The 136,886-nt window shown below is 40.4% G+C and overlaps 2 protein-coding genes across 3 annotated transcripts in view; both read left to right on the top strand.

The window, feature by feature from the left end:
• Positions 1–6,087, top strand: part of dgat2.L (diacylglycerol O-acyltransferase 2 L homeolog) — a 14,651-nt gene extending 8,564 nt beyond the window's left edge. Inside the window, 4 exon segments of the mRNA NM_001089735.1 lie at positions 4–208; positions 1,362–1,536; positions 2,594–2,796; positions 4,313–6,087. Of these exon segments, the coding sequence (NP_001083204.1) occupies positions 4–208; positions 1,362–1,536; positions 2,594–2,796; positions 4,313–4,467 (738 nt within the window). The 3' untranslated portion in view covers positions 4,468–6,087.
• Positions 6,088–15,601: 9,514 nt separating this feature from the next.
• uvrag.L (UV radiation resistance associated L homeolog) lies at positions 15,602–84,370 on the top strand. Of its 2 annotated transcripts, none has more exons than XM_041581129.1 (15): positions 15,602–15,902; positions 25,109–25,226; positions 28,325–28,359; positions 31,274–31,435; positions 33,955–34,029; positions 34,630–34,715; positions 43,183–43,288; positions 46,020–46,146; positions 47,674–47,758; positions 49,392–49,479; positions 52,120–52,180; positions 54,919–55,084; positions 67,353–67,431; positions 79,937–80,028; positions 82,060–82,579. In XM_041581129.1, exons 1-15 carry the CDS (start codon positions 15,762–15,764, stop codon positions 82,079–82,081), a joined length of 1,443 nt encoding a protein of 480 aa, XP_041437063.1. In that variant the 5' UTR covers positions 15,602–15,761; the 3' UTR covers positions 82,082–82,579.
• The last annotated feature ends 52,516 nt before the right edge of the window (positions 84,371–136,886 follow it).

The raw sequence follows: 136,886 nt of genomic DNA, 5'->3' as shown, positions 1-136,886 counted from the left end.
CAGCTGGTAAAAACACACAACCTCCTGCCAAGCAGAAACTATATCTTTGGCTATCACCCCCATGGAATAATGTGCCTTGGAGCCTTTTGTAACTTTGGTACAGAAGCCACCGGGGTGTCCAAGAAGTTTCCTGGGATCAAGTGTCACCTGGCCACGTTGGCGGGAAATTTCAGAATGCCTGTACTGAGGGAATACTTGATGTCTGGAGGTAGGGTCCATTTTTAGACCTTGGGCAAATCCCACAAAATACACTTAAAATAATGAAGGCTGAATTGACTGTTGCTTTACAGGGGTTGTACAACCTGCTGGACATTGACCCACCAAGACTGTACAGTATTCATAATCTCTTTGAGGGAATAGACTTGATAATGTTGCTCTCTGATACAGATACCCTGCAAGACTTGCCTTAATGTCCACCACTTTCTGAACCTCCAGTCATAAAGGCTACTCCTAGTGTTGCTCTCTATACAGAATAGATACCCCCACAAGATTTTCTTGCCTTGGTGTCCACCACCTTCTAAACTTCCAGGCACAAAGACAACTCCTAGTGTTGCTTTCTATACCAAATACCCCCACAAGACTTTCTTGCCTTTGTGCCTGGAGGTTTAGAAGGTGTGGACACAAAGGCAAAGTCTTGTGGGGGTATTTATTCGGTATAGAGAGCAACACTAGGAGTTGTCGTTGTGCCTGGAGGTTTAGAAGGTGTGGACACCCAAGACAACTCCTAGTGTTGCTCTCTATACAGAATAGATACACCCACAAGACTTTCCTGCCTTGGTGACCACCACCTTCTGAACCTCCAGGCACAAAGCTGACTCAGACTTAATTTGCATCGCTTTGGAAAAAGAATACACTAGGCTTCACCATTAGAAGTCAATCAAGCCATGCAGTAAACGATTATCCAAGTGGACCAGGAAACGCAAAGCTCCTGCCATCTTGGATGTAAAAAGACAAACTTTCTGAAGCTCGTTACGACAGCTCATACAGAAGGAATAATGACTCCAAGTGAACCCCAATATACCGTTAGTGGCTCTTTAAAATACTAAATAGTCATGGTTACTTCAACTGTGTACAATGGTGACTAGTGATGGGCGAACCTGAGCCTTTTCACCGAAATGCATTGGTCTATGGGTGACTTTTTTTAATTTATTTATTTATTTATTTATTTGAGCATCACATTTTTTCACCCATTAGTTTATGGCCGTTATTTTTGTTGCAAAAAAAAAAAAAATTCGCTGATCACTAATGGTCATCCAAAAGCACAGACAGACTTGGACCTCTTTAAGGGAATGCATGTTGACCTCAGGAATGAAGGATACTTACTACTAACCCATGGCTCAGTGATTTTCTTTATCTTTTAGGTATATGCCCTGTGAACCGGGACACCATTAACTACATTCTGTCCAAGAATGGAACTGGCAACGCTGTTGTTATTGCGGTTGGGGGAGCTGCCGAATCTCTTAACTGCAGACCTGGGAAGAACACTGTAACACTATTGCACAGAAAAGGATTTGTGAAAGTTGCACTGCAGCATGGGTAATGCACACCACTCCTGCCATCCTGTGGCACCCAGTAGGGCACTGCCACTTCCAAAAAAGAGCACATACAACAAAGTAGACTAAGTCAAGGCCATTTAAAAGGAAATTAAGAAAATAATTTTAGACTAGTTTTATATAAATGTGCTGAATGTTAAAATGTAAGCAAGCAGTAGTAATTGAGCATCTTGTTGCTTTTTTAGAGTCCGGAAATGGCAATTATTATGCTTCTTAAAAGGGATACTGTCATGGGAAAACATTTTTTTTTCAAAATGAATCAAATAAATAGTGCTGCTCCAGCAGAATTCTACACTGAAATCCATTTCTCAAAAGAGCAAACAGATTATTTTTTTTTATATTCAATTTTGAAATCTGACATGGGGCTAGACATTTTGTCAATTTCCCAGCTGCCCCAAGTCATGTGACTTGTGCTCTGATAAACTTCAATCACTCTTTACTGCTGTACTGCAAGTTGGAGTGATATCACCCCCTCCCTTTCCCCCCCAGCAGCCAAACAATAGAACAATGGGAAGGTAACCAGATAACACAAGATAACAGCTGCCTGGTAGATCTGCCTGGTAGATCTAAGAACAACACTCAATAGTAAAAACCCATGTCTCACTGAGACGCATTCAGTTACATTGAGAAGGAAAAACAGCAGTCTGCCAGAAAGCATTTCTGCAGGCACAAGTCACATGACCAGGGGCAGCTGGGAAATTGACAAAATGTCTAGCCCCATGTCAGATTTTAAAATTGAATATAAAAAAATCTGTTTGCTCTTTTAAGAAATGGATTTCAGTGTAGAATTCTGCTGCAGTAGCACTATTAACTGATGTGTTTTGAAAAAAACATGTTTTCTGATGACAGGATCCCTTTAAGGATAAAGCTGGTAATTAAATGTCTAGGATGTTGTGTTCACACTCAATAACTTGGTAAAATCCACAGAATTTAGTGTCTTAAGACCAGTATCCTCTACAAGGGCAACATGAGGCTAGGGATATTAGTCCGGTTTGTATGTAGTATTGTTGCAGGATACATTCTTCGATTTCTCATTGCAGAGCCGATCTTGTTCCCATCTACTCGTTTGGTGAAAATGAAACTTACAAGCAGGTTGTCTTTGAGGAGGGATCTTGGGGAAGATGGATACAGCAGAAGTTTCAGAAATATGTTGGCTTTGCTCCATGTCTCTTCCATGGGTGCAGCTTCTTCTCCTCTAACAGCTGGGGGTTGGTTCCTTATGCCAATCCTATAACAACTGTTGGTAAGGATAATTCTTGTGTTTAAAAATGGGAGGACTCTAGGGGGACTCCTAGGAATATAGCTTTTTACATTTGAATCGTAAAGGTTCATGTAAGCATGTCAGGAGGATGGATGGTCAATTTTATGAAGACTGTTCTCATGCCACTGGGGACCCTTGGTTGTCTACACTGCAGGCACCATACATTTTTATCCCCATTGTCTTTAATTTGATGCGTTCACCCATTGTGAGAAGTTATTTGATAGGAAATGCTCATGTGAATTTTTGAACTGAAGACTACAGCAGGCAGTTTTTATTTGTTGAAGATGTAGTTGGAATTGGCAATTTTAGTAGCTGGTAAGTGGAAGCTGGTGGTTTAGTAGCTGGTATGCCGAGGATTCTGTAATTTTGCAAGCAAGGCAGTATGGCGGAAGTGTTCTGTCCATTTTATTGGTAACTTTGTTATTGCTCTTTATATAATCTATGGATTTGAAGTAGGGATGCACCGAATCCACTATTTTCCTTCGTGAAAGATTTGGGCAAATACTGAACTGAATCCTAATTTGTGCAAATTAGGAGTGGGAAAACATTTTTTACTTCCTTTACAAAAAGTCACGTGATTTACCTCTCCGCCCCTAGTTTGCATATGCAAATTCTGGCTTGGCCAGGCAGAAAGATTTAGCCGAATCCAAATTCTGCTGAAAAAGGCCAAACCCTGAATTCGGTGCATCCCTAATTTGAAGCTTGTTTTATCACCCACCCAATTATTAATGTTCTTGGAGCTTTCCACCAAATTTCTTTGTCCAGTGGCAAGTTCCTCTGTATAAGCACTTAATGCCCAAACAGGGGCTCATGAGCAACATGTTGCTCACCAACCCCATGAATGTTGCTCCCAGTGGCCTCAAAGCAGGTGCTTATTTTTAAATTCCTGGCTTGGAGGCATGTTTTGTTTATATAAAAACCAGGAACTGCCAAACAGAGCCTCCTGTAGGCTGCCAGTCCACATAGGGGCCACCAAATAGCCAATCACAGCCCTTATTTGGCACCACCAGGGAATTTATTTCATGCTGGTGTTGTGCCCCAGCTATTTGAACGTGGCTCATGGGTTGGGGACCCCTGATTTAAAGAGTAACTTAATTGTTTGAATGTATGGAGTTGGAGGTAGTTGATTACATTATGGAGACTGGCCTTTATTTTTCCTTTAGTGTATTGTTGTAGTTATTTGTAAATAGGATCACTCTTCCAGCTGTTGGTCTGTGGACTAAATTTTAGACTTTAAACATTTTTTTTAACAGCCTCACACTAGCTGTGACAAACCAGGAAGAACTCTTAATTTGGCCAAAAAAAGGAAAAGTTGGGCTCATCTTGGCATTGGTGCCATGAGGCTGTGACCACAAATTCATACAAAGACCAAAGGTCCTTTGAACTCCATTATCTCTGCACACCCATTATCAATATATTCAGGTTGAGACTTTTTAAGATGATATCTTTCTCTACTATATATTTCTACCAATTAAAATGTTCTCCTCTTTTTGTCTAGTTGGAGAGCCAATCACAGTTCCCAAGATTGAGCAACCTACCCAGAAAGACGTGGAGCTCTATCACAGCATGTACTTGTCATCCCTGCATCGACTTTTTGACAAGTACAAAACCAAACTCGGGCTCCCAGATTCAGAAACCCTGGAATTCATCTGAATTTGTACCCATTCTGTAATGTGCTTTCTGTGACATGTACCCTGACTGCAATTGTGGGGGAGGGGAGAGATTCTATTTTCCAGAATGTATAAAGTGGAACTTGGAGGCAGGTTCCATCAGTGGCTGGGTCAAGTTTAGACTTTGCTCTCTCTACGGAGCTGGTTTTCATGACAACAGCATTTGTGATGGGTCCTCCACCTACTGTCTGTACATTTTTGTCTTGGGGAACTTGATAAACCATGTTTCTGCCACCACATTTGTGACCTTCTGTAAAGAATACACATCTAGGTTTTGTTTATGACCCAGTTTATAGTAGAACATTTCCTGAAAGCTTTAACTTGCTGTTCTTAATCCAAATACCTTGTCAGTTGCACATCTTGAGATTCAGAAATAGGCCCTGCCATTTTTACTATAAATCTAATATAAAATAGTAGTCTGTATATAATCTCACTCTCTGACAATACCATTGTAGTCCTGCCGCAATTTATATTGGCTTCTGTTCCAGGGATGGTTAGTGAATGTACAACAAAAATCCACTTCTACAACTTTTTTTTTTTTTTGGGGGGAAAAGGGTTTGCAGGTTATTCTTACACAATTCTTCTTGCACAATGTTGACTCGTGCCTAGATTTGGTGCACATAGATGGCAAGCTTTAAAATGTCTTGGAACTCCCAAGCCCTTCCATGGAAATGTCTCTTATGCTGGCGGTTGCACAGACTTTTAAAAAGTAGAAGTAGCAAAGTTCTTTCTGAACACTTTTCACATTCCCTGAATAGAAGCAACACTACACAGCTTCACACAACATTTTCACCTGGGTGCAAGACTTGTAGAATGGTGAAGACCCATTCCATTTATAAAACAGAATTTTAGTCTAATAAGCACAGTTTTCAATTGACACCTCCTATGTAGTGAGAGATGCAATTATTAAGATTGCTGGAAGAAATGCATTCTGGAGATTGATTGGATGCCCAATCATCTGCTTCACTTACCTTCATCCCAGTTGTAGGATGGGTCAACCTAGTGGAAGTGCCTTCACTGAAAGCAGCCACAACCTCATCTGCATAAATTCCCCCAAAGTATAAGACATTAGGAAAGGTATCCTCAATGCATCTGTCTTACCTTCTACCAGGTTTCTACTTACCAATAAAGTTTTTTTGGTGTCCTATTTCACGTTTAACCATCCCCAAGCAGAAAAAGGCGAACCACCCTGAAGTGATACAAGAAAATATGAGTAGGTGACTTGGTGTGGAAACCAGACTGTTCTGAAAAGAATTCTAAGATCGGGAACAGGCTGGAGTTATAAATGCAGAAGAATGTAGAAGCGTAGAATTTGAGTTGCCTCGGTATGATCACATAATATTAGTTAAAGACCGGCCTTTAGCACAAAGATGTTTTTTAAAAGCACAACCAATGCAATTTGGTGGTTTAGCCCCTTTTTCTAGGTGCGACAATCAAAACAGACGCAACTAATTTGTTTTATACCCCACTGTTCAGCTGTAAGAACGTGTTCAGTTATGTACTGAATCGTCATCATCTCAGTGTTATTGGTTTGTTTTATCGCTTTTAAGTGGGGTGGAATAAAATGGGGAAAGTGCAATTTTATTGTAAAAAAAAAAAAAAATGAATGTTTTACTAAAATGAATGTATATAGATACAAGTCAAATTTATTTTTATGTTCTGTGAGTGATGGAAATGTTTGGCTTTTAAAGTGTTTACATTAAATAACGAACGGTATAAACGTTGCGTACAGAGTTGTGTTTTTTTTCCTCTTCCTTGAAACGGATCCATTGGGGTTCCCATAGGGCAAAATTGTTGTTTTGGTTTATGTGTTGAGTGATAGGCTTCATTTTCCAGCAATGAATGGCAATATAATATCTTATATCTGCAAATGTATGCAGGTAGATGTCTTCTCCTTGAAGAACAAGCCACGTGAAGGTCAACTTTTTGGAGGTCAAGCAATTGCAATGATCCTATAGAACATGATGACATCTGTTGGCCCACAAAGCCATTTTGTCAAATCAGGGATTAGTTGCTCGGAGAGCAACTAACTATAATAAGAATACAAGACATATGACATCTGCCGGCTAACCCCTTGATAGATTTAAGCCAATTATTCCAGCTCAAAAGTGCTTTCTCCTAAAATTAGTGAGTAAGTGTCTTACTAGTGGCTGAGAAAGCTGGCCTGTAGGAGACTTGACTACTTATTGCAAAAGGTGTATAATAATAAAATGCTAGATTGCCTCCATCAGATACAAAGTCATTTAGCAGATAATACTCTTGCAAAGTAGCTCCTGTCCATGGATAACTTAATCCGGCCAACGTCCTATAGGGCTTCGGGGACTGATATCTTTTGGGCAGGTTAGAAAATTCCATGTGGTCCTCTCCCAATAGGATTGCATAGGCCTCCGTGAGGGTGGGAGGAAGGAGTAAGCCTTTGGAACCAATGTTTTTGTTTTGTCGACCTTTCCCCTATATAAGCTAATGGGATAGGATCAAGACCTATGAGACCAGTTCTTTGGTCAGGAGACAATTATCCTTTGCAGGAAAATTTGACCAGAGGTAAATAGTTAGGGACCACCATACCGCAAGACTGAATGAATACTCTTGAATAAAGGGACTCCTGCTTTTGAAATCAATAATATTTTTCCCTCTAGGAGAAAGCTGCTCCTATACCAGTAACAAAAACAGTTACACTGGGAACTAAGAGCTGGCTTGTTATCTCCCAGCTAAAGACAATAGAGAAGTACAGGTATAGGACCTGGGGTTTTCCTGATAAGGCATTCATCAGTTATTTAGATCGTCATACATTAAGGGGCCCATTCACTAAGCTCGAGTGAAGGAATACCGGAAAAAAAATTCGATTTTAGAATGTTTTTTTTGGCTACTTCAACCATCGAATTGGCTACTTCGACCTTCGACTACGACCTTCGAATCGAACTATTCGAACTAAAAATCGTTCGAATATTCGACCATTCGATAATCGAAGTACTGTCTCTTTAAAAAATTCTTCGACCCCCTAGTTTGCCACCTAAAACCTACCGAGGCCAATGTTAGCCTATGGGGAAGGTCCCCATAGGCTTTCCAAGGTTTTTCTGATAGAAGGATAATCTTTCGATCGATGGACTGAAATCATTCGAATCGTTCGATTCGAAGGATTTAATTATTCCTTTGATCGTTCGATCGAAGGAAGTGCGCAATGATATTCGAAGTCGAAGGATTTTAATTTGGCAGTCGAATATCGAGGGTTAATTAACCCTCGGTATTCGACCCTTGATACATCTGCCCCTTAGTCTACTAGAAAATCAATATTATATCTTAGTTGGGATCAAGTACAAGCAACTGTTTTATTATTACACAGAAAAAGGAAATCATTTTTTAAAAAAATGAGAATTATTTGGATAAACTGTAGTCTATCGCTGATGACCTTTCCATAATTTGGAGCTTTCTGAATAGTGTGTTTCAAGATAACGGATCCCATATCTGTAGTAGGATTTAATTGTTCTACGAGCAGCATGACTTTAGCTAAAGAAAATGTCCCGTCTTGCTTGGTACAATCCATCCCTGACCAGATGCTTGACTTGTACCCTTTTAGTACAGTAGAAAGAGAACTTTTTGGGTCTAACTGGTGTGTCCAAAGATATCAGCTGGGTTGGATACCGAGAGGAATCTCTTTGGGATTACAAGCACTTATCAATATTTTTTTACCACGATATTGAAATACAGCTAAAGGCAAAACTATGCTATGATTAAGTGTTGATGACACAAAACGCGTCAGGCTGAGGACACAATAAACTTTGTTCACTATGACTTGTTGTCTGGTTTAAGTTTGCCTTTTTTGAGTGCCTGCTCCATATTGGTTAAAAGGCAAAACTATATAAAGGCACGATTCTTGTAAGTAGCTCTCCAAAATGTGGACTATATAAACAACTTTATTTGATTTTTACCTATCATTCTCGTCTAATTTCGATAGCATGTCCTAGCAGAGAAGCCTCCATGAAATGCTGTGTTGACAGTCTGCTTATTGGCAGTTTATTTGTTTTCCTCCAATCCATGAATCCATGCGCATGAACACATAACACTGTGTTCTTTGTTTCTTATCCTACAAGGCCACTTATGAAAAGCCATAGATCAGGGGTGTCCAACCTGCGGCCCAGGATGGATATGAATGCGGCCCAGCTTGAAACACTCAGTTCCAGAGGAAACATCATAATAATGTAATAATAAGTCTATTTAATATCCAGGTGTCCCATATTCTAGTGTATAGCTCCATCTGGTTATCCAACTGGTATTGTAGTTCTTTTTTTTTTTATTCCAAAGTGTTTGTGTATTTCATGTGCGGCCCCAGACAGTTTTTAGAGAGCACAACCCTGCAACAAAGGTAGTTAGCTGCTCGGGTGCTGGTCAAATAAAAGAAATAAAGAAACAGAGTACCGCACTCACTGGGACTGGGGTTGGGACTTAATACAAAGAAAAAAGGTTTATTACAAAAAATCCAAAGTTTTGAGCACAAATGGTGCTTTTCCTCAGGAACAAGTTTGTGAGTGTGGTACTCTGTTTCTTTAGATATATACATATATAGGTAGCCAGTAAAACACCAGCCAAGGCCTGGGCGGGTATTACAAATTTACCGGCAATGTAGCTGCCGGTAAATTTGTAATACACCTAAAAAAAGCCCGTGGCCTGCCCCCAGCCTGCTCAAAACAAACCTTTTTTCCTGGGCTTCTTGCCAAATGCGTGCATTTGGCTCCGCCCCCTTTGACATCACGACCCGCCCAGCCAATAGCGCGTCATGGCCCCACCCCCTTTAGCGTCACAACCTGCCCTTTTAACCCCGCCCCCTCCACCTGCCGGTGAAGATTTTTTTAAAAGGTGGCAACCCTTTACTGTATATAGGACATGTTTAGTTAGTAGTTTAGTAGTCATTTAAGGATATAATATACAGGGAGTCCTTGCGTTAAATACACCCGACTTACATACCACTCATACTTACATACAGAGGCTATTGCCGTAACATACTGTTACTATATAGTATGTGTATTCTGACTTGCAGTATATTGAAGGGGTTGTTCACCTTTAAACAAACCGTAAGTAAGGGCAGATTTATCAAAATGCGAGTTTAGAATTTAATAAATAAAAACTCACCCACGTTCTGTTCATTCCTATGGGATTTTTAGAATTGTAATTATCAATGGAGGAAAGTTAGAACTCACAATTTGATAAATACGGTTCTAAAAAGCCCATAGGAATGAATAGAACGTGGGTGAGTTTTTAGTTATTACATTTTAAACTCACATTTTGATAAATCTGCCTTGCGTATGATGTAGAGTGTTAATTCTGAGACAATTTGCAATAGATTTTAATTTTTTTCTATTTGTTTTTTTCGAGTTATTTCACTTTTTATTTGGCAGCTCTCCGGTTTGCAAATTCAGCAATCTGGTTGCTAGGGTCCAGATTACCCCAGCAACCATGCATTTATATAAATAAGGGACTAAAATAAGAATAGGAGAGGCCTGAATAGAAAGATAAGTAATACAATACCCCCATTTGAAAGCTTGAAAGAGTCAGAAGAGGAAAGCAAATAATTAAAAAAACTATAAAACAATAAATGATGAAGGCCAATTGAAACGATGCAATTAGCAAATCCATAACATACTAAAAGTTAACTTAAAGGTGAACAACCCCTTTCAATACCAGATGAAAAGACTTCTCCACCAACACCCTTAGTAGACCACAAGCAGCTTTAGGGACTTAAAGGGGAAGTAAAGTCTAAATTAGAATAAGGCTAGAAATGCTGTATTTTGTATACTAAACATAAACATGAACTTACTGCACCACAAGCCTAATCAAACAAATGATTTATGCTTTCAAAGTTGGCCACAGGGGGTCACCATCTTGTAACTTTGTTATACATCTTTGCAAGACCAAGACTGTGCACATGCTCAGTGAGGTCTGGGCTGCTTAGGGATCGTAATAAATGTTTAAAACAGCACAAGTCAAATAATATCTGCCAGAAGCCGATACAGCAAGACTGATTAATAATCAGAATATACAGACTGCACTGGCTCCTGTGTTGTCATGTAATCTAATGTGGATTTTATCGTTTTTGTATTGTTTAATACAAACTTTCTCCAACTCTGCAGAACCAGTGGCTGCAGCTAAATAATCCTCCAAATAGAATCCCAGTTTATCTGTTTAAATCTGGCTCCATGATCTTTGTCCCTGCAGCTGGAGTTGGAAACAGTAAAGGGGATGTAAAGGCAAAAATAAAATCCAATACAAATCTCTACACAGTCGCCGACTGCTCTACAGGGAAACAAACAAAGCTGCTTGAGTTCTGCATGGCTGGGAAGTAAGGCGGGGGCTCCCCCTGCTGTACATAAGTATGATTGTTTCCCTGCAGAGCAGTTAGGGACCGTCTGACAATTCCTATCCACAGCAGTAAATGAAGGGAGAATTTCACTGCATACAGTCAGGTTTCTTATAAAAACGGTACACATTTTTTAATTAAAGTACAGGTATATTGAAGATAGGTTTCTTTTTCATTAAAGAAAGTAAAAATGGGATTTTATTTGTTTGCCTTTACATGCCCTTTAAACTTTAAACTTCATTTTGAAAAACGGTTAAAAAAAACATGGAAAGCAAATGAAAAAGTGTGTTTTTTCTCGCAACCAAGCTGAAAACAACTGAAAAAAAAAGTGTTTGGAAGGTGAACAATCCCTTTAACAGTAACCCAGAATTAGGCCTGACATGGGCACGGTGGATGGGTCGACTAGTTATTACAGTGATCATTACACTGCATTTGTATATGAGCCCATTACTATTTTTGACAAGATCATAAGCGTCACTGCCAATCACCCATTCTGCTCAGGGACAGCACCTATTTGTGACTGTGTGTTCCAGGGAATTGTCCCTGGAGGAGTCCCAGGTGTGTTAAAAATAGACAACATCACAAAAGTTATGCAATGTTACTGTGAGTGGAAAGCAGATACCCCAGCCAGGGTTCTGAACACTGTGTATTCCTTATTAGGATTTAGATTGGTGGAGACCTTTCACCCATATGAAGGAATTCTTGTGAGGAAGTATATAGGCCTGAAGGCTTGGATACAGACAGGTCTGTATAAATAGTGAATAAAGTACCCCCTCTTGTAAAATATAAGGATATTATAAGTTACCAAGGAGTTTCATGACCATATAAAAACACGAGGCCGAAGGGGGGTACTTTATTTATTATAATACACAAATTTTAGTGAGTCATGTGACAGAAATAACATCAGAAATCACCGTTTAAAACTGATGACATCAGAACTCACCGTTAATAAGGATATTTACAGGATATTCATGGTGTTTGTGTATTATAACCCTCTTATTGGCTATCCAGTACACACAGTACTCATGAATGCACTCCCACATCACATAACCTGTCCCCATTGTAAGCAGCAGTCCTGTCCTGCTTTATGGCAGCTGAAATTCTAGCTATCTGTATAACAGAACATTCTGTCCCAGTGGCTGCACAGATCCTATCTGATCCCCATTGTAAGCAGCAGTCCTGTCCTGCTTTATGGCAGCTGAGATTCTAGCTATCTGTATAACAGAACATTCTGTCCCAGTGGCTGCACAGACCCTATCTGATCCCCATTGTAAGCAGCAGTCCTGTCCTGCTTTATGGCAGTTGAGATTCTAGCTATCTGTATAACAGAACATTCTGTCCCAGTGGCTGCACAGATCCTATCTGATCCCCATTGTAAGCAGCAGTCCTGTCCTGCTTTATGGCAGCTGAGATTCTAGCTATCTGTATAACAGAACATTCTGTCCCAGTGGCTGCACAGATCCTATCTGATCCCCATTGTAAGCAGCAGTCCTGTCCTACTTTATGGCAGCTGAGATTCTAGCTATCTGTATAACAGAGCATTCTGTCCCAGTGGCTGCACAGATCCTATCTGATCCCCATTGTAAGCAGCAGTCCTGTCCTGCTTTATGGCTGAGATTCTAGCTATCTGTATAACAGAGCATTCTGTCCCAGTGGCTGCACAGATCCTATCTGATCCCCATTGTAAGCAGCAGCCCTGTCCTGCTTTATGGCAGCTGAGATTCTAGCTATCTGTATAACAGAACATTCTGTCCCAGTGGCTGCACAGATCCTATCTGATCCCCATTGTAAGCAGCAGTCCTGTCCTGCTTTATGGCAGCTGAGATTCAGTTAATTTAAAGGTGAACAACCCCTCTTAAGAGGCAGAAGTCATAACAACAGGCAGTGTCTAAGTTCACCTGCAAAAATAACTGTCAGGAAGATTATAATGGAGATTATAATGGAGTTATAGAATAACAGCATTGATTGGAGCAATCCGTTTTCAGCTAAAAACACTGAACAGAAATGGTTGTCCTTTAAAATGATATTAAATCATTACTGTTCTCAATTTATTCCCTTAAGGACTAAACATAGAAGCTCTAAGAATCATCCTGTGTGGCTTAATCCAGAAGTAAAGAAGTTAATGGGAAAGAAGAGAAATGCATTTAAAAACTACGAATCTGTAGGGACAGCATTTAATGAATATAAACACTGTAATAAATGTTGTAAATCAGCAATCCAGAAGGCTAAGAAAAGAAATGAAGAGTTAATTGCGGTGTAGGTGAAAACTAACCCTAAAAAGTTTTTTAAATATATTAATAGTAAAAAGATGAAGGTTGAGAGTGTTGCTCCATTAAATAATGGTACCAGTATGGTTGTAACAGATACAGATAAGGCAAATGTGTTAAATCAGTTCTTTTCTTCAGTGTATACAATAGAGGAGTCTGGGTTCACAGGCTCACTTAATAACTGCACTGATGGCTCAGCTCAATCTAGTCAGTGGCTGACTCAGGATATGATTCAAAAAGCTTTAATACAAATTAATGTAAACAAGGCTCCAGGGCCTGATGGCATACACCCCCGGGTTCTAAGAGAGCTTAGTTCAGTTTTAGACCAGCCCTTATTTCTGATTTTCTCAGATTCACTGTCATCTGGTATGGTGCCTATGGATTGGAGAAAAGCTGATGTTATTCCAATATTTAAAAAGGGATTACGATCTCAGCCCGGCAATTATAGGCCAGTAAGCTTGACTGTGGTGGGCAAATTATTTGAAGGCTTGTTAAGGGATCACATTCAAAATTTTGTCCTAATGAATGGCATTATGAGCAACAATCAGCATGGCTTTATGAAGGATAGGTCATGTCAGACGAATTTGATTGCATTTTATGATGAGGTAAGTAAGATTCTGGATAGTGGGGGGGCAGTAGAGGTGATCTATTTGGATTTTGCCAAAGCGTTTGATACTGTGCCTCACAAACGACTGCTTTCTAAACTAAGGTCTGTTGGGCTTAATGAAGTCGTTTGCACATGGATAGGAAACTGGCTACAGGATCGGGTACAGAGGGTGGTTGTTAATGGGACATTCTCTACTTGGAGTAAGGTTCTTAGTGGGGTCCCCCAGGGCTCAGTATTGGGTCCACTTTTATTTAACTTGTTTATTAATGACTTAGGGGAGGGTGTTGTAAGTAATGTATCAGTGTTTGCAGATGACACAAAACTATCAGCCCAATTAATTCCATCCAGGATGTGGCACTTGCAACAGGATCTTGACTAACTGGCAATCTGGGCAGCTAAGTGGCAAATGAGATTCAATGTTGATAAATGTAAAGTCCTGCACCTGGGATGTAACAATATCCACTTATACCCTTAGTGGGACTGCACTAGGCAAATCCATAATGGAGACGGAGCTTGGAGTCCTTGTAGATAATAAACTTGTCTGTAGCAAGCAATGCCAGTCAGCAGCATCAAGGGCAAATAAGGTCTTGAGTTGTATTAAATGGGGCAGAGAGTCACGGGAGGAGGGGGTCCCACTGTATAGAGCACTGGTAAGGCCCCATCTAGAATATGCCCTACAGTTTTGGTCTCCATCACTCAAACAGGACATTATTGTATTAGAGAGGGGACAGAGAAGGGCAACTAAGCTGGTAAAGGGAAAATCTTAGCTATGAGGAAAGACTGGCCAAATTGGGGATGTTCACGCTGGAGAAGAGGCGCTTAAGGGGTGATATGATAACTATGTAGAAATATATAAGGGGATCATATAATAATCTCTCTAATGATTTATTTACCAGTAGGTCTTTCCAGCTGACACAAGGTCACCCATTCCGATTAGAAGAAAAGAGGTTCCAGCTAAATATTGGGAAGAGGTTTTTCTACAGTGAGAGCTGTGAAGATGTGGAATTGTCTCCCTGAATCAGGGGTACAGGCTGATACATTAGATAGGTACAAGGAAGGGTCGGATGCTTTATTCACCAGTAGCTCCTCCCAGCAGACAGGAGGGAGCCAATGAGATTAGAGGAGGGAAAGGGGTGTTACAGGGAGAGCTGGGAAGTGAATCAGTGGTACAGGCTGATACATTAGATAGGTATAAGAAGGGGTTGGATGGTGTTTAGCAAGTGAGGGAATACAGGGATATGGGAAATAGCTCATAGTACAAGTTGATCCAGGGACTGGTCCCATTGCATTTTGGAGTCAGGAAGGAATGTTTCCCCCTCTGAGGCAAATTGGAGAGGCTTCAAATGGGGTTTTTGCCTTCCTCTGGATCAACTGGCAGTTAGGTAGTTAATAAAAAGAAAAAAAAAAAAAGGTTGAACTCGATGGACATCTGTTTTTTTTCAACCTTATTTACTATGTTACTTACTTACTATGTTACTTACTTACTATGTTACTTACTATGTAATAAAAGGTGCAACGCGGGATAACAGTCTAGTATCCCATGGCAACCGATGTAACATTAACAGATCAGCTGTTTGAAAGTCCATCTCACATAAAGTGAATTGTAAGCAAGTTGTTTCCCTAATGGCTGCCTTATAAGAACAGCTGATCCACCAAACACCCGCCTCTACAGCCGCAGCAATAGGGGAAAGATAAAGCGTATAGCCACGCCTATGTTACCATATTGACAGCTAAACTGCCCAAAGAGAATATTCACTTTAATCCCGCCCCTCTAGATACCTTTGTGTTGTTGTTTCTATCGTAAACGATCTACCGACCAATCCGCGCTGGGAAGTAGACGATGGGCGTGTCTACCGCCGTGTCCTCCCCTCAGCTGAACGTTGTGACCTATCTTCGCTGAACGCGCGCGCACCCCCTCGTAATCCGCTTGTGCCGTGCGCGCTCCGGACCCGGAAGGAAGCTGTAGTGGCGGCTGAGAGTCAGCTGGATGGGGAGGAGGAGGAGGAGGAAGACTGTTTGCTGTTAGGACTCCCGCCTCGGAGACAGTGAAAGACATGAGCGTGACTCTACCGGTTTCCCGCGGGAGGGATGTATTGGTTCTGGGCCCCTCGGTGTCTTTGCCTCCGGGGGTCGGAATGGTGCCCGGGCCTGGGGCTGGAGCCCGCTCACTGCATGTGGAGCTGCACACTCAGCAGGTGGGTCCCTGGCACGGAACGGTGCATTGTGGGTAAGGCTCAGGGTTAGTGGGTATTGCGGGTATAGCTGTTGTCTATTATCATGTCAGGCTGTCACAGTAGCAGTGCATTATGGGTAAGGCTGGTATTGTATTGTACGGGCGACTGACAGGGTTGTGATAGCTTGGCAGGGGGATTCTGCTACCAATTGTAAGCAGCAGTCCTGTTATGCTTTATGGCTGAGATTCTAGCTATCTGGATAACAGAGCATTCTGTCCCAGTGGCTGCACGGATCCTATCTGATCCCCATTGTAAGCAGCAGTCCTGTCCTGCTTTATGGCAGCTGAGATTCTAGCTATCTGTATAACAGAACATTCTGTCCCAGTGGCTGCACAGATCCTATCTGATCCCCATTGTAAGCAGCAGTCCTGCCCTGCTTTATGGCAGCTGAGATTCTAGCTATCTGTATAACAGAACATTCAGTCCCAGTGGCTGCACAGATCCTATCTGATCCCCATTGTAAGCAGCAGTCCTGTCCTGCTTTATGGCAGCTGAGATTCTAGCTATCTGTATAACAGAACATTCTGTCCCAGTGGCTGCACAGATCCTATCTGATCCCCATTGTAAGCAGCAGTCCTGTCCTGCTTTATGGCAGCTGAGATTCTAGCTATCTGTATAACAGAACATTCTGTCCCAGTGACTGCACAGATCCTATCTGATCCCCATTGTAAGCAGCAGTCCTGTCCTGCTTTATGGCAGCTGAGATTCTAGCTATCTGTATAACAGAACATTCTGTCCCAGTGGCTGCACAGATCCTATCTGATCCCCATTGTAAGCAGCAGTCCTGTCCTGCTTTATGGCAGCTGAGATTCTAGCTATCTGTATAACAGAACATTCTGTCCCAGTGGCTGCACAGATTCTATCTGATCCCCATTGTAAGCAGCAGTCCTGTCCTGCTTTATGGCAGCTGAGATTCTAGCTATCTGTATAACAGAACATTCTGTCCCAGTGGCTGCACAGATCCTATCTGATCCCCATTGTAAGCAGCAGTCCTGTCCTGCTTTATGGCAGCTGAGATTCTAGCTGTGTATAACAGAACATTCTGTCCCAGTGGCTGCACAGATCCTATCTGATCCCCATTGTAAGCAACAGTCCTGTCCTGCTTTATGGCAGCTGAGATTCTAGCTATCTGTATAACAGAACATTCTGTCCCAGTGGCTGCACAGATTCTATCTGATCCCCATTGTAAGCAGCAGTCCTGTCCTGCTTTATGGCAGCTGAGATTCTAGCTATCTGTATAACAGAACATTCTGTCCCAGTGGCTGCACAGATCCTATCTGATCCCCATTGTAAGCAGCAGTCCTGTCCTGCTTTATGGCAGCTGAGATTCTAGCTGTGTATAACAGAACATTCTGTCCCAGTGGCTGCATAGATCTATCTGATCCCCATTGTAAGCAACAGTCCTGTCCTGCTTTATGGCAGCTGAGATTCTAGCTATCTGTATAACAGAACATTCTGTCCCAGTGGCTGCACAGATCTTATCTGATCCCCATTGTAAGCAGCAGTCCTGTCCTGCTTTATGGCAGCTGAGATTCTAGCTATCTGTATAACAGAGCATTCTGTTCCAGTGGCTGCACAGATCCTATCTGATCCCCATTGTAAGCAGCAGTCCTGTCCTGCTTTATGGCAGCTGAGATTCTAGCTATCTGTATAACAGAACATTCTGTCCCAGTGGCTGCACAGATCTTATCTGATCCCCATTGTAAGCAGCAGTCCTGTCCTGCTTTATGGCAGCTGAGATTCTAGCTATCTGTATAACAGATATCCATAATCATATATGTGTTCTATTCTTTAGGGTTTAAGAGATTCTGACATCAGAAAATAACCTTTTTTTATTATCTGTCATAACATTGTCTTTGAATGTTATTTATCATTTTGCCATAAAAGTATTTGCCTGATGCTTTTACATTACCTTTCTTACTGCCCTGTTCCTGTATGAGGGGGCTGCCAAATTTGTGCAGCAGGAGTCTGTTACCACTAAAAACTCACATTAGTAAAGTATGGGCACTCCTGGTATTGGTTGTTAGATCACTCTCACTCTCTCTCTCTCTCTCTCTCTCTCTCTCTCTCTCTCTCTCTCTCTCTCTCTCTATATGAATATATATATATTCTAACATACATACATACAGGTGTGGGACCCGTGTTTTTCCGGATAATGGATCTTTCCATAATTAGGATCTTCATACCATAAGTCTACAATAAAATTATGTAATTGTAACATTACCAACAGGCTGGTTTTGCTTCCAATAAGGATTAATTATAACTTAGTACCAGGTACTGTTTTATTATTACAGAGAAAAAGGAAATCATTTTTAAAAATTCGTTTTTTTTTTCAATAAAATGGAGTCTATGGGAGGCGGCCTTTCTGTAATTTGGAGCTTACCTGATAACGGGTTTCCGGATAACGGATCCTATATCTGTATATGCAGTATCTCTCTCCCCCCCCCCCAGCACCAAGGGTCTTGTGTTTGTAGAAAAACCTGGTATTGTTACATGATATGTAAAACCGACATTTCGGTCACTATTGAGACCTTTCTCTTGAATAGGGACTGAAACATCGGTTTTACATATCATGTAACAATACCAGTTTTTTCTACAAACACGACCCTTGGTGCTGGCATTTTCTTCTATTTATTTATACATATATATATATATATATATATATATATATATATATATATATATATATATATATATATATATATATATATATATATAACAAACAGGGGAAAGTTGTGCTCACCACTATTTTTTAAAATCATTAGGCGGGGGTGCAATGAGGCTGTGACCACAAAATACATATAGACAAATACAAGATTCCTCTGCACTCAACCCATTATCAATATATTTAAGACAGAGACATTTTGTGCTACTGCTACTGAAAAATGCCTTACCCTTTAAACAAAACAGGGATTGTTTGTCCATATATTGCAATATATTTAAGCTGAACAACTACGTCAAAGTCATCCCATATCTGGCCAGTCCTATGCTCAATTTTCATCTGATTCATTAAGAATTCTATGGTTTAATTATACATTTTATAAAAGGGACGAATACGTTTTACCTGCAACTTACTTGCTGCTTTCAAAGTAAAACTCCCAAACTTGGCTGCCCTTTTATTAGACACCAGTGGGATCACCTGACTATAGTTGGAGGGGGTGGGAGCTACAACATGGAGCTGGTCACTGCTCTTGTAGAACTATAACAAACAAGGGAAAGTTGTGCTCACCACTAGTTTTTAAAATCATTAGGCGGGGGTGCAATGAGGGTGTGACCACAAAAAACATATAGACAAATATATATATATACACATACACATATGTAAAATGTTACATTTAATAGCAAATGTAACATGAGAGGCCTCTGCACGCTGAGAGAATGATACTTCCCATATATAGAGAATATGATATACCAATGATATTCGTGCAAGTTATTGGCTTCAGCACAATCAATAAGACCAAGTCTAATGGGCAGCATTTTATTTTGTGCTTTTATTGATAGCTGATGCCTGTGATCCACCTAGTAGTGATTAAAGGGGAACATTGCACTGGTGTGTGTATATTTTTATACTAATGGCCTTGATGATGAATTCAGAGTAAACCTGCACAGCTTGTGTATAAGGCTGCTGGGACGAGCGACCGCTATTAATAACGAGTATCACAGTGGCTGCATCTTAGACCGGAGAGAGTTATTAAAGCTATTCCTGTGTTATCCCCATGTACCAGATGTATCGGCGACCCCCTGCTGTTTGTGTAGTTGTGTCTTGTTGTTCCTGCAACACATTCTAGCATTACACGGAACTCCATTAATAATGCAGATCCCCCAGCATGCGCTCTCTTGTTCTGTAGATAAAATACAACGGAAAGGAAGGACACTGCGACTATTACAGGTATGGGACCTGTTATCCAGAATGCTTGGTACCCGAGGCTTTCTGGATAATGGATCTATTGTATTAATAATGTAGATCCCCTAACATACTGTCTCTTGTTCTGTAGATAAAATAGAAAGGAAGGTCTTTTAGGACCCTGCGATTATTACAGGTATGGGACCTGTTATCCAGAATGCTTGGTACCTGAAACTTTCCGGATAATGGATCCATTGTATTAATAATGTAGATCCCATAACATGCGGTCTCTTGTTCTGTAGATAAAATAGAAAGGAAAGGAAAGTCTTTCAGGACCCTGCAATTATTAGATGTATGGGACCCTGTACTAAGCACAATTCAGCAGGAACAGCCTATGTGCATGTGCAGGCAGTTGCCACCCTTACTGGGTATTTGCTGGCAGGGGATGTTGGGAGTGATAGTTCAGTAGTTGTTGTTTCTTGAATGTTTTGCACTTTCATTTGTAGTGTTGGCAGTGAACATAGTAGATAAGCTACACATTCTTTTTTTGGGTGTATTTGGAAGAGGTTACTGTTATTTCCTTGCTTTATTATTTATGGGTTGGGGTGGGGCAGGAGGGAATGTCGCTTCCTTGGAAAATCGCTTATTTATTTCCTTTTTTAACTATTTTCCTCCTGGGCCACGTTGGTTTGATAGAAAGCTGCTTGTGAATTTTCGGAGTATAAGTTGCAGCAGGGGGAACATTATTTTTATGCCACTGTGTTTTAACTTCTTATGTTTCCTATCAATTTTTCAGGTTAAAATTTTAAAGGCTAAAAAATATATCTCCCTCTAAAGGTGTTACAAGTATGCAACCTGTTATTCAGAATGCTCGGGACCTGGAGTTTTCCAGATAACGGATGTTTCCGTAGTTTGGGTCTTCATGCCTTAAGTCTAGTGGAAATGCATTTAAACATTAAATAAACCCAATAGGCTGGTTTTGCTTCCAATAAGGATTAATTATATCTTAGTTGGGAACAAGTACAAGCTACTGTTTTATTATTACAGAGAAAAAGGAAATCATTTTTAAAAAATTTGGATATTTTGGATAAAAGTGTCTACGGGAGCTTTCTGGATATCGGATTTCCGGATAAGGGATCCTATACCTGTACTGGCTCTCCTTGTACAGGTAAGGCACAAAAAGATTATATAGACTAAGTGGGGGTTATGACACCCCCGTAAGCTTGCGGTTTTGTTATATAGCTTCAAATGGAAAAGTACAAACTACAAAAGTATCTTATGCGGTTTAATATAGCAGTCATCTTCAGGAAACAGGTGCAGAGGGGCATAACCACAACCGTCGTGACCTTCTTAGCACGAGTCTGTTTCTGTGAAGAGGTTCCTCTTGGTTTCATCCTAGCTTGCATCGATATATGGTTTTTGCAAATAGCTGAGCAAGGAAATATAGAAGACACACAGTATAACAGTAAAATAGACTTTTTTAAATGATAGTAAACAGAATAGACTGACCAGTCTGTTTTATTATTATTATTGCACAGAAAAAGGAAATCATTTTTAAAAATTTGGATTAATTGGATAAAATGGAGTCTGTAATTTGGAGCTTTCTGGATATTGGGTTTATTAATAATGGATCCCAATTCTCTATATGACTTATCCTGATAGGCCATAAATAGCACCTACAAGTCTTATTTACCCCCCTGGGCCTCTGTTCAGATGTTGTTCTGCTTCTATCTGCCGTTTGTTGCTGCCTGCTGCTTCTATCTGCCATTTTCTTCTGCCTGCTGCTTCTATCTGCTGTTTGCTGCTGCCTGCTGCTTCTATTTGCCTTTTGCTGCTTCTTCTATTTGCCTTTTGCTGCTGCTTCTATCTGCCGTTTGCTGCTGCTTCTATCTGCCGTTTGCTGCTGCTTCTATCTGCCGTTTGCTGCTGCTTCTATCTGCCGTTTGCTGCTGCTTCTATCTGCCGTTTGCTGCTGCTTCTATCTGCCGTTTGCTGCTGCTTCTATCTGCCGTTTGCTGCTGCTTCTATCTGCCGTTTGCTGCTGCTTCTATCTGCCGTTTGCTGCTGCTTCTATCTGCCGTTTGCTGCTGCTTCTATCTGCTGTTTGCTGCTGCTTCTATCTGCCTTTTGCTGCTGCTTCTATCTGCCGTTTGCTGCTGCTTCTATCTGCCTTTTGCTGCTGCTTCTATCTGCCTTTTGCTGCTGCTTCTATCTGCCATTTGCTGCTGCTTCTATCTGCCGTTTGCTGCTGCCTGCTGCTTCTATCTGCCTTTTGCTGCTGCTTCTATCTGCCTTTTGCTGCTGCTTCTATCTGCCTTTTGCTGCTGCTTCTATCTGCCGTTTGCTGCTGCTTCTATCTGCCGTTTGCTGCTGCTTCTATCTGCCGTTTGCTGCTGCTTCTATCTGCCGTTTGCTGCTGCTTCTATCTGCCGTTTGCTGCTGCTTCTATCTGCCGTTTGCTGCTGCTTCTATCTGCCGTTTGCTGCTGCTTCTATCTGCCGTTTGCTGCTGCTTCTATCTGCCGTTTGCTGCTGCCTGTTGGCCCCTGTGAGCTGGGCTTGCTGCTGAAATCCTATTTTAGATGTATATACTCAAGCACTATTGATCTCCATACATCACTGCTGCTGTTCTTGTGCCTCTAACCCTAAGAGAGAGAATCCAAGCTTGCAATTGTATATCAGTACTAAGCCATGTGGCACAGAATGTATAAGGACAGACTGACGATGCAGTGACAGACAACAATATACTATTTATAAGGCCTAGTTCTTGTCCCTATGATATGGGACAGATTTTGAGATTAGTCCATATGTACTCAAGAAACAGACTTCCTTCACCCAGAAGAGAGAATCTACTCATATGAACTAATTGCAAGTAACGCATTATAACTGCATTGTGCTCAGTCACATGTTTCATCCGTAGCGATTAACTCCAATCACAAGTGGCTTATTATTTGGCCTCCACGTCCCATTTTATTAATCGTGTGTATTCAAAGCAGTCATGTGAAATTCCTGTCTGTATTATACGAGTTTGGCCAGTTCATGTGATTGCTTTCAATGTTTCTCTTATTATTCCTGCTGAACTTATCTAGTATTCATTCAATTGTCTGTTTTACAAACAAATATCCATGAATCCTCTGCTTTTTTTTAACTTTTTTTTTTTTAAGTTTTTCTGCTAATTCACCCTGTTATCGCTGATTTGCATGGGTTGGCTTTCTGCTGTTTAAAAGAAACACTAATACCAAAAAATTCAACTGTTTTAAAGTAATGAAAATATTATGTACTGTTGTTCTGCACTAGTAAAACTGATGTGTTTGCTTCAGAAACACTACTAAAGTTTTAGAATCAAGCTGCTGTGTAGCCATGGGAGCAGCCATTCAAAGATGAAAAAGAAGAAAAGACACTGGTATCACAGTAGAAAAGAGATGAGCTCTGTACTATACAATGGAATTCTTCAGAACTTATCTGTTATCTACTGTGTATCCTGTGCTTGAATGGCTGCCCCCAAGGCTACACAGCAGCTTGTTTATATAAACTATAGTAGTACTTATCTGTTATCTACTGTGTATCCTGTGCTTGAATGGCTGCCCCCATGGCTACACAGCAGCTTGTTTATATAAACTATAGTAGTACTTATCTATTATCTATTGTGTATCCTGTGCTTGAATGGCTGCCCCCATGGCTAATACAGCAGCTTGTTTATATAAACTATAGTAGTACTTATCTGTTATCTACTGTGTATCCTGTGCTTGAATGGCTGCCCCCACGGCTACACAGCAGCTTGTTTATATAAACTATAGTAGTACTTATCTGTTATCTACTGTGTATCCTGTGCTTGAATGGCTGCCCCATGGCTACACAGCAGCTTGTTTATATAAACTATAGTAGTACTTATCTGTTATCTACTGTGTATCCTGTGCTTGAATGGCTGCCCCCACGGCTACACAGCAGCTTGTTTATATAAACTATAGTAGTACTTATCTGTTATCTACTGTGTATCCTGTGCTTGAATGGCTGCCCCATGGCTACACAGCAGCTTGTTTATATAAACTATAGTAGTACTTATCTGTTATCTACTGTGTATCCTGTGCTTGAATGGCTGCCCCCATGGCTACACAGCAGCTTGTTTATATAAACTATAGTAGTGTTTCTAAATCATACACATCTGTTTTACCAATGCAGGGCAACAGTACATTATATTGTCATTCCTTTAAAACACTTTTTTTTTAAAATGTTACTGTTCTTTTTGATCCATTTTGAACAAAATGGATAACAGATATGATTTGTGCAGCCACTAGGACAGAATGCTTTGTTACAGATAGCTAGAATCTCAGCTGCCATAAAGTAGGACAGGACTGCTGCTTACAATGGGGATCAGATAGGATCTGTGCAGCCACTGGGACAGAATGTTCTGTTATACAGATAGCTAGAATTTCAGCTGCCATAAAGCAGGACAGGACTGCTGCTTACAATGGGGACAGGTTATGTGATGTGGGAGTGCATTCATGAGTACTGTGTGTACTGGATAGCCAATAAGAGGGTTATAATACACAAACACCATGAATATCCTGTAAATATCCTTATTAACGGTGAGTTCTGATGTCATCAGTTTTAAACAGTGATTTCTGATGTTATTTCTGTCACATGACTCACTAAAATTTGTGTATTATAATAAATAAAGTACCCCCCTTCGGCCTCGTGGTTATACAGATAGCTAGAATCTCAGCTGCCATAAAGCAGGACAGGACTGCTGCTTACAATGGGGATCAGATAGGATCTGTGCAGCCACTGGGACAGAATGTTCTGTTATACAGATAGCTAGAATCTCAGCTGCCATAAAGCAGGACAGGACTGCTGCTTACAATGGGGATCAGATAGGATCTGTGCAGCCACTGGGACAGAATGTTCTGTTATACAGATAGCTAGAATCTCAGCTGCCATAAAGCAGGACAGGACTGCTGCTTACAATGGGGATCAGATAGGATCTGTGCAGCCACTGGGACAGAATGTTCTGTTATACAGATAGCTAGAATCTCAGCTGCCATAAAGCAGGACAGGACTGTTGCTTACAATGGGGATCAGATAGGATCTGTGCAGCCACTGGGACAGAATGTTCTGTTATACAGATAGCTAGAATCTCAGCTGCCATAAAGCAGGACAGGACTGCTGCTTACAATGGGGATCAGATAGAATCCAGTAGGACCCTTGCTCATTATTAATTATTTCTATCATTGTGTAGCTTGTACTATGCTATTACTGCATTTCTGACAAACCTGTAATATGTAAATAAGCCTCTCTCTCACTTTTTAATTTCAATTTGTTTGCAGAGACGTCTCCGTCACTTAAGGAACATTGCAGCTCGGAACATTGTAAATAAAAATGGATATCGACTCCTCGATACTTACTTTACCCTTCATTTGTGTGATGAGAAAAAGATTTACAGAGGTAGGTGATAGGAATAAAAGAAGAGGCACTCCACCAGTAACTGGCATGTAATAAATGGGCTCAATAACAAAGTTGTATATTGCTTGAGAGACTGTGTCTTGTGCCAACCTTATCTACTGCCTGGTGATATTCACGGGGAATTAGCTGGCAGTTGTGGGATCTGGGTGCCAGTGAGACAGGCAATGATAGATAGATGGAGTGATTTAGCAACCAGATGGCTGAAATTGCAAACTAGAGAGCTGCTGAATAAAAAGCAAAATAACTCAAAAAACACATATAATAAAAAAATGAAAACCAGTTGCAAATTGTCTCAAAATATCACTCTCTAAATCACACTAAAAGTTCATTTAAAGGTGAACAACCCCTTGAGAAAGGTGAGTTAAACAATGGCATTTTAGGCTTTATTGCATGGAGCTGATGTAGGTGACGATTTGAACAACGAAAATGTGGGTACCCTTGTAATTTTGCTAATCTGAATGTATGTAACTGCTCAATACTGATTACTGGCAGCACCAAATTGGTTGGATTAGCTCGTTAAGCCTTGAACTTCATAGGCAGCTGTGTCCAATCATGAGAAAAGGTATTTAAGGTGACCAATTGCAAGTTGTGCTTCTGTTTGACTCTCCTCTGAAGAGTGACAGCATGGGATCCTCAAAGCAACTCTCAAAAGATCTGAAAACAAAGATTGTTCAGTATCATGGTTTAGGGGAAGGCTACAAAAAGCTATCTCAGAGGTTTAAACTGTCAGTTTCACCTGTAAGGAATGTAATGAGGAAATGGAAGGCCACAGGCACAGTTGCTGTAAAACCCAGGTCTGGCAGGCCTAGAAAAATACAGGAGCGGCATATGCGGAGGATTGTGAGAATGGATTGTGAGATTGTGAGGTCCCATCATGCTGTGGGGCTGTGTGGCTAGTTCAGGGACGTCTGGGGCCTTTGTTAAAGGACCAGTAACATCAAATTTTTTTTTTACAAAATTCGTTAGTATACATGAAAAAATAAACACCAAGTCAAATAAAACTTTAAAATAGCAAAGCCTTTATTAAGAAATAACTTACCGAAACTGCACTTCCTGTCCTCTACAGAAAAGGCGACACGGCGACCATCCATTGTGCGGCGCTGGATTTCTCCTCCTTGGCTTTGTCTCATGTTGTATTGACAGCATGTGAAGCGGCTGATGCATCAGGGAGCGTGCTTTCCATGTGTGCGGATTGCTGGCTCATCGGCGCGTCTGTAGAGTACCTGCGGCAGGGGAGCTTTTCAGAGTGGAGCTGGGCCTCATCGTGGATGTTTGTAGTTGCAGGCAGCAGGCCGATCGAAGTTCCCAGTCACTGGCACGTAGCCACTCTTGTCATGCACTGCTTTCCATGCTAGAGAGCGCTTGTCACCAACCAGAATTCCCCCAGCACCACCTACAGTATCTTAGCTACAAGCACCGGCGCAATCCTTCTCCAGCTGCCGACCCAGCCAAAGCCCCGGGGTCACATCCCAGAGTTACAGCAGAAGCAGGAGCGGCGCTGTCAGGTTGAGCGCTAAGGAGAGAGCGCAAAGTCAGAAAGAAGTGAGTGGGGAAAGGCGAGCTACTTTCCAGCCTGGGAGGATCACTTTCTCTCGCTTCCTCTCTGATCGGCCTGTGAATGTGAAGCGGCTGATGCATCAGGGAGCGTGGTTTCCATGTGTGTGGATTGCTGGCTCATCGGCGCGTCTGTAGAGTACCTGCGGCGGTGGAGCTGGGCCTCATCGTGGATGTTTGCAGTTGCAGGCAGCAGGCCGATCAGAGAGGAAGCGAGAGAAAGTGATCCTCCCAGGCTGGAAAGTAGCTCGCCTTTCCCCACTCACTTCTTTCTGACTTTGCGCTCTCTCCTTAGCGCTCAACCTGACAGCGCCGCTCCTGCTTCTGCTGTAACTCTGGGATGTGACCCCGGGGCTTTGGCTGGGTCGGCAGCTGGAGAAGGATTGCGCCGGTGCTTGTAGCTAAGATACTGTAGGTGGTGCTGGGGGAATTCGGGTTGGTGACAAGCGCTCTCTAGCATGGAAAGCAGTGCATGACAAGAGTGGCTACGTGCCAGTGACTGGGAACTCCGATCGGCCTGCTGCCTGCAACTACAAACATCCACGATGAGGCCCAGCTCCACTCTGAAAAGCTCCCCTGCCGCAGGTACTCTACAGACGCGCCGATGAGCCAGCAATCCGCACACATGGAAAGCACGCTCCCTGATGCATCAGCCGCTTCACATGCTGTCAATACAACATGAGACAGAGCCAAGGAGGAGAAATCCAGCGCCGCACAATGGATGGTCGCCGTGTCGCCTTTTCTGTAGAGGACAGGAAGTGCAGTTTCGGTAAGTTATTTCTTAGTAAAGGCTTTGCTATTTTAAAGTTTTATTTGACTTGGTGTTTATTTTTTCATGTATACTAACGAATTTTGTAAAAAAAAAATTTGATGTTACTGGTCCTTTAAAGTCGAAGGTCGGATGAATTCTACCCAATATCAACAAGTTCTTCAGGATAATGTTCAAGCATCAGTCACAAAGTTGAAGTTCCGCTGCAGGGGTCGGATATTCCAACAAGACAATGACCCTAAACACACTTGGAAATCTACAAAGACATTTATGCAGAGGGACAAGTACAATATTCTGGAGTCCCCCGACTTGAATATCATGGAAAATCTATGGGATGATTTGAAGCAGACTGTCCATGCTCGGCAGCCATCAAATTGAACTGAACTAGAGAGATTTTGTATGGACGAAAAAATAGCCACATCCAGAATCCAGACACTCATCAAAGGCTATAGGAGGCGTCTAGAGGCTGTTACATTTGTAACTAAGTATTGATGTAATATCTCTGTTGCGTTGCCCAAATTTATGCACCTAATTTCTGTTAATCCAATAAACTTTATGTCACTGCTGAAATACTACTGTTTCCATAAGGCAAGTTATATATTATAAGGAAGTTGCTACTTTGAAAGCTCAGCCAATGATGAACAAAACTCCAAAGAATAAAGAGGGGTTCCCAAACTTTTTCATATGATATATATATTGGTTAACATTTCTGAATAAAGAGAACTTAGTAATTAAATTTTTTCTTTTTCTCTTCTAGAATTTTACAAGAGCGAAGTAGTAAAAGACTCTCTGGTAAGTGCGATGTTTCTTTGACAGACCCAGCACCTTCATTCAGTGATCTCCCAATTAGGGTGGCCATCCCCACTTCTAATTCATTAAAATTCATCAACATGGATCTATTTGCTCCTCTTGTTGATTAAAAATAATTTGAAGTCAAGTTGAGGGGTTCATCTCACCCCATGTAAGATTTAAACTTGTACAGATATGGGACCTGTTATCCAGAATGCTCGGGACCTGAGGTTTTCCTGATAATGGATCTTTCCCTAATTTGGATTTTCATACCTTAAGTCTACTAAAAAATCATGTAAACATTAAATAAACCCAATAGGCTGGTTTTGCTTCCAATAAGGATTAATTATATCTTAGTTGGGATCAAGTACAAGCTACTGTTTTATTATTACACAGAAAAAGGAAATCATTTTTAAGCATTTGGATTATTTGGATAAAATGGAGTCTATGGGAGATGGCCTTCTGTAATTTTGAGCTTTCCGGATAATGGGTTTCCGGATAATGGATCCCATACCTGTATAAATGGAGGCTTGTCTATGCATCCATTGTTGTACCTGCAGCTGGCTGCAAAAAAACAGCGAATCATTGAAAGAGGTTGTTCAACTTTCAACACTTTTTTTTTCAGTTCAGTTGTTTTCAGATTCATTTCACCACAAAAAAGCCTTTTTAAAGGACTTCCTATATTTGTTTTTACTTGTGACCGTTTTTCTAATACTGAAGTTAAAGTTTCATTTTTCACCTTATGACGTTCTGAAGCAGCTCTGGGAGGGGGTCACTGACTCTGTAACAGATCTAAATTGATCCATTAGTTGATCCATTTCTTAAAGGGGGATCTATGGTCAAAATTTTAAATCCCCCCTTTGGCTTTAGGGAGTGAATATCAGCATTTTTCCAATAGCAAATAATTATTTTTTATTAGCGTTTTTTTTAGGTGATTGCGGCGCAATCATATCCCCCACATACCTGCTCCAGCAAAACCTTCACGGCCCTTGGCCGTCTCTTCTTCTTGGCCCGCCTGCCTCTGCTAGTCCCGCCTGCCTACCAATGAAAAACAAGTATGGAGTGACAATGGAAGTGACGGTAAGCACATCGAGCAGGCGTCTGCAAACCATAACTGCCTACTCGTTTTTCATTGGTAGACGGGCGGGACTAGCAGAGGTGGGTGGGACTAGCAGAGGCAGGCGGGCCAAGAAGAAGAGATGGCCACTGGCCGTGGAGGTTTTGCGCGATGCTGAAGCTGGAGCAGGTATGTGGGAGATATGATTGCGCTGTGATCACCTAAAAAACTGCTAATAAAAATTATTATTTGCTATTGGAAAAATGCTTCCCGTATATACTCGAGTATAAGCCGTCCCGAGTATAAGCCGAGGTACCTAATTTTACCTCCAAAAACTGGGAAAGCTTATTGACTCGAGTATAAGCCGAGTATAAGCCTAGGGTGAGAAATGCAGCAGCTTCTGGTAAGTTTCAATCAAAAAATTGAGGGTTTCTGCTCCCATTGGAGGTGCCAGCGTCTCGTTTTTGGACGCCAACGACCATTCTTGGAAGCCGGCGACTATTCTTGGACGCCAGCGACTATTCTTAGACACCAGCGACCGTTTTTGCGCTTGACCCGATTATAAGCCGAGGTAGAGTTTTTAAGCATATTTTGGGGGCTGAAAAACTCGGCTTATACTCGAGTATATACGGTATATTCAGTCCCTAAAGAGGGGGGATTTAAAATTTTGACCATAGATCCCCTTTAAGAAATGGATCAACAAATGGATCAATTTAGATCAGTTACAGAGTCAAGTAGAAAATAGGAAGTCAATTAAAAAAACTTTTTTTCTGGTAAAATGAACCTGAACTGAACTAAAAAAAAAAAAAGTGTTGGAAGGTGAACAACCTCTTTAAATGATTCGCTGTTTTTTTTTAAATTTTTGACCATAGATCCCCTTTAACTGTCCCTGCTGAGCGGAATCCCTGAGTTTCATTAAAGTCAGCTGTTAGAATTGATACAATGGGCTGAATAAGTGCCCTTGTGGGTATGAAACGCGTAGGGCGGATGGAGATGCAAGTATACTTTTTTTAAGCTTTGATTAATAAAGATATATTTTTTAAATAAAATATTTTGGTTCTGTGGATCCATATGAGTGCCGGACTGCCCTGCTTCTTTCTCGAATTTTCTACTAATATAAAGTCTTGCCCTAATGTGCAGAGCCTGCTTCTCCCAATGCATGTTGGGTAATGTAGTTTTTGTTTTACATTCAACTTGGCAGTCGGCAAATTGTTAGACTACAATACCCAGCATGCAATGAGACTAACTTGTGTAGAAGTCGTGAGTTACCAGATTTTGGGCTCTGTTCCCCATTCTCCCATCACTCTTAAGCATTATCTTATTTTCCGGTGACTTTCCTCGATTTCAGACAATTTTGGGGCAAAAATCTGCTGGCCACCAAAATGTCTAGAGGTTGACCTGTTTAACCAATATTTATTGAAATTGTATATGAATTAGGGCCTTATAGGGCCCCTATACCTCGTCTCTACTTACGCCCCTGGTGACTGGCGAATATGTCCCATTTTGCTTAATGGAAAAATTTTAAAAAAGGCATATTTTTATATATATACATACATACATATATATATATATATATATATATATATATATATATATATATATATATATATATATATATATATATATATATATATATATAAATAAAAGATTTTTTCACTGCACATATTGAGCTATTTTTGGGCTTCTTTTGAAGTTCCTTGTCTTGGCTAGTTTTGGACTAGTTTTGTAGCTGACTTTGACTAGTTTTGGACTAGTTTTGTAGCAGACTTTGGCTGGTTTTGGACTTGACTATATCAGCCCTTGCTTTGCGGTTCATTTCAGACAAACCAAATAAATCAAATTTGCACATTTCCCGCGTAGAATCCAACATGGCGGAGCCTTGATTTCGGGCTGATGCCGGACCGCCTGGATACATCCGTATCGTGTTTTGTGGTGAGGATATGGGGTGGCAAGAATGATGTGTGGCGACTGCTGATCGAGTGGAAAGTGAATCTGGATGGACTCCGATATATAGGCCCACAGGTGGGTATCAGTACCTCTTGTAAAGCATTTGCATTTTGTGCTGAATATTGGAAACGATTGTAAGAATTCCCATCATGCTAAATTGGTTTCAAGCTGAAGGGCGCGACACTACAATCCTGACCAACTTTCTCGGCGGCCGTTTTGATCTAATGTTTCCCTTCCACACAGAGACCTTCATCAGCAAAATCAGAACCATAGTGATAGAAACTTCCAAAACCCAAAATGGACATATATAAGTAGGGATGCACTGAATCCACTATTCAGATTCAGCCGAATCCCAGAATCCTTAGTGAATGATTCAGCCAAATATCAAACTGAATCCGAATCCTACTTCTAGAAGGTCCCTGTTCAGGATTTTTTTTCCTACCCCTAGATGAGCTTCACTCCCGTCTGCAACTCTCGCCTACCCCTGTCGCTTGCCCCTCTGTCCCTCCCCTCCCTTATGTCCTTTCCCTCCCATCTGTCCCTCCCCTCTCCTCTGTCCCTCTCCTCCCTTCTGTCTCTCCCCTCTAGCCCTCCCCTCTGTCCCTCTACCCTGTCCCTACACTCTGTCCTTCCCCCTGTCCCTCCCCTGTCCTTAGTTTACCCTTACATTGCCCTCCCCGATGTTATTGGGCGTGTGTGCATGCGTGGGGGGGCGGGGCTAGTCGACTGGGCCACCTGGTCGGCTTTACCTGGCCCTGGCAGGGAAGGGGAAAAGTGGAATTTTTTTTAACTCGTTGTTTTTTGGCAAAAAGTCAAGTGATTTCCCTTCCCATCCCTAATTTGCATATGTAAATTATAGGGGTGCACTGAATCCACTATTTTGGATTCGGCCGAACCCCTGAATCCTTTGCGAAAGGAAATTAGGGGTGAGAAGGGGAAAACCGTTTTTACTTCCTTGTTTTGTCACAAAAAGTCACACGATTTCCCTCCCCAGCCCTAATTTGCATATGCAAACTAGGATTCGGTTCGGCCTGGAAGAAGGATTCGGCCGAATCCTGCACCCAATCCTGGATTCGGTGCATCCCTAGTAAATTAGAATTTGGATTTGGTTTGGCCGACATGAGGATTTGGCTGAATCCGAATCGTGCTGAAAAACATCTGAATCCTGAACCGACATTGGATTCGGTGCATCCCTATATATAATATTCAAATATGAGAGTTTAACTAAATGTGTGCCCAGAACTGTCATTTATGTATTATTTATGTATTATTACCTGTGGCTAGGGGAGTTTACATTGGGCCCTACCATATCAGGGTGTTACTTGTTGTGATTGTTTCTCTCTATCTGTGCTGTCTGTGCTCTCAGAGATTGTAAAGTATGAAGTCACTTCAGATAGGAAAACATCAGTCCGTCTCCTTAAAGGAAAACTATACCCCCAAAATGAATACTTAAGCAAAAGATAGTTTATATCAAATTGAATGACATATTAAAGAATCTTACCAAACTGGAATATATATTTACATAAATATTGCCCTTTTACATCTCTTGCCTTGAACCACCATTTCGTGACTCTATCTGTGCTGCCTCAGAGATCACCTGACCAGAAATACTACAACACTAACTGTAACAGGAAGAAGTGTTGAAGCAAAAGGCAGAACTCTGTCTGTTCATTGGCTCATGTGACCTTACATGTGGTTTGTATGTGTGCACAGTGAATCTTACGATCTCAGGGGGCGGCCCTTATTTTTTAAAATGGCAATTTTCTATTTATGATTACCCAATGGAACATACTACTAAAAAAGTATATTGTTATGATAATGGTTCATTTACATGAAGCAGGGTTTTACACATGAGCTGTTTTACTCAGTATCTTTTAATAGAGACCTACATTGTTTGGGGGGTATAGTTTTCCTTTAAGGCCGCCATACACGGGCCGATGAAAGCTGCCAACAGACAGAGTCGGCGGCTTATTGGGCCGTGTGTGGGGCCATCCGACAGGCTTCCCCGATCGATATCTGGCCGAAAGTCGGCACAATCTTGATCGGACAGGTTAAAAAATCCCGTCGGATCGAGGCCGAATCTATGCGTGTATGTGGGTCCGTGATCCGACCACCCATATAAAATCCATTATAATCCAATCATTGGGCCCTAAAACTAATTCCAACGATCTGATCAGCCCAATATTGCTGACTTCAATGTGGGCATATCAGGGAGAGATCCACTTGTTTGGCGACATCGGCAAACGAGCCTATCTCTACGTCTATGGCCACCTTTAGACTTTCAGTAAAAAAAAACAAACCTAAACTTCAAGTTCACGGAGCTATAGTCTAGTTTTGGTGGCATTTAAAGGGTTATTTCAAAGACTACCTTTTATTCCTTGTCTTGTTGGGTATGCCATTCTATTTAGGCTTGCCCCAGTTCATCTCCCAGCCCCTGTAGCCTCGTCGCTAGGGTTCCTCTTCCCCCAAAAAACTGGTTGCAGAAATGCAGAGGAAATGCAGAACAAAAATATTTAATTATTTCAAAATCCACAAAGAATAAAACTGCTGATAATTTAACCCATTCCTGTCCAATCTCTTTGTCTTGTTCGCAGATCCATGCTTCTAATCCCAACGAAATCATTTTTGGCCTTAATGATGGGTATTACGGGGCAGCATTTGAGAGCAAGGTAAGATCCACTGAACCTCCCCTATCAATATTTATCTATTGCTCCCCACCCCTTGAAGATGAGCATTTACATTCACTACTACAGGTATGGGACTCGTTATCCAGAATGCTCGGGACCTGGGGTTTTCCGGATAAAGGATCTTTCTGTAATTTGGATCTTTATACCTTAAGTCTACTAGAAAACCATATAAACATTAATTAAACCCAATAGGCTGGTTTTGCTTCCAATAAGGATTAATTACAACTTACTTGGGATCAAATTCAAGCTACTGTTTTATTATTACACAGAAAAAGGAAATCATTTATAAAAATTTAGTTTGTTTGGATAACATGGAGTCCGTGTACATAAGGCCTGAAACTGTATCATAGAGTTTATAATGTAAGGACCTCAGTGATAATGTATTAATAATGTGTTGTATTGCCTTTAATAATTTACCATCCCTTCTTTGGACTCTGTGAGCAGTTGTGGATACTGGAGACTGACATTAGGACCAGTATAAGCCAATGTTTTGCTTCAAATAAAAAGGCCCCTATAGGGATGCTGTGTTTCTGAAGATCCCAAAAGTTAAATATTTTCATCTAATTCTGTGACCTATTCCAGAATCATTCGGAGTCTCAGCGGAACAGTCATCTGCAAGTGGATCAGAGCACCGTTCGAAATTCCTATGGTGTCTTCTCTTTGCTAAGGTATGAGATGTGACTTCCCAAAGTCTTCTCTACTTTATCTCCCATACATACATGCAGTGAAATAATTATTTCTGCTAATCCCTCCCATGCTAAAGTTATCAGTGTCCAGCTGACTGTTTGTAAGTGTATAGGATCTGTGCAGCCACTGGGACAGAATGTTCTGTTATACAGATAGCTAGAATCTCAGCTGCCATAAAGCAGGACAGGACTGTTGCTTACAATGGGGATCAGATAGGATCTGTGCAGCCATGGGACAAAATGCTCTGTTATACAGATAGCTAGAATCTCAGCTGCCATAAAGCAGGACAGGACTGCTGCTTACAATGGGGATCAGATAGGATCTGTGCAGCCATTGGGACAGAATGTTCTGTTATACAGATAGCTAGAATCTCAGCTGCCATAAAGCAGGACAGGACTGCTGCTTACAATGGGGATCAGATAGGATCTGTGCAGCCACTGGGACAGAATGTTCTGTTATACAGATAGCTAGAATCTCAGCTGCCATAAAGCAGGACAGGACTGCTGCTTACAATGGGGATCAGATAGGATCTGTGCAGCCACTGGGACAGAATGTTCTGTTATACAGATAGCTAGAATCTCAGCTGCCATAAAGCAGGACAGGACTGCTGCTTACAATGGGGATCAGATAGAATCTGTGCAGTAACTGGGACAGAATGTTCTGTTAAACAGATAGCTAGAATCTCAGCTGCCATAAAGCAGGACAGGACTGCTGCTTACAATGGGGATCAGATAGGATCTGTGCAGCCACTGGGACAGAATGTTCTGTTATACAGATAGCTAGAATCTCAGCTGCCATAAAGCAGGACAGGACTGCTGCTTACAATGGGGATCAGATAGGATCTGTGCAGCCACTGGGACAGAATGTTCTGTTATACAGATAGCTAGAATCTCAGCTGCCATAAAGCAGGACAGGACTGCTGCTTACAATGGGGATCAGATAGAATCTGTGCAGTAACTGGGACAGAATGTTCTGTTAAACAGATAGCTAGAATCTCAGCTGCCATAAAGCAGGACAGGACTGCTGCTTACAATGGGGATCAGATAGGATCTGTGCAGCCACTGGGACAGAATGTTCTGTTATACAGATAGCTAGAATCTCAGCTGCCATAAAGCAGGACAGGACTGCTGCTTACAATGGGGATCAGATAGGATCTGTGCAGACACTGGGACAGAATGTTCTGTTATACAGATAGCTAGAATCTCAGCTGCCATAAAGCAGGACAGGACTGCTGCTTACAATGGGGATCAGATAGGATCTGTGCAGCCACTCGGACAGAATGTTCTGTTATACAGATAGCTAGAATCTCAGCTGCCATAAAGCCATAAGGCGTTAACCTTTAAATTAACTGTTAGTATGATGTAGAGATTGATATTCTGAGAAAATTTTCAATTGGGTTTCATATTTTATTATTTGTGTTTTTTGAGTTATTTAGTTTTTTATTCAGCAGCTGTCCAGTTTGCAGTTTCAGCAATCTGGTTGCTAGGGTCCAAATTATCCTAGCAACCATGCATTAATTTGAATAAGAGACTGGAATAGGAATAGGAGAAGGCTGAATAGAAAGATGAGTAATAAAAAGTAGTAATAACAATACATTTGTAGCCTTACAGAGCATTTGTTTTTTAGATGAGGTCAGTGACCCCCATTTGAAAGCTGGAAAGAGTTAGAAGAAGAAGAAGACAAATAATTACAGAACTATGATAAATAAAGAATGAAGGCCAATTGAAAAGTTGCTTAGAATTGGCTATTCTTTAAAATTCTAAAAGTTAACTTAAAGGTGAACCTGCCCTTTAACTGAAAAAAAAAAAGGTTAAGTTTTCCAATGAAAAATTGAGATGTTGGGCACTCAGCTTGCACTTTAACCTCACCTCTAGTTTACTGGCTACAACTTTCTTTCTCATGTCTCATAGCCCAGCACTTGTGTATAAATATCTCACAAGAGAGACTACTGGGGGCATTGCTATATCTGCTTATAGCCACTAGATGGGGATATTCTACTTTGTAATGGAATGAACAGCATTCAGAATAATATTGCTGTTCCCCTCATTTTAAGTAGCTGCTAAAAGTAGTTTCAGTGAACAATATAATATGAACGTATGAGACTGTATCACTCAGGTATAATCTATATATACCTATAGGATACAAGAAATACTTGTTTATACTAAATAGCCATGTCACTGACAACAGTTCATTTATAGATTTGAATCAGTTATAAATCTAAAAGTCTATCAAAAGCATTTTTGCTGTTTGTTGTTATCATCCCTTAAGCTTTAGGCAATGGCAGGAGATCCAGACACTTGTTTGTTAAAGGAGAAGGAAACCCTTTTGGCGCAAAACCCCTCCCCCTCCCCACTGTAGGGCCTCCTCCCCCCTCTCTTGCCGCGTTCACGGCCGCCATCTTCATCCACTCTTCTTCCTGTATTTGGAGGCGCAAGCGCAGTAGGAGGCGTTTGCTGGTTGGATCTACTGCGCATGCGCCAAAGTCACGAAGTTTCTGAAAAAAGAAATTGGAAACTTCGTGAAATTCTGATGCATGCGCAGTAGATCCAACCGGCAAATGCCTCCTACTGGCAAACGCTGATTAGTACAAGAAGAAGAGGGCTCGGACAAAGATGGCGCCCGTGAACTCGGGAAGAGAGGACCTGCATGGAGGGGCAACTAATAAGTTAGGGGCATTTGCCCAGGGGGGGAGGTAGGCCGGGGGAGGAGGGAGGGGGGGCCTACGGTGGGGAGGAGTTTTGCGCCAAAAGGGTTTCCTTCTCCTTTAATGATAATTATTTAGGGAATTCTACAACTTCCCAGCTCTCACTGTAACAAACCCTCCCAGAGTATTTAGCTGGAACCTCTTATCTGAATGGGTGACCTCTTGTCAGCTGGATCCATTCCATCAGCTTAGGCGCTCTTCTCTGTACTTTCTCTATTTCATTACTGTCCCATATATATATATATATATATATATATATATATATATATATATATAGACAAATACAAGATTCCTCTGCACTCAACCCATTTTTTAAAAACTAGTGGTGAGCACAACTTTCCCTTGTTTGTTATATATATATATATATATATATATATATATATATATATATATATATATATATATATATATATATATATATATATATATATATATATCTAGTGATCATATCCCCTTATATATTTATATCTAGTGATCATATCCCCCTTATATATTTATATATAGTGATCATATCCCCCTTATATATTTATATATGGTGATCATATCCCCTTATATATTTATATATAGTGATCATATCCCCCTTATATATTTATAGATAGTGATCATATCCCCCTTATATATTTATAGATAGTGATCATATCCCCCTATATATTTATATATATAGTGATCATATCCCCCTTATATATTTATATATAGTGATCATATCCCCCTTATATATTTATATATAGTGATCATATCCCCCTTATATATTTATATATAGTGATCATATCCCCTTATATATATATATATATATATATATATATATATATATATATATATATATATATATATATATATATATATATATATATATATATATATATATATATATATATATAGTGATCATATCCCCCTTATATATTATATATACTGATCATATCCTCTTGTATATGTATATATAGTGATCATATTCCCCTTATATATTTATATATACTGGTCATATCCCCTGTTTATATAATATATATCTGGAACGGTCCAATTCCTAAGACGGACGAATGGCTAGTGTCAGAGGGTTGATAGTTGTCACCCCCACCCTCTATGACGCCATAACGCTATAAGGCCCAAGGCAGGATGGACTAATGGTCTACTGTGGACAATGGTCACTCATATAGCTTATACTAGGCCATACAAACAAAAGATCATCACTCTGTTACTTAAATTCCAGAGTGTCAGCACCATTATATATTTATATATAATGATCATATCCTCTTATATATTTATATATAGTGATCATATCCCCCTTATATATTTATATAGTGATCATATCCCCCTTATATATTTATATATAGTGATCATGTCCCCTTTAACTGTCTCTTCTCCGGTGTAACCAATCCCAACTTGCCTTTCCCCATAAAGTGTGCTTTCTAGTTCCAACCCCTGTACTTCACAGACCGGCGGCGTAACTGTTATAATGTCTATTAACCTCCACTGCACTCAAGTTCTTGCAATATTTTGCTTTTATACAAACCCGTTCCTTATGTGCTATTAATAGTCGACTGAACTTATCATATTCTCTTTCGACGCACGTTTTTTTATATCCATCAGCCCCTTTATGAATGCAGCACATTTCACCTGAACCTTAGAAGCATGAAGTTTATGGGCCTTCCTTTTCATAGAGCAATAAATCCAGGCAAAAAGGACGTGTGATCTTGGGCAACCCTTTTCCTTCTTAAATTAGTTATGAAGAAGTCTGGAAAGTATAGATGGGCTGTTAAAAGAACTGTAAAAATGAACTGATTTTATGTGAGTTTTTTTTATTTTATTTATTCGAGGTGAGCAAAGCCTTGAGATTGTTCCTGTACCACATGCTGGCTTTAGCGTGCCTTTAATTGTGCCAAAAATGTGGCCTCACTAGAAATCCTCATCTAGAAGGAAACATTCTGAGAAATCTTTCATTTTCAGAGGTTCCAGAAAACTTGCCGTAGATGTTAACTTTGGTTTTTGTCCTTTTTGAGAGTTTAATTGCATATAAGCCACCAAGAGAAGTAAATGAAAATATTCTCTGCCTACGGGATATCTTCCACCCCTCTACTGTCCCAAAATGTCTTGGTTTTCATGCAATACATTGTTTTCCTCAAGTTCTAACGTTCTGGGTGCATTTTTTTTTTTGCACTATCATTCTAGTCCTTCTTTGCATCAAGGTTTGTGAAGAAGCACTGGCTTTAAATCTAACCCACATACCATCACTGTTCTTTGTAAAGCCTTCAGCTTTGGGTAACTGCTCAGGCCCTGAGCCAAGGGCATCGTGGAAGAGGAGAAGGGAATATACAGTTGCGGTATACTTATCACTTTGCAGATCAACCTGAAGCTTCTGGACACATATGTTTGTGGTGTCTCCTTTGAAGAAGATTGGAGTTGCTCTGCTTCACTGGGAAGTCAATAATGACGTGTGGGCTTGACCACCTGAGCCACTGTCTATCACTAAGCTTAGTAGTTCAGAAAGCTTTTAGCTTGGAGCAAATGGGCAGATTCCAAGGTAATCATGGAAGAGGAGAAGGCAAGATCCAGTTGATGAGTACCTACCACTTTACAGATAGACTCGAAGCTTCTGGACACACAAGTGTTTGTGGAGTCTTCTTGCAAGACTATCAGACTATGCCAAGGACATCATGGAAGAGCAGAATGGAACAGTAAGCTGATGTCACCATAGTCTGACACACCCTCTTTTTAGATAGTGGCGATTAGAATGGAGCCTGAGGCCCTTTTCCATGGATTACAGTTTATCAAATGTCAATATTACATTTAGCCTTTAATAAGATGGTGCTCTCATTCAGCCACTTCAGCGCTTAGTACAAGATCCTTACCTCACAGTTCTTTCAATAAAATTAAAACTCAACATTAATTCAAGACTGTACAGTACAGAGGACAACCTCTTGACCTATTTTTAGAACCCTCAGATCAAACTAACTTGCACTGACCACCTAAACCTAAGGAATTTGGACTTGGATTAGAGAAGAGATAAAACATAGTGCACTGTTATCTAGAATGCTTAGGACCTGGATTTTTCTTTCTGTAATTTGGATCACCGTATTTAAAGTGTACTACAAAATCAATAAAAAAAGAAAGAAAGTAATTAAAAAAAAAAAAAAAAGGTTTTGAATAGTTTGATTAAAATAGAGTCTATGTGGGATGGCCTTCCTGTAATTTGGAGCTTACTGTGTTTCCGGATAATTGATGCCATTCCTATACAACATCTGGGAAGGGGAAGACAGACTTCACATATTTGTAAGTTGTTCTTTACCCCTAAAGGTTTGGTGCAACTAAATGGTAGCATAACTCAGGCTTACCCCTTAGGAGTGAAGATCAGGATTGTAAAGCCCAAGTCATGCAAGTGGGAGATAGAAGATTGAATGAGATACCTCATTCCTGTGATCCCACCAACCAGAAAGCAGATTGAGAGCCTGGATCATTAATGAAATCTTTTTTTGGAGTTATTTTTTAAATTTATATCTTTTTTCATTTTAGTAGTTGTTCCTTTCATTTTAAACCTCAGTCAGTCTTAGGTGGACCAAAGTTTTCCGGAAGTTGCATTATAGCATCTCAGCCATGATATCATTTGGTTCAATTCTGATCTGAGTCTGTCTGCAACAATTTCATTCTTACAAAGTCCAAATTAAAAGTTGGTCATCCACGAGCTGGTCAGGTATGCTCTCAGAGTTGGGGCTTCTCATCACCAGCACCAATACAGTAGCATACATGTGGCTCTACACCTCTACCAATGTTTCAGCTTTTTGGGGGCCAAGCACCATTTGATATTTTAGACATCCCCTCAAATGATGAATTGTTGGGGAATAAAACTTCACCGCTGGTGGGATTGGTCTCGCTTGGTGACCCTGGAGAATGTTTTTTTTTTTTTTCTATTTATTTTTTTAATTTCATTCATTACAGGGAATTGCGATATAATGTCGCACACCTGTGCACACATTCAGTAGATTATTACATGTGTTTTTCGGTGATGGAATCTCCATCTTCGCTGATGCCATTTAGCTTTTTTGTTGCATTAAACACTTGTAGCCAACCTGGAACCTCACACATGCTTTGATTTGTAGCCTTTGCCTGACTGAAACCTCTTCCACCATTAAATATTTGTGCCGTAGGCTGGTCTCCTAAGCCCGGGAAGATTTGTGCTGTTCCTTCCTGACTGAATACCTGTCACTGATGCAATCATTATTGATATCCCCAGATCTTTACCCTAAGCCTCATGACTCTCGTAGGAAGCACCCCCTGTGCTATAAGCTGTTTTCTTGATGGTTCAGCGCAGCCCGATGTGGTTGACTGAAGCTGTTCGAGCCACATGTTTTATGATGGTTTATATAAAGCCTTTATCTTAGTACATTTGTTAGGAAGAATGTTTTAATAACTTCTAACGAGCTCTCTTAGAGAGAACATGTGTTTTTAGATTCTCCCAGAATCATTATTTTTTTTATTCTAACCAATGCCTGCTGGAGATTTTTTTTTTTTTACAGAGCATTTCATGGAATATATTCCAAATTTAAAAGCAGCTTTTAATTTTTCTTATTGAGACAAAAAATATATGTGCGTACCAGCCGAAGACCATCACACTGTTTCATGTTTCTGCCACATGTAACCTCATTTTATGGAAAGCTAGCGTGTGCCATACACCAGTATTGGTCCCAAAACTTTCCCATAAATGCTCCCTAGCTTTCCAGTCTCCAGATGCTGGCTAAAAGTTCCTTGACGTTTTCTGAATGAATATGCTCTTGCTCTCTGTGTCATTCTAAGCAACCATAAATAAGGTAAAGGCAGGACTTCTAATTCTAAAATCAAGGATATTGATATGAAGCTCATCGTGCCTTGGCTGTAAATACAATGTCTACTGTGGTGGGATGGCTTTCCACTAGAAAGTTCGACACTGTTGCTGGGAGTTGCTTCAATTCAGCCTCAAAATCATTAGTGAGATTGGGCACTGATGTTGAGGATAAGGCTGGGCTTGCACTCAATATTCCTATTTATATGGTAAGGGTTCAGCTGAGCATGTACTCAGAATGTCACTGTGCTCTGTATTCTGTAGCCATAAAGTTTGCCCCAGGAAGGAAGTCTTCCAGACTCAACTGCTAGATAGACAGTCATGGTTCGTCAGTCTAGAGCAGGGGTCCCCAACCTTTTTTTTACCCGTGAGCCACATTCAAATGTAAAAATAGTTAGGGAGCAACACTAACATGATAAAGTTCCTGTTAGTCCCAAATAAGGCCTGTGATTGGCTTTTTGGTAGCCCATATGTGGACTGGCAGCCTACAGGAGACTGTACTTGGCAATACATCTGTTTTTTTTTAATGCAAAAAACCTCTAAGCCTGGAATTCAAAAATAAGCACCTGGTTTGAGGCCACTGGGAGCAACATCCAAGGGGTTGGAGAGTAACATGTTACTCACGGGCTACTGGTTGGGGATCACTGGTCTAGTGTTTCCAATTCTCCAAAGACCAATGGACATGATCTTTACACCACTCCAGCCAACACATCAGCCCTAGAAACAGCCATGCTCCCAAAGAATAGTTCTTGTGATGACTTCCAGAAAAATAGATGCATAGGTTTATTATTGATCAGTATAATTCATGTGTATTTTATATTTACAAACTGAATGCAACCCTAGTGTTTCTGCTCTGGGCTGCCCGGTCTTTACGTTATCTAGAAACATGCCGTTTTTTCCCTGACCAATTTGGAATGGTTTTTGTTTTCTCCTTTAGACTCCACCGGGCTCAGTGTGCAATCAAGCAAACGCAAGTGACCGTTCTAAAAATTGGAAAAGAGATCGAAGAGAAACTCCGACTGACCTCTTCTAGCAACGAGCTGGTAATTAAGTGTAATTGTTCCTTGGCAACACAGAAGGAAAGTGGAAGTTAGTGTTGTTACCATGGAAGATTGTTACCCTGGCAAATAAGTACTCTCTTGTGTACGCAGCATAAAGTAATTTTATATATTGCAGCCAGAGCTACCTTGGTTGCAGTTTGTAGGTAAAAAGAGTGAATGATGGCATGTATAGCAGAGCTATTGTCCTCATTTTCCATGAAATTTATCGTCTATAGTGTCAGGGACATGGAAATTGTAACTCAAGCAGTGGGTGGACCTAACTGCACCTGCTACTACTCTGCTCCAGCTACATCTGACATGCCACTCCTAGCTCAACCTCCTCACTTGTCCTCACATTTATGGATTCTTTCCCACTGCCCCCATCAATGACAGGGCAGGTTGGGTGCAGGTATATAAGTGATGGCAACATTGGGTTGGGTTGTGTGGGGTTGCCAGATGGTGGGTTAGCGTTGGGCATGTATGTAATGCACACCGTGGGCCGTTGTGGAGTTCTTGGTGGGATACTAAAGACTAGAACAAAACTTAGAACAACGCTGGTAGACTTAGACCTTCATGGTAGGGTTCCATGGGTTAGACAGGGTGTCTTCAACATTTAATAATCCAGAACCAATATAATTCAGAAACCCAGGGAAAAGTTATTTCATTAATGCACTGCTCTGCCTTAAATATAGAAGCATGTTTTTTGAATAAACGTCGGTTCTCTTGTTGGGGGGCAGTATTGGTTCTTTTATGAACAATTCGAGTTATACCTTCACAGAGTACAGACCAATAGAGTTCTGTTTGCAGTATTTTGCCTCCATTGCTAAGGCCCTCAGGGCATTTCTGATGCCACACCTACAGTTTATAAGTTTTAGATTGCATCAGTATAGGTTTGTGTTGTTTTCTTTTAGCTCTAATGGAACTATTGTATGTATATCTTCTGGGTTGAATTTCATGTTAAGTAAAATACGGATCACTCAAAAGCTACGCATACATTAAAAACATATTTTCATATAATTGAATATTATTAATAACATGTATTTATATAGCGCCAACATATTGCGTAACACTGTAAAGTAAATGTGATTATACAACTACATCACATGAATTATATACATAGAACATATGGAGTTACATACATCACAATCAATACCGGTTCAAAAGGTGAGAAAGGCCCTGTTCAGAAAGAGCTTACACTCTAAAGGGAAAGGAGTAATACACAAGGTGTGGGAATGGGCAAGATTGAATTAAGTGGGTGAGAAATGTGGTACTGTATGTGGTGTTGCGTTTGTTAGTTAAGCAGAGGGAGTATAGGCTTCTTGAAAGAAGTGCGTTTTAAGAGATTTCTTGAAAGCAGAAAGGTTGGGAGAAAGTTGGACAGACCGTGGGAGAGAGTTCCAGAGGAGGGGTGCAGCCCTTGCAAAGTCTTGAATGTGAGCATGTGAGGAGGTAATGAGAGAAGAGTTGAGTAGCAGGTCAGTAGAGGAGCGTAGTAAGCAGTTGGGTGAGTATATAGAGACTAGACATTAAGCCCGTTAAATTAACAGGCGCTAGAACAAATGTAGTCATGCGCAGTAGCGCAATCCCACGGACACAGGGACTGGACGCAGAGACACTTCAACTTTATTATATAGGATGAGTTCAGAGATGTAGGATGGGGCAGAGTTATGAAGTGCTTTGAATGTCAGTGTCATTAATTTGAATTTTATTCTGAAAGGTAACAGAAGCCAGTGCAGGGATTGACAGAATGGCGAGGCAGAGGAGGAGCGGTTGCTGAGGTGTATGAACCTCGCAGCAGTGTTCATTATGGACTGGAGAGCTGACAGTCTCTGGAGGGGGAGGCCAATTAAAAGAGAGTTACAGTAGTCTAGACATGATATGGGGAGAGAGTGGATAGGAATTTTGGCAGCATCTTGGGTGATAAATGATCGTATTTTGGATATGTTCCTTAGGTGGAAGTGACATTTAATAAGTGACTGGATATGAAGAGTGAATGACAGGGCAGAATCTAGGATAACCCCAAGGCACCGGCCTGGGGAGAGGGGGTGATAGTGGAATTGTTAGCTATGATGGATACTTCTGGGGGACCTAATTTCCAACATGCTTTTATGCAGAAACTAGTTCTAGTACAGTAGTCTAATAGTCCATTTTGTGATAATGCATGCTGAAAAAATACACATTTTCCTACATTCATTCTAGGCATGCACCGAATCCACTATTTCGGATTCGGCCAAACCCCCGAATCCTTCACGAAAGATTCGGCCGAATACCGAACCGAATCCGGACCCTAATTTGCATATGCAAATTAGGGGTGGGAAGGGGAAAGAATTTTTTACTTCCTTGTTTTCTGACAAAAAGTCACACAATTTCCATCCCTGCCCTAATTTTCATATGCAAATTAGGATTCGGATTCGGCTGCATCCCTAATTCATTCACTGTTAGTGTTAGTCTTACTTTTTTGCCTTAGTCTTCAGTCTTTTTCGCCACACATCCAAACACTCGCAAAATCTTGTCGTTATTATAGCACAATAAGTTTTAAATCAAGACAATAATATCATTATTGTTTACTAAGGAATGTTCTGTAAAATAAGGAACAGGAAGTGAAGGTTCCTTTTAAGATAAATATCCATTTCTAACATTTCTGGAGTTCTGACGGAGTGTAGCCATAAATAGGCAGCAACACGCAAAGTTGTTCACAATGTGTCCTATAAAACCATGTTTCCTGTTTCCCCAGAAAAAAGAGAGTGAATGTTTACGGCTGAAAATACTGGTGCTTCAAGATGAACTGGAGAGACAGAAGAAATCTTTGGGGCGAGAGATGGAAATGCTGCAAAAGGAGCGGAAGTTACTAAACGACAGACGTAAGTAAAGGAAGGAGACTTTTGTCCTGCTGTAACTTCCACAATAAAGTACATGTGCCCTCACAAATCAAACCCTATTTTACAGCCCTACATATACACCATATGGCCAAAAGTATGGGGGACAACTGTCTGGCCAACATCTACAAATATGAAGTTACCCATTCCTTTGCTGCTATAACCTGGGAAGGTTCCCACTACATGTTGGAACATTGTTGCTTCCGTTCATCCACAAGAGCATTAGGGAGGTTGGGCTTACAGTTGGGGTTCCAGTTTATGCCACAAGGGGTTCAGTTAGGTTGAAGTCAGGGCTCAGTGCAGTCAAGTTCTTCCCGTCTGAGCAAACCCATTCTGTATGGTCCTGGCTTTGAGCATGGGGGCATTATTGTGCTAAAACAGGAAAAGAGCCTTACCCAAACGGTTCCACAATGTAGGAAGAAAGAAATTGTCAAGAATGTAATTGTATCCTGTAGCCTTATGGCTTTCATTGGAGCCACCCTCCCAAACGTAAGGATAGATTTAAAGGAAAACTATACCCCCAAAATGAACACTTAAGCAACAGATAGTTCATATCATATTAAGTGGCATATTAAAGAATCTCACCAAACTGGAATATATATTTAAGTAAATATTGCCCTTTTACATCTCTTGCCTTGAGCCACCATTTCGTGATGGTCTCTGTGCTGTCTCAGAGATCACCTGACCAGAAATACTGCAGCTCTAACTGTAACAGGAAGAGATCACCTGACCAGAAATACTGCAGCTCTAACTGTAACAGGAAGAAGTGTGGAAGCAAAAGACACAACTCTGTCTGTTAATTGGCTCATGTGACCTAACATGTATGGTTTGTTGGTATGTTTGTAAGTACAGTGAATCCTACGATCTCAAGGGGCGGCCCTTATTTTTTAAAATGGCAATTTTCTATTTATGATTACCCAATGGCACATACTACTAGAAAAGTATATTATTATAAAAATGGTTTATTTACATGAAGCAGGGTTTTACACATGAGCTGTTTTATGCAATATCTTTTTATAGAGACCTACATTGTTTGGGGGGTATAGTTTTCCTTTAAAGGTGTGTGACCTTCGTATCCTTGGAAAATTGGTAAATTAATTGTGAATATCTCCACAGCCTGTTTCATCCATTCCCCACACAGAATAAAAGTTGGGTCGATCTGGATCTCATTTAAACTAATTCTGCACTGTGCATTGTTTTTATTAAAGCGCGTCTTGTAAATTTCTCCCTAGCGTGATAATGCGCTGCAGTTTCATTCTTTTACGGAGTATTTGAACCCCACGCCATATGTGGAGATAGTCACGGGGCTGTTTCCCAACACAGCACTCACCCCACACTCTATTTAAAACAATTATTTTCATTTTATTGTCGGCCTTTTGTATAAACGCTCTGTCCCTATAAAACTGGAGAAAGTAAATAAAATAACAACAGATTCCTAACCTTCCCTCCATGTATTGAGATATGAGTGTAAACTCACTTGTGCTTGCCCTCTGATTTTTCTGATTTTATTAGGAAACGTATTTAATGTGGATCGGGAGAAGCTGCAGAAACAGAATGAATCTCTCAGCGAATTGAGGAAAGAATGCACAGCGAAAAGGTAAATTATCATTAACCTTTATATTATGTGCACACATTTTGCACTCAAATTATACATCATTCCAATCAAGTCCTGCCCTAGTGGAGCTTACAATCTAAGGTCTATATCACATTTCCATCAGTCCCTGTGCCAGTGAGCTTACAATCTAAGGTCTCTATTACATTCCAATCCGTCCCTGCACCAGGGGAGCTTACAATTTGAGGTCCCTATCACATTCCCATCAGTCCTTGCCCCAGTGGAGCTTACAATCTAAGGTTCCTATCACATTCCCATCAGTCCTTGCCCAAGTGGAGCTTAAAATATAAGGTCCCTGTCACATTTTCATCAGTCCCTGCCCCAGTGAGCTTACAATCTAAGGCCCCAATCACATTCCCATCAGTCCCTGCCCCAGTGGAGTTTACAATCTAAGGTCCCTATCACATTCCCATCAGTCCCTGCCCCAGTGAAGCTTACAATCTAAGGTCCCTATCACATTCCCATCAGTCCCTGCCCCAGTGGAGCTTACAATCTAAGGTCCCTATCACATTCCCATCAGTCCCTGCCCCAGTGAAGCTTACAATCTAAGGTTCCTATCACATTCCCATCAGTCCTTGCCTAAGTGGAGCTTAAAATATAAGGTCCCTGTCACATTTTCATCAGTCCCTGCCCCAGTGAGCTTACAATCTAAGCTCCCTATAATATTCCCTTCAGTCCCTGCTAGGGTTGCCACCCGGCCGGTATTTTACCGGCCTAGCCAGTAAAACACCTGCCAAGGCCGGGGCCAGTATTACAAATTTACCGGCAATGTAGTAGCCGGTAAATTTGTAATACACTTAACAAAAGCCATGGCCTGCCCCCAGTCTGGTGAAAACTCACCTTTTTGCTGGCTTCTTGAGACTTGCGAGCGTTGGCTCCACCGCCTTTGGCATCAGGACCCGCCACATCCAATCGCGCACCATGGCTCTGCCCCCTTCGCCATCACCATCCTCCCCTTTTGACGTCACGGCCCACCCTTTTGTTCCCTCCACCGGCCGGTGGAATTTTTTTTAAAAGATGGCAACCCTAGTCCCTGCCCCAGTGGAGTTTACATTCTTAGGTCCCTTACTTTGCCATCAGTCCCATAAACCTATAAATCCCATATACCATTTGGTATTATCTCCATCTAATTGTTATTGCTCTGGGCCCTCAATGTTAGGTTCTCCAGTTTACCCTGTCTCTGCTCTGAATTCCTTTTGACAATGGCAAATAGTGCAGGGTCTGCTTCTGTATTTTCAGTGCTATGTCCCATAGGGTCTTGCTGTTGTCTCCATACACTATAATGTTACAAAAAGCGAAACCTTTTAAGCGGGATATGTTTTATATTTATCTAGATAATTGGTGGGCTATATAGGTTTGGAGTGTCCACAATATATATATATATATATATATATATATATATATATATATATATATATATATATATATATATATATATATATATATATATATATATATATATATATATATATATATATATATATATATATATATATATTACTTTCTACAAAAATAAATGCTATTTAGTCCCTTTTAATACAGATATTCAATTTTATTGTGCATATTTCCAGGGAATGGACAATTACTAATCTCACATTAATCTCTTGTCTTGTCGCAGGGAGCAGTTTCTAAAGACCAACGCTCAATTTACGATTCGTTGTCGGCAGTTGTTGTCCGAACTCTCGTATATTTATCCGATCGATGCAGTAAGTGTCACTGGGGATGGCTCTGAAATAAAATGCAAGTACAGGGCAAAATAAGGCTACAAAGCAATTGGTCATTTAGGTTAAAGCCGTTATTGGACAGAAATGCTCACTGACAATTTTTTAATCCGTGAATGCATTGAAGGTTCTAGAAAATTGACATTCAGGACAATGCTGACAGTTTTGCAGCCTGCACACTGAGCTAGAAATCAAATTGGCGGCAAAACACCGGCAATTGCAACAAATTCCATGCTCAGTAAGAACATTTAAGCATTTTGAGGCCCTTTTAAAGCGCCCCATGGATTTGGGCAATGGCCTGAAAATAATTTAAATATTTGTAATCCTTATACAATACTAGTTTGCCTTGATGCCACATGTGTTTTACATACAGGACGCATTTACAAACAGTGTGTTCGTTTGTTTGACGTCGTCTTATACAGTCAGAATAGCCTTTCACACCTCCGTTATTTAACTGGTGTTTATCTGCGGGTGGTCCTATAGAATATGTACACATTAAAGTACATAACCATGTTAATCGACTGGGAACTTGGCAAAATGATATTGGCTTTAAAGACGTTTACTATAATGCATTGTGAACATTTTTAGGTGAAAATACCTTTTATTTCTCTTGTTCGGGTTTTTTGAGACTGCTGGAAAGGGTAATGGCATACTGGGGGATTTCTAGCTTTTTGTCGCCCCACTGCAATAAAAAAAAAGAAAGACAAACAACATCTATGGCCTTGATTAGGTAGAAAGAAGTCCAATCTGACTCCATTCCAGTTTTTCAAGCAAGCCTCATGTTTGAAGAAACTCTGCTAGATCAGGTCACTCCTTTACTCCCTTAATAAATGTCACATAATTGTCCGTTGGACAGACACAGGACCATGGTCACCATTTGTGTGGCTACATTCCCTGGCCAACGTCATTCCCTTAACAAAACCAATGGCAAAAGTCTTGTTAGTCTGTGGAAAACTCTTTTCCCAACCATTTGTACTCATCCCATAATGACTTATTGAGCTCTTCTTTTGTTCCTGTTCAGCAGAGCCATGAGCTTTGGGCAACCATTTTTAATTCAGCAATACGTTTAGCATTATATGGAGCAGAGCACGCTAAAATGAGGGACAGTTGAACAGATGAGCCCCCTTTCCCCCAAACTGAGTAGGTCCCGAGCTGTCACTGCAAGAGAAGACTTGATGATACTTTTGAAATCTCACTCCACTAAAGAAGATCCTTATCTGTAGAGCTGTGACAATCGTGGGGCCCCCGACATAAGATCAAAAGGCTCAGTGGCTGGGATATGCGTCAGCTCCATTTCTCAGTTCAACCACAAAAACGTTTACAGAAGTCGTTCTGCAGTATGGGGTCTTTAATACAGATAAATCCGGCATATCCAAGATCTTATCTCATTCCATATTGCAATATCCTACTTCTTTTTAACTCCTTTATCCCCTAGAAAAGCTGCTTTTATGCCTTAGTCACAGAGTAAACAACTCAGAACTACTTCTGATTAAAACATTTGCAAGACTTTTTGTTTTGATAAGAGCCTATTTGCTCCCCTAGATACACCTCAAAGGCTGACTTGAAAGGGTAACTGGGGTGAGATTAGGCCCTAGATATTCTTGGAATCAAGGCTGAATCACTAATAACATTGATATTTTCATATATCTGTAACCATGATGTTATGAGCCTTGTGGAGTCCTGACCAATGGTTAGATCACCAAAGGAGCCTTAAACTAGAGTCCGACAGCCACTATCCAAAAATGTGATTAAAGGGTAGTTTTTGTGTAACAATAAACCAGTTTCTTGCTCTTCATTATAATCCACAAATCCTTATGGGTTACAACGCAATTCTGTTGTATTCATTACAATTTTAAATACTTTTTTTTAGCAGTATTGTGATCCAAATCTCGGGGGGGGGGATCTCTTTATCCAGAAAACCCCACGTCGTGAGCATTCCACATAAAAGATTCTATACCTGTATACAGACAGACAGTACAAGACAATGTGACCTCTTTGAAACCCCTTTATTGTAGGCTATGGCTCCAAACAACTGCAGAAGCAGCTGATCTTTCTGCTTAGACCCTCTCTTATTAAACCTGCCTACTAGTGTTGCACAGACCTACCTGAAAGTAAAAGCTTGGCCACATTTGGTCCAACTATTTACTACTATGGGATAGTAGCTGGCGCTGGACCCTCCCCACCATGACATTAATTTACTCTCCCCAGCCTTCTCAAGCAAACGTTGCTGGCTCAACCCCCTAGTACCACATATACTTTATATATTAGTTCAGAACCCACACTGCTGTTAGTAAATTTGTCAGGTTAGGTTCAGATTGAGAGAGGGCTAATTAGGTTCAGCATGGGTCAATAAATGGATGACCTGCATATCACTGCTGTTTACCACTCAAACAACTGCCTCTTGGAAAGGGTAGGTGGCTCAAAAGTGGTTCCAAATTGGAGAGCTGCAGAACGAAACTATAATTTGACAACTGCAACTATAGATTTTCCTTTTCTATCCTTATTTATATCATAAAACCATTAATTTTGAAATGCCCCATAATGATTGAATTATCTGTATTTTCTCGTGGTTCTTTAATAGATCAACTGTTGTACTAATAATCTCCTTTCATGTTATTCTCACAGCCTGACCAAAAGGATTATTTCATATGTGGTGTGAAGCTGCCGAATTCTGAGGATTTTCAAGGTAGGTCATTTTCAAATCCCTGTTGCCCGTAAGCAATGAGCTGAGTGGTCCCGCACCTGAATGAAAACCATGTGCACTAATTGTAGGGACGCACCGGATCCACTAGTAGCGCGTGGGGCTAAAGTTTTTTCAATTCCATTGTTTTGTGATGAAAAGTCACGTGATTTTAAGGATTTGGTTCTGCCAGGCACAAGAATTCAGCCGTATCCTGCTGAAAACGGCAGAATCCTGGCCGAATACCGAACCTGGATTCGGTGCATCCCTAGGTAATTGTGCCAAGAAATAAACATTTAGCCATTTTATATTTGTTGTACTTTCCAAAAAAAAAAGAGTAAGTTTCTGGGATCAACTTACTCTTTGTAATATATGTGAAGGATGAAGTGCTTGAAAAATTCGGTATTGTACTGCTGTGGGGTTGTTTCTCCATAAAACTTTATTTTTAATAAACTAAACTAAACACTGTAGTATAGCTCAGGTAGTTACAGGGAAAAAAAAAAGGGCCTGGCAGTGAAAAGGTTAAAACATACATTTCTGATATATGTAACAAGTCTGCAAGCTGCAGAAAAAAAGGTTCAATTCTTGTCTTTTGCTAAATTGCGTAAAATAATGAGCTATTGTTTCCCTTTTAATCATATTTCAATCAACTATTTCCAGATCTAGAGAGATTTATCACCTGTGCCGTGTACAGCGTGTTCTGTCTGGGGCCCTCAGTGTGGTTTGTTTTACTAATCACAATTTGTGATTTTTTTCTCTTCCCATCTTGGCTCCATATGCCTCCCTGCAATTAATCTAATGATGTTTTTTTTTTTTAGCTTGTAATCAAATTTAGGGGAGCCACAAGTTTCAACAGATTCATGTAACGTAGTGTCCAGAGTCCTCTCTCTTCTGACCTTGTGACATTATAATTGTGGCCACACTTTGGTAAACTAGGAGGATTTTTCTATATTCATTTATATCTTCTGCATTGAAATCTAATGGGCTTTACAGCTCACTTGCTCGACTCACCCTGAGCACTTGATGTACTTGATGCGTAAGACTAGGGCCAGATGGGGCACAAGTCAGCCTGTTGAAATCCCCAGTCACATTTCAGCCTCCAACTAATAGCCGAATCTTCTTGTCTGCTCGTGTCTGGAAGCCTTGTGACGGCTCCGGCAAACAAGCTCTGTGGATTTCAGCACAAAAACGCAAGATTTTGCATTTCGAGTTGAAATCCGCCGAGTCTGTTCAATCTAGAGCCAACACAAGGCGGCTGACCCTAGCCAAAGCCATTTGTATTCAGTCCACCCATTGAACAAGGCAAGAGAGGTTGCCACTGTGGGGAAACCACCCCAAATCCAGCTCAAAGGGCCCTACCATGCTTCCTATTGATTCATACTAAGAAGCTGATCACTCTCAAATAGAAATCAGACCAAACCCTCAAAGAACTGCAATGGATAAAACAGTTAATGGTTCAGTCCCTCTGTGCCAAATTACTTACAAAGGAGTTACCTTAAATAATTTGGTAACGTTTGGTCCTCCTGGATAACAGAACATCTTTTATCTCCATTACTCCAAACTGTGCAGAGCCTACAGCAGTGATCCCCAACCAGTAGCTCATCAACCTCTTGGATGTTGCTCCCAGTTGCCTCAAAGCAGGTGATTATTTTTGAATTCCAGGCTTGGAGGCAAGTTTTGGTTGAATAAAAACCAGATATACTGCCAAACAGAACCTCCTGTAGGCTGCAGGCCACATAGGTGCTATCAATTGTCAATCACATCTCGTGTTTGACATTCCCAGGAACGTTTTGCATTCTTGTGTTGCTGTCAAAGTTTTTTTTACATTTGAATATGGCTGACAGGTAAAAAAAAAAGGTTGGAGATCCCTGGCCTTCAGTATAGCTTTCCATCTACCCTGTAATCCCCCCTCTCCCCCTAGAAATGACACTAACAATAAATTCAGTATTGGTTAGTTTTTGTACCTGGTTGTTATTGCAAGATTTATTATCCAAAGGATATCATTTATTTGTAGTACACTGACTGCATTACTTTGCTTTACTTATTACCTGAAATGCTGATGTACATGTCAACCATAGTTCATGCAGTTTGTAATTTGATGAGAGAAAAAGAAAACTCAATAAATATAATTTATAAAAAGGGGGGGGGGCACATGTACCCACAGCCCCATTGATATGTATGCCCTTGCCAACTCCTTTTCTTCTTGGTCAAGTCCAAATGTTTACTGGAATATGCGAAACACGACATTTAGGGGGTTATTTATTAAAGTCAAAAATGCTGGGTTTTTTCCCGAGATTTATTATACCCCAAGGATGGAAAATGTCTGAATCCGAAAATCCTGCCGAGGTTGTATATAAATCAATGGGAGAGGTCCCTATCCTATTTAGAATTAGCCTAAAAATCCGACTATTTTGGACTTTTCAGACAAAAAGTCGAAAAGTCGTACAATTTGGGAAAAACCTACAAGAAAATCATACGATTTGGATTTTTGCTTGATTTTATCGAGTTTGTCCCTGATCCGATGATCATAAATAGTCACATCGTGGGTTCTAGTTGGTCGGACTTTTTTAGTCAAAAGAAAATCAGGGGAAAAAAAATGAATTTTGATCATTTAGAGTCACAAATGTTATATTTTAATTTTATTCTGCATTCTATTTGTTATGTAACCGTATAAAAAAAACGAAGCTAATGTCTGAATTTAAATTTTGAACCTCATTTTTAAATTTTAATTTTTTTCATTCCAGCAAAGGATGATGGGAGTGTGGCTGTCGCATTGGGCTACACAGCTCATTTGGTCTCCATGATTTCATTCTTCCTCCAGATACCTCTGCGTTATCCCATTCTCCACAAGGGCTCCCGATCAGCCATCAAAGACAACATCAACGACAAGCTGACGGAGAAGGAAAGGGAGTGAGTACAGTTTTGTTATTTACCCTAGCAGTTAGGCGGATTATATACAGACTTTACAGTTGAACGGGATGGACTTGGGTGTTTTTTTTGCTATGTTACCCATTTAAGGTCTGGCTCTGACTGGTAACCATGTGTTGACTGTCAACACCTTTAAAGAGAAAACAACCCAGCACGTTTTTAATTTTATATCAGCACCAAAGATTCTGCAATCTATAGCAGAGTGGTACTTTTCCATATTCAGTAAAAAAACATTCTGCTTTGCCTTTAAAAAGTTAACCTGAGGGAGAATTAGCCACCAGGTACAAGATTGGCCAGTAAACCATAATATAACCCTCAATACATAGAAGGTATGAGCTCAATAAATAGAAGGTATGGGCTTCTCCATGTTCCCTTCTAAGTATTGCACTGCTGTAAAATGAAATCAAAATAATGGAGTGTACGGGAGATTCTTTTAACATTGGCCCAGCATGGAGTAAGTGTTTCTACTGAAGCATTTAGGATCCATTTGGGCCCCAGCTGCTCTGAGCCTGAAGACTTGCACTGCTGTTTATATTCTTATCATAAAGACAAAGTAGCTGCAATGAACGTGTTCCTGCACATAAAATGGAACCTGCCAAAATGTTGGCCCATAAATATCTACATTGTTTATCCACTTGATATGCATTTTGCCTTTCGCCAGCTCAGAATAACCGAATGTGCACTTTATCAAAAGAAGAATTTCTCAAAAATGATTTATTGCTGGTGAAAATGGCTTGACATGTAAAGCGTCTGTCTTCAAAAACCCCAGTATTTTTTTTAAATTAAATATTCTGTTTTCCTTGGCTGTTTGGGGCAGTTATTTTAAACAAATTGCTCTAGTGAGTCAATAGCATGTGTTTGTTTTGTCAGTTCTCCGTCAGCGTTACATTTTGGTTTTATTTTAAAACCCGGTAGAAAAAAAATATATTTTTTTTGTCAGCATATTTTAAAATAGAATCAAAAGGCAGAAAGAAATCATTTTGTTAGTCTTTTTGGCAGTTGATTGCTCAAGCCTTATACTGTATATTCTTTTCCAGCTATCCACTTTATTGCTGTCATTTCATTATAGAAGAGAAGTAATTGGGACAAAAGGATAGACAGAAATGGGGGCTGAGAAGAGACAAGGAGGGAGCATAAAATTGAGAAGAAGCAAAATGGGCCTGATAACAGAAGAGATGAAATGAATAGAGAATGGTAGCACAGGGGGTGATCAAGGAGGAAAGGCAGCGGTGGGGCAATGTATAATTATTGAAAAAAGCATTAATACAAAATGAACAAAGGAGAAAACTGGTATAAAACAAGAGGTCTTGGGGAAAAAAAGGGAGAAGATATCTGGGGGGGGGGGTTGCCAAGATGTCCAGCTGGGGAAAAAAAAAGACAAGGTATCCGGGGAGGGGTGAGAGAAAATGTCCAGGGAAGGGGGGGGGGGGGAAACAATATGTTCCAGAGGGGGTGGGGAGAGAAAGAGATGTCGTTGGGGGGGTGGAAGAGAAGATGTCCATCAGGGAAAAAGAGATGTCCGGGGGGGAATGAAGATGTCTGGGGGGGGAGTGAAGATGTCTGGGGGGGGAAGAGATGTCTTCCAGGGGCAGGGGGAAAAAGAGAAGACGTCTAGGGGGGTAAAAAAACAGAAGATGTCTAGGGGGGTAAAAAAAGAAATGATGTCTAGGGGGGTTAAAAAACAGAAGATGTCTAAGGGGTAAAAAAACAAAGATGTCTAGGAGGGTAAAAAAAGAGAAGATGTCTAGGGGGGAAAAAGAGAAGATGTCTAAGGGGTAAAAAAACAAAGATGTCTAGAAGGGTAAAAAAAGAGAAGATGTCTAGGGGGAAAAAAAAGAGGAGATTTCTAGGGGGTAAACAAAAAGAAGATGTCTAGGAGGGTAAAAAAAGAGAAGATGTCTAAGGGGGTCAAAAAAAAGAAGATGTCTAGGGGGGTAAAAAAATAGAAGACGTGTGAGGGGGGGTAAAAAAAGAGAAGATGAGCACATGAGAGGATAATAGAATGGAGGAAGCAGAACAAGAAGAGGATGAAAGGAAAAGGAAGGAAAAGAGAATGTTACATGCAAAGTAGACGAGGTAGAGGGCAATAACAGAAGAGGAAAATAAAGCATAAAAAGAAATGTGTGGGTTCGGAATCCAATGGATCCTCACTCAGCTCTGACCAGCCCCATCTTATTATGTGCCCAACCAGGCTCAAGTTTGGGTCAGGTCTTCTTAGATGATATCATATACTGTAGGGATGTGTCTCTGCTGGCTTAGTCACCAGAGAGGACTGGCATGAGGGGACTACTTTGGTTGCACAAACCACTAAAAAGAAACCAAATTAGCCTTCAACACAGTGTATCATTCAATGTGCAGGTGTGTATTTTATATTCAGCAGCCTATTATTCTTTCACTCCAAAATATTTTATCAAATTGCTTTTGGAAGAGATTTGAGAGCAAATTCACCTGTTCCATATCACACACATTTCACTTCTTTTCATGTGGAAATCCATACAGGAAAGAAAAATGGATTCTTTCAAATAGTCAACCGGCTCTAATATAAATCCTGGCAAGAAGATTTAATAAAAATACCGCAGGCCTTATATAAACCCAAAGGCCTCGGCTGAGCTGGCAGGAATCTCAAGCCTTCTCATGGTCTATATATTTATTATTTATTTTATTTTTTTACTCATCTCCTCCCTCGCTGGTGTCTGATGTACAAATTACAGATTTGTAGAGAAATAACCATATGTTGCATGGGAAATTAAAGCCATCTGGGAGCAGATTCAATGGGGTTTTTTAGCGAACAATGGGGAAGAGTGTGTACAAGAGTCAGGTGGTTTTATGCACAATGAGAAGGCAACCGGTTGTGTAGGCGTATGGGAGCATCTGTGCCAAGTCTCTGGAACAAGGATGCTGTACAGGCTCTATCATAAATCACCATTTGGCAATAAAGATGTTTAGACATTAGATCTCTTAAGAGGAAACTTAAAATCTAAGGCAAAAGTTATAGAGCAGAGATCCTTCACAGCTTAGCTTAACAATAAATGTCTGACTAACACGAGAGCCCCAGGAGATTTATTGCAAGGCCTTCAAATATTTCATCTTTCCAGCAATGCTACACAAGTAAAGGGAAGCCTAATAACAATAACATCTAACGTCAAATCAAGGTTCTATGGTTATGGAGTGGACATTAAGACCTCTTCTAATAGTAAAATTATAATCATTATCATATCTTAAATGGAAACTCTAACTCAGGGCTTTTTACCCTGTGGGTTGAGACCCAAAAATGGTTCCCTGTACTCTTTATTAGAGAGGATCCCACCCTGCCTGTAAGAGGATACTTCTATCTACAACAAAAAGTACAATTTAAAATGGGTGATTAACTGGTCCTAAACCAATATTTGGAATGTGAAGCTGCTCCACTAACTTAATTTGGGTCTTAAAATGTTTATAAACCGTCTTCTACTGAATGTTCGATTACTACAATAAAACTACTATAATAAAAATGAATACATAACTGCATATATTTGTGTTTCTTCTACCTCTGTGTCTGAGAGCAAGGTATTCATGTTGTATAGACTGACTCAAAAAGCATACGTTTCTCCAACATCCTACTAATGTGGGGGCTAGGCCAAACTAATGACATGGACCCCTCTACTCATGATGTGTCCCCTATCTACCCAGCCCTCTCCATTGCAATACTAACCAGAGAGTCTGACCCTTGGGCTGAGTTGGGCCTCAGTTGAGTGGGGGCAGGTGCAGGACAGGAGATTCCTGAGCCACACAGAAGTACAAGTATGGGACCTGTGAGTAGGAATGCTCGGGACCTAAGGTTCTCTGGATACGGGATCTTTCCATAATTTGGATTTCTGTATCTTGTTTACTAAAAAATAATTTGAACATTTTTAAAAGCCAATAGGATTGTATTGCTTCCAATAAAGAGTAATTACATCTTCGTTAGGATTCAATACAGAGAAAAAGGAAATAATTTTTTGAAATTCTGAATTATTTGAGCATTCATCTTTTTTCTTTTATTTACTGAAAAACAGTTTATTTTATTGCTATGGTCACCATCTTTCTTTAATGTCATTTTCTGTTGAATGTCCATTACGACATAATAACTGCTTTCTGTTTTTTATATTTTTTTATTATTTTAAAAAATGGATGGGGCTTTTTCCCGAAATAGTTGGATTTTCAGGCTAATTCCAGTACAGACCTCAGAATCTTCCAAATAGGATAGGGACCTCTCCCATTGACTTATGTACAACCTCGGCAGGTCTGAGATGCCAGATTTTCGGATTTAGACTTTTTCCATCCTCTGGGTATAATAAATCTCCAAAAAATTTTTACTAAAAATTCGAATTTTATAGTAAATTCAGACTTTAAAATGTAACCCCCTAACTGTCTGAAAAATATTGAATAATGTCATTTGTATAATAACTATTTAATATAAAAATATTTTCAAACATCACTGTTTTATCATTAAGGTAACCGTGAATATCCTTGGGCTTTTTACATTTATTTAGTTTATTCTTCCAGGGATATAGAACTCTTAGCAGAGGTCCAGTAAAGGTGTGCCGGCTCCCTTTGGCAGTTAGGTAGAGGCCTATAAAATGTTAGCTCTGTTTGCTGTTTCTCTCTGCTTTCTGTAGCTTGCAACTCATGAGGAATTGTATCTCTTCATCTTTTTTTGGCAGACGGGAATTTTTTATTTTGTGCAATTTTTGAACAGATTTCTGTTTGGCTGAATACAGACTATTTTTATTGTGTGTTTTAAAGATGAACTTCTTGCTATCTCAAGTAATTTGCCTTGTGAGTGTTTCTCCTTGTGGATGGTTCAGCCCTTGCGCCTGTTCCCTTGGAGAATTTCAGATGCCAGGGATTTGATATTTTGTGTGTATGGAGATGAGCTGTTGTTCATTATATACATCTCAGATTTTCTGGAACCCAAACCCTTCCTGTACCTGTAGTTTGACCATTTCTGTCTGTATAAATGCTGCCTAACTGTAAGTTGATCCAGAGGAAGGCAACAAAAAAAAACATTTGAGACATCTCTAATTTTGGAAGAAATTCCTTCCTGAGTCCTAGATGACAAATGGCCCAGTCATTGGATCAACTTGTACTATCTTCCATAACCCTGTATTCCCTCACTTGCTGAACACCATCCAACCCCTTCTTATACCTATCTAATGTATCAGCCTGTACCACTGATTCAGGGAGACAATTCCACATCTTCACAGCTCTCACTGTAACAAACCCCTTACCAATATTTAGCCAGAACCTCCTTTCTTCTAATCGCAATGGGAGCCCTCTTGCCAGCTGGAAGGACCTACTGGTAAATAAAGAGAGATATAGGGTGTATTCCTAAATACATTGTATTTTTCATGTGTATTTGAACAAGTAAGAAGTAACAAAACAAATATTCAGCAGATTTCCTGTGCCTGACACTACTCCCAATGATGGACCCTTCTCCACAGTAGATGATGGTTGTTGTGGTCACAAAGGGACATCTTGACCTTCTTCTCCTGCCTCTCTGGCACTTGAAATCATGTCTGAGCCATCAAATGTCCTTGCTGTGGGTCTCAAAATGGGTTCTGCCCAATTCCACCAATCTGACCCAAACTGTGGTTTTTCTTAGGCTTTTTTTGGCACAGGTGCATATTAATTCTCGTGATAATGCTAGAAGCCCACCTTGACAACCACTTGGGTAACATTTTGAGTCGTAAATACTGATGTCCCATATCTATTAATTTGTAATCAACTAGGGGAGCCCTGACCAATGTAAGAACCAAATAGGGGTTGCTTGAACTGAAAAAGTCCAAAAAAACACTCACCTAGAGATTGCCTATGCCAAATTTTGAAGTTAGTCCTTTCTGTGGCCATTATTTTTCTGGGAAATTGATTAGTACTAGGGTAGTTCAATCAATCTCAGATTTTGGCACACGGAAAAACATGGCATCTACTTGTTCTAGAAATTCCAGTTGCACTTTTAAATTCATTTGATGTTATGGGAAGATTTTTGGCATTTTTATACATAATATTCCTTATTAACCCAGAGATATCCAAATTTATTTAAAATACTTATATATAATTATTGCAAAGGGCTTCTTATAACCCACCAAGGAAATGCTATTTGATCCCACCAATTAGTCTGTCCAATTTCAGATTGACCAGTGTCCTTGTACTATAGTCATTGGTTGTTTGCCGATGAACCATGGTGTAACCATGATGCAACTGTTTAGGCAACATCCTCAGTGGTATGGTCCAAAATTAAACATTATGGAATTCTTTAAAACACCTGGCTAGCTTCAAGTTAGCCATACCTGGCCAAATTCTGTCAGACTTTTGGGCTTTTTTTATACATAGATCTTGTCATGGATGGCACCTCACTTGCTCAGTTTTGGCAGAACATCTTGCAGTCCTCTTGGATCTGATGCAAACTATCAAAATAGCTTATTTACACTTAAATGTTCTGCACATGTGGAAGGCTTTTGCAAAATATCTGAATTTTTAGCCTGTGGGCTATTAAGTTGAATGACGGACAGCTTTGCCAAATTGTTTTTCCCTATTTACATTTAATTTTACTAGATGAGCTCAGACTAGAGGGGTGTATTTCACTATTAGCCCATACGAAATGCAGGGCTATCAATTATGTGCTATAACCTTAAATGTGTTTGAGTAAAAAAAAAATGAGATCATCTTACAGTATTTACAGAACATATGGCTCAAGGTCCCAGAAGTTTTCTCACATTAGCACACAATTCATTATAATTTCCTCAAGGGTGTAATCTATATTTCATGTAAAGTATACAATTAATTTATTATCCACAGCAACGGCACAAGTATTAGTTGCACCTTAATGTTTCTCATTTCTCCTCTTCTTTTGCTGTTCATCTTTTCTGTTTCCAAAAAGTATATCACCCAGCATTGTTTATTGTAAATAGTAAATTAACATGGTCCCTAATTACAAGGGTCTTACAAATCACCTATAACTCCCCCTTCTAAGGTCACAGACCTCACCAGTACTATCCTAGTTAACAGAAGGAGTAGGTTAGTCCAAATACAAAATTATATATTAAGGGGTTATTTATCAAAGGTCGAGGGTTAGAGTTTTTTTTAACCTCGAATGAACTCGAAACTCGAATGGTATCTTATTTAAGAAAAAAACTCTAATGGCAAAAAACAGAATTTCTGCGAAAGAAAACCCAGAATCGCTCTAATAATTATCATTTTTGGGGCAAAACCCTCTGGAAAAAATTCAGCATCAAACAGGCTGTTAACATCCTTAAAGGGATACTGTCATGGGAAAAAAAATTTTTTTTCAAAATAAATCAGTTAATAGTGCTGCTCCAGCAGAATTCTGCACTGAAATCCATTTCTCAAAAGAGCAAACAGATTTTTTTATATTCAATTTTGAAATCTGACATGGCGCTAGACATTTTGTCAATTTCCCATCTGCCCCAAGTCATGTGACTTGTGCTCTGATAAACTTCAATCAATCTTTACTGCTGTACTGCAAGTTGGAGTGATATCATCCCCCTCCCTTTCCTTCCCAGCAGCCAAACAAAAGAACAATGGGAAGGTAACCAGATAACAGCTCCCTAACACCAGATAACGGCTGCCTGGTAGATCTAAGAACAACACTCAATAGTAAAAACCCATGTCTCACTGAGACACATTCAGTTACATTGAGAAGGAAAAACAGCAGCCTGCCAGAAAGCATTTCTCTCCTAAAGTGCAGGCACAAGTCACATGACCTGGGGCAGCTGGGAAATTGACAAAATGTCTAGCCCCATGTCAGCTTTTAAAATTGAATATAATAAAATCTGTTTGCTCTTTTGAGAAATGGATTTCAGTGCAGAATTCTGCTGGAGTAGCACTATTAACTGATGCGTTTTGAAAAAAACATGTTTTCAGATGACAGGATCCCTTTAAATGGTTCAAGGGACTGCTTCCATAAACGTCTACATAACCGCAACAGGTTTTGGGTGATGTCTTTTCAGCTTCTAGCTATTTGCAGGGTCGGGAATGATAAATCTCGAATACTCCATCACTTCAAGTGTTTTTTTAACCCAAAAATGTGAGTTTTGACCCAAAAAAGACAATTCTAATTTTCATGGAAAAAAACAACTTGAACCTTAATAAATCTGACCCTAAATGATGTGCAATGCATTTTATTTTTTAAATTTTTGGAGGGGAATTTTGAAAATGGAATAGAATTGGGAAATATTATCTTCTGTGAATGATTGCTCCCAGCCTTTTGATACAGTTGTTCAGATGAACGGGTATAATGTTGGAGCTGGTCTACAATGTGTGGAGCCATTTTGGCCCCATGTGATGTTCTGGGAGATATGCTACTGAAATCTAATAAAGATAACTACACATGGGATAGTCACCAAGTTCCACATGCAGTTGTCTACACAATTGTAGAGATCTAACTGTTCAGCCTCTGGGCCATTGGCTCGCAGTAGAAGTGGAACCCATTTAATGTTATCTGACAATCCTTTTTGTGTGTTTTTAATTTAATTTAATGGGGTAATCCCGTATATATTGAATTTTGGAGTCATTTCATAGAAATTTGATTCAAATGATTCTATGGAATTTCATTTACATAAGAGAGATCATTGCCCCAAAATATAGGAGGCCTTCCTGCCCTGAAGACCTAGCAGGTTATTTTAAGCCAGAGGTCCCCAACCTTTTTTACCCGTGAGCCACATTCAAGTGTAAAAAAAGTTGGAGAGCAACACAAGTATCCAAAAAGGTCATAGGGGTGCTCATTATGGGTTGTGATTGACTCTTGGTAACCCCTATGTGGACAAGCAGCTGCTAGGAGATTCTGTTTGGCAGTAAACCTGGTTCTAAAGCAGCCACGATATAGAAAAATATATATCAAATATATATGTCCCATGCTCAAATAGTAGTTGAAATTATTTTTTTTATTACAAATCACCCCTAAAATGGTACATACTGACCCCACATGGCCCGTTACTTAGTCATAGGAGAGACACCTATGACTAAATACCGGAGGGTATGAAACGCGTAAGGTGTGTAGATGTGATTTATAATAAAACATTTTTAATTTTACCAACTAATTGAGCAGTGGGACATATATCTTTGATATATATATATATTTTTCTACATTCTAAATTACATGCCTCCTTTAAAAGAGAAACAAACCCCTTATTAAAAAACCCCTACCCCCACCCCACATAGACCCTCCTCCCTCCCCTGCTTAGCTGCTACCCCGGGCAAATGCCCCTAACTTTTTACTTACCCCTCGTGCAGATTCAGGGATCGGAGTTCGCGGCAGCCATCTTCCGGGTAATCTGAGAATGAGACCGGCGGAGCGGCACATGTGCGGTTGGATCAATTTCCAGGTATGCGACAACTGCGCATGCGCCGAAATGGACAGAAATTGCCGGAGGAAGACCCGGAAGATGGCTGCCGTGTACTCCAATCCCTGAACCTGCACAGAGGAGTAAGTTAAAAGGGGTAGCAGCTAGACTGGGGGGAGGAGGGAGGTGGGTCTATGTGTGGTACGGTGGTAGGGTTTTTTTTTTCCTCCTTTAAGGCTACTGTGAGCAAGGGGTTGGAGACCACGTGTTGCCCACGAGCCACTGGTTGGGGACCACTGTTGTAAGCAGTCGTAAACATTCTGTTTATCCTTTTAAGCAGAGTCTGTTTCTGAGTAACCTAAAGAGGAATGCTAACCACAATGACTGCATGCAACCCCTTAATTGATTTCAGTGACATTTGGTGAATGTTGTTTAATAAAAATTTTAATCTGAACAGTAACCTTCATAGGCAGCATGTAAGGCATTAAGCAACCCATTCCTTAATCAACATGTTTCTCAACCACATGTCCTTGGACCTCTTTCCTAACAGTTGTCCTTGGACCCATGGCTGAGCCAAAGCATTGTTAATGAGATTTCCTTAAGAAAATTTAGGAAGTCTCATGTTCCAGGAGAGTTAAATACCTTGGACCAAGAAATCAGTTGTTATTGTGCTGGCCAGACCGTTTCTGGATCAGAATCTCTAAAGTTCATTCTCGCTCTTTTAGTAAGTTGGGCCATTTTGGATCAAAATCTCTGCATTTAATTATCACTATGGGAAGCTATTTTTTCAACTTGTTTTAAGAGTTCTTTTTTCTCTTCCAGTCCTTTGTATCAGGAAGTTAGGGATTCCTTTTAGCAATGTGATTATATGATTAAACTGACCTTACTGATAAACAATTCCCTCCTCATATTAAAAAAACTTCCGGAGTTGTGGTTCACCAACATTCCCAATAAGCATGGTTGTGTGTTGAAGACCAAAACAAATACAAGGTATGATTTATGTACTAATGTGATCAGTAACAGGAAGTTTTGGGTTTCCAGCGAACATAATACCCACCAATTATGTAGCTTAATCGTGAAAAAATATATGTGCTTGCGCCCCAGATGTATTTCACAATTTAAACAAATTTGAAGGAAATTGTACCAAATTTACAAGTAATCGGTATCATAGAGGTTTGAAAGCATTGTCAGTTGTTTGCAATAATCATACTTTTCTCCAGTAATATGTTTATACACTGTAGTGCATACATTTGTACATAATATTTATTGGGCAGTCTTTTTAAGAGAAAGTAATTGAAAGGTAAACTCTTCTATTTTTAGCCATGTTATTTCCCCTAGGTTTCTTAATTGCCTTTGCATGTAGTTATGATAAACTATATTTAACAGAATTTCAATTAATCAAAGCAATTTCCCAAAAGCATTCATGTGTAGTTGCTCAGATTCTATTCAATGAGAAAAAATGTATCTCCTTATTCATTTTTGGATGTCCCCAGAGACTTTTAATGTGACCATGAGATAAGGTTTTTTTTTCTCATCCGACTACGTTTTTGGTAAATCTGAACAAATATCACTTTTCTCCCCCAGATTGAAATTTTTAGATACTTTTACATTTGTCAGGAATTCTCAAGTTCCTTTGCCATTAAAATCTAAAGGCACTGCATACAATCTGAGAAAATCTTCTTGACCATTGTCACCTTCAAGGAAGTTCTTAATGCTAAGAATGAAAAAAAAAGCTAAACCTTCTATTTCACATGCAAGATTTGAGTAGAAAAATGGAGGAGCAATTTTTAAAAAAAGATCTGACTTGAAAAAAAAGTTGACTATTTTTTTTTTTTTGCAAGGGCTTTTGAGGTGTAGACCTTTAATATGTATTATTCATATCAATCAGCAACTCCTAAATCTTTGTGTAGTCTTTATATTTACATTAGGGTAATGGCCAATGTGCCTGCGATAAATTTGCGCTTCTGCGGGTGGCGAATCTCCAGCAGCAATAATTGAAATTGCCGCTGGTAAAACCTACGCATTACAAAGTCATCCATTTCTCACAAAGTTTTGCCATAGGCGATTGAAATTCGCACCGGTGGAGAACCATTTTTTGTCACCAAATTTGTCCACTACAGTAGCATAAATGTATTGCGGCAAAATCTCCCAGCATTGTGGCTATTGGCCAGATGAATTTCAGGTGATCCTGGCCTTAATCATAGGCTCACTAATATGCATTATCTAAGGCTCTATTCAACACGATAGACCAGGGTGCACATTGACCGAACACAACAGAGGCTTCCATGCTAAATTAATAATTTAGTCAAAGAAAGGAACTGAATCTGTACTTACATCTCTCTCAAAGATGCAAGGGAAATACATAGTGGTCTAGAAGAGAGTATGAGGCTTTCCAGGTTTTGGAGACCACATCTCTAGAGGGATCACTACGGTGGTACACCAGTATCAGAGTCAACAACTATAGGTTTGGCCTTAGGTAGATTTGAGAGAGTTTAGTAAATACATCTAAGGTCTCCAAAGAGGAGTTTATTTAAATAACTATAGACAAGACACTGTATGGAGAAGTGAGAAGGTTGAACTCTCTTAGTAGTAAGGTAAGGGGGTCCTACTTTATTTAGCTGGTGGAACATGTTATGAAGAAACATCTAGTGCAAGTTGTAAATGAGTAATGCCGACTTGTGTCCTGTATAATTGGAAAGCATAGTGCTGGTGAATACATTAATAAATCCGGAATAACTGTCCTCTAACCTGTCTTGTGCTTCTTACTCTTTTTAATGTTTTATTTACTTTAACATACATATATTGCCCTGCATCAGCCATTATATATTTAGCTCTTCCGAATAAAATAGATTTTTTATCTGTTTATTTTTGCATTTGAATTAATATTTCTATATCCAGAATAAGATGTACATTTTTATTGTTTTATACAGGTTCCCTTTGTATCCGAAAGGCGGAGAAAAGCTTCAGTTTGAGTATGGAGTCTACCTTCTCAACAAAAATATTGCCCAGGTAAGAGGTGGAAGAATAGAGAGCAATGGAGATATTGCACAGGGCATGGGATTTTATATAAAAAATAAAAATAAAAAAGGAAGTGTGGGTAGTAATTTAAGATGAAAACAATATAATTATGGACTGCTTCTTATCTGCTGTGAATTGTCTCCTTTCATACTTTGGAATCACTTCTTGGGTGCACGTGAAGCTTAAATGATGGTCCATTGTTAGTTATGGCTACATATTTCACAGAAACAATCCCAAACTAAGGCTCCAGTCCTCAATAAAAATAGGTGTCTCCACTTTGAAGCTTTGAAAATATTAAATATACACCCAACAGGTCAAGGATGAGAGTTTAATATCTCATAACAGAACACCTGTTCCAGTAACAGCCCCGTCTTTAGTCGGCGAATGATCTGCTTCTCACGTCGTAAAGTGTGGGGAGAAATAAAATATTTTGAAACATTTTTCAACACCCCCAAACATCTTGCTCTTCACTTTCCTCTTTCTATTAAGTCATGTAAAGCAATAAACTGCTGGCATGAAAGGCTTTCTCAGTAAGAATATCCACGTTACTCTCATCCCGAAGGAAAATGAGGCTCCAGAAGAACAGTGGTCGCTATTCATTTGCAGCAAAACGTAACATCCTCCTGCCATGGTAACAATAAAATAAAGAGGCTGTAGGTAATAAAACATTTGATCCTAAATATGAGCTAGAGATATTTTACTTAGTTAAACCTTGGTGATGTAGAGGGGCAAATTCACTAAGCGCCGAACGCTAGCGTTACTTCGCTAGCGTTTGGCATTTTCGTTACTGCGCAAATTCACTAACGAACGCTGGCGTAGTTTCGCTAGTGTTACTTCGCACCCTTACGCCTGGCGAAGTTTCGCTAGCGACGTAACTACGCAAATTCACTAACGCGCGTAGTGTACTGAACGCTACTTTTTACGCTAGACTTCCTTCGCCACCTCAGACCTGGCGAAGCGCAATTGAGTAGATAGGGATTGCTTTAAAAAAAGTCAAAATTTTTTCTAAGTCCCAAAAAACGCTGGTGTGTTTTCTACATTATGGGTGATAGGCTGAAAAAGATCGAAATTTTTTTTGGGGCTCCCCTCCTTCCCCCCTACATTTCCTGACTCATGGCAACTTACCTAGACAGTGGGCACATGTGTAGGGCAAAATAACATTTTTATTTGATGTTTTGAAGCTTTTCTAGCCATTTGTAGTGATTCTACGTATTCCTCCATTGAAATTTGGCGCTGTATGCAAATTAGCCTTCGCTAGCGTAACTTCGCTTTACTTAGCGAATCAACGCTAGCGCAACTTCGCAACCTTACGCTACCCCTGAGTGCAACTTCGGATTTTAGTGAATTTGCGGAGCGCTGGCGAAACTACGCCTGGCGAAGTGCGGCGAAGTTACGCCTGGTGCAACTACGAATCTAAGTGAATTTGCCCCAGAGTGATCAAGAATTTATTTATGAGCATTATCGTTTTCGGCTTGTCTGCTTGATTTTTAATCTTGGTGGCGTGGACTCCAAAAAGTTTTTACTAGGGATGCACCGAATCCAGGATTCGATTCGGTATTCAGCCAGGATTCTCAATGAACTCTAGGGATCTATCAAAATGAATTCATAAAGATCCTTAATGGATCTGCCCCTTAATATCTTTTTGATTTTTGTCTAGTTGTCTAATCATTACATAACTTTTCATTATAATTAAAAGCATTTTAATGGGACTGTATCCCCCCTTGTTCACTTGAAAAAGGATCCATGAAAATCCGAAACATGTTGTGCTCAATAAATCTTTGCAGTAAAAGCTGCTGAATTGTGTGCTCCATCCTACTTCTATTTTGCATATTACATTGGTCAGACTGTTGTGGCCTAATCAGGAGAGAGAGCAGCAACAGATGGTGGAATTTCGTTAGAACAAACCTACCTTGTTGACTGTATCCCCCCTTGTTCACCATGATTACAATAAATAGGGCTTGTTCTGAGCATTCTGTTGCCTATGGTCTTTTTTCTTTTTTTCGAATTACCTGCTTTGGCTGAGTCTCAGAAGAGAAGCTAGTAAAACAAATGAGAAGACCACAGATTAGCCTTCTGAATAATGAATAAATAAAGAAAAAAGAAAAGAAAAAAAACCCTCTTCTGACTGATAATTCGATGGTTCACTTCTAAACATCAAATTCAAAATTCATCCACTTGCTGGATACTTTTAATTAATTGTATGACACGTGCTCTTTAAAAATATAAATAGTGAATAGCTCAATAAATAAAAATGAATGAGTTACCAGATTATAATTACGTTAAATTCCGTGCTAATTCATTAACTGGTTATGAAGGACAGACTAAATCAAAACATTTCTGCCATTATTCCATTCCTTTACAATTAATCCACTACCTAAAGTGCATAAGTGTTAAAAAATAATTAATTTGAATACTTAAAGTGCAAGTGCATTAGTCCAACCAGGGACTTAATAAACTGTGAAAAATAATTGTTGAACCAACTTCATTAGCGATAAAACGATTACCCAGCAACTCAATCCAATATAAAAGCAGGAAAAGGATATAACAGAAGGTGGAGTTGTCCCAAAACTTTCTACCTATTATTTTTCTATCCCTGGGACTAGGGATGCACCGAATCCACTTTTTTGGATTCGGCCGAACCCCCGAATCCTTCGTGAAATATTCGGCCGAATACCGAACCAAATCCGAACCCTAATTTGCATATGCAAATTAGGGGTGGGAAGGGGAAAACATTTTTTACTTCCTTGTTTTCTGACAAAAAGTCATGCAATTTCCCTCCCGCCCCTAATTTGCATATGCAAATTCGGATTCGGTTCGGCTGGGCAGAAGGATTCGGCCGAATCCGAATCCTGCTGAAAAAGGCTGAATCCTGGCTGAATCCCGAACCGAATCCTGGATTCGGTGCATCCCTACCTGGGACACCACAAAGCAAAGAAAGGCAGGAAAACCAGGACTGTGGTCTCGATATTTAAATCTGGCCCTGTCTCATTGTAGAACTATTCAACCTCACAAATCATGGTCCCCTTGAGAATCCCAGTGCGGGATACAATAGACAGGGAGGAGAAGAGAGTAGGATTTGAGCGCTGTTTTCCAACAACCAACCGCCCCCCCCCCATGACCAATTCTAATAATTAGTTACAAGGCTTGAAGCTAAAATTGTTTAAAAAAAGTCTTATTTAGAGTCCTTTTAATAGGTTATTTTAAAAAAAGCAGAGTTCGCCAACGCGCGTTTCGCAGGTAATGCTTTCTCAAGGCGAATGTTCTGAATAATGGTTTGCACCTTATCTCGTAGTGTAACAAAGGTTGCAGTTTATAAAGCAAGGGGGTTTCTTATAATTATCTCCATTTGAGCAAAGTCAATTTGAACTGCCATTTAATAGAACGTTGTTGTGCTTGCTTGACAGATAATGGTTAGCTGTCATGTCTTGGCCATGTGTATTCAAGCAGAAGAGTTGGCACGTGACATCACAAGTGTAGAACGCCTTTTGATTAAATTCACCACGAGCCAACCAATAATTTCCTTGGAGTTATCTGAACCTTTAAATACATTTAAATACACGCTTTGTGGCTTTATTTAAAATATCATATCAGGGTTTATACAATTTATATAATATCTTTGTCAGTTGTCGTCGGCGCTGTTTCCCGATAAGATCCCGTCTTGAATCCTAAAAGCCATGAATTCTATAGGACAGCTTAATGCGTTCTTCATTCTCATGTAATCTATCACCTTTTTACTAGCTCTCAGAATGTGCGCTATTTGTTGTTAGAAGAGAGCTATAAAAATGGTTATCTTATACTATACATTGGCAGCGATTTTTCCATGTCATCATCTAGATGTCTAATAAATTCAAGCTGCAACCAGATGAAAAAAGCTCTAATGCACTTTTTGAATTCTTTAGTGTATTGTTACAATTTTATTTCCCCCCCCCATTCCTGGCCATGAAAGCTGTACGCTCTTGGCACAACTGCATTGTACATCATCATGCAATGTTATCGCAAAGATAAAACCCATAATCCACTGCGTATTTATAGCATTGTGGTTCTTTTTCTTTGCTGAGCAACATTGTCCTCACTCTTATACAGCATAAAAATGTCAGCAATTTTTGATTGTGTTTCCAAGAATGGTATTTTCTTCCTCTGTCCATTTTTAGAATTTGCCACGTTATCTTAGTGGAGAGATGTAGTCCAGAGAAAGGAACATTTGTGCCCAGAGAATGGCACAACTCCTTTGATCAAGACACTTGAGAAAGGGTCCTTGTGATCCAAAACATGTTGTGTGACTAAAAAGTAGCAGCACAGTTCTGCAGTCTTTGTGGCTTCCTTCATGTCTTCTATTTGACCAAGTGAATGTCATAGTTGTTGGGGCAACAAACATAAAAAATGCACTTTGCAATAATGTATTCAACGAAAAATTTACAGATTAACAGATTTTTCTTATGTGGAAATAGGAAGTGCCCCTTGATGGTAATACTTGGTATGAGATCCGTTATCCGGAAACCAGTTATCCAGAAAGTTATGAATTGCAGGAAGGCCATCTCCCATGGGGGCAAATTCACTAAGATCCGATGTTGCGACAGCCGCATTTGGCCAGCGCTACGCAAATTCACGAAAATGTGAAGTTGCGCTCAGGGAGGCTAACGGTAGCGAAGTTGCGCTAGCGTTAATTCGTCAAGCAAAGCAATGTCTAATTTGCATACGGCGCCAAGTTAAAGTACAATGGACGTATATGTAGCAGCAAATACATTACACTACACAAGCCCGGGAAAGCTTCATAAAATAAAAGATTTGTTATTTTACCCTATACATGTGCCCACTGTATAGTTTAGGTGCCATATGTTAGGAAATGTAGGGGGGAAAGAGGTTGCCTCCAAAAAAAATTACGATCTTTTTTAGCCTATCACCCTTAATTTCAACTTTTTTTGAAGCAATCCCTATCTACTCTATTGCACTTCGCCTGGCCTGAGGTGGCGAAGGCAAGTCTGGCACAAGCGGTAATGTTCAGTAAAATGCGCAAGTTAGTGAATTAGCGTAGTTACGTCCCTTCGCCATAGCTCAACTTCGCCTGGCGTAAGGGTGCGAAGTAGCGCTAGAGTAGGTCCACTTCGGTAGAGAATTTACGCCAGCGCACATTAGTAAATCGGCAAAGTAACAAAATGACATCACGCTGGCGAATTTGTGCTAGCATAAGCCGCTTTGCGCTTTAGTAAATTTGCCCCATAGACTACATTTTAATAAAATTATTTAAAAATTAAATATTTTCCTTTTTCTTTACAATAATAAAACCGTTCCGAATCCATTATCCCAATTAAGATATAATTAATCCTTATTGAAGGCAAAACCAATCCTTTGGGGTTTAATGCTTGAAAAAAATTTTCAGTAGAAGTAATGTATGGAGATCCAAATGACCCCTTATCTGGAAAATTCCATGTACCGAGCTTTCTGGATAACAGGTCCCATACCCAGATTTGGCAAAAACAACTTTAGGTAGAAGTCTCATATAACTATCAGTCTCTGATATTCTTGCCCTGATGTTCTTTCTGGACAGCAAAGTTTTACATGGCACACCTCCCATGTAGACCTTATTGGTCCTTCATCTTTCTAATGGTAGACATCAGCAGTGGTGAGAGTTGCTTCTATGTCCTGTGATGAAATTCTTAAAGATTTTTTTCAATATGTTACACTCTACTCTTGGACTGAACTTGCTGGGACAGCCTCACCTGGCCATGTTGGAGAAATCTTCTCTACTTGTAGGTGGTCTTCTGGACAGTAGAGAGATTGATATCCATTTGTTATTGGATATTGCTATATTTTGTTATCCCTTCCAAAACTCATAGGCATCTGTAACCCTTTTTATGAAGGCCTCAGAGATCTTTCAATCTAGGCATGGTGATACCACACACTACTCAACCTCTAAGAGCAACCCAAACTAAATGCCTAAGGTTTTAATAAGACAGGTTTGTTGGAGATCCTCTTTAATTATGTTTGCACCTGATTCTAATTGTAGGTATTGCCTAGTGATAAATATAGGCATTTGAATTTTGCTTTTATGTTTATTTAAATTACACAATGGACTACACAGAGTAAGTGTTGCATGAAGATCAAATATCCATGCCATGCCATGGGGTGTACTTACTTTTTTACGTGAAATATACCTGTGCTTGTATAGTTTTGTGGTATCTCTTTGTACAGGCTATGAGCAAGCACACATCCCGTACCATTCTTGTTGAGTCAAAGGAATTAGTCACGTCGATATCCCAAACACAGAACAAACGTTTACGGCTCATGCTTCTGGCTATAACAGCCGCCTTTCTCGTTTGGGGGGGGCCTTCGGTACTTTGATACTACCAGGTCTTGAAGTGAGAGAACCAAGGCGAATGTACGGGGCAGACAAGGGAACAGCAATGTGTAATTGTAGTAACGGGGAAAGAACTAAAGGTGGCCATAGACTCAAAGATCGTTTGGCAACATCGCCAAACGAGCGGATCTTTCCCCGATATGCCATTGACAAGCATGGCTATATCGGGGGTAATCTGATTGTTCGGCCGTATGGCCGAACGATCCAATTACGATGTGCCATGGGCTACGGCGGGATTGGTCGGGTCAAAATCAAACCTGACCGATCAACCAAACGACCGATCTCCGCCAGACGAAAGATGTCGGCACACGCCACACACGATCTGAAAATCGTACCAATCCTCGATTCGTTCGATAGGATCTGTGTGTCTATGGCCACCATAAGCGTGGTCAAAGAAACAGACCAGGATCGGGATCTAGAAGAATAGTCCGTAACAGGCAAAGGTCTGTTCAGGCAACGATACAGCTGTCAAGGACAGGCAAAAGTCAAGGAATAGAGAAACCAGACTAGAAGCGCACGAGGAACTGTCTACAATAGACCTATATTGGGCAGTGAGCAAAAGGACAAAGCACCTTTAAGTATTTAAAATTTGGCACCAAGCGATATATCCGACGCGGCCTGCCATATAAAAAGACGTGCTCGAATAGACCTGCCTCCCTGCTGCCCCAGTAGATCAATAGGTATCGTTACAGGAATATTGTGATAAAAATATTTCTATAACAATTTCATATTATTATCCATTCGGGCATGTGTACATTACTGTTCAGTGTTTTCTCCATCTTTCATATTAAATATTCAAAATCCGCATGAGTGCTCTATTTAGGCTGCCAAGGTTTGTAGCCGTTCAGAATACCGCCAAGTCTTCTAAAATCGGTTTGTAAAAAGGCTAATCTGAAAGGGTGGAACAGCGGAGCAGATAATTAGTTCCAAGCCACTCTAGTTCCAGCAGAATTAATAGGTTCTCACTGTCATGAGCAGTTAGTTATCAAGTACTCGCTTGGCCTAGCGAGTGCCAATATAAATGTTGGTTTCTGTGCTTTTCATTGCATGATATTTACAATAGTTTCAGTGTCCCCGGAGCTTTTTTTTTTTTCTTTAATTCTGTAAAAGGCTTAAACATTTTCATTCCCTCTCCCTCCCCCCAATCCCCTCTGTACATTAAACTGTTATTTCCAAGACCTTTCCTATATGTTCTTTATGTCCAGCGTAACCATTTATCTTAACGGGAAAGGGGAAAAAAAAAGTAATTCCCGACATGCTAGATTATTATGCAGAATCAAGAATTTCTTGGCTGAAACTACATGATATGGGTCAAGGCACCAGTTAATCATGTCATTTTCGTCTATTGCACCCTTTCTAAAGTCCACAAATATTTTTTTTTTTTGTTAATGATGGATGTGAAATGTTTGGTCATTAAACTGTCTCAAATGTTTTTTTATATATTCGTTCCACGCCTTTTATTTCGAGTTTCAAGTTCTTTCTGTTGTGCATACCATTTTTCTGCGGTAGCTGTCCACTAAAATAAAGTCCAGATAGTAGGAGATAATAATACAGTCATGCCCGCTCCCATGCCATGTCGCCCCAGATAAGATCACAATGACAGGTCAGATTTAGAAGTTTCTTCAAAACGACTTGGTCCTGAAGCTATTACTTAGCATCATAATAAAAGCAGTTTTGCATAACATTGAATTTGCTTTCCCCAAAATGGTTAGCGTACGGAGAGCATACAATGGGCAAACAGAGTACTTATGGCATTTAGCCTCATATTGATATCGCTACCCCAAAAGGCCATGGACGAAGGGCTATGTTTGATGTCAACCAGGCTTTGGAATTGTTTAGATGCATCCAAGTACTAATGTAATGATGCTGGACCAGCCTGAAATCCTGGGGTCAGGTGGTTTTGGACTAACAAAATCTTTATACTGGTCATGGGCTTATGGCAGGTCTAAGTTCTTCCACTAAACTTCACCTTTGGTGGTATTGCTGGCCTTTTTTTCAAACCAAGCCCGGCCAGGACTTCCGCTTAGTTTCTAACAAAGTTAGAAAACCATATTTTCCTGGTCTTTGTTTTCACTACAAATGTAAATAGCTGAATCGTCAGATATGCAGGTAGAAACAATAAAGTTCTATCTGACGATTCAGCAGTAACCCTGGCCGATGTTTGGGCTCCTTCAAAGGCAACCGGTAAAAATGTTCCGCCTTGGCAGATCAACAAGATGACCGTCCATACCTTACACACACTGTATATGGTATGAAACTTCAATGACATGTAAAGGCAAAAGAATAAAACAATTTAACAATTTAATGAAAAGGAAACCAATCTCCAATATACTTTAATTAAAAAATGTGTTTTTATAAGAAACCTGACTGTTTGCAGTGAAATTCTCCCTTCATTTACTGCTGTGGATAGGAATTGTCAGACAGTCCCTAACTGCTGGGCAGGGAAACAATCATACTTATGAACAGCAGGGGGAGCCCCAGCATTACTTCCCAGCCATGCAGAACTCAAGCAGCTTTGTTTGTTTCCCTGTAGAGCAGTCAGCGACTTTGTAGAGACTTGTATTGGATTTTATTTTTGCTTTCACATCCCCTTTACTGTGTCTAACTCCAGCTGCAGGGACAAAGATCATGGAGCCAGATTTAAACAGATAAACTGGGATTTTATTTGGAGGATTATTTTGCTGCAGTCACTGGTTCTGCAGAGTTGGAGAAAGTTTGTATTAAACAATACAAAAACTATAAAATCCACATTAGATTACATGACAACACAGGAGCCAGTGCAGTCTGTATATTCTGATTATTAATCAGTCTTGCTGTATCGGCTTCTGGCAGATGTTATTTGACTTGTGCTGTTTTGATAATTTATGACGATCCCTAAGCAGCCCAGACTACACTGAGCATGTGCATAGTCTTGGTCTTGCAAAAATGTTTAACAAAGATGGTGACCCCCTGTGGCCAACTTTAAAAGCATAAATCATTTGTTTGATTAAGCTTGTGGTGCAGTAAGTTCATGTTTATGTTTAGAATTCTAAATACAGCATTTCTAGCCTTATTCCGTTTTAGACTTTACTTCACCTTTAATATCTGTGAGTGCATGGCCATCTTTTGTCTGGATATACCTCCTCCCTTATCTCTCTTCACCCAACTTAAACTTTATTCTCTTTCAACAGCCAGCTGTTCACTTTAAAATTAACTTTTCATGTGACATAAAGAAGCAGCATTATAAAACAGCATTCTAGAGGTTTCAATTCTGTATTTTTTGTAGGATTTTAAGTTTTTTTTTCCTCTACAATCGTCAGTCTTGGAATTCCAACTGCTATAGGGCTTAATTACCAAGCATCAGTTCAGAATGGAAGGTGACTATGAAAAGAAAGATAGGCCATAAAGAAATAAAACTGAACATAAACCATTTATGGCCCGATAAAAGATTGGCAAATGTTTTGAAGACTTCAGACAGATTGGCCACAGATATCTCTCCAATGATCGATCTCCAGCTATATCCCACTATGCAAAATGGTTACTCAAGGAATAACTATCCAATCAAATATGACATTGGTGGAATAGTTATTGGACTAGGACCACATCATGATCTGATTATTGACCCAGCACATTGGTGGCCAAATCAGTTTGTTTAGTGACCTGAAGTTGCTTAGAATATATTACTTTGTAGTATACTAAACGTTACTATAAAGGTGAACTTCTAGTCAGTGGGTGGTTGGAGGGACAATTTTGGATGCTCTTAAAATGCTAAAATTCTGCCTGTGTGACATCAGCCTTTACAATTTTGTCTGTAAATATAAGTATTATGATATTCAGCACTGCATACCTCAGTAGCGCTATATAAATAAAAACACACCTTCAATATATTTCTCAAATGAAAAAATAAATTGAATTCTGGATGAATTCATGGTGGTAGAACTGAAATTTTCATGAAGGCAATGCTCAATCTCTACATAACTTAATCTTTTGTAATATCGCTTCCATTTTTTTTTTCATGCTTGGATTAAATGCTATAAAACAATGTTAATTAAAATGTACGATGTTTGCATTCCATTGACCATTTGGCATTGGAAACTGTATTTTAGGGTTGGTGTTGATTTATATTCTGTGCTCAGCTATTTATTTAATATGTTAAGAAATATACACACTTCCAGTAACCGTTTTATTAACCTGCATTAAAAAAAATCTTAATGGGCATTGTAGCGCCGATGTTTTAATCAAGTGTATCTCTGAACGTTTATGGTTCCCATAAGAGGAGTAAGTGATGATTGGCAAGAAAAGAGAAATTTGGTTTTATTTGCACTTTTAACTACATTGGCATACTTGGAAGACGTTCTTTCGTGCTCAGATTCCTGTAAAATACTTTTTTTTTAACTTGTTTTCATAAACAGTCCACTTAAATGTCTTGGTTTTCATTTTGATGCTTTCAAAGACCGGTTTTATTTAATTTCCTAATAAGGAAAATATATTTGAAGTTACTTTTAATTCAGTTGCATGCTTAGTAAGGGCCATTCCAAGATGACATTAATAATTGATACACTTTCTTGTTTCCTTTGGTATATGCCCCCCCAGCAGTGGAAGATTGACTTCTTTTTAGTTCAAGCCTTCTTGGAATTTCAACCTTTGGCTTAGGCTCCCACTTAGCTTATAATAAATTTAGAGATCTAGGAAAATATCAGTGCATTGATCATTAAACTGTAGTTCCAGGAATATCTAAACATAAGCCCAAGTTTCACCCTGGATGACCTTCACTCTGTATCTAGGAAAGCAAAAAGGCCTTCTCCCCTAACTGGCCCTTCAGTACCTCCCCAACACAGCTCAGTTGACCCCCCCCCTCTAAAGAGGTCTTCCTCACACTTTAAGGACTGTTTCCCTAATGGCTGCTTTCTGAGTTTGTGAGAGGTTTATGTGGCTCATTTAGAATTTTATGAAAGGAAACTGGAATATTCATTTGTAGGATGGCTGATGATCCTTGTATCCATGCATCAAATCTAGTTTTGGCTAATCATTTTTGGCATCATAATCTCCAGAGATCATCCAGCCAGTTATCTAATTTGGGGAGAACAAATGCGTAGATCATTCTGCCAAAGTATCCAGGAAAGATCTTTCTGTTGTGTCCAACTAGCTAGCTGGACACAAGTTACTGTTGGTAGATGGTTTCATGAGTTGCTTTCCAGCAGAAGTCCTGTGGTCTTGTCTGTGCTCGGAAGCTTCCTGCACCCTCACACCATTTAACCCCAAGTAACTTCTTATGCTTATGATACACTAGTTAATTATTTTTTGGATATCCATCAATGAACAATTGGACCTTAAATAGAGGACTGAATTGCATGACATGTTGGTCCATGACTTTTTAATTGCTACACAGTAGAGCAGGCAAGAACTATAGGTTTTGATCAACCAAACCACTGCTAACTTTGTTTGATACAAATTGGTCCAAATTTGGAAAAGCTGTCAATGCAAAAAGTGTTTTTTGAGATGGGTTGCTTTCTTCCATGCTAAGGAAAGACTTTTTTGAAATATAGGTTGCACATATTGTAACACCAAAAGTGCAAATGTTTTTCACACTACGCAAGTAAAGCCAGCTTTGCTGCTTTTCCAATGGTGCAATAAATGAACAGTGAACCCAGATTAAAAATCCTTCATGTATGCAATTGACTCAAAGTGTGATCAATCAATTTTTTTTTCTAAAAAAAAAAACATTTTTTATAATACAACTTTTAAAAGAAAGTGTCTGATGGAAAACAAAATTTGATTTGAAAACACAATCAAAATAAACACTGTTTTTGCTATTGTCTTTTTTTTTTAAATTTTGTTTATATTATTGTAAAAGTTTTAGAAGAAAAAAAATCCAGTGAAGAAAAAGAAAACAATAGTTGGAAAAAGTGTGTTCAATTTAAAAACTCTGTGAAAAGAACGAAATCTGATTTTTTATGACCTGATCTCCTTCCTCAAACCTTAATAAACCATCCTTGCCATATTTACTGTTTTCCATGCATGAGATGGCTAATACTTTTATTTAAGGAATTGAACAAATATACTATTCTCAAAGAAATGCTTTAAGATGATGATTGTGTAATCTTTTCTTCTTCTGTTCTCCATTAATTCATTTCTTACAAAATTATTTTGTATTGTTTTTAGCTAAGGTATCAGTATGCCCTGGGCACTCCAGATTTACGTCAGACTCTTCCGAACCTAAAGACCTTCCTGGAACATGGATTGATGGTTAGATGGTAAGTTCCAATTTTTTTAAAAACTCAAAAGAAAGTTATTGTTTCTGTAGAATGAGGTCACACTTTTGACATTTTGAACATTCAGTAGAACATTTTATATTGTTGTGAAGTGATTAACCAAACTAATAGGCAATCCGAACATCTTGACATGTCTTGTGGTGTATTTCGAGTGTTTTTCGCCTTAAAAATATTTCTTCTGTAGGCGTTGATTTTATGAGACAACTTGCACTTGCTCTTATTTTAATTTCCATTATTTTTGAGTTTTGAATGTTTTGCATTTTGTTTCTGCCATTCTTTGGCCCATCTGGATGTCAAAGTAAGCAATGTTTGACAACCAGACATCCCGTTTTTTCTGAGACTTCAGTTTTATTAAGTTGTCTGAATGCTAGGGTAATTGCTCTCTTACCAACCAGATAACCATTTAAATTCCAAACTGGGAAATTGAAGAGCAAAACGTAAATCACTTTAAAACTTCAAAAAAACTTTGTGTAGATATACGGCCATCTTAATACCACTGTCTACATTATACTAATCATACAAATTTTATTGTAAAGTGCCCCATTAAATAATTGGTATATTTAATTTTAATTTCCGGGCAAAAATTCACAGATGAGTTTTTAAAAAATATATTAAAAAGCTATACCACTTGTTACCTTCAGGCAGCGAAGACCATAGCCACGGCACAGTTTTCAGCACAGAAATGGAGACAGATACCACCTTTAAAGAAGAATTCAACCCTTTAATAAAAAAAACCCATACCCCCCACCCCACGTAGATCCGCCTCCCTCCTCCCCCCAGCCTAACTGCCCCCCTGGGGAAATGCCCCATACTTTATATTTACCTCTCGGTGCAGATTCTTACATAGGAGTTCCACACAGCCATCTTCCGAGTCTTCAGAAAGCAGAGTGGGAGATTGACATGTCGGCGCATTTGCAGTTGGAGCAGTTTGCTGGTCTGTGACAACTGCGCATGCACCGGAACTCACGAAAATTACCGAAGCACCGGAGGAAGACACGACGACCCGGAAGATGGCTGTGTGGAACTCCGATGTCAGAATCTGTGCCAAGGGGTAAGTAGAAAGTATTGAGCATTTCCCCGGGGGGGCAGTTAGGCTGGGGGGAGGAGGGAGGGGGGGTCTACGTGGGGTGGGTGGTACGGGTTTTTTTTGTTTAAGGGTTGAATTCTCCTTTAAGAGTTCAAATAAAGCTTGGCTGGCTTTTATTGTACATGAAACAATGCTTCAGCACACTTACTTCAACACAAACTCACGCTTCCAGCACTCACCGGCGTGGCGCACACAAATCCCAGAATCCTCTCTGGGGCTCACTCTAGACACTTGTCTCCTGGCAGGGGTTTCTCTCTTCCTCTCTTCAGTCCTTTTGGAGCTCTCTCCAACTCTTTAACTCATTGGGAATCACTTTCCCAGGTAAACACAAATCTCCTTCCTCCACTCAAGGAGGTTTTATACGGACCCTCACCCTTCTCCACTCAAAGAGGTCTCAAGGGGGAAGCCCTGAGATGTAGGCTCACACCACCTTTTAACTATATCTTACCTTCAGTCTAATTACTTAGCTACCTCTACTTAGGTAGCTGCCAAAACACTTAATGGCGTATGGAATGGAAGGCCCACCCTGCTCTCCTCCATTCACACCCGGGACCCATTATCCAGCTTTTCCTAAGCAGGTACACAGCTACAGCCTTGCTTGCTGCAGAAACACATCCCTGGAGTTTTATATTCACCAGTCTAACACTGGTGAAATATACACAATATCGTGCCCTTTTTACATATATCTTACATTATATTTTTTAAATGTAATTATTGACTAGACACACACTTCATTAGGTCTTTGTTTTATCATGAATTCAATTAGAGGATCTTGAAAGGTTTTTGGGGGAGTGGAAACACAGGAAGCTTCTCATTAGTCCATTATTTTGGAAGCACCAACACATAATCCAAGTAATGTCTCCAGTTGCCTGCCAGTCTCCTTTTGTAACAATTGGTTCTTTTTGCTTGAATTTTCCTTCTTTCAGGAGGGCTGCTTCAGGAAGGTGAGAAGTGATTGTACCGTTCCTGGCTGAGCTGACGTGAACTTGGCTCAGATAGTCCATGTAGTTTAGACAGTTGAAGGTGGCACAATACCAAAGTAAACAAGACCGGTTTAGTTCATACAACAGTGATGTCATCGTTTCCAATAAAACACAAGTGGAATATTAATAGATCAAAGCATGTCATGGCAGGCCGGCATTCTTTCTGGAGATGCTTTAATATACTTTTGACTGCATCCAGACAATATCGATTTCTGATCTATTTATTCCAGAAGAATTTATCGAAAAGTAGGTAAATAAAAAACGGCAGGTCATCTGCTGCTGCTCCTGGTTTTGGTAAAATTCCCAAACATCACAAAAGAAGGGGGACTGTAGTGAACAAAACAATACAAAAGAGATCCCTTTTAAATGCTGAGCCTAAAGCACTAAAACAGAGAAGCAAGAAATGTTACTGTGGTTGTCCTAGCATATATAGTGTCATTTTGCATTAAAGGAGAATTCAACCCATAACTAAAAAATCCCTTCCCCCCTACGTAAACCCCCCAACCTATCTGCCCCCCCCCGGGAATTACCCCTAACTTTTTACTTATCCCCCAGTGTATATTCAGGAATTGCAGTTCACCGCAGCCATCTTCCTTGTCTTCCGGCGCTTCGGCAATTTCCATCCATTTCGGTGCATGCGCAGTTGTCGCAAACCACTGAATTGCTCCTACTTCGCCGGTCTCAGTCTCAGCTTACCAAAGACCCAGAAGATGGCTGCCGTGAACTGCGATCCCTGAATCTGCACCAAGGGGTATATAAAAGGTTTGGGCATTTACCCAGGGGAGCAAATAGCCTGGGGGGAAGAGGGAGGGGGTCTACGTAGGGTAGGGGGTAGGGTTTTTTTTAGTTACCGGTTGAATTCTCCTTTAAGGTACAAAGCCCAGAATGAAGGAGTGCCAATTTGTACAGGTATGTGATTCGTTATCGGGAAACCCATTATCCACAAAGCTCTACATTATGGTAAGGCCATCTCCCATAGACTCTATTTTATCCAAATAATCCAAATTTTTAAAAATGATTTCCTTTTTCTGTGTAATAATAAGACAGTCGCTTGTACTTGTTCCCAACTAAGATATAATTAATCCTTATTGGAACCAAAACCAGCCTATTGGGTTTATTTCATGTTTATATGATTTTCTAGTAGACTTAAGGATGGAGATCCAAATTAGGGAAAAATTCATTATCTGGAATTCTGGATGACAAGTCCCATACCTGTATCCCCTTGGTTGCCTGGTTGGTAACTTGGCTGGTGCACCTCTTCTTCTTTAGAAACCTTGTTGATCCTGGTTGTTTTTATTCTAGGTACAGTGGGTGCCACCTTGCTTGCTGTGCCCATGGTGCCCAGTGGCTGTGTATTATACATGTGCAGTAGGATGCTTTATGGCTGGGATTCCAGCAATCTTTATAATTTGTCATCGTAGTCAAATAAATTTTACTGAATGCTCAGTGCATCTCATGCATAACCCCGTAATGTCCTCTGTAGTCTCACTAAAAATATTGTTTTTGTTTCTCCTTTAAACCAGTGATCGGCATCATATGTCAAGTGCTATCCCCGTTCCAAGAAGACCCACAAGCTCCACGTTTGTTAGTCAAGATGTTGGGTTTTCCAGTAGGACTCCCACCCCTGACAAAGGACTGAGAAAACGAGCCAGCTCTGATAATGAGAACGTCCAGTATAAAACTCCACCCCCCAGCTACAAATCTGCCACGGCAGACCCCATTGTAATTTTGGTTCCTGAAAAAGAACCTGAAAAAAGACGTGTAGCCTCATCTCTGGATGCAAGTGTAAACATTTCAAAGGAAGGCAGCAGTAAGGAATTTTCTGAGAGCCTTCATGGTGATAGTATAACCAATGGCAGTAATGACCAGAGCCAAGCCAAGCCTTTCTCTGAAACCTCCAGTGCAATGAATGGAACTTTATTGCAAGGTGAATCGGTTGCATTTGTGAGTGGGGAGATTCCCTGCATTTCCCAAAGCAATGACTTGTGTTGCACTGTGGAGCAGGCGGAGGAGATAGTTGGGACAGAAGCAGCAGACTTTGCTTCGGCCGACCAACTAGAAGCATTTAACTGCATACCTGTGGACCACGCCGTGGCAGTGGAATGCGATGACCACGTTTTAGGGGAATTTGAAGAGTTCTCCCGGAGAATTTACGCACTTAGCGAAAACATGTCCAGCTTTCGCAGACCACGGAAAGGTTCCGAGAAATAAAGCTTTAAGAAGCATTGGTAGAATTCGCTACCAACTCAACAAATCATTTGTATTTATTTATGAAAATACCGGCCGTGTGCAAGGCTATTTTTGTTGGGGCGGTAAAGAATTAAAGAAAACAGACTGAAAGAATTAAATATACAGACTAAAAGAATACTGGCTTATTTTTACTGTAAAACGCAGATTTTTGCAGTGCTGCTTTCAATATTGCAGTTTTTTTTTGTTGAAGATTTCTTTATGCATGCCTTGTCTAACATTTCACATATTTCAGTTTGAAGGATCCAAATCATTTCGGCTGAACATATTCATAGCATAGCAAAGTAGTATGTTAGATGTTAAGCTGATCTTTTGTCCGTGTAAAATACATGTTGAGAAACTCACACGCGATCTTGACACTTGAGTTGAAAAAATTTCACCCATTTTTTTTCTCAATCTGCACAAACCATTCCTTATTTGTTTACTGACCTTATAACGGTTTGAGGATGCAGATGATCAAGTTCTGTGGTTTATCATCATCGTTGTTATCATCATCATCATCATCATGTCCAGTTTGGGGGAAAAGCTGCCCATATGTGAAAATGTGTTGTCATAAGGCTAAAGCGTCAATAACTTGAAGACCATTGTCTTCCAAACATTGGTCATTAGATGGCCACAGCACCTACAGACACCAGCTTGATTTTTGGCTAGGGCATTCTCATCTAGAATGTTCGTATTTTTGTCATTGAAGACACCAACAGATATTGTCAGACAAACTGAAATTTTTGAACCTGTCTGATGGCTGAAAAGACCAATATCCTTGCCATGATGGTATCTGTGTAGATCATTTAACACACACGAAACCTTGAATCCAACAACAGTATCTTTGAGTGTATGGGCCGTTTACATTTTCAGAAAATATTCGACTTTTTATTCAAAGAAAAAAGCCTAGTGGCGGAAGACGTTGATCATGATTAGCAACAAATGGTATCTAATGGCAGTGTCTGGAATTTATAATGATGATCATTAAAGGAGAAGGAAAGCTACCAAAGCAGTTTATTGCCAATGGATTAGCCACAATAGTACAAGCTATAACACTATATTTATTCTTAGAATGCTTTACCATATCTGAGTAATAGCTCTAGAAGCTCTCTGTTTGTTCTCATATTAGCTTGGTGTGACATCACTTCCTGCCTGAGTCTCGCCCTGCTCACTCATAGCTCTGGGCTCAGATTACAGCAGGAAGGTGAGGGAGAGAGGAGCAAACTGAGCATGCTCAAGCCCAAGCCCTGGAGGTTTAAGCTGAAAACAGGAAGTCTGATACAGAAGCCCATGAGTACATAATAGAAGGAAAGAAATGTGATGTTTCTTTTGACAGAGGACTCAGAGCAGCATTACTTTGAGGGTTTACTGGTGTATTTATATAGACCTTTCTGATAAAGCTAACTTACTTTTAGCCTTTCCTTCTCCTTTAAGAAGAGGCTTTGTTTTAACTTTTATATTAACGGAGCTGCAGCTTCATAAAACAGTAGCAACTCCTTAATTTTTAGCAGCGGAGTTTGCACCAACGTTTTGCGTTCGTAAAGGAAATAAAAAAAAAAACTGCATTCATTCACACGGCAGATGTACAAATGCTGTGAAGCGTTAACTGTTCAAGGCAAAAAAAACGTTTAATTAGCCTGTCGTTATTTTTCTAATATGTAGGAAGAGGTTGTTCAGAAGATAAACAGTATTAATGTGTACATTGCATTGCTACTTATATTAATCACATGTTAAATGTTACTTTTATTCAGGAAAGGAAATGTTATGTCAGACCTTGTCTGCGCTCGGTGATTCTTAATGTGTATATTACGCCACTAAAAGTCAGGGAAAACGAGTTTCACGGCTCTCCGATTATATATTTCTCCTGGTTTCATATTTTTACAAGATTTTGAGACACTGCTGAAGATTGAGCGAGTGGTAGGCCAGACCCTGCCCCAACATTCATGTACTTTGATCAAAGAAACAATAGACTCTCTGTGCACAGGTCACACATGACCCATAGATCACGACCTTCCATGTCCTAGATTAATATTAAAAACCACAGTGTTCCCTACCATGAATGTCACTTTGTTGATGAGCCTTTAGGGCAAGGCCAGACGTGGCGTTTTTGCTGCGTTTTTAAAAAAGAGCAGCCAGGCGTACATACGCCACTGAAACCACATGCGGTTTTCATGCGTTTTTCAGCACGTAGGATTCTTTTCCCAACATGCACTTCTTATTGTTCTCATTGAGAATTTGGACGCCATTTTTAAAATACGCTGCATATTTATGCAAAGTGTGCAGATCCCATAGAGTCTATTGATTTGTTAGTTTCTTGATGTATTGGCGTTTCTGCTAAAAAACGCCAATACTGGGGTCCTGTGGCGGATTTCAGCATGCAAGCTCCCTGTGTGAATTGCCATAGTGCGTTTTCCATTAGTTTCAGTGGTAGTGAAGTTTATGCGTATTTACGCCTGGCTGTTCTTTTTTAAAAACGCAACGTAAAAACGCCACGTCTGGCCTTGCCCTAATGGTCAATCCTGTATTCATGAACATCATCAATTGTATTTGATTTCTTCAATAAAAATCTCAGGTTCCATTCAACCAAATTAAAACTTCTCAGTCTGTTTCTAAGTGAAATCTTCCATATTTTCTTTTTATTTAGCCTATAAGAGAAAATGGACAGCCTCTTTTCAAATTTTTAATTGAGCTATGGGACCTGTTATCCACAATGCTGGGGACCTGGATTTTTCCAGATAAAGTAATTAGGATCGTCATACTTTAAATCTACTAGAAAATCATATAAACATGAAATAAACCCAATAGGCTGGTTTTGCTTCCAATAAGGATTAATTAGATCTTAGTTGGGATCAAGTACAAGCGACTGTTTTATTATTACACAGAAAAAGGAAATTATTTTTAAACATTTGGATTATTTGGATAAAATAGAGTCTATGGGAGATGGCCTTTCCATAATTTGGAGCTTTCTGGATAATGGGTTTCCGGATAACGGATCTTTCTGTAATTTGGATCTTCATATCTTAAGTCTACTAGGAAATCATATAAACATTAAATAACCCCAATAGGCTGGTTTTGCTTCCAATAAGGATTAATTATATCTTAGTTGGGATCAAGTACAAGCGACTGTTTTATTATTACAGAGAAAAAGGAAATCATTTTTAAAAATCTGAATTATTTGGATAAAATTGAGTCTATGGGAGACAGCCTTTCCGTAATTCAGAGCTTTCTGGATAATGGGGATAATGATACTAGCGGCACTGCACATTCCACAGGAAACCATCACTAGTTATCGTTATTAAAAATATTTTGTTTCCTTGGGGAAACTTTTCTAAATGGAATTTAGAAATCGAAATAGCAAAGATTTTACAGATTGAAAAATTGACCCCACTAACTTGAAGATGGAAAGCCATGCTCGTTATTTTTTTTGGCAACTTTACAAATCGCTTTCCTCCCTCAGAGCTGGAGAATAGTTGGTGACAAAAATGTTAGTGGCAGAACGGGGGGAATTGGTTTGATAAGCAAACGAAAATTCAGAAATGTTTGGAACATGTTGGTAAATGTGATTAAAATTAGAACTGCTGCTAAAATACCAGGAATCCTTGAATAATAATTGTGTGTGTGGGTGGGAGCAGCCACGGGCAGTACAGTACAAGTCACATCTTACAGTCTGCCTACTCATTCTTTCTATTTTTATTTGCTTGCATACATATGCATGAGACTGCATTGTTCCAGACAGTACAGTATGTGGAAATATTTTGTGTGCCCAAAACATTCCTTCTTTGTGTATTTGTATTTATACATATTATAGGGAGGTGCCATATTGATTCCCTTAGACAGTACAGTATGAGGGTATAGCTTATTGTGTGCCCAGAACATTCCTTCTCTGTATATTTGTATTTATACATATGGGAGGAGGAGGTGCCATATTGATTCCCTTAGACAGTACAGTATGAAGATATAGCTTATTGTGTGCCCAGAACATTCCTTCTCTGTATATTTGTATTTATACATATGGGAGGAGGGAGGTGCCATATTGATTCCCTTAGACAGTACAGTATGAGGGTATAGCTTATTGTGTGCCCAGAACATTCCTTCTCTGTATATTTGTATTTATACATATGGGAGGAGGGAGGTGCCATATTGATTCCCTTAGACAGTACAGTATGAGAGTATAGCTTATTGTGTGCCCAGAACATTCCTTCTCTGTATATTTGTATTTATACATATGGGAGGAGGAGGTGCCATATTGATTCCCTTAGACAGTACAGTATGAGGGTATAGCTTATTGTGTGCCCAGAACATTCCTTCTCTGTATATTTGTATTTATACATATGGGAGGAGAAGGCGCCATATTGATTCCCTTAGACAGTACAGTATGAGAGTATAGCTTATTGTGTGCCCAGAACATTCCTTCTCTGTATATTTGTATTCATACATATGGGAGGAGGAGGTGCCATATTGATTCCCTTAGACAGTACAGTATGAGGGTATAGCTTATTGTGTGCCCAGAACATTCCTTCTCTGTATATTTGTATTCATACATATGGGAGGAGGTGACATATTGATTCCCTTAGACAGTACAGTATGAGGGTATAGCTTATTGTGTGCCCAGAACATTCCTTCTCTGTATATTTGTATTTATACATATGGGAGGAGGGAGGTGCCATATTGATTCCCTTAGACAGTACAGTATGAGGGTATAGCTTATTGTGTGCCCAGAACATTCCTTCTCTGTATATTTGTATTTATACATATGGGAGGAGGAGGCGCCATATCGATTCCCTTAGACAGTACAGTATGAGAGTATAGCTTATTGTGTGCCCAGAACATTCCTTCTCTGTATATTTGTATTTATACATATGGGAGGAGGAGGTGCCATATTGATTCCCTTAGACAGTACAGTATGAGGGTATAGCTTATTGTGTGCCCAGAACATTCCTTCTCTGTATATTTGTATTTATACATATGGGAGGAGGGAGGTGCCATATTGATTCCCTTAGACAGTACAGTATGAGGGTATAGCTTATTGTGTGCCCAGAACATTCCTTCTCTGTATATTTGTATTTATACATATGGGAGGAGAAGGCGCCATATTGATTCCCTTAGACAGTACAGTATGAGAGTATAGCTTATTGTGTGCCCAGAACATTCCTTCTCTGTATATTTGTATTCATACATATGGGAGGAGGAGGTGCCATATTGATTCCCTTAGACAGTACAGTATGAGGGTATAGCTTATTGTGTGCCCAGAACATTCCTTCTCTGTATATTTGTATTCATACATATGGGAGGAGGTGACATATTGATTCCCTTAGACAGTACAGTATGAGGGTATAGCTTATTGTGTGCCCAGAACATTCCTTCTCTGTATATTTGTATTTATACATATGGGAGGAGGGAGGTGCCATATTGATTCCCTTAGACAGTACAGTATGAGGGTATAGCTTATTGTGTGCCCAGAACATTCCTTCTCTGTATATTTGTATTTATACATATGGGAGGAGGAGGCGCCATATCGATTCCCTTAGACAGTACAGTATGAGAGTATAGCTTATTGTGTGCCCAGAACATTCCTTCTCTGTATATTTGTATTTATACATATGGGAGGAGGAGGTGCCATATTGATTCCCTTAGACAGTACAGTATGAGGGTATAGCTTATTGTGTGCCCAGAACATTCCTTCTCTGTATATTTGTATTTATACATATGGGAGGAGGGAGGTGCCATATTGATTCCCTTAGACAGTACAGTATGAGGGTATAGCTTATTGTGTGCCCAGAACATTCCTTCTCTGTATATTTGTATTTATACATATGGGAGGAGGAGGTGCCATATTGATTCCCTTAGACAGTACAGTATGAGGGTATAGCTTATTGTGTGCCCAGAACATTCCTTCTCTGTATATTTGTATTCATACATATGGGAGGAGGGAGGTGCCATATTGATTCCCTTAGACAGTACAGTATGAGGGTATAGCTTATTGTGTGCCCAGAACATTCCTTCTCTGTATATTTGTATTTATACATATGGGAGGAGGAGGTGCCATATTGATTCCCTTAGACAGTACAGTATAAGGGTATAGCTTATTGTGTGCCCAGAACATTCCTTCTCTGTATATTTGTATTTATACATATGGGAGGAGGGAGGTGCCATATTGATTCCCTTAGACAGTACAGTATGAGGGTATAGCTTATTGTGTGCCCAGAACATTCCTTCTCTGTATATTTGTATTTATACATATGGGAGGAGGGAGGTGCCATATTGGTTCCCTTAGACAGTAAAGTATGAAGATATAGCTTATTGTGTGCCCAGAACATTCCTTCTCTGTATATTTGTATTTATACATATGGGAGGAGGAGGTGCCATATTGATTCCCTTAGACAGTACAGTATGAGGGTATAGCTTATTGTGTGCCCAGAACATTCCTTCTCTGTATATTTGTATTTATACATATGGGAGGAGGAGGTGCCATATTGATTCCCTTAGACAGTACAGTATGAGGGTATAGCTTGTGTGCCCAGAACATTCCTTCTCTGTATATTTGTATTTATACATATGGGAGGAGGGAGGTGCCATATTGATTCCCTTAGACAGTACAGTATGAGGGTATAGCTTATTGTGTGCCCAGAACATTCCTTCTCTGTATATTTGTATTTATACATATGGGAGGAGGGAGGTGCCATATTGATTCCCTTAGACAGTACAGTATGAGGGTATAGCTTATTGTGTGCCCAGAACATTACTTCTCTGTATATTTGTATTTATACATATGGGAGGAGGGAGGTGCCATATTGATTCCCTTAGACAGTACAGTATGAGGGTACAGCTTAGTGTGTGCCCAGAACATTCCTTCTCTGTATATTTGTATTTATACATATGGGAGGAGGAGGTGCCATATTGATTCCCTTAGACAGTACAGTATGAGGGTATAGTTTATTGTGTGCCCAGAACATTCCTTCTCTGTATATTTGTATTTATACATATGGGAGGAGGGAGGTGCCATATTGATTCCCTTAGACAGTACAGTATGAGGGTATAGCTTATTGTGTGCCCAGAACATTCCTTCTCTGTATATTTGGATTTATACATATGGGAGGAGGAGGTGCCATATTGATTCCCTTAGACAGTACAGTATGAGGGTATAGCTTATTGTGTGCCCAGAACATTCCTTCTCTGTATATTTGGATTTATACATATGGGATGAGGAGGTGCCATATTGATTCCCTTAGACAGTACAGTATGAGGGTACAGCTTAGTGTGTGCCCAGAACATTCCTTCTCTGTATATTTGTATTTATACATATGGGAGGAGGAGGTGCCATATTGATTCCCTTAGACAGTACAGTATGAGGGTATAGCTTATTGTGTGCCCAGAACATTCCTTCTCTGTATATTTGTATTTATACATATGGGAGGAGGAGGTGCCATATTGATTCCCTTAGACAGTACAGTATGAGGGTATAGCTTATTGTGTGCCCAGAACATTCCTTCTCTGTATATTTGGATTTATACATATGGGAGGAGGAGGTGCCATATTGATTCCCTTAGACAGTACAGTATGAGGGTATAGCTTATTGTGTGCCCAGAACATTCCTTCTCTGTATATTTGGATTTATACATATGGGAGGAGGAGGTGCCATATTGATTCCCTTAGACAGTACAGTATGAGGGTATAGCTTATTGTGTGCCCAGAACATTCCTTCTCTGTATATTTGGATTTATACATATGGGATGAGGAGGTGCCATATTGATTCCCTTAGACAGTACAGTATGAGGGTATAGCTTATTGTGTGCCCAGAACATTCCTTCTCTGTATATTTGTATTTATACATATGGGAGGAGGAGGTGCCATATTGATTCCCTTAGACAGTACAGTATGAGGGTACAGCTTAGTGTGTGCCCAGAACATTCCTTCTCTGTATATTTGTATTTATACATATGGGAGGAGGAGGTGCCATATTGATTCCCTTAGACAGTACAGTATGAGGGTATAGCTTATTGTGTGCCCAGAACATTCCTTCTCTGTATATTTGTATTTATACATATGGGAGGAGGAGGTGCCATATTGATTCCCTTAGACAGTACAGTATGAGGGTATAGCTTATTGTGTGCCCAGAACATTCCTTCTCTGTATATTTGGATTTATACATATGGGTTGACACATAGAATTTATGGAACATTCTTTCTTTCTACATTAGACATTCATGTTTGTTTTTTGTTTCTTGACTTGAGGTTAGTTTGTTCTTGTTAAATCTTTCTCTTACTCTAAGGAGAAGGTTTTGCTTCAAGCTTGTATAGGCACAGCAGAGGGCAGCCTTAAACTGTGAATTGGCACCGAGCAGCATTTTAAAGAATATAATGCTAAACAGTTTGTAGATTAGAATCCAGGACATGACTGATGAGCACGGTGTCCTCTGAAGCCATTACTCACAATACCCGCAGATTGTCTTTAGGTGTTGGCATTGCTTCCAAAAGATATTATTCACCTTGGCACCAACCTGCAGGTTAAAAGTTCTTCATTTCTATATGTCTATTCCCCAATTCCAAAGAGTAAGTCATCTGTAACCTTGTAGTAAATCCTCTGTAATCCTTCGTATGTAGTGAGTCATACACTCGGCCCTATTATTCATCCTGACCTATAGAAATGTAGCCTGGATCGATTCGGCTGAATTCCGTTTCCAAAGGGCCCCGGTCGTTCTTAGCCAAGCTCTGGATTTGCTAATGGTCAGAAGTGGCCTCCTGCCGTGTAGTGTAACCTCCAAACAAACCAAAGCAGAGATGTGTTGGCTGTCTAGGCTGTTTCTCTCCTGGCTGCAGATCTTTTGGGGTAAAGATTTTGCACTCTGTTCGTGGGTGATTTGGGCGATTCTTCCAAGAACATTTGCACCCCTCTGTTCTGTTTGATGCTTGTGTACCTACATTTTTGAGTGGACCATTGCAAGACGTTGGCCATTCTGTTCTTTAGTCACTCCATATCACTGTGACCATACCTCCCAACTGTCCCTTTTTCGGAGGGACAGTCCCTCTTTTGACAGCTCAACCTGCAGTCCCTCATTTGTACTGGAAAGTCCCTCTTTTCTCTGCACTGAACAGCCAGAAAAAGAAACAAAGTTTCTCACTTAATTGGCTTTTAGCAGAGAGCCCAGAACAGCTAACAGGTGCAAATAAGATACTTTGTAACAATTTTGAGACACAAAAACACAGTTTAGATAAGGAGAAATATTTTCAAACTTTCATAACCTGCCAAATTTTGTAAAACAAACATGGTAATTAGGGGGTGTGGCCACGGAAAGGGGTGTGGTCAAAAAATTGCTGCGCTACATGTGGAAAAAAATTCTTTGTCCCTCTTTTTACTTCCAAAATGTTGGGAAGTATGCTGTGACCCATTTAAATATATGCTTGGTTCTTACACTCCTATTCCTGTAAAATCTCACTGTCTGGCCATATTTCACCCAACTGAGCAGGCAGCAACTTCCCTTCTCCTTAACTACGGGGCTGTAATAGCAATTGGCATAGAGGGCTACGAGTGTATCCCAAATTCATGTAAGATTGAGATTTTCAATGCATTAAAAAAAAAAAACCCACAAAACTATCATTGTACAGGTATGGAACCAGTTATCCAGAATGCTCGAGACCTGGGGTTTTCCAAATAATATTTTTTTTCTGTAATTTGGATCTTCATAACTTAATGGTAAAATTTATTAAAGGTTGAATTAATGTGAATTTTTTTTTATTATAGTAAATTTGAATATATACTCACAACTCGAATGGAGGGTTATGTAAGAAAAAATTCTAACGTATAATATTCGATCGAATTGTCCCGTCCCGAAAATTTGAATTGTAACCGAATCATGTTTTCCCTCTGAAAAAACTTGAATGTCAGGAAGGCAAGTAACATATTCAAATGGTTCTGCCATTGACTTGTAAATGGACTCCGCAGGTTTTAGGTGGTGACTATTCTAATTAGAATGGTTTCCATGGTCGAGTTGTGATAAATTTCACATTTGAATTGGGGGATTAAAATTCGAATGTGTGAATTTTGAAAAAAAAATAAAAAATTCAAAATTTGAATTTGCTATTCGACCTTTATTAAATCAGCCCCCAAGTCTACTAGAAAGTCAGGTAAACATGAAATAAACCCAATAGGCTGGTTTTGCTTCCAATAAGGATTAATTATATCGTAGTTGGGATCAAGTACAAGGTACATGCATGGGACCAGTTATCCAGAATGCTCTGGATCTGGGGGGTTTCAGATAAGGGATCTTTCTGTAATTTGGATCTTCATACCTTAAGTCTACTAGAAAATCATGTAAACATGAAATAAACCCAATAGGCTGGTTTTGCTTCCAATAAGGATTCATTATATCTTAGTTGGGATCAAGTACAAAGTACAACTATGGGACCTGTTATCCAGAGTGCTCGAAACATGAGGTTTTACTGATAAGGGATCTTTCTCTAATTTGGAACTTCATACATTAAGGGGCAGGTTTACATAGGGTCGAATATCGAGGGTTAATTAATCCTCGATATTCGACTGCCGAAGGATTTACTGCAAATAGTTAGATTCGAAGGATTTTAATCCATCGATCTAACGATTTTTCTTCGACCAAAAAATTGTTTGAAAGTCTATGGGGACCTTCCCCATAGGCTAACATTGCACCTCGGTAGGTTTTAGGTGGCGAAGTAGGGGGGTCGAAGTTTTTTTTAAAGAGACAGTACTTCGATTATCGAATGGTCGAATATTCGAACGATTTTTAGTTCGAAGGTTGAAGTAGCCAAAAAAATCATTCGAAATTCAAACTTTTTTTTCTTCTATTCCTTCACTCGAGTTAAGTAAATGGGCCCCTAAGTCTACTAGAAAATCATATAAACATGAAATAAACCCAATAGGTTTTGCCTCCAATAAGGATTAATTATATCTTAGTTGGGATCAAGTACAAGCGACTGTTTTATTATTACACAGAAAAAGGAAATCGTTTTTGGAAAAATGGCGTCTACAGCAGATGACCTTTTCATAATTTGGAGATTTCTGGATAATGTGTTTCCGGATAACGTATCCCATTTCTGAAGAGCCTCAATTATTGGATTCTTCCCATTTAGATCCCACTTTATCAGGCACCATTTTTATCAGACCAGTGTTCCAAGGAGAACTACTATCTGGCTGTAGTTGTATCCAACAGAGGAGAAGTCATATAGGGTCTGTGCTTATTTTTGTAACCTTAAAACATAATATTGAAGGGCTACAGCCATGACTGTAGAAGTATGAGAATGTTCACCACAATGCAGGCGCACTTTAGCTCCACTTCCAGGTTTCCAGCTGAGAAATTCAGGACATCGTTGTGTTTAGTGCACTTGTCAGAGCTTTTTTTTTTTTATCTGAGAATAGTCTCCAACATTTTCGCTAAGCAAAGTTATAACCACAAGACTTCCCTTGTTTTATTGGATTTAAAAACACAATTTGGGGCTGCACAATTTCAGCCGGGAGATCAGCCGAATGAATCACGTTTTTACTTGGTGATGAACAAATACCTTCTCATGTTTAGGCTGGCAGTCACCTTGGGAGAATGTTTTAGAAAATCAGAGCTGAGTTACTCAATCTGGTGGAGGATATTGGGAATATCACGCAGGACTGGCATGTTTTCCAACGTTCCGCAGAAGGCAGACATTATCCACGTTCTTTGTAAGGAAAGACTTCTGGAGTCAAACGGACCATCTGCAAAGGATCAAAATAAAAAAAAAAATTTATATAAGGCTTGGATTCAAATTTGTATTGGAATGACTAGAGTTCTAAATAAAAGTTTTAAATTTGGAGAAAATATTTTTAGAACCAATTACGTAGAGCAAGAGATGATAAATGGAGCCCCGTGTGATATAAATCCTTTATTGTTTCACAGCTCGGAATGAAGATTTAAGGCAGGAAATGTTTGGGTGAGAACCAGAAAGGATTTCAAACTGGCAGTTTCCTTTAGAATGAACTATTATAGGCATATTTTATTTATAACATTTTCACAGCAAAAAAAAAGACGGTGTAAAATCAAGGGATTATTTATAGAGCTCCGTTGTAGAACTTCTTGAATTAATCCAGCCCATTACAAAGAACTTCTCAATGTTTATTTTCAAGGTAAACACCAAAGATAATGGGATTTTCCACCTCTGGAATCAATGAGAAAATAGAATTTTTGGTATAAAACGTGGCATCACTAGTGATGGGCGAATTTGTGGCATTTCCCTTTGCCGAAAAATTTGTGAATTTCACGTGAAATGCGAAAAATTTGCGAAACTGTGCCGGCGTCTCATTTATTTTTTACATCAGCGAATTTTCTCCACCGAATTTATTCGCCAGCGACGAATCACACGAATTCACTCCTGCCGAATAAATTCTCCCATCACTAGGCATCACCATAAGTGATTGTAAAATTCACGAGGTGCTATTCTAAGCACTTTTCTCATTTACATTATTTATTTTGTTTTTATTCCAAGATATTAAGGGATACATGTACTGTTAATATGAATGAGTTTTGTTACAACAGTGCCACCTGCTGGTCAGTTTCCCACCAGTCTGACCAGCAAGTAGTCAAGGAAGTTGTCAGGAGAAAGAAAGAGGCTGATGTTCTTCTGCTTAAGAATAAAATTAGAAACCTTTCTCACATCTTTCCTAAGATTTTACAGTCTTATTGAAAATGAATGGAAATATGTGATTTGCATTTGAAGTTTTTATTTCTGCGGGAAACAAGCTGAAATTGATAAATCGCCCCATAAAAGTTGGGCAAAACCACATGAGCAATGGGAAAAGTTAAACAAATTTACACGTAGTTAATGAATTTCATCATTCTCTCTATCCTTCAGAGGTGATCGGACAAAGTAGATTCGTTTAATTAAACCCCAGGGCCGCCATTAGAAATCACGGGGCCGGGCTCCGCCCACCCCAAGCCCAACCCCAGATCCCGGCCCCCCACACCGCAGTTAAAAGGCCACACAGACATCATTGCTAAAATCTGTAAACCCCCCACACACAAGTTTTAAAAAGCCATTGATCGTCAGGGCCCCCCCTATAAGTTAAAAGAAAAACATTGGTGCCAGTGCCCCCCATAAAAGTTTTTTAAAAATCATTGGTGGTCAGGGCTCCCCATAAGTTAAAAAAAACATTGGTGCCAGGGCCCCCCCTTACAAGTTAAAAAAATTGGGGCCCCAGAGAATATTTTAAAAAAAACATTGGTGACAGGGGCCTATAGAGTATTAAAATAATACATTGGTGGCCAGGGTTTAAAAAAATAAAAAAACACACATTGGTGAGCAGTAGAATTGAACTCCTGGCTTCAGGACTTTAACTTCGGCTCCTTTTGTGACCTCGGCTCTTTTCATGGCTTCGGGTCTTTTCGAGGCTTCGGGCTTCAGTTCTTTGGCTCTTCAGCATTTTGATGGTTCAGGACTTCAGAAGACGCCCGGACCCAGTACAGGGTTACCCCCTGTGCCCCCCTGATGGTGTACTTGTCAGGCCCATAATGCATTCTCTCCCAGGCACACATATTGGTACTATCCCTTGCCAGTTGGGTAGGTTTTTATGAATTATTTCCAGAAAAGGCCATTTATTCAAGTGTGATAGAATGTTCTCTTTTTCCTGATAAAATTGCATCAATATTGCAAATATATATATAAATAATCATTGACATTTACTGCCTATGTTCTTTCTATTTTTAATTCAAAAATGAACCTCCCATGACTTTGAAACTTTTCACGAAAAAGTGAAACCCACATCTGATCTGATCTCTTTTTTTTTTAAACCTTAACTCACAAAACGCTAAGGGGGTCATATTTTATTAAAAACCATGGCCAAACTCCTATGCCCGATTTTAGCATATTTATTAATAAAAAAAACTTGATTTAATCAGATTGTGAAAAAACTCAAAATCGAGGGAAAACCCAGTCTTTTTTTCCCGAAACACACGATTCAAATTGATATAGGTGCCTCTCCCGTTGACTTAAACAAGACCTCGACAGGTCAAAGATGTCGGATTTTTTCAATTTCAGGCATCGGGGGTATAATAAATCATGAAAAATGTTAGCTTTTTTTTCTCTAAATATTTGAGTTTTCTAGTGAAAAAAACTAGAATTTTCAACATTTGAACATTTGGATTTTAATAAATAACGCTCTAAAACTACGAATGTCTTGAGATTTATTAAAAAACATGAATGAAAGAAATGCGAACAGAAAATTATTCGAACAAATGTGAATACCTCGAAAACCTCTAAAAGTCCAAATTGATTTAAAGAGGTCGAATAGGATCAACACACCTCCCTCTGGTTTCAATAGGATCTTGTCAACTTTTACCTGGTGAAGTTTTGTAATAAGTCTCAAATTTTTTTTAAAAAATTAGAAAACCATGAATTTTTAGAGCTTCGTGGAAGAAATCCAAATTTGGTCATTCGTTAAAGGGCTCCTAGGTGCAAATCATTTTAGCATCTCGCTGTCTACCTTATAAGGAATATCTGTATAATTCTTAATTCAATTTTTGACATAGAATAGACTAGGTAGTAGAAATCGGGACAACTCCACCGACTATTGTTTCATTTTCTTCCTATTGTATGAATTCGAGCAGCTTATTTTATTTTTATCCTATCTAATTTTGGTCACCATAAATTAATTATACATTTATAATCAACTGGTATAAGATACTAACTACTATTTATTAGCACTGCACTTTATATTACTAATGGTTTATTAATTAAATAGGGATGGGCAAATTTTTTCACCTTGTTTCGCCGTGGAAATGACGCCCATAGACTTGTGTATGGTGACGTGCGTCAAAAAAAAATTTGCCGCCCGAAAACATTTTTTGGACGCTCATAGAGTTTAATGGGCGTCGGCGACGTTTCGCCGGCGGTAAATTTTTGGCGAAACCAAACGGGTCAAATACACCCATCCCTATTAATCACATGTACTTAATTCATGTTTAAAGGGATACTGTCATGGAAAAAAAAAATTTTTTTCAAAATGAATCAGTTAATAGTGCTGCTCCAGCAGAATTCTGCACTGAAATCCATTTCTCAAAAGAGCAAACAGATTTTTTTATATTCAATTTTGAAATCTGACATGGGGCTAAACATATTGTCAATTTCCCAGCTGTCCCAAGTCATGTGACTTGTGCTCTGATAAACTTCAGTCACTCTTTACTGCTGTACTGCAAGTTGGAGTGATATCAACCCCCTCTCTTTCCCCCCCCAGCAACCAAACAAAAGAACAATGGGAAGGTAAACAGATAACAGCTCCCTAACCCAAGATAACAGCTGCCTGGTAGATCTAAGAACATCACTCAATAGTAAAAACCCATGTCCCACTGAGACACATTCAGTTACATTGAGAAGAAAAAAACAGCAGCCTGACAGAAAGCATTTCTCTCCTAAAGTGCAGGCACAAGTCACATGACCAGGGGCAGCTGGGAAACTGACAATATGTCTAGCCCCATGTCAGATTTCAAAATTGAATATAAAAAAATCTGTTTGCTCTTTTTAGAAATGGATTTCAGTGCAGAATTCTGCTGGAGCAGGACTATTAACTGATTCATTTTGAAAAAAACATGTTTTCCCATGACAGTATCCCTTTAAGGTTTCCTTTGGGTTGCAAGTAATCAATTGATTAGTAATTACTGATTGGAGAAATCCTGCTGCACTTTAACTGAATGGGGATATAACCTATTGAGGGGAGTATTTTAATTTAAGGTCATTAATTGTGGGATTATCATTCAGTTTTGAATTAATTTATTTATAACAATTGATTCTTAACTTATTGCACTGCACTTTATGGAATTATTAATTTGTTATGTGATTGGTCTAATTAGATTTATAATTATTGGTGGTGTTAAGGAAATCTATATATACATCACCAATTATCTCAAACCTGGTTGTAAAGGTCTATATCTATTTAAGTGTTTGAATTAATTGGATTGAGCGGGGTAATTTTTTTCTTTTTTTGATATTGTCAATCATAATATACTGACCAAGGTCAAGTCTACTTTAATCTGAAGGATAAAATTATAACCAATTACCAAGGGTATCCTTTGTGTGTTTGTTGAAAATCGTTTTTTTATGATGCCTGTCCAACTGGAACCCAATAAACATGAGCCAGATGTTTTTAGTTGAGGAGTTTAATAAAGTACTTTTCAACCTACAGCGAACAATGAATTGATCTTTTATTGGACAAATCTCTGTCATCATTTTTTTTTTTCACATTTATAGTTTATTCACGGAGAATTTTTTTTTAGCTCTTCCATGAAAGAAGAATTTTTCAGGAACAGTTTATTCTACATCAAAAGTTTTTCAAATACATCTCAATCTTCAATAACATTATTCCAGTGAAGGACTATTAACATCATCCCATACGTGACCTACATGGCGATGGACATCAAACAACCATCTACTTGGACTCCTTTTCCATGTATTTCATTAGCGGGTCCTTCTTATAATAAATGGGGCTTTTGTAGGAACAATCAAGCCGCACGTTGCTTCCACCACCCTGGCGAGGTGAGAACAAACCTCATTTTCAACAAACCGCCCACAAGTTGATGTTTCAAGTGATCATCAAGGGCAGAATGATTTTTCCTTTATTTGAAAGGAAACATTTCAAACCTTTCTAAATGACGTGTGAATTCAGTTTTTGACACAGTGCAGACATTTCCAGACTTTCAAGTGCACCAACCTTAATGTGCCTTAATGTAGCGTTCCTCAAAGCTCCCCTCGCTGCTTGGGTTTAATAATATTTTGCTTGGGCTGCTATAGCCTCACGGAATACATGGATTGGCTTTGGTGGGGGGATTATTTACAGTACACGATGCTCAAACCTACAAGTGTTGCAACACACTACGTCTTGTAATTGACCTGGAGCCTCATACTAAGGGAAATGTTTTATAATGAGTTTTTATTATTTTTATTTTCTTATTTGCGTTTTTTTAATCAGCATTTGATGTAGAATTTTGTCTTTTCCATTCTACCCTAAGCAAAGGGAGAACTTTCTAAGAGAAAATCATTTGCATTGGGGTTTTCTTCATTTTGGGGCTGATTTATTAAGATTCAAGTGATTTTTTTCCTGCAGTTTGAACACAATCGCAAATGTTTTTTATTCATATTTTAGATTTGTCAATTGAAAAAGAATCTTGAACAATACAAATTTTTATAAAACACGACATGCCATCAAAAGGTACTTAATTTAATTTTTTTATTTTGTTCTCGTTCTTTATTTTTTCTTTTGTGCAAATATCTGATGATGTTAGATAAATGCGCAACTACCTTTCTCTAAATGTTAAAATTCAAATAAAAACTATTGAAAAGAAAAAGAATCAAGCTTTATATGGGGACCTCTATTGAAGTTAGTTGAAGCCTCTATTGAAGTCAGTTGAAGCAATTATAATATTTGAGTTTTATCAGGTCCATTTTTTAAAAATTAAATAAAAAATTTGATTTTCACGTTTTTTTCCAGAGCTTAGCCAAAAAGCATTGTCGCCCAGCACCTCACGCTCACCTACCTATCCCCATCCTTCATTCACACTGAATACCCCTTCACCCGGTATTGGACTGAGCTGGTGGGACACCACTTTTATGGGCTCTGCTGAAAAAGGCTCCCAGCCTGGACCATCCCATCTTCTCTCCCCCGGCCAGACCAGATTCCGGAGTTAAATTAAGGAGAAGGGAAGAATGCGTGCCACAGGAGGCAGAACAATATTGGACGCCGGGAGAAGGGCCCTCAAATTTGAACTCCCGGTGGGCCCCAGAATGATTGACTATGAGATTCGTAAAGTTTCTCTTAAATATGAAAGATTTGAGTCAAAAACATTTGATCGTGGAAAAACTCAGATTGAGATTTTTTTCCACAGTTGCATTTCAGAGAAAACTCATAAAGAAATTAAATGGGCCTCCCCATGATGCCTTAGGGGCTGAAGATAGAACTAGATATGGGGGGCTACACAAACCTCTCTCCCCCTCTCAAGTTGAGACCCTATCCCTCCTGTAATACACCTGCTGCCATGGGAACTGAATTGAAAAAGATAAGAGCTTAGGACAATCAGGGGCAAATCTATCAAAGATTGAGTTATACAGTTTTTCTTTACCTCAAATAAACTCGAATGACCTCGAAACTCGAATAGTATGTTATTTAAGAAAAAACTAGAACGTCTAAAACTCATACGAATAATACCGACTCGAAAACTCGAATCAAGTTTTTCCTCCAAAAAAACTTTAGAATTTTAGGAAAGCTATCAACATCTTCAAATGGGTCACTGGACTTCTTCATGAACTCAGCAGGTTTTAGGTGGAGTACTATCAAATTTGAGTTGTTCCCAGGGTCAACGTATGATAAATTTCGAATTTGAGTTTGAATTATTCCCAAATTGAATTTTTGAGTTTTGACCAAAAATCAAACTCGAAAATTCATAATTACAATTCAAACCTTGACTACTTATAGGTTTAGAGCAGTGATCCCCAATCAGTAACTAGTGAGTAACATGTTGCTCCCCAACTCCTTGGATGTTGCTCTCAGTGGCCTCAAAGCAGGGGCTTATTTTTGAATTTCTGGCTTGGAGGCAAGTTTTGGTTGTATAAAAACCAGGTGTACTGCCAAACAGAGCCTCAATGTAGGCTACTAGTCCACATAGGACCTACCAAATAGCCAATCACAGCCCTTATTTGGCACCCAAGGGACTTTTTCATGCTTATGTTGCTCCCCAACTCTTTTTACATCTGAATGTTGCTCATGGGTAAAAAGGTTGGGGACCCCTGGTTTAGAGGATGAGACAGTAGGAATCTTCGGACCCAAAATGTTTAGTCTTCAGGATGTAACAAAGGGATATTAAAGTCCTGATGTACATTGCCCACCCATTCATGATTTCATAACAACACTTTTCTTCATGAATCACAATATAAGTTTATCAGATTTTAGAAACATATATACTCTTACGTATTAAGCCCCCAACTTTGGCGATACGCTCTTTATGAAACTCTCCTCTAGCAAGAGGTTTGTGAGGCTCAAGTGGGTTCGACTGCCGTTTAAGGCCTATTTGTCATATTAGCTAATGATCTGAAATGCTAACAATTGTATAAACAACTGCAACAAGCCATGGAGATATTCCCACCAAACACACGTAATTATTCAGATCCTAATGTAAACTGCCAGTGACCGGCGCTTTAACAAATGGAACAAACTGTGCCGAGTCGATTTCCCAACCATGCAGACTAATCACGGGTGGATAAACAAGTGTTCGCCGGGAGGAAACAATTAGATCCTTCTCTGGGCAGGAACCGTTGGACTTGCATGCGTTCCCCTCCCAGAAATTAGTGCATGCAATGCGATATGCTTCCCATATGGGCTCAAGTGTGAAGTCTTTTTTTTTTCAGTGAAAGATGATGGCCTTAAATAACGTAAATGGCTCAGTATTTGTATATGTCAAAATATGTGCTTTATATGGAGGGTTTGTGGGTTATTCTTTACAGTCAGCTTTAATTATCTGCACTCATTTACTATGGACCAATATGTGTACCGACCGTCAATGGATGGCAACTCAACCACTTGTGACTACGTCAGCAGAATATTAGTCTGTGTTGGCACTAGGGATGCACCGAATCCAGGATTCGGTTCCGGATTCGGCCAGGATTCTGCCTTTTTCAGCAGGATTCGGATTCGGCCGAATCCTTCTGCCCGGCTGAACCAAATCCAAATCCTAATTTGCATATGCAAATTAGGGGCAGGGAGGGAAATTGCGTGACTTTTTGTCAGAAAACAAGGAAGTAAAAAATGTTGTCCCCTTCCCACCCCTAATTTGCATATGCAAATTACGGTTCGGATTCGGTTCGGTATTCAGCCGAATCCTTCGTGAAGGATTCGGGGGTTCGGCCGAATCCAAAAAAGTGGATTCGGTGCATCCCTAGTTGGGACAAAAAGCTGACCTTTGCTATTGATACTGTAACCATTTTTTGGCTGTATTGACCTTGACATTTACAACCCTTTCACTCGGTTGAGCCCTCTCTGTAAGTGCCAGATGGAAGGGTGAGGTAGTTGCACTACAACCTTAATTGCTGAGATAACTAGGCTGCCTCAAGGGTGATCCAAAGGATCTCGACCCACTTGAGTCCCTACACTCAGTGAGTACCACCTGGGAACTACCCCACACTAAGGCTTAGCACAGGCTGCTTTTCTAGCTACTGTGGGAATCTGAAAAAAAAATGTTCTGTTATAGGATCAGCTATCCAATGTCTATGCCTCACTCACTATTTCTCTAAGGCTACGGTTAATTAGAGTTAACCCTTTTTAGTCCTGACTCTTTTCTCCACCTAAGGACCTCACTGAGGCCTCCTGCTTCAAGTTCTCCAAAGAGACTAAGCACATGGGGACCTTTTTAAATTTCATATCAGGGTCTGACTAGGCCACGGGGACATCTGAAAAAATCCCGTTGGGCCCGTTATTCCAGACCTGCTCTGCATAAACTCTGGATGCTGCCCCCTGACCTCCCCCCAGCCCTGATCATGGTCACAAAAAGAGTAAACAGGGTATGTAACAAGGGACACACGTTGGGGGACAAGGTACACTGCACCGGGTGGACTTCACGGCACGGCTGGGGATTCTGGGGGTCCCTAAGGCTGCAGCCCAGATGGGCCCCAGTCCAACACTGTTTCAAACATCAAACAATTTGGCTAAAAAATGAAGTTCGATGAGAACCTCAATAGGCTCTTGATATGGTCCTCACCATAGGGGCCATGGACCAAGGATAAAGGGAAAAGAAACACAAATGTATGTTCTGTATAACAGGAGTTAAGTGCAAGTGTCCTTAATGCCTGATTGTATTACTTCTTGAGATTGACTGTACATACGAGCAATATTTACTTCTATTGTTTGCAGGCAAATGGCTAGACAAAAGTGTTTTTTTTATTTGTATATATCCTAAATGTTTTCCAGGTTTACTATTTTCCCAGCAGGTATAAGTTTCCTTTCCTTCATAACACGCCCTAAACTTGAATCCTGATGTTTATTAACATATAATCAGCCTTGAAATGAATGGGCCCAGTCGATTCCCAATGGCATTTTACGTTGTGCCGTGGAATTCCCAATAACCTGTTCTTTCCTGGTTTCCTGCCTCAAATTCTAGATCCTCCTTTTCCCTCCCAATCCCCAAATAAGGCACCATAGAGAGGGATGAATAAATTATCCAGACTGGGGGCATTCTCTGTTAAACTGGGAAAGTTCAGTAACTCCCGCCATGAGCAGACTAAACAAGACTTGCCATTAACATTATAAAATGAAACGTTCTATAAATGTTCGCTTGAGTGGTTACTTTATAATTCTGGGGTGGAAATCAACATTTTTTCTTTATTTTCTTAAAACGTGGATTCAATTTAAAGAGGAAATATTCACTTAGTTAAAAATAATCAGTACCAACATGTTCCTTCAGTCCCAACGCAGCAGTAAATAAATTCGGGGGGGGGGGGGATTGAAGGATAAGCAAATTACCTTCTGGAAGGTAAAATGTCACTGGAAGATGTTTAAAAGTGAGATCTGTTCCCCACCGGATCCATTTCTATTTCCAGTCTTTGTTTCCAGTCGTGTTACCTCATTCAGGTGGAAAGTCAAAGGAGATGTGTCCTTTTCTGTCTCCATATTGTTAAAGGGATACTGTCATGGGAAAAATTACATGGGGCTAGACATATTGTCAATTTCCCAGCTGCCCCAAGTCATGTGACTTGTGCTCTGATAAACTTCAGTCACTCTTTACTGCTGTACTGAAAGTTGGAGTGATATCACCCCCTCCCTTCCCCCCCCCAGCAGCCAAACAAAAGAACAATGGGAAGGTACCCAGATAACAGCTCCCTAACACAAGATAACAGCTGCCTGGTAGATCTAAGAACAACACTCAATAGTAAAACCCATGTCCCACTGAGACACATTCAGTTACATTGAGAAGGAAAAACAGCAGCCTGCCAGAAAGCATTTCTCTCCTAAAGTGCAGGCACAAGTCACATGACCAGGGGCAGCTGGGAAACTGACAAAATGTCTAGCCCCATGTCAGATTTCAAAATTGAATATAAAAAAATCTGTTTGCTCTTTTGAGAAATGGATTTCAGTGCAGAATTCTGCTGGAGTAACACTATTAACTGATGTGTTTTGAAAAAAACATGTTTTCTGATGACAGGATCCCTTTAATGAAGAAGCATTTTAAGGAGACGTCCACCTTAATGGGACATTTTATTGATTCAATATGGATTTAATTTATATTTATTCTGCCACTATCTAACTGGGAAAAACTCAGTGTGTTGAACCTGCTCCAGCTCCCCAGCAGGACCCTTAGGTTCTCCAGACCCGACTGTAGTGGAGGCTGGTGGCGTTTGGAAAAGTTTGCGACTGGGGGACCCTGAAACAGCAGCTACGATGGGCCCAGACTCCCCAGTCCAACACTGTGGTCAATAGGGATGTAGCGAACCGCCGATAATGTGTTCGTGAACACCGGCAAAAAATGCGAACAGTTCGCGAACAGTTCGCGAACTTCGAACATCCGAAAATCGTTCGATTCGAACGATCGAAGGATTTTAATCGTTCGATCTAACGATTTTCGTTCGAATCGAACGAAAATCGTTCGAATCGAACGAAAATCGTTCGATTTTAGCGACCGAATGGTCGAATGGTCGAACGATTTTGACGCGAACGCCTATTGGCGAACGTCGCGCGACGTTCGCGAACTTGCGGCGGACGCGAACAGCCAATGTTCGCGCGAACAAGTTCGCCGCAGAACAGTCCGCGACATCCCTAGTGGTCAGTAACATTCAAAATCATGACAGAGGGCCTGATTAGAAAAATAAGTAATACATGTAGGGTACATAGAATTGTTCGGTTTTGACCCAAAAAGTTCAGTTTTTCTTAGGGGTGTTTAGGTCACAACAGCCAGTCTTGTGCAACCCAACAAAAATCTGGCCAATAAACACCTCTTATGTAGTGATGGACAAATTTGTCCCATTTAGATTCGCCGAAAACAATTTCCAGTGAAATGGGAATATTGGCGCCTGAGACAATTTAGACACCCGCATTAATTTTGACACCCGCAACAATTAGTCATGCGCCTATTTTGTCCAAACGCATTAGTCAATGGCCATCTGAATAATTTTCGCTGACATCAAAATTGAAGCTTCGCTGGAAATTTTTCGGCAAAGTGAAACGGGACAAATTCGTCCATCACTACATAAGAGGTGTTTATTGGCCGGTGATTTTATTGGCAGTGATTTTTTTGCCACAGTTTTGGGAATTTATTCACTGATGGTGAAACATGGAAATTCTCCACAGTGGTTAGCTTTTACTATGTTATAGAATGGCTAATTCTTTATTTATTTTTCATAGTTTATTAATTTCCAGTTTGGGGGTCACTGACCCCATCTAAAAAAATACTCTGTAAGGCTACAAATTGTTATTTCTACTTTTTATCACTCATCTTTCTATTCAGGCCTCTCCTGTTCATATTCCAGTCTCTGAAATCAATGCATGGTTGCTATGGTAATATGGTTCCTAGCAACCAGATTGCTGAAATTGCAAACTGGAGAGCTGCTGAATAAAAAAGCTAAATAACTCAAAAAACACAAATAATAAAAATGAAAACCAATTGCAAATTGTCTCAGAATATCACTCTCTACATCATACTGACAGTGAACACCAAGGTGCACCACCCCCTTAACTCCCTTGTTGGTTTAGAATGTCTCAGGTTCTTTTAGATTTGCCCTGTGGGAGGGAGGTTCTCCCAATTAGCCTAGGGATCTTGAGATTGTAATTCTTGTCCATTGGTTATATAATAACAGGGAGCAATTGGTTCTTCCTCTTTGGACTCCACCTGTCACCAGCATGAAGGTACTAGAGAACCTGGAGAAGAAGACCTTAGTATCAAATATGTGTCTTAAGTGAACCAGCCCTGGACCCCAGGACCCTGTGGGAAAGGTAAAGATAGTAGATGGCAGTAACTGTCCTAGCAAATTATGAGTTGGGAGCAGGTCTGGACCGAGAGTCAAAATAGGCCCTGGCATTTCAGGTACACAAAGGCCCAATCAGCCCACACGGAGGCCCAATCAGCCCCAACCAGCCCACTAAATACTGACTTTCTATGGCACATTATAGCAGAACCCACAGATTGCCAGTCTGGGCCTGGTTGGGAGTCAGACAGGCCAGCTTATCAAGAGCAGCATTGGGCTCCACCAAGGAGACTAGTGTGGAGTTAATTCTCCAAGGCAACACCTGGCTTAGAGTAAGGGCCAAAGTTTGGAAAGGGATTTAGGTTACTGTAACTCCCCGAGAGGCTCCACTCAATGGGATCCTTTATAATTACATGGAGTTATGGTAAGACTAACCCTGCATATGTTTTAGCTCCCTCCCCACTCCCAAATGTCCCATCAGTTAGTCTCACAACTGGACTTATCGGTCGCACAACAGGGTTGTTGTTGGGCACCACCTCATGCTCCTTCTGGTTTTATTGGTGAGACTAATGAGTGGTGAGGTTTGGTAGTGGGGTAGGAGGGGGGTAGTGGGTAGAATTTCATTCTCCTTTGAGGTCAAGGATAGGTGGCAGTCAGGAATATCTGTATAACAAGATCATAAACCAGAATCTCAGCACGATCACATACCTACAATTGACCAGCTTCATTAGAAGGTTTGGAGAATATAAAATATGTTTTTTAAAGCAATATTATTCTTGGTTAATCATCACCACCCCCACAATGTTACATGGATATGGCCAAAGTATAAACCTGGATTTCAATAAAGTTATGTCCCCTGTGCTTATGGTACGTTCCAGAACCAGCAAGTTCTTTTCCAGCAGGTTTTTCTTCTCAACCAGCCTGACCATCTGCACAGGGTGAGCTTTAGGATTTATTGACGTTACTTTATAAGAGACTTTTCGTTTGTATTTCAGTCTCAGGAGAGAGCTTTGTGTTTAGTCTGTGCATAGCGTTGCCTCGTAGCCTCGTAGTCCTCGCTAATGGGTTCCTTTCCCGTGCCAGAATTCATCACCGTCTATAATTATGGCCTTAATTGGTGCTGAAATTTAATTGAAACCGGTTTTGACTCCAACCATGTATTTATAGAGTGAGAATTAATAGATCAAAATCAGATCGAGATTCCTTGATTGGTCAGAGGTGTTTAATGAATGACGTGCATTAACGTAGCTCTAGGGAAATAACGAGTTCTAATGGCTGGAACGAGCATGGCCCTTAATTTTGGCGTATTTGCTCTCATATCACAGGACTTATTTTAGCAATGGTGAAACAGAATTCATTTGACACAATGGAGGAAAAATTGGCAAAATGGCTGCAGAAATGCTATTTTAACACTACTATTTATTCTTTTGTGAATGCAGCTGTTAGTTAAAGCAGCGGCCCCCAATCTTTTTTGCCCCAGGGACCGGTGTAAAACCCTAATTTTTTGCAAGGACCATGGGGGGGTGGTCAACTTCTCGTGCCGCATCAAGTTTGGGCGCACCAGCATAAAATTTTGTCTGCCCGCGTCAAATTTGGGTGCTCTAGTGTCAAATCTCGTGCACCTGCATCAAATTCGGGTGCTCTAGTGTCAAAACTTGTGCGCCTGCATAAAATTCGGGTGCTCTAGTGTCAAATCTCGTGCGCCCACGTCAAATTCAGGTGCACCGCATCAAATTCGAGGGAGCCACATCAGATTCGGGCCCAGTTCAAGTATGTTGCGGCCTGGAGGTTAAAAAAGACATATTGGGTGAAAAACAAGAATGTGCCAGTGCACTGTACTCCTTTAAATAGAGAAGGAATTTGCTTCACAAAAGTGTTTCAGGCTGATTTATTGAAAATTCTTGCAAAAAACCCTACTAGCCCTGCCCATCTGTTCCACTTGCTGCTGCCTCCATTCCCAGGCTGTGCAGGGGAGTCGGCAGAACTCAGTAAACTTCAGTGTCCCTTGTGCGACTGCAGGGCTGTGATTGGCTGTCCCCCTCCTACTGTGATTCTGGCAGGGACCATTAAGACACACCCACCCCTCCTTTGAAACACGGAAAGGGACCTTAGTAGATGAATATGGAGCTCCAATAAGGGTAAGGGCACAGGGGCACATTCGGGAGATTAGTCGCCCTGGCGACAAATCACCTCTTCTTCGGGGCGACAATCAGAATCAGAAGGTATGGAGATCCAAATTATGAAAAGAACCCTTATCTGGAAAACCCCAGGTCCTGAGCATTCTGGATACCAGGTCCCATACATGTACTAATTGACTTGATGAGGGCAAGACTAGAAGACTGGGATCATTGGATCAACTGGGCACCGCATTTCATTTCCGAATGGCAGTCGGAGCAAGTGCAGAGTTGCTCCAGGTCTGACCCGCACGAGTTTCTCATTTCGGGAGGTAATTGCAGTTTGTGTTTTTGCTGCCAGAGTGTTCTGGATACGCGGGGAATCTGACAAGAACAATAATGAGACTTTCATGTGCTCCAACATCTGCTCTCCATAAGCCGTCGTTCTTCGTGAGAGCTGTCTGTTTTCTGTTGTTTCCATACAGAATGCTTTCCAGAAACATATGGTATTAGGGGTCATTTCCATTAAAGAAATCAGTATTCAAAGTGCAAAAAAAAGAGCTGCAATTGGTCATTGTTTTGCACTTTGCGCACTGCAAATTGCCAGGAGGGCACAGGCTCCCCCCATAGACCTGTGACTATACAAGATGGGCAGTGTGCAAAGGGCAAAGTAATGGCTGGTTGGGCCTCTAAAGTCCTAAACTGTCTTAAAGGAGAACTAAAGCCTAACTAAAGAAGTAGCTAGAAATGTTGTGCTTCTGTACCAGCCCAAGGCAACCACAGCCCTTTAGCAGTAAAGATCTGTGTCTCCAAAGATGCCCCAGTAGCTCCCCATCTTCTTTTCTGCTGATTCACTGCACATGCTCTGTGCTGCTGTCACTTACTGAGCTTAGGGAGCCATTCACAATATACAGTACACATAGAATAGAAATGTCACAATATAAGGCTGATTAGTAATTAATACACATAATTACTACATGGCAGCACAGAAACCAGTGCAATTAGCATCAGAATTGAATAATCAGCAAACCTGTAGCATCAGCTTATATTACAGCCAGGGAAGCTCATTTTCTGCTGGATAATTAGTGACAAGCCCTAAGCTTAGCTTCTCAACAGCCAATCAGAGCCCACTGAGCATGTGAGTGTCACAGACACTTTCCAAGATGGTGACCCCCTGTGACAAGTTTGAAGTCCTGGATCATTGCTGCTATTGACAAGCTCAAACTTTAGCCTCGTGCAATAAGTTCACTATATAAAATAGGACATTTTTAGCCACATTCATTTTTAGGGTTTAGTTCTCCTTTAAAGAGGCCGGTTGTTGGTATACTTTACACTTTGTAATTGTTTGTTGAAAAGGGAGGTTACTTGTCCTCTTTTGCCCCACCTTTTCCTTTTCTGTCCTTCCATGTTTAATTGTAACATACAGTCCCCTCCTCCCTATGTGCATTCTCCATTGTCTTCTATTGTGCATTTCTCTCTCTTATTTCTCTTATTTCACTCTCTATTCTTTTGCCCTCCTCCCACATGCCTTTAAATGCTTTTACAGCTCTATTCCTGTGTGATTATTTCCTTCTATCCTGCTATCGATAGGTGTTATTTGCTCGTTTTTTACCCTTTTTTGCCCAAGTGCTATAAGGAAGGGTCGGATGCTTTATTCACCAGTAGCTCCTCCCAGCAGACAGGAGGGAGCCAATGAGATTAGAGGAGGGAAAGGGGTGTTACAGGGAGAGCTGGGAAGTGAATCACTGGTACAGGCTGATACATTAGATAGGTACAAGGAAGGGTCGGATGCTTTATTCACCAGTAGCTCCTCCCAGCAGACAGGAGGGAGCCAATGAGATTAGAGGAGGGAAAGGGGTGTTACAGGGAGAGCTGGGAAGTGAATCAGGGGTACAGGCTGATACATTAGATAGGTACAAGGAAGGGTCGGATGCTTTATTCACCAGTAGCTCCTCCCAGCAGACAGGAGGGAGCCAATGAGATTAGAGGAGGGAAAGGGGTGTTACAGGGAGAGCTGGGAAGTGAATCAGTGGTACAGGCTGATACATTAGATAGGTATAAGGAAGGGGTTGGATGGTGTTTAGCAAGTGAGGGAATACAGGGATATGGGAGATAGCTCATAGTACAAGTTGATCCAGGGACTGGTCCCATTGCCATTTTCCCCCTCTGAGGCAAATTGGAGAGGATTCAGATGGGTTTTTTGCCTTCCTCTGGATCAACTGGCAGTTAGGCAGGTTATATATAGACTTAAATGGTTGAACTTGATGGACATGTGTCTTTTTTTAACCCAACTTACTATGTTACTATGATCCAGCTTCTGAACAAGTATATCTGCCACTGCTCAACAATGTGCAACCCAATCACACTACACAGGGGTTCATTTACTAAAATACAATTTGATATTTACATTTTGTAAATATAAAATGTGTTGCGAGGATCACTGAACCAGCACATAGTCTTGAATAAGGTTAATAAGGTGATCTTGCAGGTCCCCAAAGCTCTTCTGTTTGCATGAGCCGAACCCTTTCCCAAGAAATGTTACAATGTAATGTACAAGCCAGTTTTTTAGTTTGTTTCATCATTACTGGATGATCCAGTCGCGTCTGTTCAGCTCCCCAGTCTTTATCTAGATTATTCTCGCCGATACCATCCCATTCCAGTCTTGTCTACACTCACTCTGTTCCGTCTCTTGTTCTTCACTTATTTCATCCTGTTCCTCCAAGCCTTTCCTTGATTCTGTACCCACTCCATCCCACTAATTCTGTATCCGTTCCATTCCACTCCAGCCTTTTCTTGATTCTGCCTCTGCTTCATCCCACTAATTCTGTACCCGCTCCATCCCACTCCAGCCTTTCCTTGATTCTGTACCCACTTCATCCCACTAATTCTGTACCCGCTCCATCCCACTCCAGTCTTTCCTTGATTCTGTATCCGTTCCATTCCACTCCAGCCTTTCCTTGATTCTGCATCTGCTTCATCCCACTCCAGTCTTTCCTTGATTCTGTACCCACTCCATCCCACTCCAGTCTTTCCTTGATTCTGTACCCACTCCATCCCACTCCAGTCTTTCCTTGATTCTGTATCCGTTCCATTCCACTCCAGCCTTTTCTTGATTCTGCACCTGCTCCATCCCACTCCAGCCTTTCCTTGAATCTGTACCCACTCCACCCCACTCCAGCCTTTCCTTGATTCTGCACCTGCTCCATCCCACTGAACTGTGTTGTTATTAACCCCTTGCAGAGGATTGGGACTTTGATAATAAAAAGGACTGTATTGGAGAAACAGTTAAGTACCTAATAGTGAGTTAGGTAGGTCCCACGTGTCCCCAGTGCAGGGGTGTATTGTTTATTAGTTGCCCAAGTTCTTTCACTACTGTTTATATAAAGTTTATATTTGTTTCATTTGCAAACTGTGTGTTTTATTTGTCCTAGTGCAAGTTCTCTGAGGTGTGCTCCTCAGTGTTCCCTAGGTGGAGGCACTGCGCTGTAAATTCCAGTTCCCAATACTTTTCATACGCAAAAGGGACTTAGGGCCCCCCAAGTGTTAATTGTAATTTAAAGCGACAGTAACCAAAATAGGGTTACATTCTCTTATCCTATCCTTCATACATCGGATTGAGAGGCCAACATATTGTTTCATACAACATTTACACTCCAGGAGGTAAACTATCCGTTTAGAGTTATAATAATATAGAATTATAGATAATAATATAGAATTATAAAAACCTTTATTTTTGTGAGTTGAACCTGTAACATTCGGTAAAAAGTCATGGCTCACATCAATCACCTTACAGGTTTTACACATAATGGCTCCACACTTAAATGTCCCCTTGAAGGAGAGCCCATTACCTCTTGGGTTAAATGTAGCAGAAGAAACCAAACTAGGAGCCAAAATATTGCCTAAAGTAGGGGCTTTAATGTCATTAAAGGATAATACCTCATTCAATTTATGGTCATTACACAAAATGGGAAGATATTTCTTAAATATTTCAGATTTGACTGTATTCCGTTACAAAATAGATTTTATCATTATAATCATCTTTGCTTTTATTCTTATATCTGTTTTTATTTTTCCTAACTGTATATTTTGTTTAGTCCCTGAATCAGATCTGATGACTTTATCATAGGACTTACTAATAAGGTCCATAGAGTTGCCCTTCGGTGGAATCTCTGGGACAATGCCCTGGAATTATTTTGGCTACAATTCCTCCGGTATTGGTATATGGATCCTGAAGATGGTGCCCATGAGCTCTGCTGCTCTTACTCTGCAACCACACGTGAACAATGTATTCGGGACACTTTCAGGGCTAATGAACTATGTGAGGGGAGCAGGGTGGGGGGGACCATCAGGGGTAGTAGGTAGGGGCTTTTATTATTGGGGGCTTTAGTTCGACTTTAAAGGGCATGTAAAGTCTAAATTAGAACAAGGCTAGAAATGCTGTATTTTGTATACTAAATATAAACATGAACTTACTGCACCACAAGCTTAATCAAACAAATGATTTATGCTTTCAAAGTTGGCCACAGGGGGTCACCATCTTGTAACTTTGTTATACATATTTGCAAGATCCTGACCCTGCACATGCTCAGTGTGGTCTGAACTGCTTAGGGATCGTCATAAACAAAGCTGCTTGAGTTCTGCATGGCTGGGAAGTAAGGCGGGGGCTCCCCCTGCTGTTCATAAGTATGATTGTTTCCCTGCAGAGCAGTTAGGGACCGTCTGACAATTCCTATCCACAGCAGAAAATGAAGGGAGGATTTCACTGCATATAGTCTTATTTCTTATAAAAACGTTACACATTTTTTAATTAAAGTATATTGGAGATAGGTTTCTTTTTCATTAAAGAAAGTAAAAATTGGATTTTATTTTTTACCTTTACATGCCCTTTAAGGACTTGCCTCTTCCTCCTTATTACCCTCAACCTATCCCTGAGACTAAGAGGCAGATTCACTAAAGAACGAAGTGGCTAACGCTACTGACTTTTCGCCGGTGTTGCCACCCGCAGGGACATCGCCAATTCACTAACAGGTGCAGGCGCCAATTCTCTAGCGAACAGGACCGTCACTAGCGTTCATTTGCACTCTATTGCCAGGTGACTTTTCGCTTTGACGAATGAACGTTACTCCGCTAATTCACTAAAGTGAGGATTTTTACTGAACGTTAGCTCTTTCGCCAGAGTTGACTTTGCCGCCTCAGACCAGACGAAGTGCTAAAAAGCAGCGAGATCTTCCTCAATCTTCTGTCACTTACATCATATCCTGTGAGCTGAAAATGCATTAAAGTTCCAAAAACAATGGCGTTTTTTCCTTTTTTTAACTTAGAATTACCTGCAAAAGTTCTAACTTACTTTTTTGGGTAACGGGTTTTCACCAGACATTTTATAATATATGGAACATTAATTTTACAGTGGGCTCGTGTGTAGGGCATTATATTAACTCTCTTGTCTTTATTAAGGTTCCCTGGACATTTGTAATAAAAAGGGGTAACTTCAAGCATTTGCACCAACATTTATAATAAAGACGTCTGTACAACTTTAAATTACCCGCCGTATGCAAATTGACCTAAGCGCAAGATCACTACCAAATTTTCGCTAGGCACAAACGCTAGCACATCTGCGCTATGAAATGCTCACACTGCCGAAGTAACGTTAGCGAAGAGTCGCCAGTGTTTGGCGTACAGTACGAAACTTTGCATATTAGTGAATTAGCATCGTGGCAGCGAATTTGTGTGAAGCGGTCACTGGTGACAATTCGCCCTTTAGTGAATCTGCCCCTAAGGCTTTATTCTCAAAGGAATAAATGAAAGGTGTATTTTAAGACCAATGTATTCAAAAAAGTATATAATTTATTTATCAAACAGAATTCTTGAAAATTGGCCGGTCAGGAAACACAATAAATAGATAATCAGTAAAATTGCATAAAAACAATTATCAAGTTATTCCAGGTGGTTAGTCGCTCGTAAGGCTTTATTCTGCCAGGACTTTCATGGTGCCCATGTCTCTTTGCCATGGAAACAGCTGCTGATTGGTTGCTCCCAGTGATGGGCGAATTTATTCGCCAGGCGCGAATTCGTGGCGAATTTGCACGATTCGCCGCCAGCGAAGAAATTCGAGAAAATTCGCCCAAAAAAATTAGTCGGTGTCAAAAAAACGGGCGCCTGCGTCACAAACGAGACGTCGGTGCTGTTTCGCAAATTTTTCGCCGTTTCGCGAAATTCGCAAATTTTCCGGCGAAACGGCACAAATTCGCCCATCACTAGTTGCTCCTGGTTATTACTACTGAGTAATAACTCAGAATTCCCAGCAAGGCCAGGCCCCCGTGGGGCTAAATCACTGGGATTCACTGACAGTTACGGCTTGTTCTAACAGCAAAAAACAAATGGTTTCTCAGGAATTATTTGCTCGTCCTCTGAAAAGTGTTTGACATTGCTAATTCAATTTATGGTAAATTGGGAAACCAAAAAAAGCAGTAAATAATCATCTTGAATTCCTGGTGAGACTACCAATTAATCCGCAAGGTGCCCCGGGTTGTAAAAGTCATTGGGGTCACAGCTGCCATAAAATAACTGCACTGCAGGTGGGGAGCCCCCCAATGAACAAAGGCAGTTTGGATGGAAAGATAAAATGATGAATGAGACATAAATGATCCATAGGGCTGTGTCTGCCTGGGATCTGCTTATTGTCTCCTATATGTCCGGCTGCCCATTTATATCTGGGAGGCTTCTAATTCCAACATGGGCTCTGAGTATTTTCTCTCCAAGGCTTCAGATTCCTTTCATATAATCATCACCCAGACCTCTCCTGAATCACCATCAGCTGACATGTGTCATAATCAGACCAACTGCAATAATCTCTAGGTTTATAATGGAAATATAAGAGTAAGCACCCAACTCCTTATTAAATAAGGGGACTAGTGAGACTAGAAACTTTATTCATGAATGCAATACACTGAGCATTACTTGCCCAGAGACAAGAGGAAAGTATTGGAAGGGTTACTGTCTGCTCTCTCTCATTTCCCTACAGAAATAGGGATTGGTAACACTAGATAGGTACCTAATATATAGAGACAAGAGGAAAGTGTTGGAAGGGTTACTGTCTGCTCCCTCTCATTTCCCTACAGAAATAGGGATTGGTAACACTAGATAGGTACCTAATATATAGAGACAAGAGGAAAGTGTTGGAAGGGTTACTGTCTGCTCTCTCTCATTTCCCTACAGAAATAGGGATTGGTAGCACTAGATAGGTACCTAATATATAGAGACAAGAGGAAAGTGTTGGAAGGGTTACTGTCAGCTCTCTCTCATTTCCCTACAGAAATAGGGATTGGTAGTACTAGATAGGTACCTAATATATAGAGACAAGAGGAAAGTGTTGGAAGGGTTACTGTCTGCTCTCTCTCATTTCCCTACAGAAATAGGGATTGGTAGCACTAGATAGGTACCTAATATATAGAGACAAGAGGAAAGTGTTGGAAGGGTTACTGTCTGCTCTCTCTCATTTCCCTACAGAAATAGGGATTGGTAGCACTAGATAGGTACCTAATATATAGAGACAAGAGGAAAGTGTTGGAAGGGTTACTGTCTGCTCTCTCTCATTTCCCTACAGAAATAGGGATTGGTAGCACTAGATAGGTACCTAATATATAGAGACAAGAGGAAAGTGTTGGAAGGGTTACTGTCTGCTCTCTCTCATTTCCCTACAGAAATAGGGATTGGTAACACTAGATAGGTACCTAATATATAGAGACAAGAGGAAAGTGTTGGAAGGGTTACTGTCTGCTCTCTCTCATTTCCCTACAGAAATAGGGATTGGTAACACTAGATAGGTACCTAATATATAGAGACAAGAGGAAAGTGTTGGAAGGGTTACTGTCTGCTCTCTCTCATTTCCCTACAGAAATAGGGATTGGTAACACTAGATAGGTACCTAATATATAGAGACAAGAGGAAAGTGTTGGAAGGGTTACTGTCTGCTCTCTTTCATTTCCCTACAGAAATGGGGATTGGTAACACTAGATAGGTACCTATTATATAGAGACAAGAGGAAAGTGTTGGAAGGGTTACTGTCTGCTCTCTCTCATTTCCCTACAGACATAGGGATTGGTAGCACTAGATAGGTACCTAATATATAGAGACAAGAGGAAAGTGTTGGAAGGGTTACTGTCTGCTCTCTCTCATTTCCCTACAGAAATAGGGATTGGTAGCACTTGATAGGTACCTAATATATAGAGACAAGAGGAGAGTGTTGGAAGGGTTACTGTCTGCTCTCTCTCATTTCCCTACAGAAATAGGGATTGGTAACACTAGATAGGTACCTAATATATAGAGACAAGAGGAAAGTGTTGGAAGGGTTACTGTCTGCTCTCTCTTATTTCCCTACAGAAATAGGGATTGGTAGCACTTGATAGGTACCTAATATATAGAGACAAGTGGAGAGTGTTGGAAGGGTTACTGTCTGCTCTCTCTCATTTCCCTACAGAAATAGGGATTGGTAACACTAGATAGGTACCTAATATATAGAGACAAGAGGAAAGTGTTGGAAGGGTTACTGTCTGCTCTCTTTCATTTCCCTACAGAAATGGGGATTGGTAACACTAGATAGGTACCTAATATATAGAGACAAGAGGAAAGTGTTGGAAGGGTTACTGTCTGCTCTCTCTCATTTCCCTACAGAAATAGGGATTGGTAGCACTTGATAGGTACCTAATATATAGAGACAAGAGGAGAGTGTTGGAAGGGTTACTGTCTGCTCTCTCTCATTTCCCTACAGACATAGGGATTGGTAGCACTAGATAGGTACCTAATATATAGAGACAAGAGGAAAGTGTTGGAAGGGTTACTGTCTGCTCTCTCTCATTTCCCTACAGAAATAGGGATTGGTAACACTAGATAGGTACCTAATATATAGAGACAGTAAGTATAAGAGGTCTTATCTTGGGTACGTGTGCATAACAGTAAAGAAACTGGAGTGCATTCCATAAAAACAAAATACGAGGTTGTAAAGTTTATTCAAATTTATTCTGTTAAAAAATTCTTCTCGGGTACCCGAACAATGAGTAGAATGTACTGAGTTCAATATGAAGCCATCAGGAAAGAATTAAGAAATAACAGAGGATTAGTTTAAAAGGAAAATAAGAGTGAGACAAGAGCAGGGATTAGTTGGCCTTTGATATGAGGAGCTGAGTTCTTTGGATGAGTGGACAAGTGTTTATGCCATTGGAAGTAAAGAGCTGATAGGGATATCAGTGGGGTTATGTACAGGGAATTAGCTCATATCGGCTGCTGAAAGAAACCTATTCCTATAACAGCAGGATAAAGGCACCGTGTATATTTGCTTAAGACTTTGAGGCTCATCTGCTCATACAGGAATTTCCCCCGGTTGATACAGCCTGAGAGCCTGGGAGGATGAAGAAAGCAACAAGGGGTGCCTGGACCAGGCTGGGTCGGCTCCAACTCCCAGCATGCACTGCAAGCTCATCAGGCATTCTGGGAGTTGTAGGCTAGCAACAGCCAAACCTCTTTATGTTTATGTTATATCTGTGCTACGTGTACTGCTGAGCCTTGATCCCCTTTAACACTAAAAAGGAATTCATACAATAGAGGACATTCAAATTTTGCCAAACTATAGGAATCAAATACAGGTATGGGATCCGTTATCCTGAAACCCGTTATCCAGAAAGCTCCAAATTACGGGAAGGCCATCTCCCATAGACTCCATTTTATCCAAATTATCCAAATGTTTAAAAACGATTTCCTTTTTCTGTGTAATAATAAAACAGTCGCTTGTACTTGATCCCAACTAAGATATAATTCATACTTATTGGAAGCAAAACCATGTTTTTTAGTAGATCCAAATTACAGAAATAAAGCCCCAGGTCCTGAGCATTGTGGATAACAGGTCCCATACCTGTAGATAATACCTGTAATTATTAAACCAAATCGACTACATTCTTCTCCAAAGATTAGGTTGAATGTTGCATTTTCCACCAATGTTTTTTTTGAAATTCTGAACTGCCCCCCCCCCCAGTTTGCTGAGAATTTGGCCCAGTAGAAAACTTCAGGATTGGGCCACATTCTCCACTAAAGATTTGTTTGAATACTGAACTGAATCTTGGATTCGATTGCAAGTTTTAGCCCAATGACATTTGGCCAAATCCAAAATCTGCCTTAGCTTCGAGATTGTCTATTATTGAACATAACTTCAAATACAGGCCACTGATAATCTTCTGAACTATCCATGTTTAGGCCTCTTATGATTCTCCCTATTTTATTATTTCAAGTATTTAAAACCCCCGACCTTCTTCACTAAGATTTTGATCCTCCGTCATTTGCAATAACTTCTGTTTCCTTTCAGAATCCAGAATAGTTTGTTTTTTTGGCAAATAAATGCAATATCATTTTACTGTTTTTGATGTCATTTCCATTCCAACATTGACAGCTATTTTACTTTCTTTCCATTTTGCTTGTTTAGAAATTGGTCATTTTTAAAACATTTGCACCAAATTGGTAGGCAGAATATGGATCCTCCTGAAAGTCAAATAAGCAGTATAGTAGTTGGAGGTGCACCCATAATATAATACTATTGATGTTGGTGCTCACTGCAGGGGTCACCTGTGAGATCCCCAAGTATTACACAAAATAAAAAGAGAAACAGGGCACTCAAATAATGAAAAATTAGAAATGATTTATTTACATACATACCCAACGCATTTTGACCCCATGGGGTGCTCACTAAAGGGGTCATCTGTAAGACCCACAAGTAGTACACAAAATATAAAAAAAAAACAGGGAACTCAAATCATGAAAAATTAGAAATTATTTATTTTTATAAATACATAATATGAGTTTTGACCCTGTGGGGTGCTCACTGTAGGGGTCACCGTTCACTGCAGGGGTCAGATCCCCAAGTAGTACTCAAAATAGAAAGAGAAACAGGGCACTCAAATAATGAAAATGTTTTGATTATTTATTTACTTAAATAACCAACGCATTTCGACCTGCTCACTGCAGGGGTCATCTATAAGATCTGATGAAGTGCCCAGCTATGGGGCATGAAACGCGTTGTACACCCTCCACTGTAATCCTTCCTATGCGTGAATAAAGCCGAACGTTGATGTCAACTGTGCCGGATTCCTGGTATTCTTGATCAGCGCCTTGGTAGCGGTTTGTGTCTTTCATCTATAAGATCCCCTGAACCCCCAAATCCTTTGTGAAAGATTCGGGCGAATACCGAATCCTAATTTGCATATGCAAATTAGTGGTGGGAAGGGAAAACATTTTTTACTTCCTTGTTTTGTGACAAAAAGTCATGGTATTTCTCTCTCCGTCCCTAATTTGCATATGCAAATTAGGATTCGGATTCGGTCCTGTCAGGCCGAATCCTGCTGAAAAAGGCCGAATCCTGAACCGAATTCTGGATTCATCTGCATCCCTAATTTACATGAATTGCCAACAAGTTTCGACCCTATGGGGTGCTCACTGCAGGGGTCATCTATAAGATCCTCAACTAGTGCACAAAACTTATTCTTTCATCATAGTCTGTTTGGTCTTGTTCTGACCCGAAATAGAGAAGCAGGCCACGCAAATTATGAAAAATTATAAAGTCTTTATTTTCATAAATACCCAACGCGTTTTAACCCTAATCTTAATTTTCCATGATTTGAGTGCCCTGCTTCTTTTTATATTTTGTGTACTACTTGGAGATCTCACAGGTGACCCCTGCAGCGAGCACCCCACGGGGTCAAAACTCCTTAGGTATTTCTGGAAATAAATAATTTCTGTTCATAAATCGAGTGCCCTATTTCTGTTTATATTTTGTGTACTGCTTGGGATGTTACAGGTGACCCCTGCAGTGAGCACCCCATGGGGTATAAACGCATTGGGTATTTATGTAGATAAACAGGGAAAAATAAAACAGGAGAGAAAAGAAGTGAGCATGCAAGAATAATAATCTAACAGAAGAGGAAGGAGAGTAGCCAACTGTCAGGTATCAAGGCGAGTCTGAAGGTATGAGCCTCCCCCACGCTTCCCACTGAGCTGCGCCCTGAAACTTGGTACAGGACAGTCCCAGATAAGGAATAGCAGGACTGCCAGGTGAGCCCGCAGAATAACAGTTCGTAAATAAGGACTCAGCACTTATCTGCAATCGAAGAGATGAAGTCAGGGACAGGCCGGGTCATACACAGAAAAACGATCAGGAAGCAGGTGCCAATTGGGGAAAATCCAGCAGAGTAGTCAGGGAAGCCAAGGTCGAGATCAGGAGTAAACAATCACAGGAATCCAAGGATAATCAGAAGAGGGCGCGCGCTAACAACAGGCGCTGGCGTGGGGACGTCGGCCAGAGTGCGAGAAGACGTCGGCTCAACCCGAACCTGACCTGCTGGGTCCTGACACCAACAGGTTTCATGATATCCCCCCCCACGATTGAATAATTTAATATTATCCCAAAAGTAATGTTTCAATAAACTAAGACCCCTTCACACCTGATGCATCGGGCTTGGAATGAAAAATTAGGAAATAGAAATAAATTTCAAATTTAAGCAATTTTTAAATTTCCATAAAAGATCCCACATTGTGCTTAAAAAACAACCAGACAAATGATTGCTTTTGTCATAATATAAAAAGCCTAGGCCAAATCTCGCCATTTTGGCCCCTTTTATTTCGTGCCAGAGGCATGCTCAGTGAAGGAAATCCCCCGTTCCTCATTTAGCACCGGTTGTGCCGGGGTCAGGCTTGTGAATTTCTTATAATAGGAATGCGCCCTGGCACCCGGCCCATTAATTAGAGCGTTGGAACTCAAATAAACCTTAATCTTTCTGAACTCAGATATCCTAGTGTAGAGAGAGGGCCATGAGATTTCAGTTTTTGTACGGCAAATGTTTTACAAGTGCGCGGTCCTACCTCTGCCCCGGCTCTTCTACGTACTTTATTTTTTTAATGAAATTTCCACAGTTCACCAGTTTTTTCTTTTTTTTTTAAACATTATTACCATAGAATTGTGATGCTGAAATTTATTGAACCTCCCTTTATTTTTAGGAAAAGTTAGGATTTTGTTGTTGTCGATGCTTGATTTATCAAAAGTTGAAAAATTTTAAATGAATTTAAACTTTCTCCCATGGACAGCCATTATGAAACGTTCTCTCTTAGCATGAAAACGATTTTTCCCATCATCGGTTGGGTGAAGCAGAGCTAGAAAATCCTGGTCCGTAGGATAGAATGGCCAAAACTGCTCAACTTCTTTTGGTGGAAATGCTCAAAGCTAAAAGGGGGGAAAACATTAATAAACAAGTCATAATTTTAAAGAATATTTAAACTGTGGGAAAAAAACAAAGAATTTTAATAGGAAAAAATAATCTGATAATAGTGTCCCCAGTAACCCCAAAATGTTACACTCAAAGAAAGGAAAACATTGAAATATGAAGATGACTTTGAGCATTCCAATGGGTTATAGTGTAAAAATGATCCTTTACATTAGGGGGCCGATTCACTAACTTCGAGTGAAGGATTCGAAGTAAAAAAACTTCGAATTTCTTCGACCATCGAATGGGCTACTTCGACCTTCGACTACGACTTTGAATCGAAGGATTCGAAGTAAAAATCGTTCAACTATTCGACCATTCGATAGTCGAAGTACTGTCTCTTTAAAAAAAACTTCGACCCCCTAGTTCGCCACCTAAAAGCTACCGAAGTCAATGTTAGCCTATGGGGAAGGGCTTGGCTAACTTTTTTTGATATTCCTTCGATCGTTGGATTAAAATCCTTCGAATCGATCGATTCAAAGGATTTTATCGTTCGATCGAAGGAATAATTCTTCGAACGTTTGAATGTACTATCTGCCCTAAATCCTTCGATATTCGAAGTCGAAGGATTTTAGTTCCTAGTCGAATATTGAGGGTTAATTAACCCTCGATATTCGACCCTTAGTGAATCGGCCCCCAAGTTGACCCTGACAACATTCATTTTCTAACTAAATTGGATCTGGTACCACCATCTAAAGCATTGAAGTCCTTCAACTGCATCCTTCATCCAACTGCAGGAAACAGATGAACCTGCTCTATAAAACCTCATATATTTCTACATAAGTAGTGTTCCCAAAGAAAATCATGACCAGAATAATTGGAATGTGCTGCTTCGAAACCTTTAATATGAAGAAGCAGCAAACGCCACTGCCTTTTATATTGAGCAAGGGAGTTCCATTGACTGTTGCTTTTAGACAGCACTAGAGAGTATCTCATCTTGAGAAGTCTTTATTAAGCAAAAAGGGGTACGACCGGAACGACAGATGTTTCAGACCTCTTAGGCTTTTTCTCAAGTCATTCCTGAGAATTTTATGGAACAGTATGGGAAAGTGGTCTTCTCCCTGCTTTGATCGGCATCTTCTGGCGCATGCGCAGTAGGAGCATTTACCGGTACGGAGAAGATGGCGCCTGTGAGCTCCATGGACAGGACCTGCGCAGAGGGGTGAGTAACAAGTTAGGGGCATTTGCACGGCGGGGCAGGTAGGCCAGGGGGGAGGAGGGAGGGGGGCAACACAGGGGAGGGGGGAGGGTTTTTGCGCCCAAGGGAATTTCCTTCTCCTTTAAGCATCATTGGAGCGTTTATCAAACAATGCCAGGTATGTTATAGGCGTCTCCTCCTTGCCTTCATTTAGTTTCAGTGTGTCACATGATATAGTGCACAGGGGCGCTGCACCAATGAGGTGAGTTAAAAAAACAGTTACTAGGGGTGGCAAAAATTATGTCTCCTGGTAACTTTAAGAATCAAATTTCTGGTTTTCAAACCAGAATTTTGGCTCTTCTAGTGCAGAATTGCTCTGCTCTGTGCTAGCACTGCCGACCCCCTAGACCTCCCTGGAACCCCTCCAGCATCAAAAAAAGGTGAGTGGGGGGGGCAGGGAGAGGTTGTTGGCAGCAGCAAGTCCCCTCAGAACAGCAAGGGGATCAGGATCACCCCTTATACTGAAGGGATAGACCTAGTATATGGAGCACCCTAGGGAAGGGGATGGTAAATCCCTCTTTACTAGAGAGAGTGACAGTGACAATGGTTTCAATGGGACTAAAAGCCCCCCCCAGTGATTTTCCAAGAACCTGAACAATGGGTAGGCAATAAAAAGAAATACATACCCAGTTCCTCCCCAGTGTTGTGCCCAAGGTGCCTCTTCTTCTTACCCCTAATTCCAGTCCTGGTATAATGCATCTGATGAAGTATAGAGCACCCCCAGATATGAGGAGCACCTCTTATAATCTGCTTGTTTTATTCCTTTCCCACATATTATTCTATCTGCATGAGCCACATTTGATGCCAGAATCTCTGCGTTCCAACCTTCTCATTGTTTTGGAAGAGTCTGAGAGAGCAATCAGGAACCCAAGATCATATGCAATCCAATCCTGTTTTTATTTTGCCTTTAATCAGATTGCCTGAGCGTCGGCCTTGTGGGTTAAATCGGCTGAGAGCTGAAAGTGAGAACATCTGGTTCAATTGTAAATAACCTGCTCCGCAGCAAAGCGCCTGCCCCCCAAATACGGCTGATTTTGTACTGACTAATGGATATAGAATACTGCAGAAGGAACTGGCATAGGCAATGAAATACCAAGGGAACCAAACACAATTATAAAAATATATACATTGGTTTTACACTTTTTTTTGGCAGTTTTTAACTCATTTAACACCAATAACCACTTTTGGTTTTGAGACAGCCGAGACTTTTATCCGCTTGGCTACTAGAGATTTGTGTAACACAGAGGAGGCAAGGGTTACAATACAGAATTTTAGGGGAGGGGAGACGTTCTTCCAAATTAGAACAAGAGGTCTTTCTCTGAAGTTGAGGTGACAACCCCAAGGATAGAATTAAAAAAAATATTTCTGTACAGAAAATGTGTGAAAATGCCATGTATTCAAGCAGTATTGAGTATCACGGCTCTCCAAGGTAGTTTTACTTTACATTGAGGGGGGTACAAGTCATTCCCGGTCATTTCCCTTCACTGCTGATAGGATCCGGGATCCAGAAAGTTTTGTCTAGAAGATGTGCTCAGGGTCTTGTGGTGTCTACACTGAAAATAAGGACATGGGCAAAACTGACTTTGTGTGACCCATTATTTATAGAAATAACTGTTTAACCTACTTATGGCCCTTTGACTATCAGTGTGATCTAGGAGATGTAGTTTAACACAGTCACACTCCCTTCCCAGAGACTATTATCCACTGTTACTATAGACACCATCTCTCCCTACTATACCTGCTATCCCACAGTCACACTCCCTTCCCAGAGACTATTATCCACTGTTACTATAGGCACCATCTCTCCCTACTATACCTGCTATCCCACAGTCACACTCCCTTCCCAGAGACTATTATCCACTGTTACTATAGGCACCATCTCTCCCTACTATACCTGCTATCCCACAGTCATACTCCCTTCCCAGAGACTATTATCCACTGTTACTATAGACACCATCTCTCCCTACTATACCTGCTATCCCAGTCACACTCCCTTCCCAGAGACTATTATCCACTGTTACTATAGACACCATCTCTCCCTACTATACCTGCTATCCCACAGTCACACTCCCTTCCCAGAGACTATTATCCACTGTTACTATAGACACCATCTCTCCCTACTATACCTGCTATCCCACAGTCACACTCCCTTCCCAGAGACTATTATCCACTGTTACTATAGACACCATCTCTCCCTACTATACCTGCTATCCCAGTCACACTCCCTTCCCAGAGACTATTATCCACTGTTACTATAGACACCATCTCTCCCTACTATACCTGCTATCCCACAGTCACACTCCCTTCCCAGAGACTATTATCCACTGTTACTATAGGCACCATCTCTCCCCACTATACCTGCTATCCCACAGTCACACTCCCTTCCCAGAGACTATTATCCACTGTTACTATAGACACCATCTCTCCCTACTATACCTGCTATCCCACAGTCACACTCCCATCCCAGGGACTATTATCCACTGTTACTATAGACACCATCTCTCCCTACTATACCTGCTATCCCAGTCACACTCCCTTCCCAGAGACTATTATCCACTGTTACTATAGACACCATCTCTCCCTACTATACCTGCTATCCCACAGTCACACTCCCTTCCCAGAGACTATTATCCACTGTTACTATAGGCACCATCTCTCCCCACTATACCTGCTATCCCACAGTCACACTCCCTTCCCAGAGACTATTATCCACTGTTACTATAGACACCATCTCTCCCTACTATACCTGCTATCCCACAGTCACACTCCCATCCCAGGGACTATTATCCACTGTTACTATAGACACCATCTCTCCCTACTATACCTGTTATCCCACAGTCACACTCCCTTCCCAGAGACTATTATCAACTGTTACTATAGGCACCATCTCTCCCTACTATACCTGCTATCCCACAGTCACACTCCCTTCCCAGAGACTATTATCCACTGTTACTATAGGCACCATCTCTCCCTACTATACCTGCTATCCCAAAGTCACACTCCCTTCCCAAAGACTATTATCCACTGTTACTATAGACACCATCTCTCCCCACTATACCTGTTATCCCACAGTCACACTCCCTTCCCAGAGACTATTATCAACTGTTACTATAGGCACCATCTCTCCCTACTATACCTGCTATCCCAAAGTCACACTCCCTTCCCAAAGACTATTATCCACTGTTACTATAGACACCATCTCTCCCTACTATACCTGCTATCCCACAGTCACACTCCCTTCCCAGAGACTATTATCCACTGTTACTATAGGCACCATCTCTCCCTACTATACCTGCTATCCTACAGTCACACTCCCTTCCCAGAGACTATTATCCACTGTTACTATAGACACCATCTCTCCCTACTATACCTGCTATCCCACAGTCACACTCCCTTCCCAGAGACTATTACCCACTGTTACTATAGACACCATCTCTCCCTACTATATCTGCTATCCCACAGTCACACTCACTTCCCAGAGACTATTATCCACTGTTACTATAGACACCATCTCTCCCTACTATACCTGCTATCCCACAGTCACACTCCCTTCCCAGAGACTATTATCCCACTTCTACTATAGGCACCATCTCTCCCTACTATACCTGCTATCCCACAGTCACACTCCCTTCCCAGAGACTATTATCCACTGTTACTATAGGCGCCATCTCTCCCTACTATACCTGCTATCCCAAAGTCACACTCCCTTCCCAGGGACTATTATCCACTGTTACTATAGACACCATCTCTCCCTACTATACCTGTTATCCCACAGTCACACTCCCTTCCCAGAGACTATTATCAACTGTTACTATAGGCACCATCTCTCCCTACTATACCTGCTATCCCACAGTCACACTCCCTTCCCAGAGACTATTATCCACTGTTACTATAGGCACCATCTCTCCCTACTATACCTGCTATCCCAAAGTCACACTCCCTTCCCAAAGACTATTATCCACTGTTACTATAGACACCATCTCTCCCTACTATACCTGCTATCCCACAGTCACACTCCCTTCCCAGAGACTATTATCCACTGTTACTATAGGCACCATCTCTCCCTACTATACCTGCTATCCTACAGTCACACTCCCTTCCCAGAGACTATTATCCACTGTTACTATAGACACCATCTCTCCCTACTATACCTGCTATCCCACAGTCACACTCCCTTCCCAGAGACTATTACCCACTGTTACTATAGACACCATCTCTCCCTACTATATCTGCTATCCCACAGTCACACTCACTTCCCAGAGACTATTATCCACTGTTACTATAGACACCATCTCTCCCTACTATACCTGCTATCCCACAGTCACACTCCCTTCCCAGAGACTATTATCCCACTTCTACTATAGGCACCATCTCTCCCTACTATACCTGCTATCCCACAGTCACACTCCCTTCCCAGAGACTATTATCCACTGTTACTATAGGCGCCATCTCTCCCTACTATACCTGCTATCCCAAAGTCACACTCCCTTCCCAGAGACTATTATCCACTGTTACTATAGGCACCATCTCTCCCTACTATACCTGCTATCCCACAGTCACACTCCCTTCCCAGAGACTATTACCCACTGTTACTATAGGCACCATCTCTCCCTACTATACCTGCTATCCCACAGTCACACTCCCTTCCCAGAGACTATTATCCACTGTTACTATAGACACCATCTCTCCCTACTATACCTGCTATCCCACAGTCACACTCCCTTCCCAGAGACTATTATCCACTGTTACTATAGGCACCATCTCTCCCTACTATACCTGCTATCCCACAGTCACACTCCCTTCCCAGAGACTATTATCCACTGTTACTATAGGCACCATCTCTCCCTACTATACCTGCTATCCCACAGTCACACTCCCTTCCCAGAGACTATTATCCACTGTTACTATAGACACCATCTCTCCCTACTATACCTGCTATCCCACAGTCACTCTCCCTTCCCAGAGACTATTATCCACTGTTACTATAGGCACCATCTCTCCCTACTATACCTGCTATCCCACAGTCACACTCCCTTCCCAGAGACTATTATCCACTGTTACTATAGACACCATCTCTCCCTACTATTCCTGCTATCCCACAGTCACACTCCCTTCCCAGAGACTATTACCCACTGTTACTATAGGCACCATCTCTCCCTACTATACCTGCTATCCCACAGTCACACTCCCTTCCCAGAGACTATTATCCACTGTTACTATAGACACCCATCTCTCCCTACTATACCTGCTATCCCACAGTCACACTCCCTTCCCAGAGACTATTATCCACTGTTACTATAGACACCATCTCTCCCTACTATACCTGCTATCCCACAGTCACACTCCCTTCCCAGAGACTATTATCCCACTGTTACTATAGGCACCATCTCTCCCTACTATATCTGCTATCCCACAGTCACACTCCCTCCCCAGAGACTATTATCCACTGTTACTATAGGCACCATCTCTCCCTACTATACCTGCTATCCCACAGTCACACTCCCTTCCCAGAGACTATTATCCACTGTTACTATAGACACCATCTCTCCCTACTATACCTGCTATCCCACAGTCACACTCCCTTCCCAGAGACTATTATCCACTGTTACTATAGACACATCTCTCCCTACTATACCTGCTATCCCACAGTCACAGTCTCGTTGCAGAAGAGAGGCATACTGGAGGCATACTTAGAGACATATTGTAGCTCTTCCATGATAAAGGGCTGTGGTGACCTCGGGCTAATACAGATTCCCAAAACATAAGTTATAGAATGTTCCACTAATTCTTTGTTGAGCTGTAGTTCTCTGTTTGGTTAGTGAATATAACAGTCCTAGGACTTAAGAAGGCATCATGGGACAGACTTGCTGAGCAGTGCAAATGCCTATCTTAATAAAACCAATTTACTTTGTTGCTACCAACTTTAAAATGCCTCTGGGGAAACAAAGGTTTCAATTCACAGCCAATACGCAATGCCCAAGTGAGACCCTTGTTTAACAACGTCGGTTAAAGACGTGAAAAATTGTTGCAATTTCCTGCCCAGGCTCAGAAAACCTGAACGTTCTAAATTGGTAAAAATTTTACGAGGTTCCAGACCTACCTGGCAACGTTCTGTACACAAAGGAGAGGATATACACTTTCATTTGGAGCGAAAGGTAAAGAAGGAGCAGGTAGTTTGCACGGTGGAAATGTAAATGTACTAATGGATATATAATAATTCTGCTTCTTGTAGGTGGGGGGGGGAGAAAAGCGCGTTTAATCCATCGACTCAACAAATATTTAGAGCGGTCATAAAGAAAATAAGTTTCACACAGACCAATATTCTTTTACATGGCTCATGTGGTTTCTTGGGTGAGTTATTGAGTGCCGCGTAACATGGGGTTTAGAGGAGAAAGGAAACTGACGCAGAATTAAAACAGTTTTGAACGGAGCGCGGTGACTGGGGGGGAGGCAAGAACAAATAATACGATTTCAGGAAACCTCAAGAATCTTATAAAACAAAAATGTAATTCTGTCCATTTCACTTGTTTCATTTAAATGTTTTCCTTCCTTATAGCGCACTAACTGTTCTGTTTTCGGTTACGATGAAGGTTTTTTTGGCAGATGAAGGATTAGATGTGATTAAGACTCAGGGCCTGGTGTTAAAAGGGGCATTATCCCGACCAAAAGCAGATACAGAAGGTAATGATTGTTTTGCGTGGGATTTTCTGAAGAGCGGCCCCATGTCTGAGAGACATTTATTTGGAAAATATTGGGCAGGTGAGCACTTCAAGCTGCTAAAAAGACCTTTACTCTGCCTCTACATGCAGAGTTGACCAGCAGGGTTGGTGGCCGCCATCTACATCAGGTTTACCCCATCGTTGAGTAGAAATATGTGCACTGGAAGCTGATCGGTTTCTGGATTCCAAGGCATATACTCTTGGTTGGTGATCACCACCAAGGAGCCTGGGGATGTGACTTCAAAGATGGTGGTTTCCAAACCACTGCTAACTGCATATGGAGAGAAAGCATCTGAAGCCCCTAAAGTTTTATAAAGTACCATTGTTTAAATAGTTCATGGGGGAGCCATAAGGGACTGCTAAGGTTTCATCATAGGGTTGGGCCCCATCCTATAAGATCATAAATACCAGAGGTTGAATGAAGCATCTAATGAAATCATGGGATGAATCAAGGATTGTGAAGAGCATTTTTTGGTGGGTACTCATTGTTTAGTAGCAGGGTCGGATTGGGAGTAAAAAGCAGCCCTGGCAAAAAAAACTCATTGCAGCCCATGTATAAACATGTGACATTGGTGGCCAGGCCCAAGTTATAAAGAAAACTTTGGTGGTCAAGGTCCCCCCATAAAAGTTAAAAAAATAATTGATCAGAAGGTCTTCTTCCTTCTTGGCGTCAGTAGTTTTTTAGTTCTCCTCTGTTGCTTCTTCTTTGGTTCCTTTCAGTGACTTCAGCTCTTTTTAGAAGCTTTAACTACCATCATTGTCTTCAGCTCCCATTTGCATGGCTTCCGCTTCCTCAGCCCACTTAGCCATAAATGGAGAGGCCCACTTGGCATTTGCCCGTTCGGACAGATTGCCAGTCTGGGTCTGTACAGTAGAAGTTGAAGTGTAAAACCTTCCACATTGATATGCTCATCTCTGCATTGGAGAATATTAATGAGGAGATACCTACTTGGCATAGCTGGGAAATAATTTTAGAATAACTCCGGCTACCTCTATACAATAACAGAATTTTTTCTAGAATAGAACATTGATAGATTGACTCCCCCATGAGGGTAACTGGTTGCGAAACAATCCCACCCCAAAGTCTGACCTACACAGTATGCCTCCCCAGATGTCCCCTTCATACTGCAGCCAACAGAGTTTGTAGATGTTTATTCTTGGGAGACTGTAGAATGGATCCAACGCTTTAGAGAAGATTCTGTAATCAAAGGAAACCTCATAAATAACACGTGTCAGAAAGAGGAAGAATAATACACAACCGGAACATCAAAAAGGACAATCTGCTGTTATTAATGACTGTACGTCGCCAAGCAGCCTGCCAGGAATAATATTGCTATTAACTCAAGGCAGATAACATATTTTTCTAATTTCCATCTTGGTTTTGATGTTGTTTCAGGACATTATCGGCTCTCCTTCTGTTTAATGAACTCAGTTCATGGCAGTGCAATGGTAAGATGATATGAAATGCCTGTGTAATTAGTTAGTCTGGACTAGGGCTCATACAATATTGGGTTCCCTATTGGCATTATCAGTGGGAAAAGAGTCTGAAAGACTAAAACATATAGGGGCAAATTTACAAAAGGGCGAAGTGGCTAACGCTAGCGAAAATTCGCCAGCCTGATGTCATTTTGCCACTTCCCCGATTTCCTACGGGTGCTGGCGTAAATTCGCTAGCGAAGTGGACCTACTCTAGCACTACTTCGAACCCTTACGCCAGGCGAATTTGCGCTATGGCGAGGGGACGTAACTACGCTAATTCAGTAACTTGCGGATTTTCGTGAACGTAACCTCTTGCGCCAGACTTTACTTCGCCACCTCAGACCAGACGAAGTGCAATAGAGTAGATAGAAAAAGTCCCAAAAAAACGCTGGTGTCTTTTACTTTTTATAGGGTGATAGGCTGAAAAACATTGTAACATTTTTTTTAGGGTACCCTCCTTCCCCCCTACATTTGATAACATATGGCACCTAAACTATACTGTGGGCACATGTGTAAGGTATTAGAATACATTTATTAAAGGGATACTTTAATGGGAAAAAAAATTTTTTCAAAATGAATCAGTTAATAGTGCTGCCCCAGCAGCACTGAAATCCATTTCTCAAAAGAGCAAACAGATTTTTTTATATTCAATTTTGAAATCTGACGTGGGTCTAGACATATTGTCAATTTCCCAGCTGCCCCAAGTCATGTGACTTGTGCTCTGATAAACTTCAATCACTCTTTACTGCTGTACTGCAAGTTGGAGTGATATCACCCCCCTCCCTTCCAAAAGAACAATGGGAAGGTAACCAGATAACAGCTCCCTAACACAAGATAACAGCTGCCTGGTAGATCTAAGAACAACACTCAATGGTAAAATCCAGGTCCCACTGATACACATTCAGTTACATTGAGAAGGAAAAACAGCAGCCTGCCAGAAAGCATTTCTCTCCTAAAGTGCAGGCACAAGTCACATGACCAGGGGCAGCTGGGAAATTGACAAAATTTCTAGCCCCATGACAGATTTCAAAATTGAATATAAAAAAATCTGTTTGCTCTTTTAAGAAATGGATTTCAGTGCAGAATTTTGCTGGAGTAGCACTATTAACTGATTCATTTTGAAAAAAAAATTTTTTGAAAAAAAAACATGTTTTCCGATAACATTATCCCTTAAAGGTTCCCTGGCCTTGTGAAGTGTAATGTGTTTTCTGCTGCATATACGGCCATTGTACTTTAACTGCACGCCGTATGCTAATTTCCGATCGCTACCGTAACTACGAACCGCTGATCGTAACATCGCTAGCGCAACTTCGCAAATGATCGGTAACTTCTGCGCAACTTCGGATCTTCGTGAATTTGCGCAGTCCTGGCGAATCTACGCCTGGCGAAGTGCCGCGAAGGCAACGCTCGTGCAACTTCGAAGGTAAGTAGATTTGCCCCATAATGATTATTCATCTGTTGTTTTGCATTGCTAACCTGCAACCATAATTCAATAGACAGAATATGGAGGACGCCTACCTTTCTATATGTGCTTTGTGTTCTTCATTTGTTTTGAATTTGATCTCTGGCTTTATTTTAAATGATGAGAACACAGGTATTTGTTCTTGGGATCTCCGGCCTCAGAGCAACCTCTTGGTTTCCTCATTGAAAATGTTATCGACAACATATTGTGACAACTCCCTATTAAAGTGTGAAGGTGGTTGGATAAAAATAGGCAAATGGGAAGACCTGGCTAGATATAATGGGACTTGACCTGTTACTGGAGGCAGCTGATAATCCCCCGAACATGACAGGGTCCTTCATGGGCAAATTTTTTTCGCCTCGTTTCGCCGACAAAATTACGCCCATTGACTTGTATGGCGTAGTGCGTCAAAATAAAAAGACTTGCGTCAAATAAATTTCGCCGCACGACAATTTTTTTTGACACCTATAGACTTTAATGGGCGTCGGTGACATTTCTCCGGGGGCAAATTTTTGGTGAAACAAAACGGGTCAAATTCGCCCATCCCTAGGTCCTTGTCTCTATGCTTGGTTCTGGAAAAGCCTCCATTCAGATCCAGAAACGTGTGATATCACTACTTATTTGGCTGGGATGCTGTTGAAGTGAAAGCAATGCTGGGGAGTGATCTGCATTGGTTCTTGATGATAATAGAAGCCCCGTAACCTTTAAAAGGATTTTAAGCAGCCACCATCTTATCAGCGATTGCATGGAGACATCCGTGAAGGCAGAAGGGAAAGAACCCAAGCAGAATTTTTCTAGTTGGTGAGCATTGAAGCTCCAACCCAGATTGGACTGTTATGGTTCCTGAAAAGCTACCTGAGGTCCAGCAGGTTGCCAGTGTTCTGAGAGATTCCCTTATGAATGCTCCAAGCCACCATTGGAAGGTTACGTGCAAAAGTAAAGACTTATTGCTCTTACACAATAGGTGGTAAGGCAGTGTTGGACTTGGATGCCAGGGGCCCACCAGAAGACCTTAGACCATGAGCCCACCAAAAAAATCTTAGACCATGCAGCCACTTTCCAAACTATTATTCCTCCTCTCCTCACTCAAACTCTTTATTCTCCTAGTCTTTTATATCTACTTACCATATACTTCCACATGCATTTTTCCCCATAAAGAAATAGGGACTGACCATGAAATAGGCTAAATGGTTAGAAGAAAGGGCCCACTGACACCTGGGCCCATCAGGAGTTTTCCTGGTATCCCGGTGGACCAGTTTGACACTGTGTTGAGAGACATTCGGCTTTCCTCAAAAGAAAGTGGGGGGCTGTGAGCACTTGCGCTATGTCACGGACATGATGAGCAGGTTGCTAGGCAACACACCGCTGCAGCTCCTCCCCGGTTCCGGCACGGGTTCCGGTCCACCACTACAGGACTAGAGATGGGTCGCGTAACATATATTGTTGGAAATCTCGATCTTACTAAAAGTGAATGCCCTGCCCTGTGACCGATAAACTTTGCTTGTTATGGTGATCCTCAACCCTAATGCGGTAATTCTTTTTATCCTCTATCACATGGGTTCACATTCTTTGGTTGCACTGGTTGCTAGGGACCATAACAACAAATTTTGGAGCCAACTCTAGCACACTTAAGCGTTCACATGCGTTCTTTTCCCTGACGAAGGTTCCAACACAAAACCGAAAAGGTTGGAATATACTTGACCCTCTACTTTAATAGAAATCGTCAACGAGCAAGACGGAGAATGACATTGAATTTTTTTTTGTTTTCACCCTGTTCCTTAAAAAAATCATTTTCCTAAATATCAAAAGAGATTCCACACGCCTAACAGATTGTTCAGCTTCGTGTTCGATCCGCCCGCTAATTATCAGTCTTTGCTTATTAAAAACAACTCCAGGTTTCTTTCTGACCTTAAACCGTTCTCATTAAAATAGTGTGATCTTTGTTGGCGTTGTAACATTTTGTAAACACTTTTTTTCCAGCCCGTTAAACACGTTTATAAGCAGAGGCCGCTCTAATGATGGCGTTATTCAAGCCAGTAATAATGTTTTATGGGAGTGTTTTATGGAAGAATGTGAAATATAAGCACTTTATAAGAACTCAGATTTATTTTTTATATCTTATATTTTTTCACAGAATTTCTGGAGTCAGCCTGAACCGCCTTTTTGTGCAAAGTATTTAGATGGTTCCTATTAATGGGAACGGTATATGGAGTCAGTTTAAGATTATCAACGGTGAACCAATAACTTGTTTACAAAATATCAAATGAAAAATGATTCAGTCAGGCAGGTAGAGAGACATACCTGACTCAGACATACTTTTTAATGAGAATTAATACTGTATTGTTGTACAGGT

This window comes from Xenopus laevis, chromosome 2L (assembly GCF_017654675.1).
Source record: "Xenopus laevis strain J_2021 chromosome 2L, Xenopus_laevis_v10.1, whole genome shotgun sequence".
Taxonomy (NCBI): Eukaryota; Metazoa; Chordata; class Amphibia; order Anura; family Pipidae; genus Xenopus; species Xenopus laevis.
This window is presented reverse-complemented; position numbering and strand designations above follow the sequence as displayed.

Bases quoted from the DNA above. Each gene is read 5' to 3' on its own strand.
- uvrag.L (XM_041581129.1), top strand. From the start codon at position 15,762: ATGAGCGTGACTCTACCGGTTTCCCGCGGGAGGGATGTATTGGTTCTG. The intron at 25,227-28,324 runs GTAGGTGATAGG...TTTCTCTTCTAG, and splicing joins TGAGAAAAAGATTTACAGAG to AATTTTACAAGAGCGAAGTA. The intron at 67,432-79,936 runs GTAAGAGGTGGA...TATTGTTTTTAG, and splicing joins TCAACAAAAATATTGCCCAG to CTAAGGTATCAGTATGCCCT.